Raw genomic sequence first — 144179 nt, 5'->3', positions numbered from 1 at the left:
TATGAGCCATTGAGACTCATTTAAACTAATAAACTCTAAACTCATACACTTATAAACTAATTAACTTATAAACTCATGAATTCATAGACTTATGAACTCTTAAACTCATAAATTAATAAACTCTGAACTCTTAAACTCATTTAAACTTATAAACTCTAAACTCATTTAAAACGTATAAACTTTAAACTCAAAAACTCTTACACTTATAAACTCATCAATTTATACACTTATAAACTCTAAACTCATAAACTCTGAGTGTGTGTGTGTGTGTGTGTGTGTGTGTGTGTGACACACACACACACACACACACACACACACACACACACACTAAACTCATTTAAACTTAAACTCTAAACTCATTTAAACTTATAAACTCAAAACTCAAATTCTCGTAAACTACTTTAAACTTCAAACCACTTCTTTAGTTTAAAGCTTCCAGCTCCCAAGCAACTCCATAGCAACCAAACTTGAGTACCCTAGCAACCGTTTTGCAAGACCTATATCTCTGTATCAGAACATCGTATAGAGATGAGGTTTGGCTCTTTTGACTCATGCTAGCAAACAGCACTTCCAACATGCTACACATGCTAGCACTGAATAGCTACATGCTAATAACGAGTAGTTAAGTGCTATATCATGCCAAGATCATGCTAAGAACTCTATAAAGACTCCATAGTAACCATCTGTGACAACTACCAACCACCTAGCAACACCATAGCAACCGCCCAGAACACCCTAGCAACCGCCTAGTAACCGCCCAGAATACCTTAGCAACCGCCTAGCAACACCATAGCAACCACCCAGAACACCCTAGCAACCGCCTAGCAACCACTCAGAATACCCTAGCAACCGCCTAGCAACACCATAGCAACCACCCAGAACACCCTAGCAACCGCCTAGCAACCACCCAGAATACCCTAGCAACCGCCTAGCAACACCATAGCAACCACCCAGAACACCCTAGCAACCGCCTAGCAACCACCCAGAACACCCTAGCAACAGCATAGCAACCACTCAGAACACCCTAGCAACCGCCTAGCAACCACCCAGAATACCTTAGCAACCGCCTAGCAACACCCTAGCAACCGCCTAGCAACCACTCAGAATACCCTAGCAACTGCCTAGCAACACCATAGCAACCACCCAGAACACCCTAGCAACCGCCTAGCAACCACCCAGAATACCCTAGCAACCACCTAGCAACACCATAGCAACCACCCAGAACACCCTAGCAACCGCCTAGCAACCACCCAGAACACCCTAGCAACACCATAGCAACCACTCAGAACACCCTAGCAACCGCCTAGCAACCACCCAGAATACCTTAGCAACCGCCTAGCAACACCATATCAACCACCCAGAACACCCTAGCAACCGCCTAGCAACCACCAAGAATACCCTAGCAACCGCCTAGCAACACCATAGCAACCACCCAGAACACCCTAGCAACCGCCTAGCAACACCATAGCAACACCATAGCAACCACCCAGAACACCCTAGCAACCACCCAAAACACCCTAGCAACCGCCTAGCAACCACCCAGAATACCCTAGCAACCGCCTAGAAACAGCATAGCAACCACCCAAAAGACCCTAGCAACCGCCTAGCAACCACCCAAAAGACCCTAGCAACCGCCTAGCAAAAAGCGTTCTGGTCCAAACTTTCTCAAGCCAACTTAAAGTTTGTCTCGACGAACTTTTGCATCTAGTTATTATTATTATTCTTCTGACCCTAAAAATTTACAACTCAAACTCCTCCTAGAGCTTTAACTCCACATACTCCAAACTCGGCACAGACACTCAAACTGATCTGACTCGCGTTGCTATATCTTTTCAGACTGATCGGACTTACGGTTTTCCTAAAAATGACGATCAAAACTCGAAAAAACTCATTCAAAAACTCCCATTGACTTACATTGGGGAGTTCTAAAAAATTCAAACCGACAAAATTTAAATCAAAACACCTTGAAGACTAAACCAAACTGCCATTCTATATACTATATGAGCCATTGAGACTCATTTAAACTAATAAACTCTAAACTCATACACTTATAAACTAATTAACTTATTAACTTATAGACTTATGAACTCTTAAACTCATAAATTAATAAACTCTGAACTCTTAAACTCATTTAAACTTATAAACTCTAAACTCATTAAAACTTATAAACTCTAAACTCATTTAAAACTTATAAACTCTAAACTCAAAAACTCTTACACTTATAAACTCATCAATTTATACACTTATAAACTCTAAACTCATAAACTCTGAGTGTGTGTGTGTGTGTGAACACACACACACACACACACACACACACACACACACACACACACTAAACTCATTTAAACAAACTCTAAACTCATTTAAACTTATAAACTCAAAACTCAAAAACTCGTAAACTACTTTAAACTTCAAACCACTTTAAACTTATTAAGTTTAAAGCTTCCAGCTCCCAAGCAACTCCATAGCAACCAAACTTGAGTACCCTAGCAACCGTTTTGCAAGACCTATATCTCTGTATCAGAACATCGTATAGAGATGAGGTTTGGCTCTTTTGACTCATGCTAGCAAATAGCACTTCCAACATGCTACACATGCTAGCACTGAATAGCTACATGCTAATAACGATTAGTTAAGTGCTATATCATGCCAAGATCATGCTAAGAACTCTATAAAGACTCCATAGTAACCATCTGTGACAACTACCAACCACCTAGCAACACCATAGCAACCGCCCAGAACACCCTAGCAACTGCCTAGTAACCACCCAGAATACCTTAGCAACCGCCTAGCAACACCATAGCAACCACCCAGAACACCCTAGCAACCGCCTAGCAACCACTCAGAATACCCTAGCAACCACCTAGCAACACCATAGCAACCACCAAAACACCCTAGCAACCGCCTAGCAACACCCTAGCAACCACCTAGAATACCCTAGCAACCACCTAGCAACACCCTAGCAACCACCCAGCATACCCTAGCAACTGCCTAGCAACACCATAGCAACCACCCAGAACACCCTAGCAACCGCCTAGCAACATCATAGCAACCACCTAGAACACCCTAGCAACCGCCTAGCAACACCCTAACAACCCCCAGAATACCCTAGCAACCGCCTAGCAACAGCATAGCAACACCTAGAAACACCCTAGCAACCAACCAGAATACCCTAGCAACTGCCTAGCAACACCATAGCAACCACCAAAACAACCTAGCAACCGCCTAGCAACATCATAGCAACCACCTAGAACACCCTGGCAACCGCCTAGCAACACCCTAGCAACCCCCCATAATACCCTAGCAACAGCATAGCAACCACCAAAACACCATAGCAACCGCCTAGCAACAGCATAGCAACCACCAAAACACCCTAGCAACCGCCTAGCAACAGCATATTAACCACCCAGAACACCCTAGCAACAGCATAGCAACCACCCAAAACACCCTAGCAACCGCCTAGCAACCACCCAGAATACCCTAGCAACCGTCTAGCAACAGCATAGCAACCACCCAGAACACCCTAGCAACCACCTAGCAACCACCCAGAATACCCTAGCAACCGCCTAGCAACACCTTAGCAACCACCCAGAACACCCTAGCAACTGCCTAGCAACCATCCAGAACACCCTAGCAAACGCCTAGCAACCACCCAGTATACCTTAGCAACCGCGTAGCAACACCATAGCAACTACCTAGAACACCCTAGCAACCGCCTAACAACCACCCAGAACACCCTAGCAACCACCTAGCAACAGCATAACAACCACCCAGAACACCCTAGCAACCGCCTAGCAACACCATAGCGACCACCCATAACATCCTAGCAACCGCCTAGCAAAAAACGTTCTGGTCCAAACTTTCTCAAGCCAACTTCAAAGTTTGTCTCGACGAACTTTTGCATCTAGTTATTATTATTATTCTTCTGACCCTAAAAATTTACAACTCAAACTCCTCCTAGAGCTTTAACTCCACATACTCCAAACTCGGCACAGACACTCAAACTGATCTGACTCGCGTTGCTATATCTTTTCAGACTGATCGGACTTACGGTTTTCCTAAAAATGACGATCAAAACTCGAAAAAACTCATTCAAAAACTCCCATTGACTTACATTGGGGAGTTCTAAAAAATTCAAACTGACAAAATTTAAATCTAAACACCTTGAAGACTAAACCAAACTGCCATTCTATATACTATATGAGCCATTGAGACTCATTTAAACTAATAAACTCTAAACTCATACACTTATAAACTAATTAACTTATAAACTCATGAATTCATAGACTTATGAACTCTTAAACTCATAAATTAATAAACTCTGAACTCTTAAACTCATTAAAACTTATAAACTCTAAACTCATTTAAAACGTATAAACTCTAAACTCAAAAACTCTTACACTTATAAACTCATCAATTTATACACTTATAAACTCTAAACTCATAAACTCTGAGTGTGTGTGTGTGTGTGTGTGTGTGTGTGTGTGTTCACACACACACACACACACACACACACTAAACTCATTTAAACTTAAACTCTAAACTCATTTAAACTTATAAACTCAAAACTCAAATTCTCGTAAACTACTTTAAACTTCAAACCACTTCTTAAGTTTAAAGCTTCCAGCTCCCAAGCAACTCCATAGCAACCAAACTTGAGTACCCTAGCAACCGTTTTGCAAGACCTATATCTCTGTATCAGAACATCGTATAGAGATGAGGTTTGGCTCTTTTGACTCATGCTAGCAAACAGCACTTCCAACATGCTACACATGCTAGCACTGAATAGCTACATGCTAATAACGAGTAGTTAAGTGCTATATCATGCCAAGATCATGCTAAGAACTCTATAAAGACTCCATAGTAACCATCTGTGACAACTACCAACCACCTAGCAACACCATAGCAACCGCCCAGAACACCCTAGCAACCGCCTAGTAACCGCCCAGAATACCTTAGCAACCGCCTAGCAACACCATAGCAACCACCCAGAACACCCTAGCAACCGCCTAGCAACCACTCAGAATACCATAGCAACCGCCTAGCAACACCATAGCAACCACCCAGAACACCCTAGCAACCGCCTAGCAACCACCCAGAATACCCTAGCAACCGCCTAGCAACACCATAGCAACCACCCAGAACACCCTAGCAACCGCCTAGCAACCACCCAGAACACCCTAGCAACAGCATAGCAACCACTCAGAACACCCTAGCAACCGCCTAGCAACCACCCAGAATACCTTAGCAACCGCCTAGCAACACCCTAGCAACCGCCTAGCAACCACTCAGAATACACCAGCAACCGCCTAGCAACACCATAGCAACCACCCAGAACACCCTAGCAACCACCTAGCAACCACCCAGAACACCCTAGCAACACCATAGCAACCACTCAGAACACCCTAGCAACCGCCTAGCAACCACCCAGAATACCTTAGCAACCGCCTAGCAACACCATATCAACCACCCAGAACACCCTAGCAACCGCCTAGCAACCACCAAGAATACCCTAGCAACCGCCTAGCAACACCATAGCAACCACCCAGAACACCCTAGCAACCGCCTAGCAACACCATAGCAACCACCCAGAACACCCTAGCAACCGCCTAGCAACCACCCAAAATACCCTAGCAACCGCCTAGAAACAGCATAGCAACCACCCAAAAGACCCTAGCAACCGCCTAGCAACCACCCAAAAGACCCTAGCAACCGCCTAGCAAAAAGCGTTCTGGTCCAAACTTTCTCAAGCCAACTTAAAGTTTGTCTCGACGAACTTTTGCATCTAGTTATTATTATTATTATTATTCTGAGCGCAAAAATTTACAACTCAAACTCCTCCTAGAGCTTTAACTCTACATACTCCAAACTCGGCACAGACACTCAAACTGATCTGACTCGGTGTGCTATATCTTTTCAGACTGAACGGACTTACGGTTTTCCTAAAAATGACGATCAAAACTCGAAAAAACTCATTCAAAAACTCCCATTGACTTACATTGGGAGTTCTAAAAAATTCAAACCGACGAAAATTCAATTTAAAATACCTTGAAGACTAAACCAAACTGCCGTTCTATATACTATATGAGCCATTGAGACTCATTTAAACTAATGAACTCTAAACTCAAAACGTGTGTGTGTGTGTGTGTGTGAGAGAGAGAGAGCGTGTGTCTATGTGTGAGTGTGTGTGTGTGTGTGCGTGTGTGTGTGTGTGTAAACTCAAAAACTCGTACACACTCATTTAAACTTATAAACTCTTAACTCAAAAACTTGTACACTTATAAACTCTAAACTCATATAAACTCTGAGTGTGTGTGTGTGTGTGTGTGTGTGAGAGAGAGAGAGAGTGTGTCTATGTGCGTGAGTGTGTGTGTGTGTGTGTGTGTGTGTGTGTGTGTGTGTTAATGAGCTTGTCTGTGTGTGTGAGTGAGTTAGTGTGTGTGTGTGTGAGAGAGAGTGAGAGTCTGTTCGTGCGTGCTTGTGTGTGTGTGTATGTCGAAAATTTAAATCTAAACACCTTGAAGACTAAACCAAACTGCCGTTCTATATGATATATGAGCCATTGAGACTCATTTAAACTAATAAAATCTAAACTCATACACAAGTTATAATTAGAATAAGTGTATGAGATTAACTAATTAACTTATAAACTCATGAATTCATAGACTTATAAACTATTAAACTCATAGATTAATAAACTCTGAACTCTTAAACTCATTTAAACTTATAAACTCTAAACTCATTTAAACTTATAAACTCAAAACTCAAAAACTCATACACTTATAAACTCTAAACTCATAAACTCTTGAGTGTGTGTGTGTGTGTGTGTCTGAGTGAGTGTGTGTGTGTGTGTGTGTGTGTTTATCTATCTATTAACTTATCTATCTGTCATAAACTTCAAACTACTGTAAACTACTTTAAACTTCAAACCACTTTAAACTTCTTTAAGTTTAAAGCTCCCAGCTCCCAAGCAACTCCATAGCAACCAAACTTGAGTGCCCTAGCAACCGTTTTGCAAGAGCTATATTTCTGTATCAGAACATCGTATAGAGATTAGGTTTGGCTCTTTTGACTCATGCTAGCAAACAGCACTTCCAACATGCTACACATGCTAGCAGTGAATAGCTACATGCTAATAGCGATTAGTTAAGTGCTAAATCATGCCAAGATCATGCAAACAACTATATCAAAACTCCATAGTAACCATCTGTGACAACTACCAACCGCCTAGCAACACCGTAGCAATCACCCAGAACACCATAGCAACCGCCTAGCAACACCATAGCAACCACCAAAACACCCCAGCAACCGCCTAGCAACAGCATAGCAACCGCCTAGCAACACCATAGCAACCACCCAGAACACCCTAGCAACCGCCTAGCAACCACCCAGAACAACCTAGCAACCAACCAGAATACCCTAGCAACCACCTAGCAACACCATAGCAACCACCCAGAACACCCTAGCAACTGCCTAGCAACCACCCAGAACAGTTTAGCAACCCATTAGAAAACCCCCAACAACTTTTTAACTTTAAACTACTTTAAACTTTAAACTAATTTAAACTAAACTTCAAACTAATTTAAATTTTAAACTATAAACTTCAAACTACTTTAAACTTTAAACTAAATTAAACTTCAAACTTCTTTAAACTTTAAACTAAATTAAACTTCAAACTACTTTAAACTTCAAACTTTCCGGTACAAACTTTCTCAAGCCAACTTAAAGTTTGTCTCGACGAACTTTTTAATCTAGTTAGTGGTGCTTTTTTGAAAGCATCACTATTGTTATTGCTCATACTTATTATTCTTATTAGTGGTGCTTTTTTGAAAGCATCACTATTGTTATTGCTCATACTTATTCTGGACAAAAGTTTGGCGCGTAACTCGCCCCACACCGTTTGTCTCAGACCCCTGAGTGAGGTGTCAAATCGACCGGCTCATTTAGGAGAGGTGTGCTATATCTTTTCTAAGCGATCGGGTGTGCGATGTTCGCACAGCGGACGAAAAAGCGGCCAAAAAAGTCCCAGTGACTTAACATTGGGCATTCCAAAAAATTCAAATCCAAACCGACGTTTTCACACACACAGACTCCAAAGGGCCTGACACCCCTGCGTCTCTCCCTCTCTCTCTCCCTCAGAGGATTTATATTATCAAGCAACCAATAAGTAATGGCCTAAAATCTTCATAGCCACACCCTAGCAACCAGTTTCAGCACCCTAGCAACCACTAAGAGCTCCCTAGCAACCACCCTAAACCAAAATTTTTTTTTTTTGTTGTATTTTTTAACGCAATATTACACTCGTGGCCTTGCGATATTGCTCCATGCTTGTGCCTATTCGGCCATAGGCACGAGGCCGCAGGCCGAGTGCCGTACTGAAGGCACTCGTTATTAAAGGTTTTAATAACTCTATAAAAACTCTAGTTTTAGTAACCATAGTAGTAGTAACCATCTTTGACAACTACCAACCACCTAGTAACACCATAGCAACAAAAAAAATACCTTAGCAACCATCCTGAACACCCTAGCAATGTCTAGAAACGCTCTAGTAACCACCAAAATACCGTAGCAACCACCCAGAACACCCTAGCAACTGTCTAGCAACCCCCCAGAACACCTAGCAACTGCCTAGCAACCATCCAGAACAACCTAGCAACTGCCTAGCAATGCCCTAGCATCCACCCAAAATACCATAGCAACTGCCTAGCAACACCATAGCAACCACTCAGAATACCCTAGCAACGCCCTAGCAACCACCAAGAATACCCTAGCAACCGCCTAGCAACCACCCAGAATACCCTAGCAACCGCCTAGCAACACCATAGCAACCACCCAGAATACCCTAGCAACCACCTAGCAACACCCTAGCAACCACCCAGAATATCCTAGCAACTGCCTAGCAACGCCCTAGCAACCACCCAGAATACCCTAGCAACCGCCTAGCAACACCATAGCAACCACCCAGAACAGCCTAGCAACCGCCTAGCAACGCCCTAGCAACCACCTAGAATACCCTAGCAACGCCCTAGCAACCACCCAGAATACCCTAGCAACTGCCTAGCAACGCCCTAGCAACCACCCAGAATACCCTAGCAACCGCCTAGCAACACCATAGCAACCACCCAGAACACCCTAGCAACTGCCTAGCAACGCCCAAGCAACCACCAATAATACCCTAGCAACCACCTAGCAACTACCCAGAATACCCTAGCAACCGCCTAGCAACACCAGAGCAACCACCAGAATACCCTAGCAACCACCTAGCAACACCATAGCAACCACCCAGAAAACCCTAGCAACTGCCTAGCAACGTCCTAACAACCACCCAGAATACCCTAGCAACCGCCTAGCAACGACCTAGCAACCACCCTGAACATCATAGCAACTGCTTAGCAACGCCCTAGCAACCACCCAGAATACCATAGCAACTGCCTAGCAACCACCTAGCAACCACCCAGAACACCCTAGCAACTGCCTGGCAACACCCCTAGCAACCGCCTAGCAACCACCCAGAACACCCTAGAAACTGCCTAGTAACGCCCTAGCAACCACCCAGAATACCCTAGCAACCGCCTAACAACCACCCAGAACACCCTAGCAACCACCCAGAATACCCTAGCAACCGCCTAGCAACACCATAGCAACCACTCAGAATACCCTAGCAACCACCTAGCAACGCCCTAGCAACACCCAGAATACCCTAGCAACCGCCTAGCAACACCATAGCAACCACCCAGAACACCCTAGCAAAGTCCTAGCAACCACACAGAACACCCTAGCAACCGCCTAAAAACACCATAGGAACTACTCAGAATACCCTAGCAACCGTCTAGCAACGCCCTAGCAACACCCAGAATACCCTATACATCAGAACATCGTATAGAGATGGGGTTTGGCTCTTTTGACTCATGCTAGCAAACAGGAATTCCAACATGCTACACATGCTAGCTGTGAATAGCTACATGCTAATAGCGATTAGGTAAGTGCTAAATTATGCCAAGAAAATGCTAAGAACTCAATAGTAATCATCTGTGACAACTGCCAACCACATAGTTACACCATAGTAACCACCCAGAATACCATAGCAACCGCCTAGCAACGCCCTAGCAACCACCCAGAATACCCTAGCAACCGCCTAGAAACACCATAGCAACCACCCAGAATACCATAGCAACCGCCTAGCAACGCCCTAGCAACCACCCAGAATACCCTAGCAACCGCCTAGCAACACCATAGCAACCACCCAGAATACCCTAGCAACCACCTAGCAACTCCATAGCAACCACCCAGAACACCCTAGCAACTGCCTAGCAACACCATAGCAACCACCCAGAACACCCTAGCAACCACCTAGCAAAGCCCTAGCAACCACACAGAACACCCTAGCAACACCTTAGCAACCACCTGAACAACATGAATAAGCCATATCTCAGCACCAGAACATCGTACAGACATGTTTGTTGGCTTGTATGCAATCATGTACCACACTCTAGCAACCGAGTGGCGAGTTTTGCCACTGCAAGCACCACTTCACATTTTCTTCAGGAAATGTACATTGTAGTTAGTGGTGCTTGCTGAAAGCAAGGCATCACTATTGTTATTGCTCATACTTATTAGTGGTGCTTTTTTGAAAGCATCACTATTGTTATTGCTCATACTTATTCTGGACAAAAGTTTGGCGCGTAACTCGCCCCACACCGTTTGTCTCAGACCCCTGAGTGAGGTGTCAAATCGACCGGCTCATTTAGGAGAGGTGTGCTATATCTTTTCTAAGCGATCGGGTGTACGATGTTCGCACAGCGGACGAAAAAGCGGCCAAAAAAGTCCCATTGACTTAACATTGGGCATTCCAAAAAATTCAAATCCAAACCGACGTTTTCACACACACAGACTCCAAAGGGCCTGACACCCCTGCGTCTCTCCCTCTCTCTCTCCCTCAGAGGATTTATATTATCAAGCAACCAATAAGTAATGGCCTAAAATCTTCATAGCCACACCCTAGCAACCAGTTTCAGCACCCTAGCAACCACTAAGAGCTCCCTAGCAACCACCCTAAACCAAAATTTTTTTTTTGTTGTTGTATTTTTTAACGCAATATTACACTCGTGGCCTTGCGATATTGCTCCATGCTTGTGCCTATTCGGCCATAGGCACGAGGCCGCAGGCCGAGTGCCGTACTGAAGGCACTCGTTATTAAAGGTTTTAATAACTCTATAAAAACTCTAGTTTTAGTAACCATAGTAGTAGTAACCATCTTTGACAACTACCAACCACCTAGTAACACCATAGCAACAAAAAAAATACCTTAGCAACCATCCTGAACACCCTAGCAATGTCTAGAAACGCTCTAGTAACCACCAAAATACCGTAGCAACCACCCAGAACACCCTAGCAACTGTCTAGCAACCCCCCAGAACACCTAGCAACTGCCTAGCAACCATCCAGAACAACCTAGCAACTGCCTAGCAATGCCCAGGGATTAAAGTGAAAAAAATTCTTCTGACTGAATTTTTTTTAGGCCAAGTCATATTCCTTTAACTTTTTAAATAGTCGAGACCAATAGCGTTTTAAGGGGAGACGTTTTAAACCGCTTTAATATTGCCAGTAGGCGCAATAAGTAATATATATTTATTAGGGGAAAAGTACTTGTGTGTGTTAACAAATTTTGTGTAAACGTGTTATAATTTGCCTATATAGGCTATATATATATATATATATATATATATATATATATATATATATATATATATATATAGGCAAATTATAACAAATTAACACACACAAGTACTTTTCCCCTTTACTTAACATAAATTGTAAGAATATGACTAATAGTAAAGACTAGTACTAATAAATAAACATTAGGCCTATGCTAAAGCTATTAAATAGCAGTCCCAAACTAGTTTTTGTTAATACAATGTTGGTATGAGCCACTACAGTCATTTGAAAATATTAAAAATAACACAAAGAAAAATAGTGGCATTTTGGGGTTAATATGGAAACGACAGTTACCATGGTGACACAATATTAACAATAACTGTTAATGTAACATGGAAACTGCTCCTGGTGAATAGAATGAAAATCATACCTGCATTTATTTTATTTCGTGTAATTTACAACGTAACGGCGTTGCATGCTCGTAGTTTCTTTTGCACTTGATCAGTGAGGCGATACAGCGCGCGCCGCCGCATTTGCGCGTGCAATTGAGTGTGCGCTACGAGAACAGGATAACGACTGACAGGACAAGACAGTCCGTTTTTCTGAGGTGAAAAACTAATTCAGCGTACACTTATGTCACTGCCTGGTAGTTCCTATTGTGCTGGGTTTTCTGAAGTAACGTTAGTCATGATTCGCCTCTCATAACATGCTCTAAACACGCGCGCAGAGTGGAATAGGAGGAGCGGGGGCGCGGGGAGCAAGGATTACAGCGCAAATTTGAACTATATCGATATATGCGATATGGTCTAATTCCATATCGCATTTCAAAAATATATCGATATATCGCCCTACCTGCATTATAAGTATGTCCATGGTAATTGAAATATCTACCTCAGCGCTCAGTTGTAGCCTGACATGCACTTTCCGTGAGCTGTAATTGAAAACCCGGAGTGGATCATGAGCGGAGTGATTACAGAATGCTTAGTGTGGAGAGAGGAACGTGCTTTTGCTCCACTCCAGGCTTTGATCACATCCCCCTCAGCAGGGTTAATACACTTCGTCTTTCCTATTCAAACTAAAATTAAGACATTTATTACACTATTTGAGAAATGAAAGCCTATTTACGGCCTTAAAATTATGAAAAGTGAATTTAAGACTTTAAGGGCAGACTGGAACCCTGCAACTGACGGAAATCCGTCATAGACTTGCTGCAATTAACGGATTTCCGTCGTAGCGACGGAGAACTTTAATCCCTGAATGCCCTAGCATCCACCCAAAATACCATAGCAACTGCCTAGCAACACCATAGCAACCACTCAGAATACCCTAGCAACGCCCTAGCAACCACCAAGAATACCCTAGCAACCGCCTAGCAACCACCCAGAATACCCTAGCAACCGCCTAGCAACACCATAGCAACCACCCAGAATACCCTAGCAACCACCTAGCAACACCCTAGCAACCACCCAGAATATCCTAGCAACTGCCTAGCAACGCCCTAGCAACCACCCAGAATACCCTAGCAACCGCCTAGCAACACCATAGCAACCACCCAGAACAGCCTAGCAACCGCCTAGCAACGCCCTAGCAACCACCTAGAATACCCTAGCAACGCCCTAGCAACCACCCAGAATACCCTAGCAACTGCCTAGCAACGCCCTAGCAACCACCCAGAATACCCTAGCAACCGCCTAGCAACACCATAGCAACCACCCAGAACACCCTAGCAACTGCCTAGCAACGCCCAAGCAACCACCAATAATACCCTAGCAACCACCTAGCAACTACCCAGAATACCCTAGCAACCGCCTAGCAACACCAGAGCAACCACCAGAATACCCTAGCAACCACCTAGCAACACCATAGCAACCACCCAGAAAACCCTAGCAACTGCCTAGCAACGTCCTAACAACCACCCAGAATACCCTAGCAACCGCCTAGCAACGACCTAGCAACCACCCTGAACATCATAGCAACTGCTTAGCAACGCCCTAGCAACCACCCAGAATACCATAGCAACTGCCTAGCAACCACCTAGCAACCACCCAGAACACCCTAGCAACTGCCTGGCAACACCCCTAGCAACCGCCTAGCAACCACCCAGAACACCCTAGAAACTGCCTAGTAACGCCCTAGCAACCACCCAGAATACCCTAGCAACCGCCTAACAACCACCCAGAACACCCTAGCAACCACCCAGAATACCCTAGCAACCGCCTAGCAACACCATAGCAACCACTCAGAATACCCTAGCAACCACCTAGCAACGCCCTAGCAACACCCAGAATACCCTAGCAACCGCCTAGCAACACCATAGCAACCACCCAGAACACCCTAGCAAAGTCCTAGCAACCACACAGAACACCCTAGCAACCGCCTAACAACACCATAGGAACTACTCAGAATACCCTAGCAACCGTCTAGCAACGCCCTAGCAACACCCAGAATACCCTATACATCAGAACATCGTATAGAGATGGGGGTTGGCTCTTTTGACTCATGCTAGCAAACAGGAATTCCAACATGCTACACATGCTAGCTGTGAATAGCTACATGCTAATAGCGATTAGTTAAGTGTTAAATCATTCTAAGAACTCTATAAAAACTCCATAGTAACAATCTGTGACAACTAAGGTAAGTGCTAAATCATGCTAATAAAATACTAAGAACTCCAATAATAATCATCTGTGACAACTACCAACCACTTAGTAACACCATAGCAACCACTCAGAACACGCTAGCAACTGCCTAGCAACGCCCTAGCAACCGCCTAGCAACCACTCAGAATATCCTAGCAACCGCCTAGCAACGCCCTAGCAACCACCCAGAATACCCTAGCAACCGCCTAGCAACACCATAGCAACCACTCAGAATACCCTAGCAACTGCCTAGCAACGCCCTAGCAACCACCCAGAACACCCTAGCAACTGCCTAGCAATGCCCTAGCAACCACCCAGAATACCCTAGAAACCGCCTAGCAACACCATAGCAACCACCCAGAACACCCTAGCAACTGCCTAGCAACGCCCTAGCAACCACCAAGAATACCCTAGCAACCGCCTAGCAACCACCCAGAATACCCTAGCAACCACCTAGCAACACCATAGCAACCACTCAGAATACCCTAGCAACAACCTAGCAACACCCTAGCAACCACCCAGAACACCCTAGCAACTGCCTAGCAACACCATAGCAACCACCCAGAATACCCTAGCAACCGCATAGCAGCACAATAGCAACCACCCAGAACACACTAGCAACTGCCTAGCAACGCCCTAGCAACCACCCAGAATACCCTAGCAACCACCTAGCAACTCCATAGCAACCACCCAGAACACCCTAGCAACTGCCTAGCAACACCATAGCAGCCACCCAGAACACCCTAGCAACCACCTAGCAAAGCCCTAGCAACCACACAGAACACCCTAGCAACACCCTAGCAACACCCTAGCAACCACCTGAACAACATGAATAAGCCATATCTCAGCACCAGAACATCGTACAGACATGTTTGTTGGCTTGTATGCAATCATGTACCACACTCTAACAACCGAGTGGCGAGTTTTGCCACTGCAAGCACCACTTCACATTTTCTTCAGGAAATGTACATTCTAGTTAATGGTGCTTGCTGAAAGCAAGGCATCATTAGTGTTCTCTTGCATACTTATTATTCTTCTACTTCTTCTTTTTATTATTCTGGACAAAAGTTTGGCGCGTAACTCGCCCCGCACCGTTTGTCTCAGACCCCTGAGTGAGGTGTCAAATCGACCGGCTCATTGAGGAGAGGTGTGCTATATCTTTTCTAAGCGATCGGGTGTACGATGTTCGCACAGCGGACGAAAAAGCGGCCAAAAAAGTCCCATTGACTTTACATTGGGAGTTCTAAAAACATTTGAATCCCAACTGCCGTTTTCACACACACAGACTCCAAAGGGCCTGACACCCCTGCATCTCTCCCTCTCTCTCTCCCTCAGAGGATTTATATTATCAAGCAGCCAATAAGTAATGGCCTAAAATCTTCATAGCCACACCCTAGCAACCAGTTTCAGCACCCTAGCAACCACTAAGAGCTCCCTAGCAACCACCCTAAACCAAAAAAAAATGTTTTTTATATTTTTTTGTATTTTTTAACGCAATATTACACTCGTGGCCTTGCGATATTGCTCCATGCTTGTGCCTATTCGGCCATAGGCACGAGGCCGCAGGCCGAGTGCCGTACTGAAGGCACTCGTTATTAAAGATTTTAATAACTCTATAAAAACTCCATAGTAACCATCTTTGACAACTACCAACCACCTAGTAACACCATAGCAACTAAAAAAAATACCTTAGCAACCATCCTGAACACCCTAGCAACGTCTAGAAACGCTCTAGTAACCACCAAAAATACCGGAGCAACCACCCAGAACACCCTAGCAACTGTCTAGCAACCCCCCAGAACACCTAGCAACTGCCTAGCAACCACCCAGAACACCCTAGCAACTGCCTAGCAACGCCCTAGCATCCACCCAAAATACCATAGCAACTGCCTAGCAACACCATAGCAACCACCAAGAATACCCTAGCAACCACCCAGAATACCCTAGCAACCGCCTAGCAACACCATATCAACCACCCAGAATACCCTAGCAACTGCCTAGCAATGCCCTAGCAACCACCCAGAATACCCTAGCAACCGCCTAGCAACCACCCAGAATACCCTAGCAACCGTCTAGCAATGCCCTAGCAACCACCCAGAACACCCTAGCAACTGCCTAGCAACACCATAGCAACCACCCAGAACAGCCTAGCAACCACCTAGCAACGCCCTAGCAACCACCAAGAATACCCTAGAAACCACCCAGAATACCCTAGCAACCGTCTAGCAACGCCCTAGCAACCACCCAGAACACCCTAGCAACCGCCTAGCAACGCCATAGCAACCACCCAGAATACCCTAGCAACCGCCTAGCAACGCCCTAGCAACCACCCAGAACAGCCTAGCAACCACCTAGCAACGCCCTAGCAACCACCCATAATACCCTAGCAACCGCCTAGCAACCACCCAGAATACCCTAGCAACCGCCTAGCAACACCATAGCAACCACCCAGAATACCCTAGCAACCGCCTAGCAACACCATAGCAACCACCCAGAACAGCCTAGCAACCACCTAGCAACGCCCTAGCAACCACCAAGAATACCCTAGAAACCACCCAGAATACCCTAGCAACCGTCTAGCAACGCCCTAGCAACCACCCAGAACACCCTAGCAACCGCCTAGCAACACCATAGCAACCACCCAGAATACCCTAGCAACCACCTAGCAACACCATAGCAACCACCCAGAACAGCCTAGCAACCACCTAGCAACGCCCTAGCAACCACCCATAATACCCTAGCAACCGCCTAGCAACCACCCAGAATACCATAGCAACCGCCTAGCAACACCATAGCAACCACCAAGAATACCCTAGCAACCGCCTAGCAACCACCCAGAACACCCTAGCAACCACCAAGCAACGCTCTAGCAACCGTTTAGAGCCACATATAAACCATATTGCAACATATAGAAGCTATATTTCAGCTCTACAACATCGTACAGACATGGTTGTTGGCTCGTATGCAATCATGTACAACACCCTAGCAACCGAGTGGAGAGTTTTGCCACTGCAAGCACCATTTCACATTTTCTTCAGGAAATGTACATTCTAGTTATTATTATTCTTCTGTTAAAAACTGTTGACTCAAACTCGTCCTAGAGCTTTAACTCTACATACTCCAAACTCGGCTCAGACCTTCAAACTGTTCTGAAGTTAGTTGCTATATCTTTTTAGACTGATCGGACTTACGGTTTTCCTAAAAATGCCGATCAAAACTCGGAAAAACTCCCATTGACTTACATTGGGGAGTTCTAAAAAATTCAAATCCAGATTCAAACTCACCAACCGACGAAAATTCAAATCTAAATACCTTGAAGACTAAACCAAACTGCCATTCTATAGTATATACTATATTAGCCAATGAGACTCATTTAAACTAATAAACTCTAAACTCATACACTTATAAACTAATTAACTTATAAACTCATGAATTCATAGACTTATGAACTCTTTAACTCATAAATTAATAAACTCTGAACTCTTAAACTCATTTAAACTTATAAAGTCTAAACTCATTTAAACTTATAAACTCTAAACTCATTTAAAACTTATAAACTCTAAACTCAAAAACCCTTACACTTATAAACTCATCAATTTATAGACTTATAAACTCTAAACTCATGAACTCTGAGTGTGTGTGTGTGTGTGTGTGTGTGAACACACACATGCACACACACATACACTCTAAACTCATTTAAACTTGTAAACTCAAAACTTGTAAACTACTTTAAACTTCAAACCACTTTAAACTTATTAAGTTTAAAGCTTCCAGCTCCCAAGCAACTCCATAGCAACCAAACTTGAGTACCCTAGCAACCATTTTGCAAGACCTATATCTCTGTATCAGAACATCGTATAGAGATGAGGCTTGGCTCTTTTGACTCATGCTAGCAAACAGCACTTCCAACATGCTACACATGCTAGCAGTGAATAGCTACATGCTAATAGCGATTAGTTAAGTGCTAAATCATGCCAAGATCATGCTAAGAACTCTATAAAAACTCCATAGTAACCATCTGTGACAACTACCAACCACCTAGTAACACCATATCAACCGCCCTGAATACCTTAGCAACCGCCTAGCAACACCATAGCAACCACCCAGAACACCCTAGCAACCGCCTAGCAACCACCCAGAATACCCTAGCAACACCATAGCAACACCATAGCAACCACCCAGAACACCCTAGCAACCGCATAGCAACCACCCAGAACACCCTAGCAACCGCCTAGCAACCACCCAGAATACCCTAGCAACCACCTAGCAACACCATAGCAACCACCCAGAACACCCTAGCAACCGCCTAGCAACCACCCAGAACACCCTAGCAACCGCCTAGCAACAACCCAGAACACCCTAGCAACCACCTAGCAACATCCTAGCAACCACCCAAAATACCTTAGCAACCGCCTAGCAACACCATAGCAACCACCCAGAACACCCTAGCAACCGCCTAGCAACCACCCAAAATACCTTAGCAACCGCCTAGCAACACCATAGCAACCACCCAGAACACCTTAGCAACCGTCTAGCAACCACCCAAAAGACCTTAGCAACCACCCAGAACACCCTAGCAACCGCCTAGCAACCACCCAAAATACCCTAGCAACCGCTTAGCAACAGCATAGCAACCACCCAGAACACCCTAACAACCGCCTAGTAACCGCCTAGCAACCACCGAGAACACCTTAGCAACCCACTAGAAAACCCCTAACAACTTTTTAACTTTAAACTACCTAATTTAAACTTTAAACTACTTTAAACTTTAAACTACTTTAAACTTCAAACTAATTTAAACTTTAAACTACTTTAAAATTTAAACTAATTTAAACTTTAAACTACTTTAAACTTCAAACTAATTTAAACTTTAAACTACTTTAAACTTTAAACTAATTTAAACTCCAAACTATTTTAAACTTCTTTAAACTTTCTGGTCCGGCTTTCTCAAGCCAACTTAAAGTTTGTCTCGACGAACTTTTTAATCTAGTTAAGTTGGCTTGAGAGAGCCAACATATTGAAATCCTATTTAAACTTATTATTATTATTATTATTATTATTATTATTATTATTCTTCTGAGCGTAAAAATTTACAACTCAAACTCCTCCTAGAGCTTTAACTCCACATACTCCAAACTCGGCACAGACACTCAAACTGATCTGACTCGGTGTGCTATATCTTTTCAGACTGATCGGACTTACGGTTTTCCTAAAAATGACGATCAAAACTCGGAAAAACTCATTCAAAAACTCCCATTGACTTACATTGGGAGTTCTAAAAAATTCAAACCGACAAAAATTTAAATCTAAACACCTTGAAAACTAAACCAAACTGCCATTCTATATACTATATGAGCCATTGAGACTAATTTAAACTAATGCACTCTAAACTCATACACTTATAAACTAATTAACTTATAAACTCATGAATTCATAGACTTATGACCTCTTAAACTCATAAATTAATAAACTCTGAACTCATAAACTCATTTAAACTTATAAACTCTAAACTCATTTAAACTTATAAACTCTAAACTCATTTAAAACTTCTAAACTCTAAACTCAAAAACTCTTACACTTATAAACTCATCCATTTATACACTTATAAACTCTAAACTCATAAACTCTGTCTGTGTGTGTGTGTGTGTGTGTGTGTATACACACACACACACACACACACACACACACACACACACACACACACACACACACACACACACACACTCTCTGAAAACTTATTTAAACTTATAAACTCAAAACTCAAAAACTCATAAACTACTTTAAACTTCAAACCACTTTAAACTTCTTACGTATAAAGCTCCCAGCTCCCAAGCAACTCCATAGCAACCAAACTTGAGTACCCTAGCAACCGTTTTGCAAGACCTATATCTCTGTATCAGAACATCGTATAGAGATGAGGTTTGGCTCTTTTGACTCATGCTAGCAAACAGCACTTCCAACATGCTACACATGCTAGCAGTGAATAGCTACATGCTAATAGCGATTAGTTAAATGCTAAATCATGCCAAGATCATGCTAAGAACTCTATAAAAACCCCATAGTAACCATATGTGACAACTACCAATCACCTAGTAACACCAAAGCAACCACCCAGAATACCCTAGCAACCACCTAGCAACACCCTAGCAACCACCCGGAATACCCTAGCAACCACCTAGCAACATCATAGTAACCACCCAGAACACCCTAGCAACCGCCTAGCAACAGCATAGCAACCACCCAGAATACCCTAGCAACCGCCTAGCAACACCATAGCAACCACCAAAACACCCTAGCAACATCATAGCAACCACCCAGAACACCCTAGCAACTGCCTAGCAACCACCTAGCAACAGCATAGCAACCACCCAGAACACCCTAGCAACCACCTAGCAACCACCCAAAGCACCCTAGCAACCGCCTAGCAACACCATAGCAACCACCCAGAACACCCTAGCAACCGACTAACAACGCCCTAGCAACCGCCTAGCAACATCATAGCAACCGCCTAGCAACATCATAGCAACCACCCAGAACACCCTAGCAACTGCCTAGCAACCACCCAGAATACCCTAGCAACCACCTAGTAACAACATAGCAACCAGCCAGAACACCCTAGCAACCGCCTAGCAACCACCCAAAACACCCTAGCAACCGCCTAGCAACATCATAGCAACCACCCAGAACACCCTAGCAACTGCCTAGCAACCACCCAAAACACCCTAGCAACCGCCTAGCAACATCATAGCAACCACCCAGAACACCCTAGCAACTGCCTAGCAACCACCCAGAATACCCTAGCAACCGCCTAGCAACACCACAGCAACCACCCAGAACACCCTAGCAACCGCCTAGCAACCACCCAAAACACCCTAGCAACTGCCTAGCAACAGCATAGCAACCACCCAGAACACCCTAGCAACCGCCTAGCAACCACCCAGAACACCCTAGCAACCACCTAGCAAAAAACTTTCTGGTCCAAACTTTCTCAAGCCAACTTAAAGTTTGTCTAGACGAACTTTTGCATCTAGTTATTATTATTATTCTTCTGTTAAAAACTGTTGACTCAAACTCGTCCTAGAGCTTTAACTCTACATACTCCAAACTCGGCTCAGACCTTCAAACTGTTCTGAAGTTAGTTGCTATATCTTTTTAGACTGATCGGACTTACGGTTTTCCTAAAAATGCCGATCAAAACTCGGAAAAACTCCCATTGACTTACATTGGGGAGTTCTAAAAAATTCAAATCCAGATTCAAACTCACCAACCGACGAAAATTAAAATCTAAATACCTTGAAGACTAAACCAAACTGCCGTTCTATATACTATATTAGCCAATGAGACTCATTTAAACTAATAAACTCTAAACTCATACACTTATAAACTAATTAACTTATAAACTCATGAATTCATAGACTTATGAACTCTTTAACTCATAAATTAATAAACTCTGAACTCTTAAACTCATTTAAACTTATAGTCTAAACTCATTTAAACTTATAAACTCTAAACTCATTTAAAACTTATAAACTCTAAACTCAAAAACTCTTACACTTATAAACTCATCAATTTATAGACTTATAAACTCTAAACTCATAAACTCTGAGTTTAAACTTTAAACTACTTTAAACTTCAAACCACTTTAAACTTCTTAAGTTTAAAGCTTCCAGCTCCCAAGCAACTCCATAGCAACCAAACTTGAGTACCCTAGCAACCGTTTTGCAAGACCTATATCTCTGTATCAGAACATCGTATAGAGATGAGGCTTGGCTCTTTTGACTCATGCTAGCAAACAGCACTTCCAACATGCTACACATGCTAGCAGTGAATAGCTACATGCTAATAGCGATTAGTTAAGTGCTAAATCATGCCAAGATCATGCTAAGAACTCTATAAAAACTCCATAGTAACCATCTGTGACAACTACCAACCACCTAGTAACACCATATCAACCACCCTGAATACCTTAGCAACCGCCTAGCAACACCATAGCAACCACCCAGAACACCCTAGCAACCGCCTAGCAACCACCCAGAATACCCTAGCAACACCATAGCAACCACCCAGAACACCCTAGCAACCGCCTAGCAACCGCCTAGCAACCACCCAGAACACCCTAGCAACCGCCTAGCAACCGCCTAGCAACCACCCAGAATACCCTAGCAACCACCTAGCAACACCATAGCAACCACCCAGAACACCCTAGCAACCGCCTAGCAACCACCCAGAACACCCTAGCAACCGCCTAGCAACCACCCAGAACACCCTAGCAACCGCCTAGCAACATCCTAGCAACCACCCAAAATACCTTAGCAACCGCCTAGCAACACCATAGCAACCACCCAGAACACCCTAGCAACCGCCTAGCAACCACCCAAAATACCTTAGCAACCGTCTAGCAACACCATAGCAACCACCCAGAACACCCTAGCAACCGTCTAGCAACCACCCAAAAGACCTTAGCAACCACCCAGAACACCATAGCAACCGCCTAGCAACCACCCAAAATACCCTAGCAACCGCTTAGCAACAGCATAGCAACCACCCAGAACACCCTAGCAACCGCCTAGCAACCACCGAGAACACCTTAGCAACCCACTAGAAAACCCCCAACAACTTTTTAACTTTAAACTACCTAATTTAAACTTTAAACTACTTTAAACTTTAAACTACTTTAAACTTCAAACTAATTTAAACTTTAAACAAATTTAAACTTCAAACTAATTTAAACTTTAAGCTAATTTAAACTTCAAACTAATTTAAACTTTAAACTACTTTAAACTTTAAACTACTTTATACTTCAAACTAATTTAAACTTTTAACTACTTTAAACTTTAAACTAATTTAAACTCCAAACTATTTTAAACTTCTTTAAACTTTCTGGTCCGGCTTTCTCAAGCCAACTTAAAGTTTGTCTCGACGAACTTTTTAATCTAGTTATTATTATTCTTTTTCTGACCGCAAATTTTTAGACACTAACTCCTCCTAGACCGTTCAAGCTACAAACTCCAAACTCGGGTCAGACCTTCATACTGTTCTGACTTGAGTTGCTATATCTTTTCAGACTGATTTGACTTTCAGTTTTCTTAAAAAATAATCTTAAAAATCATAAAAACCCCATTGACTTTCATTGCAGACTGCTCAAATTGAGCCAAGACTACGGTGGCCCATTAGTGCACATCCCAAACTCAAATCTAAATTCTCTGAAGGCCTAGACTCAATTAAACTACCATTCAATGTAATAAACTTATCTATCTATCTATCTATCTATCTATCTATCTATCTATCTATCTATCTATCTATCTATCTATCTATCTATCTATCTATCTATCTATCTATCTATCTATCTATCTATCTTCAAACCTTATCTATCTATCTATCTATCTATCTATCTATCTATCTATCTATCTATCTATCTATCTATCTATCTATCTATCTATCTATCTATCTATCTAACATTCTTTCTTTCTTTCTTTCATTTTCTTTCTTTCTAACTAATCCACCTGCCTTCCTTCCTTCCTTCCTTCCTTCTAACTAATCCACCTTTCTTTCTTTCTTTCTTTCTTTCTTTCTTCTATCTATCTATCTATCTATCTATCTATCTATCTATCTATCTATCTATCTATCTATCTTCAAACTTTATCTATCTATCTATCTATCTATCTATCTAATGTTTTAACTAATCTATCTATCTATATATCTATCTATCTATCTATCTATCTATCTATCTATCTATCTATCTTCAAACTGTTTCTATCTATCTATCTATCTATCTATCTATCTATCTATCTATCTATCTATCTATCTATCTATCTATCTATATCTTTCTTTCTTTCTTTCTTTCTTTCTTTCTACCCATTCTTTCTTTCTACCCAATCTTTCTTTCTTTCTACCCAATCTTTCTACCCAATCTTTCTTTCTTTCTTTCTTTCTTTCTTTCTTTCTTTCTTTCTTTCTTTTTCTTTCTAAACTTTATCTATCTATCTATCTATCTATCTATCTATCTATCTATCTATCTATCTATCTATCTATCTATCTATCTATCTATCTATCTATCTATCTATATTCCTTCCTTCCTTCCTTTCTAACTAATCCACCTTTCTTTCTTTCTTTCTTTCTTTCTTTCTTTCTTTCTTTCTTTCTTTCTTTCTTTCTTTCTTTCTTTCTAACTAATCCACTATTCTTTCTCTTTCTTCCTTCCTTTCTTTCTTTCTTTCTTTCTTTCTTTCTTTCTTTCTTTCTTTCTTTCTTTCTTTCTAACTAATCCACTATTATTTTTCTTTCTTTCTTTCTTTCTTTCTTCTTTCTTTCTTTCTTTCTTTCTTTCTTTCTTTCTTTCTTTCTTTCTTTCTTTCTTTCTTTCTTTCTTTCTTTCTTTCTTTCAAACTAATCCACCTTTCTTTCTTTCTGTCTTCTTTCTTTCTTTCTTTCTTTCTTTCTTTCTTTCTTTCTTTCTTTCTTTCTAATCGTTCTTTCTTTCCTTTCTTCCTTTCTTTCTTTCTTTCTTTCTTTCTTTCTTTCTTTCTTTCTTTCTTTCTTTCTTTCTTTCTTTCTTTCTAAATTCTCTGAAGGCCTAGACTCAATTAAACTACCATTCAATGTAATAAACTTATCTATCTATCTATCTATCTATCTATCTATCTATCTATCTATCTATCTATCTATCTATCTATCTTCAAACCTTATCTATCTATCTGTCTATCTATCTATCTATCTATCTATCTATCTATCTATCTATCTATCTATCTATCTATCTATCTATCTATCTATCTAACATTCTTTCTTTTTCTTTCTTTCTAACTAATCCACCTTCCTTCCTTCCTTCCTTCCTTCCTTCCTTCCTTCCTTCCTTCCTTCTAACTAAACAACCTTTCTTTCTTTCTTTCTATCTTTCTATCTATCTATCTATCTATCTATCTATCTATCTATCTATCTATCTATCTATCTATCTATCTATCTATCTTCAAACCTTATCTATCTATCTATCTATCTATCTATCTATCTATCTATCTATCTATCTATCTATCTAACATTCTTTCTTTCTTTCTTTTTCTTTCTTTCTAACTAATCCACCTTCCTTCCTTCCTTCCTTCCTTCCTTCTAACTAAACAACCTTTCTTTCTTTCTCTCTTTCTTTCTTTCTTTCTTTCTTTCTATCTATCTATCTATCTACAAACCTTATCTATCTATCTATCTATCTATCTATCTATCTATCTATCTATCTATCTATCTATCTATCTATCTATCTAACATTCTTTCTTTCTTTCTTTTTCTTTCTTTCTAACTAATCCACCTTCTTTCCTTCCTTCCTTCCTTCCTTCCTTCCTTCCTTCCTTCCTTCCTTCCAAATAATCCACCTTTCTTTCTTTCTTTCTTTCTTTCTTCTATCTATCTATCTATCTATCTATCTATCTATCTATCTATCTATCTATCTTTTTCTTTCTTCTATCTATCTATCTATCTATCTATCTGTCTGTCTGTCTGTCTGTCTGTCTTTTTAACTAACTAATCTTTCTTTTTAACTAAATAATCTCTTTCTTTCTTTTTAACGAACTAATCCATCTTTCTTTCTAACTAATATATTTTTCTTTCTTTCATTCTAACTAATCTATCTTTCTTTCTAACTAATCTATCCATCTTTCTTTCATTCTAATCAATCCATCTTTCTTTCTAACTAATCTATCTTTCTATCTAATCTTTCTTTCTAACTAATCCATCTTTCTTTCTTTCTTACTAATCATTCTTTCTAACTAATCCATCTTTCTTTCTTTCTTTCTAACTAATCAATCTTTTTTCTTTCTCTCTCACTAATCTATCTTTCTTTCTAACTAATTAGTCTTTCTTTCTTTCTTTCTTTCTTTCTTTCTTTCTTTCTTTCTTTCTTTCTTTCTTTCTACCTAATCTTTTTCTTTCTTTCTTTCTATCTAATCTTTCTTTCTTTCTGCCTAATCTTTCTTTCTTTCTTTCTTTCTTTCTACCTAATCTTTCTTTATTTTTTCTTTCATTCTTTCTTTCTAACTAATCTTTCTTTCTTTCTTTCTTTCTTTCTTTCTTTCTTTCTTTCTTTCTTTCTTTCTTTCTTTATACCTAATCTTTCTTTCTTTCTTTCTTTCTTTCTTTCTTTCTTTCTTTCTTTCTTTCTAACTTTTCTTTCTTTCTAACTATTCTTTCTTTCTAACTAATTTATCAATCAAAATTTAAACTACTTTAAACTTCAAACTACTTCAAACTTCTAACTACTTTTAACTTCTTCAAACTCTCTGGTCCGGCTTTCTCAAGCCAACTTAAAGTTTGTCTCAACAAACTTTTTTTTCTAGTTGATATTTATTTTCCAATTGAGTAGTATTGTTTTTTTGGCGATAGCTAGAGATATGAGCAGAGGTTTTGAATGTTCAAAGGGAGGGTTAATTTGAGATGTGTCACCTAAAAGACATAATAATGGGAGTGCATTAATTGTAATTTTAAAGAAATTCGATAGTATATTAGCGACATCTATCCAGAACTGATGAACTGGTGGGCATAGCCAGAATGCATGAAGGAAAGTGTCTGGTGTATTTACACTGCAGTTAGTACATCTATCGGAAGTTACTAGTCCCATTTTAAACATCTTACGCTGTGTTATGTGTGTTCTGTGTATAATTTTATACTGAATTAACTGGATGTTTATGTTTGTACTCATGATAAAAGTGTTTCTGCAAATTGTTTTCCAGAATTCGTCATTTGTGTTGATATTGAGATCTTTTTCCCATTGTTTAACTGGTGCTACTATTGTTTTAGAGTCTATAGATGATATTAGGGTGTATAATTTACTAAGTGTTTTTGATGAATTACTAATTGTGGTGATATGTTTTAGAATTGGGGGAGGTTGTGCAATGTCTTTGTTTCCAATTGTGGTTTTAATAGAATTCCTGATTTGTAAGTAATAGTAATACTGTTCTTTTCCTAAGTTAAATTTCTGTGTTAGTTCTACAAATGTAGCGAAGGTGTTGCCAGTAAACAGGTGATGTAGATGTGTGATACCTTTCTCTTTCCATTTAATATTGTTAAGCGGAATTTTGTTGATAGTAAAATCAGGATTATGCCATATAGGTGAGTTGATGTGTGGTATCAGTTCATGTTTTGTCAATGTATTAATTTGCCACCAAGCAGTGAGAGTTGTTTTAATCATTACGTTCTTACAAAGATTGTTCTGTTTGATTTTTTTTTTTTGTGACGGATGGGAGATCAGATATGTTTTTTTCTTTGCATTCTGTTTGTTCTAACTCTAGCCATGGGTTTTGGGGGTTGTCCCCTTTGATCCATTTGCAAAAGTATTGTAGTTGGGATGCTAAGTAATAGTGCTGAAAATTTGGTGCTGCTAGACCGCCTTGAGCTTTATTTTTTTGAAGTGTTTGTAAACTAATTTTAGGATTCTTTTTTTTCCAGTAGAATTTGTTGATTATTTGATTTAATGATGTAAACCATTTCTTAGTTGGTTGTACCGGAGTCATGGTGAATAGATAAAGAAGTTTTGGTAGAATACACATTTTTACTGTTGCAATACGACCTATAATGGAAAGCGGTAGGTTCATCCATCGAGTTAAATCATCTTCTATCATTTTCAACAGTGGATTGAAATTGAGGCTAAACAATTCAGAGAGGTTCTGGGATATGTTTATTCCTATGTAATATTATTAATTTTAAACGGTGTGTCTTGTATGCTCCTGTCATGCGGTTTCATGTTCAGGGGTAAAATTGTTGATTTCGTCCAATTTATGGCGTAGTCTGATATGATAGAATATTCATTGATGAGTTTAATTATTTCTGTAAGTGATGTTTTAGGATTTTGTAAAAATAGTAGTATGTCGTCTGCGTATAATGAAATTTTATGATTAGTGTTAATTGATAGAACTCCGATCATTTTATCATTCTGTCTTATTGCAGCAGCAAGAGGTTCTAAAAATAAGGCGAAAAGTAGTGGTGATAAGGGGCATCCTTGGCGAGTACCTCGTTGAAGTTGGAATGGTGATGATATTATGCCATTCGTTATAACAGATGCTAGTGGGGTATTATATAGCGTTTTAATCCAGTGAATAAAGCAGTCTCCAAACCCACATTTTTTAAGTGTCATGTAAAGAAAGTGCCAACTAACTTTATCAAAAGCTTTTTCTGCGTCTAATGATACGATTATGTTTTTTTTATTATTTTTTTTATTACATAGGTTCATAATGTTGAATAATCGTCTGGTATTATTTGATGACTGGCGTCCTTTGATGAAACCCGTTTGGTCTGGATGGATGAGGGATGATATGACTGATTCGAGTAGTGTAGCCAAAGCTTTACTAATAATTTTTAAGTCAGTATTTAAAAGAGATAATGGGCGACAACTAGAGCATAAAGTTGGATCTTTGTTTGGTTTAATTAAGACTGAAATTAGTGCTGTGTTCATGTGAGGTGGAATAAAAGAAGTGTTTTTAATTTCTGCCGTCATTCGCAAGAATAATGGTGATATAGTTGACCAGAAATGTTTGTAATATTCTGGTGGGTATCCATCTAAACCTGGGGCTTTATTGTTTGATAGAGATTCAAGAGCTTGTTTATATTCAGTTGCTGATATAGATTCTTCTAATGATTCTCTTTGTGCTGTGGTTAGACTGGGTAAAAATACATTGTCAAGAAATGATTTAGTGTCATTAATTTTGGGTTCTTTTGCATTACTGTATAGATGTTTATAAAATGTACGAAAAGTATCATTGATGTCTTGTAAGGTGTGAAGTGTCTTTCCTTCTGGATTATTGATCACCGGGATAAGTGTCTTTTCTCTATTACGTTTGAGTAGATTAGCAAGATATTTACCTGATTTGTCATTATGTTCAAAGTGTGTATGTCTTAGGCATTGTTTTTGGAATTCTATCTTTTTATGTATTATGTCTTTATGTTCATCTTTTGTTTTATTTATTTCCTTTAGGATCTGTTCATTGGGAGTATGAGAGTAAATATTGTGTAATGAATGTATTTTATTTTCTAATTCTTTTTCTCGACTTTTTTCCTTTTTGTATTTATATGTAGAGTATGATATGATCTTTCCTCTTAGTACAACTTTAGCGGTTTCCCAGAGAGTTGCAGCAGATATGTCTGGTGTGTTGTTTGTTTCCATGAAGAATGCCCATTCTTTTTTAAAGTATTCATTAAACTCATTATCTTGAAGTAATGAAGTATTCATCCTCCATCTAAGTGATTTTTTAGTATCATTCCTGTTGTTAATAGTTATAGTAATTGGTGCATGGTCAGAAATAATAATAGGGTGTATTGTTGTATTTAAAATGTCAGGGATGAGGGAATTGCTTGTTAGGAAATAATCAATACGTGAATATGATTTATGAACTGCTGAAAAATAACTGTATTCTCTTGAGTTTGGGTTTGTAAGTCTCCAGCTATCGCCAAGACCAAGGTCAGTCATGTATTGTTTAATGGTTTCTGTAGATTGTCATAGTTTAAAGTGTGATGGTGTATTCGATTTGTCTTGAGTTGGATCAATAACTGTATTAAAATCTCCTCCGATTATGATGGCTGATTGGGGAACGTTGGCTATTGAAGAAAAAAAATTATGGAAAAATTGGGAGTCATCTGTGTTTGGTCCGTAGATATTAGCAATGGTCAGTATTTTATTGTTAAAGGTTATATTGATAATAACATAACGTCCTTCTGGATCACATATAGTTGATTGATTAATAACTGTAATGTTTTTATTGATTAATATAGCTACACCTCTTTTCTTTGAGTTGTAGGATGCCGAGTATATTTGTGTTAGTTGTGTATTTGTTAATTTCTTGTGTTCTGATTCTGAAAGATGTGTTTCTTGCAATAAACATATATCTGCCTTGAGTTTTTTAATGTGGTTTAAAATTTTGGATCTTTTAGCTGCTGAGTTAATGCTTTGTACATTCCAGCTTACTAGTTTTAGGCGTGACATTCTGTGTTATGATACTACTAGCCTATATAGTTTTGTTCGATATTTATTATAAGTATCTGTACCCTATTATATGATGTGAATATAAAACATACATGCAATACATAATCAATGACAGACAAACAAATAATAAGAAAACATAATGCAACAATGAGAGCGCTTTTTTTTTTCAAATGAATATACAGTTAACATTTTAAATACATTTTAAAAAAAAATTTCTCCGATCTTCCTTTCGCGGTGGATTATAACCAGTACACAGTGTCGTTCCTGTAAAGTTGGCCATCAACATATAGTCTGTCTACCGTGAGAACGGCTTTCCTTCCATTTTGGCGAAATTGTTTCATGAATGGAACCAATATTCTCCGTCTGTCCTGAATCTCGCGTGGGAATTGATCGTTAAGTCCAAAGGTAGTTCCACGCAGTTCTTTGCCCTTGCTCTTGACCAATTCTTTCTGTTTGTAATGCTCAAATTTTGCAATGATGGGACGGGCACGTTTAGTGTCAGCGTTTTTGTTGTTAGATCCGAGGCGGTGTACGCGGTGGAAGGTAATATTGTTGACAGTCTCTTTTGGGAGTTTGAGAGAAGAATGCATGTAATCTTTGATCGCTTGTTCCGGGTTATCTTGGATTTGTTCTGGTATACCCGAAAAGATCAGGTTGTCTCGCATATTGCGGCATTGGATGTCTAATAAGGATTCTTTCAATAGTTTATTTTCGTTTGAGAGACATTCTATTGTTGTTGTGATTTCTGATATTTTTGTATGCATTTCGTTGTTGGCTTTTTGCAACGACTCTATCTGGGATTGACTGAATTCGAGGCTAGTTTTAAGATCCTTGATATCTTGATGGAGTAGTTCAAGAATTGCCATATTGTTTATGGATTCTAGAAGACCCACCTCTATTGTTGTAGTAGATTCATCCTGGGACTCTGCTGAGTATTCCCGTCGTGGCTGTTTCTTTTGTGGTCGTGGCATGATGGTCAAATTGTTTACGTAGTGATCTATAAACTTTTCCAAGGTTTCCACGTTGTCTCTTGATCCAGTTCTGGTGTTTACGTTGATGCAAGTTGTAATAGTAGATAACTGGGAAGCAGATCGGTTTACTTTTATTTTAGTTGCGTTCAGGGCGCCGACATGTTAGATCGCACCCGATGTCTCGCGAAATCGTCACAGGCACATCGCCAAGCAATAGTTTCTTCCATGCTTGATGCAACAAAACATCTGATCTATACCTAATTAATAATCACCATGGATGGTGGGGGCGCAAGATGGCGGCTTGGAAGCGGCAGCAGTTTAAGGTTGCTCCTGTCACGCTTATTTATTTTCTATTAATAAGATACGCAAACTCTGGATTTCAATTATAAATCTTCTGTAGTATGTCGCTAGAGACTTTCTGGTCGCAATCTTTGCCGAAAATGCCAAGACCTGCTAAGAAAACGGCGAAAAAAGACTCTGCCGCTGAGGGATCGGCCGACGAGCCCGAACAGAGTCAGGCAGATGCTGGCAGCGAGGCTGACCTTAGCCCGGCGCTTGCAAAAGCACTTCAAATTATGACCGAGAAGATCTCTAATGCAATATATGAAAAACTTGGCCCGATGGCAGAAACAGTGCATAATCATACCCAGCAGCTGGAAAGTGTTAATGGTCGATTGGATGAGGCGGAGTGGAGAATCATGGCGGTTGAGGCATTTTTGGAGGACGCGCAATCTCGCGTTTTCACTCTTGAAAAACAAGTTGCCATGCTTACCGAGCATATCGACGACCTGGAAAATAGAGGCCGGCGCAAAAATATCCGAATCCTGGGCCTTCGCGAAGAGGTAGAGGGTACCAATGCAGTTACCTTTCTTGAATCGTGGATCCCCGAATTTCTTGGCCTGCATACTAAGAGTGGTCGCATCAAGATTGAAAGGGCGCATCGTACGCTGGCTCCAAAACCGGGTGCCAAGGACAGACCACGGCCATTGATTGTTCGGTTCCACAACTATGGTGACAAGCAGAGGGTTCTCGATGCCTGCAGGAAACGTTCAGCAGATGGGGATTTGCGGTATGAGGACAGCAAAATATCATGCTACCAGGATTTTTCGGCTTCAGTGATACGGAAGCGCAAGGATTTCAACGCGGTCAAGCAGCGACTCCGAGATATGGGTGCTCGCTATGCGATGCTGTATCCAGCCAAGCTACGGGTCAACATAGGAAGTACCCTTAAAGTATTCGAGACGGCGGCTGCTGTCTCGCAATACCTGGATAAGAGCGATTCAAATTCCAGCTCGAGTACCTGATCCGTGTCGGGTTTTCTACCAGGCGAGTGCCTGGCGGATCCAGCTTCTTGAGTTCTAATAGCGACGTGAGTTTTAGTTTGCGTACTTTATTTTCTATTTCTCTCTTTTTTTGAGTGACGGGGACTATCTCGATAACTTTCTTTTGTATTTTGGGTGTACTTTTTTGTATCGTTGCTACTGGAGAGGTAACTGACCGTGCCGTGCCGTGCTTTTTTTTGCTTTTCTTTTTTCTTTTCATGTTGCCAGTTTGGCTTGTTTTGATTTATGTTATTGTTTACTGTAATGCCTTGACACACGCGTATCTGCTTACTGGACCTAATGACAATATGGAAATGTTTGAAAGGGGGAGAGCACCACCTGTTCTATTTGTACATGGAACGTAAGGGGTTTGCACGGGCAAATTAAAATTCGTAAAGTGCTCACACGACTTCATAAGGAAAATATAGATGTAGCTTTATTACAAGAAACCCATTTGAGTGATAGCGAACATTTGAATCTAACACATTATAAATGGGTTGGTCAAATTCTCTTCTCATCTTTTACAAAAAGTAGTAGAGGAGTAGCAATTTTAATTAGTAAAAGTATACCTTTTAATGTCACAGAGTATTAAGGATAAACATGGTAGATACATCATTATTAAGGGGACTTTGAACGCAGAGGAAATTTCACTTTTAAACATATATTGTCCCCCAAATTACCCCTCAGAATTTCTTACAAAAGCTTTTCTTGAATTTAAAGAACGCGCATCTGGATTGTGTATTATTGGAGGAGACTTTAATTGTTTATTGAATTCATTAGTAGACCGCTTTCCCCCCAGGGACTCTCTCTTCACCAAACAGTCCAAAGCTCTTGCTGCACTGTGCGATGACTTAGAATATTTGGATGTTTGGCGCACTCTGAACCCGCGTCAAAATAAATTCACTTTTTTTTCCCCACCCACATAAGTGTCACTCTCGGATCGACTACTTTTTTGCTCCTAAGACTATAATGCATGCAATTACACGCTGCAACATAGGAGATATTGTTATATCGGATCACGCTATAGTGGTGCTAGATATTTGTGTGAAGGGGTTTCTTAGACCTATTAGAAGCTGGAGATTTAATAGTTTATTACTCAAAGATGATCAATTTCTCTCATACTTTAATTCAGAGTTTAAGATATTTTTATCTATTAACTCAGAATCTACAAACAATCCCTCACTTCTCTGGGAGACGACTAAAGCATACATCAGAGGCCTTGCCATTTCATACTTTGCAACCAAAAAAAGAAAGCAGTTAGAAAAAGAGAAACACCTGGAGTCAGAATTAAATACTGCCACTAGTAGCTATTTGAATGATCCCTCCCCAGCTCTGTTAGAAAAAATAAGTGCTGTGCGAACCTCTTTAAATTCATTGCTAACTTATCAGTCTCATTCAAATATATGTTATTCAAAGCAAAAATTATATGAATGGGGTAATAAACCTAGTAAATATTTAGCTCATTTAACAAAGTCCAATTCTGACTCACAATTTATTACTTCTATAGTAGACCCCATGGGAGTGCGTTATTTTGATCCTATTATTATTAACAAAATTTTTGAACAGTTCTACTCTGTTCTTTATCAGTCTCATCATTCTTCCCAAAAACATGATTACATGGTATCTTTCTTTGATTGCCTAACCCTCCCTGTCGTTTCAGAAGAACAGAGGGAACTTCTCAATGCACCTATTTCAAGGGAGGAAGCTATAGTCGCACTCCATAGCTTGAAGTCTGGTAAATCTCCTGGGCCTGATGGCCTTGCATGCGAATTCTATAAAGAATTTGAGTATGTGCTTCTAGACCCTCTTTTAGCTATGCTCAATCATTCATTCTTGACTGACAGGTTACCCCCCTCGCTTCGCGAAGCAAATATTTCTCTTATTTTAAAAAAAGGCAAGGACCCAGAAAATTGTGGCTCCTATAGGCCGATTGCTTTGCTTAATTCAGATTTAAAATTATCTAAAATTTTAGCGCTAAGATTGGAAAAGGTTCTGCCATATATCATTCATGAAGACCAGACAGGGTTTATTAAAGGCAGAAGCTCCGCCCATAATGTCAGGAGGCTTTTAAACATTATTGAGCTTTCCCATAACCTCAGTACTAACTCTTGTGTTTTATCCCTGGATGCGGAAAAGGCTTTCGATTCTGTGGAGTGGCCGTATCTGTTTTACACACTGGAAAAATTTGGCATTGGTGAATATTTCATTAAGTGGGTGAGAATACTTTATAAAGATCCCCTTTCCGCGGTTATTACCAATGGTCATAGATCTGTTAATTTTTCCTTATCCCGGGGTACAAGACAGGGCTGTCCCCTCTCTCCATTGCTCTTTGCGATAGCAATGGAGCCATTTGCTCAGAGGATAAGAGAGAGTGCGGTTGGGTCGGGGGTGTCTCTGGGGGGTAGGCGGCACAAAATCTCCCTATATGCAGATGACGTGTGACTTTTTCTTTCGGACCCCAAGACCTCTGTACCAGCGGTTGTTGACCTCATTCAGGAATTTGGACAATTTTCCGGATACAAGATAAATTTTTCTAAATCAGTTGCCCTATTTATAGGGAATAAGAAATCCATAAGTCAACCTCCCTCTTTTCCCTTTAAATATTCCGAGGAAGGTTTTATTTATTTAGGTATTAATATAACCCCTACTTTTAGGAAATTATACAAAGCTAATTTTACACCAGTGCTCGAAAAAATCAGAGATGATTTGACCAGGTGGATGACTCTCCCTCTGTCTTGGCTGGGACGGGTTGCCATGATAAAGATGAATGTCCTACCTCGGTTACTATACTCTATGCAGATGATTCCTATTTTACTGTCTAATAAGGTTATAAAAGAGCTGAATGGGTGGTTAAGTTCATTTATCTGGAGCAAAAGAAAACCCAGGTTGAAATTATCAAAGCTTCAGCTCCCTGGTGCAAAGGGTGGTTTGGATCTCCCAAATTTTAAACTGTATCAGTTGGCTTGCCAGCTTCGATTCATTGTTGAGTGGCTTAACGAAGACCCTAAATCAGCTTGGCTTGATCTTGAATCTTCACAGTCTAAATGCCCTTTGCAAAACTTACTATTTGTCCGTGATTCTAAGCTGAGGAGAGCTATGTGTGATAACCCTTTAGTATGTAATACTCTTAAGGCATGGCGTGCTATTCAAAGATTAGAAGACAAGATTGACACAACCTCTCCTCTGTTGCCAATCCTGAACAATCCAGAGTTTCTGCCAAGTACTTTGGACCTTGGTTTTAACCTCTGGCTGGCTAATGGTATACGTAGGATTGGTGATTTATTTGAGGAGGGATCACTATTGTCTTTTGATATTTTAGCCTCAAAATATAATTTACCTAGGCAACATTTTTTTAGATTCTTGCAAATTAGAGATTATATATTCAAAAATACTACACTCATTTCCAAATATTCACTTTCAGTAATTGAGAAGATGCTTTTAAACCCTCCTTCAAAAAAGTTGATTTACTTCTTCTATAAAGCCCTCTGCTCCTATTCTACAGTTAATACCTCGCACCTCAGATTAACATGGGAAAGAGATCTTGGGGTGGATATTTCGGAGAATGATTGGGAGATGGTTTGGTCTCTAGCCAATAGGCTTTCAGTCTGCAATAGAGTAAGAGCCATTCAGCTTAGGATTCTCCACAGAATACACATTACGCCTCTTCTAAGACACAAGTTCAACTCCGTTCACTCACCACTCTGCCCCAAATGTAAATCTAGCATAGGAGATTATATTCACTGTGTATGGGATTGTCATGTTATCCAGACATACTGGTCCAGAATCATAGCTCAATTAACTAACATCTTAGGTTTGGCCTTGGATCCTGACCCTCTGTCTCTTCTCCTGGGTTTCCCATGTAAGCTTATTTCTAATAAGCATAAAAGACGTCTCTTTGACCTGTTAACTTTTGCTGCCAGGAAGAATTTACTTTTGTCGTGGATCAGCAATAAACCCCCCTCTATGAAGGGATGGCATTCAGTTATTAGAGAGACTATTCCTCTGGAACTCCTAACATCCTTTATTCATTCTACGACTGATACTTTTACTCGCACTTGGACACCTTATTTGGACAGCATAAATGCCTCTACTTCTGATATTCTGAGATTTGGTATGATATAGTGCCTTCAGATAATCTATTTCTCTGTTGGTCCTGTTGCACATTTCTGTTCACTGTACAATGCCTTGTTGTTATGGTATGTATACTTTTGTGTTTATATTTGTTGTGTGTCGGGCGATTTGTTACTTTGTTTTGTGTTTAAAACCTGTTAAGCTTCACCAGTGCGTGGGCGCACTGAAGCGTTTTTTTATTTATATAGTTCAAAGTTACTATCAGATTTAATGTTATACCTTGACAAACTATACATCATTAAAAAGATATAATACTAAAGTTTCAGTATTTGACCACTATTGTATTCTGAGAAACTTATAGTGACAGTTATGTCTTAATTTGTGTCAGGAGTTATGAAATGAAAAAATGAGTCGATACCTTATGAATTATGCGCGTCAGCCGCTTTCATTCATAAAAAACTCCCGTGCTGTCGTCATGACAGCGATACACAAAACAACGTCCTTCAGGGCTTTTAGCTCAAAAATGTGCAAACTTGGAGAAATATTGATATATTCTCATAGATTCACGTCATATTTCTAAAGACAGGAATAATATTTATTGAATTTATACCCAAATGCGTCGATGTAATCATTATGATCGCTTCTTACTGAGATGTGCAGTGTTTTCAATTCATACCAATAGCCTGAGGGCGCTATATGCACAAAAAACAATCCATATATGGCACATGAAGAAGAGCCATAATCATGTGACATTCCAGGACGTCACTGCTACACACAAAGCTACAGAGATCGTTGTAATATGCAGATAAAAGATGTTTTGAAGACAATAAACATGTTTGCTATGATATTTGATTTGCCTGTGTTCTTCAAGCCATGCCAGGTATTTTCATAATAATATTTTGATCTTTGTCTTTCATTTTGGTCTGTATGTACCTGTCCTCTCCCATTCACAAATACTTTCTAAGTAGGTGAACAACAGTATGTGACAAAAGTATATCCGAATTCAGAGTACGCATAAGAGAGTATAGGCAAAAAGTACCAGGGCGACCTTCTGCATCCAGTGAGATTTTGATGTGTGCATACGATATTCAAAATAAGCACATACATGCCTATGAATTCGGACATACTTCGGTCACATACCGTTTTGATAGTAGGGAAGTATGCTTTCGGATGTAGTCCTCATGTTTTTGCCGGAATAGCTGATTGACGTCAACTTTCATATTATCAAATGACTTCATTTCCTCTTTCCATTATCATTATCTGCCATTCAACAACAGGATTATGTAATTTATAAAAGGAACACACATTGTGGGTTGTGAGAATGTAATAAATAAAGAGAAAGACTTGTGAAACCTGGCTGATGGTCTTTTTTTGTTGCATTTCTCTGAGATGACATCTTACTAATATGCTTCACTGACAAACACTTTTACTGCAGAACAAATCATCAGAATAATAATAATAATAATAATAAAAGAAACTTGTGAAACCTTTTAATTGTATAACCTGAAACATAACGTTGCAAAAAAATATACATATGAAACCTATAAAGGAAAAGGAGAAAGACCACAATCAAAGCAATAAATCAAAACGAGAACATTCTATTAGTCAAACAATTGGGGAAAAAACATCAACTGAAAAGCTCTGCATTTAACTTTTTAGATAGACTGGGCACCATTATGTATAACATTTTTGCTGCTGACTTCCAAAGGTCTGTAGGTCAATTGGTTCCATGACGTCTAACTCCTATCTGCTGATTATTCTGCTGCTGTCCTAACAGTGATACTAAGTTTAGAATTCCACGCATGTTGGACAACAGAAATGGCTGTTGTTGTGGGTGTGCTAGAAAGGGCAGCACACATATTGATTTGATGATAATCATTGTATAAAGTGATGTAATTTGCACACAGAGTATGTAAGAATGTGGTACAACCTCTCTGTCATTTTATAAAAGACATGCACATCTATCTATAGTGGTGGTCAGCATTTATGTCACAAAAAAGATTTTTACACATCTCCAGGGCCACAGTAAAAAGATGAAAACTTAAAAAAAAACTATGTGGATTTTTTTTTTGTGTGTGTACAAAAAAGGTTAGCACTTGCTTCAGCATTACTTACAATTGGAACTCTCTTCTTAGGTTTCTTTAGATGATTATACCTGTAACATGGCCAAGTCTCAGAACTTGTGGTTTGGTGGATCTAGATCAAACCTAGACCTCTCATTTGTGAGTGAGTATGAAAGCTTGGGCCTCATTGCTCCTTCTCTGCGACTTTAGTGTTGGTAAAGCTAGCCAGATCTTCCAGTGTTTCCTGGGCTGTTTGTTTGAGAACGGGGTGGCGACTTGAAGCTAGATGGTGGATACGATTGAGTGGGAAAGAGCTGAGAAAATCAGTGGTCATGTGTGACATGACATCTCTCTCTAGTAGTAAAGACTGAAGGAGCCTCAATGACTGCAGACACACTTCTGGGTCAGGGTCTGTGGGAGAGGGAGAGAGTGTGTTTCTTTATTTGTCAAGGGGGATAGAGAGACGTCTGTAATCCACTACACCAGGGGTTCCCAAACTTTTTTGTCAGCTTGAACCCCTTACACGCAAAATACACTATATGGACAAAAGTATTGAGACACCTCACCTTTAGACCAACAGGGATTTAAGGACATTGCATTCTAATCACATAGACATGAATATGTGTTTTGCAGCTATAACAGCTTCTTTCACTCTTCTGGAAAGGCTTTCCACAAGATTTTGAAGTGTTTCTGTAGGAATTTTGACCCATTCATTTGTGAGGTCAGGGATTGATGTTGGACGAGAAGGCCTGGCTCACAATCTCCGTTCTAGTTCATCCCAAAGATGGGGTTGAGGTCAGGGCTCTGTGCTTCTGTTTCTTCCACACCAAACTCATCCAACCATGTCTTTACGAACCTTGCTTTGTGCACTGGGTCACAGTCAGTTTGTATTCATGCTGGAATACAAAAGGACCACCCCAAATTTTTCCCCCAAAGTTGGAAGCATAGCATTGTCCAAAATGTCTTGGTATGCTGAAGCATAAAATTTTCCCTTAACTGGAAGTAAGGGGCCAAGCCCAACCCCTTGAAAACAAGCCACATTCCATTATCCCTCCTCCATCAAACTGTTTTATTTTTTGGCACAGTGCAGTCAGGCAGGTAAGGTTCTCCTGTTATCCGCAAAACCCAGACTCATCCATCAGACAGAAATTGAGAAGTGTTATTCATCACTTCACAGAACACATTTCCACTGCTCCAGAGTCCAGTAGCTACTTGCTTTACACCACTCCATCCGACACTTGGCATTGTACTTGGTACTTGGCATGCATCAGTCAAGTGAGGTCAAGAGACCCATTCCATAAAGCTCCCGCCGCTCAGTTTTTGTGCTGATATTAATCCTAGTGGAAGTTTGGAACTCTTTAGCTTTGGATTCGGCAGAGTATTGGAGACTTTTACACACCATGCGCCTCAGCACTCTGTGACCCTACTTTGTGACTTTATGACTTTATGTGGTCTTCTGCTTCATTGAGTTAATGCTGTTCCTAAATGCTTCCACAAACTGACTTATTGCAAAGGTGGCATCCTATCACAGTACCACGCTTTCTAGTACCACGAGTTCTTCAGAGCGACCAATTTTTTTCAAAAGTTTACAAATGTTTGTAAATGCAGACTGCATGGCAAGGTGCTTAATTTTATACACCTGTGGCAGCAATAGATATGATTGAAACACCTGAATTCAAGAATTAATACTTTTGTCCATATAAGGGCTTTTCACACTTGAAATAGATAACCCTGGGTCATTCTAAACCCCGGGTAAACGGAATCCTGGGTTATCTTTATTCATGTCTCACTGCTCATACTATACCCAGGGTTAACAATTAATCCTGGGTATTCATAAGCTGCCGTTTCACACTGCACATTCCTAAACCCCAGGTTAGAGTCCTTATTTGCATATATGTGGTGTCAGTGTTGACTGGACAAACACAGCACTTGGCCTGTTTACATAAAGGGTATACCATTGTGCGTGAGTGAGCTTTTCAAACTATAAGGGCAAGAATGAAACAGTCTGTTCTTCACTCCAATAGACACGTTTTCCATTGTCGTTTGACATTTTTCCTATCATACGCAGAAACGACTGTTTATACGATACTTCCTGTTGTCGAATGCGCATGCGTCGCGTCTGAACGCGTTGTTGTCTTTGGAGCTCCATCGATTTGATTTATAATTCTTGATTTTACTCTTTAAACTTACTTACAACAAACATTTTCCACTTTTCCTCACTGAGAAGCACTACTGCTCAAACCTCATAGTTACAACGCGGACTGTTGAGCAGGCGCGTCTCAAGCCTATTAGTGATCCAACGCTGGATACTCCTATAGGTTACGTCCGTGGATCACGGCTGAACGCGTCTTCTCAACACTCACTTACAAACATTTTTCGCCTATCGTGCGTCTACTCTATACCCGTACCAAAAAAAACGGATTATATCCAAGACTTCAGTCATAAATTAGTATTAATATTGATAGCATCACTGGTAGCGTCGTTGCTAACTTACTGTCCATCTGTTAAAATGGCGAATATATCAGATGTAAGTAGTCTACCTTTTGGTGCAGGTGAGGACACATTTGAGCTGCACGCGGTGCAGTCTGAGCTGGAAGCTGTTGAGAAACAGATCCACGACCTTTTAGTGAGACAAGCCGAACTGATAGACCGGCGGTTAGCTCTTGAAACATCACGCGCCGATGCACACAAATCAGTGATTAACGTTACTAACCTGCTGATTCCGACCTCGTCTACTCCGTGCGTTTCTCAGCATCGGTCCCGAGCGCCGAGGTCGCGATCAGCCATGGTCTCGTTCACTCCGGCTCCAACACGCCACCACAAAGCCTGGATAGTTCCGAAGCGGAAGACGCGAGTCAGGTCTAGACCAAGACCCTCTCCGACCCTCCCGGTTTTCGAGTTATCCACACAAAACCGCTTCTCCCCTCTTCGCGAAACAGAACGCGATGCTGTGATCATCAGCGATTCCATCGTTCGCCGCGTCCACGCTACATTAGGTAAAAGTAAGGTGCACAGTCACTGCTTTCCTGGTGCTCGTGTTTCTGAAATCGCTGCTCACGTACCCGAGATTCTGAACGGTGACGTGCGCGTCGGAACTGTGGTCTTGCACGCGGGAGTGAACGACATCAGGCTGCACCAGACGGAAGTTCTGAAGAAAGACTTCAGGAATCTGATCGATACGGTACGCAGCACATCGCCTGATATAACGATCATTGTGTCAGGACCGCTTCCCACGTACCGTCTAGGACATGACAAGTTTAGTAGATTATTCGCGCTAAATGAATGGTTAACGTCATGGTGCAATGAGCAGACACTGCTCTTTGTAAATAATTGGAATCTGTTTTGGGAGCGTCCTAGGCTTTTCCGTGCTGATGGCTTACACCCAAGCAGATTCGGAGCGGATCTTCTGTCGGATAACATCTCCAAAATGTTAAATACCTTTTGACTAGTAACCAAAAGTCCAAATCATAGTCTCTGCTGCACCAAATTAACTGATATAAATACTAGTGTAGAACATTGCATAGAAATTGTGTCTATTCCTCGTTTAGTGCGATCAAATAATAAATCTACTGCAGGATCTAGGACAAATCTAATTGTTATTAAAACAGAAAATGTTGCTATTAGTAAACAAAAAAAAATTCTAAAGCTAGGTCTTTTAAACATTAGATAATAATAATAATAATAATAATACCTTTTATTTATGGGCGCCTTTCAAGGCACTCAAGGACACCTTACAATATAGAACAAAGCAATAAGTACAAAACATACAAACACATCGATGCTACACATCATACAATCATTTCAATAAAAGCTATTCTAAAAAGATAAGTTTTTATCTGAGCTTTAAAACAGGAAATTGAATCCATTTGGCGAATGTGCAAGGGTAATGCATTCCACAGCTTAGGCGCCACACAACTAAAAGCTCTACCACCAAAGGAACTCATCTTGAAGTTTGGCACAGACAATAAGTCTGCAGAAGATGATCTCAAAGATCTAAGAGGTGTGTACAAATGAAGAAGATTTGACAAATATTGAGGAGCCAGATTATGAAGTGCTTTAAATGTAAGAAGTAATATTTTATAATGTACACGAAAATGAACAGGAAGCCAATGTAGATGGTAAAGAATTGGAGTTATGTGTTCAAAAGAACGTGTATGAGTTACAATTCTGGCTGCTGAATTCTGTATTAACTGTAGTCTGTGAAGCTGTTTTTTCGGAATCTCACATAAAAGGGAATTACAATAATCAAGCCTAGATGTAACCAAGGCATGAATGAGAACTTCAGTACAGTGTTGAGAAAGTGAAGAACGTAGTCTAGTAATATTACGTAAGTGAAAAGATGCAGTACGTGAAATGTTATTAATATGGGAACTAAAAGAAAGCAAACCATCAAAAATAACGCCAAGACTTTTCACCTGGCTAGAGAACTTAACCGGGCAATTATCAATGAGCAAGGGGAAAGATTGAGCTTTAGATAAAGCAGACCTAGATCCAACAAGAAGGGCTTCAGTTTTACCTGTATTTAACTTTAAAAAATTATTAGTCATCCATATATTAACATCCTGCAAACATTTAGTAAGATTAGAAAGGGGATGAGAAGCATTTGGTCTTGTGGATATGTATACTTGTGTGTCGTCGGCGTAGAAATGAAAATAAATACCATAGGAACGAAAAATATAACCAAGGGGCAGAATATAAATAATAAATAAAAGCGGACCCAAAACAGACCCCTGCGGAACGCCGTGAGTGACCGAGACAGGCTCTGATTGAGCAGTCTTAATCTGTACAAACTGTTTTCTGTCACATAGATAAGACGAAAACCAAAGTAAAACATTATTAGCTACTCCAATGCAGGCCAGTCTTTCGAGTAATACTGAATGGCTAATAGTGTCAAAGGCAGCACTAATATCTAAAAGAATAAGAATAGACAGGAAACCAGAATCAGCAGCCAAGAGAAGATCATTTGTAACCTTAACAAGAGCTGTTTCTGTACTATGATTGGATCTAAAACCCGACTGAAAATGCTCATAAATGTCGTTATCTTGCAGATGTGATTCTAGTTGAGTTGCTACTATTCTTTCAAGGATTTTTGATATAAAAGGCAGGTTAGAAATGGGCCTATAATTATTTAGATCATTAGGATCGGCACCAGGTTTTTTGAGAATTGGAGAGATAGAGGCCATTTTTAATGATGAAGGAACAGTAGCAGAAGATAATGAAGAACTTACTATAGCTCTAATAATAGGAGAGATCGAATAAGTACAAGACTTAACTAAAACAGTAGGTAAAGGATCGAGTAAGCAAGTAGAAGACTTAGACTTTGTGATCAACTTAGTGATGGAATCAACTGAAGGAAGCTCAAAGTTAGAGAAAGTTTTAGAAGGGGCAAAAATATGATTATGTCCAATTTGATAATCACTAGACATTAAGTCAGAATTAAGTAGTTCTTGATGAATATTGTCAATCTTAGATCTAAAAAAATTTGAAACAGATACACATTGATTGGGAGAAAGTGAAACAGTATTGTGAGGTTTCAACAGTTTGTTAAAAGTACTGAATAAAGTCCTTGTATTACTTTGTCCATTGGCAATGATATTTGCATAAAAAGATGATTTTGCGCTTTCCAGCTCAGCCTTGTAAGAAACTAGATGCTCAGAGTACATCTGTTTGTGTACTTCAAGACCAGTTCGTTTGCATAGTCTCTCCATTCGGCGACCTAAGGCCTTTTGATGTCGAAGTTCAGGAGTATACCATGGAGATGAATTGACATAGGATACAATACGAGTTTTCATAGGAGCAACATTGTCAAGTATTTGAGAAAAACTATTGTTATAGAAATTTACCAAGTCAGATGTAGAAGAATTAAAACAACACTTGTTTACAGAGTGATCGATCATTCCATCCAAAACATTAAGATCAATATTCTTAATATTACGAAATGAAACAGAGCGTTGAGACTTAACTTTTGCCAATGGAAGAGAAATATTGAATAATATAGGCTTATGATCTGAGATAGAAGATTCAATAGGAGTAAATTTAAAAGGCTTGACACCTGAACAGCATACAAGATCCAAAATATGTCCCTTGTTGTGTGTTGGAAATTTAACAAACTGCACAAGGTCAGCACTATCCAGAATTGATTTAAATTCATTATACTGAGTGTTCGTAGTATTGTCAAAATGAATATTGAAATCTCCCATCAACATGATGTTCGGAGACATGGTACACAGATGTGTTAAAATGGTAGAAAATTCAGTAAAAAATATGTTCATAGCAGATGCTTTTGGTGGTCTATAAATCGTGACAACAATAGTGGGAGTTGAACCTTTAAGCTGTACAGCCAATATTCAAAAGATGATGGCTCCTCCGATATAGAAATTGGACAGACTTTATAACTGTCACGATAAATAAGTGCAAGACCGCCTCCTTTACCAGTACAGCGAGGCTTGCATGTATAAGCATATCCAGCTGGTATTGTTTGATTTAAATGAAAAAAGTCGTTAGGCTTCTGCCAAGTCTCAGTTAGAGTCATAAAATCAATGTTTTGGTCTTGAATAAGTTCATGGATAATAGATGTTTTATTGTTGAGTGATCGAACATTAAAAAGAGTAAAACAGAGTGGTGCAGAAGGTGCGAAATCTGACCTGGGCAACGGAGTAAGCACTTCATAGTCAACAGATCGCCCAGCATTTTTCGGCAGTCTTGGGTTTGAAGACCAAAAAGACCGAATTTGTCCACCACGTTCAGATTCAGCAGAGCTGAATCGGATATTCCGCTGTGACCCACGGTGAATGTATTTCGGTCGGCGTATAGGATCCGGATGATTACCGCAATGCAGCAGCAGTGGAGTTATGACAGGTCTAAGTTTGTATAGATCCGCCACCGAGTACACCAGACAAGGAGTAGCACTGAACAATGCAGAGGAGAAAATAATCCATAACAGCAGTTTGAAGATCCACATGGTGAAGTCTTGTTGAATTAGGATAGACAAACCCAACGGTGATGTAATCGATTGTCGAGTTCACGCGCATAGGTTTAGTGCCTATGATCACGCGCGTGAACTCGACAATCGATTACTATGGCCTTCCACCGAAAACAGGATGTAAACAGAGGTATGAGCGCTGGCTGAATTAACTTCATTTTTATTAATATCTCTAACATCTACTGCAGTCAGATTCACCCGTGTTCACTCGGAAGGAATCACTCACATTTTCTGTGCACTTGTAATGACACATCAAGGATGTTAAGAGGCTAAAAAGCAGGCTTACTACTTGCCCCATTGAAGTCAATAGGGTGCAAATTTTAAAAATAGAATAACTCGGTGTAGGCAACACCGATTTTTGTCGCTGTTCTCTGTATTGACAGCACTCCAAATGTACAAAAAAATGAGCTCAATGTTAAAATTGACCGGAGTTCTCCTTTAAGCAAAACGTTACCGGACCAACTCATCGTTTTAATCATACACTCGATTTAATTATATCACATGGAACCGATCCAACCGATATAGATATCATTACACAAAGTGATGATGTCACTGACCATTACATGGTAACTTGCATATTACGTACCCCTGTAATATATCATGCTGCGCCGCGTTATCAATTAGGCAAAACAATCCTTCCATCCACCATAGATAATTTTTCAAATTGCTTATCGGATCTGTCTCAGCTGCTGCCTGAACCCAAACAAACAGATGAACTAGAGGAACTAACCAGCACTATGAGCACCATTCTCTCTGGAAAATTGGATATTGTTGCACCTATTAGACTAAAAAAGGTCAGAGAGAAAATTAAAGCACCATGGTACAACAATACTACGCGTGTTCTAAAGAGAGAAACCCGTAATTTAGAGCGTAAATGGAAACAAACTAATTTAGAGGTTTTTAGAATCGCTTGGAAAGACAGTACGTCACGTTATAAAAAGGCCCTAAAAGTAGCCAGGGCTGAGCACCTCCGCAAACTAATAGAAAATAACCAAAACAATCCTAGGTTTTTATTTAACACCATGGCTAGACTAACAAATAAACAAGCTTCACCTGAACAAAATATTCCGTTACAGTTTAGTAGTAATGATTTCATGAATTTTTTCACTGAGAAAATAGAAAACATCAGAACCACAATTGTAAACGTTCAATCCTCAATCGCGCCTTATTATTCAGCCTCGATTATCACCCCGCAAGAACAATTACAGTGCTTTACAACTATAGAACAAATAGAGCTAAATAAACTTATCACTTCCTCTAAAACAACAACATGTTTATTAGATCCCATACCAACTAAACTACTGAAAGAAGTGTTACCTATAGTGGAAGAGCCTCTCCTCAATATTATTAACTCATCTTTATCTTTAGGTTATGTTCCAAGAACATTTAAACTGGCAGTTATAAAACCTCTCATTAAGAAACCACAATTAGATCATAATAATCTAGCAAATTATAGACCCATTTCAAATCTTCCTTTTATGTCTAAAATACTAGAAAAAGTTGTGTCCGCCCAACTAGGCTCTTTCTTACAAGAAAATGACATCTATGAAAAGTTTCAGTCTGGATTCAGACCGCATCATAGCACTGAAACTGCGCTCGTTAAAATCACAAATGATTTACTCTTAGCTTCTGACCAAGGCTGTATCTCAATACTAGTTTTACTTGATCTTAGTGCTGCGTTCGATACTATAGATCACACAATACTCTTAGATCGACTACAAAATTATACTGGTGTTCAAGGACAAGCATTAAAGGTCCCGTTCTTCGTGATCCCATGGTTCAAACTTTAGTTAGTGTGTAATGTTGTTGTTAGAGTATAAATAATATCTGTAAAATTATAAAGCTCAAAGCTCAATGCCAAGCGAGATATTTTATTTAACAGAAGTTGACTACATCGAACGGCCCGTTTGGACTACATCCCTCTACTTCCTTCTTTAATGACGTCATTAAAACCGTTTTTTGACTAACCTCCGGCCACAGGAATGCCCCCTCAACTCTACCGAAATTCGTTTATGTACTTGCGCACTTCTAATAACTTACTGTGTTTACTCAGCTCTTACGGTGATTTTCTGAAGTAAAACTGACGCTTCATCTTTTGTGTGATGTACAATAAACTTTATTAAACTCATCAGTATATGTTTGATCATCATTCAGACAGCAGACTTGTAGGCTATTAATAAATAATGGATACATACAAGCAGATGACAAATACGTTATAATAACCGTAATTAAACTACTAAACTATACCTGTTCCATCTACAGCACTCTGACTCTGTAGGCATTATTGTCCGACTCGAAATGAACACCGTTACTGAGAGTTTCTTATATTATCATCATTCCGTGAGATGAAATTGTCCTGAGAGACTGTGCGCGAGCTCATGAAGCTCCACCCCCTGGGTCGTCCAGCAGCAGCTTATTTGCATTTAAAGGGCACACACTGAAACAGCGCGTTTTTCTGAGCCCCAAAAAATGACAATTTAAACATGCTGTAAAAAATGATCTGTTGGGTATTTTGAGCTGAAACTTCACATACACACTCTGGGGACATCAGAGACTTATTTTACATCTTGTGAAAAGGGGCATAATACGGGACCTTTAAGCTGGTTCAGATCATACCTATCTGACCGATATCATTTTGTCTATTTAAATGGAGAAAAATCGATCATAACTCCAGTAAACTATGGAGTGCCGCAAGGATCTGTGTTAGGCCCTCTATTATTCTCAATATATATGCTGCCACTTGGAAATATTATAAGGAAACATGGAATTAGTTTCCATTGTTATGCTGATGACACTCAAATATATATTTCATCACGGCTGGATGAAAACGCTAAATTATCCAAATTGACAGAGTGTGTTAAAGATATAAAAGATTGGATGACGCGCAATTTTCTTTTATTAAATCCAGACAAGACAGAGGTAATACTTATCGGTTCAAAAAACCGCCCACAAAACCTCTCACAATACAACTTTAACATAGTAGGATGTCCTGTTACTTTATCCTCTACAGTAAAAGACCTGGGTGTTATACTTGACTGCAACCTGTCTTTTGAAAATCATATTTCATATGTTACAAAAACAGCCTTTTTCCACCTTAGAAACATTGCTAAGCTACGTAATATGCTATCTGTTTCTGATGCAGAAAAGTTAGTTCATGCGTTCATGACCTCGAGACTAGATTACTGTAATGCTTTATTAGCTGGTTGTCCTGTATCCTCAATAAACAAGCTACAGTTAGTCCAAAATGCCGCCGCTAGAGTTCTTACTAGATCAAGAAAATTTGACTATATAACACCAATTTTATCATCACTGCATTGGTTACCTATAAAGTTCCGTATTAATTACAAGGTATTGCTACTGACTTATAAAGCCCTAAACGGCTTAGCTCCAGTTTATTTAACGGATCTTCTATCGCCTTATAATCCATCGCGCTCTATAAGATCACTAAATTCGAGGCTTTTGGTCATACCTAGGATATCCAGATCAACCAAAGGAGGGAGAGCATTTTCAAGCCTTTGGCTTGCTCAGTTGGGGATACTTAATTTAATTAATCAATCAACAATACTATTGATCAGCATTACCAAACGTGGACGTTTTACACTAGAAACAAACACTGATGTACTATTTTATTTAATACTGTGAAGCTGCTTTGATACAATCTGTATTGTGAAAAGCGCTATATAAATAAAGTTGACTTGACTTGACTTGACTTTATATACATCGCGTGGTGTTTACGTGACTGCCCAAAGCGCGTGAATATAAGGCATGCGATTGGTTGTCGGTTGCTAAGCATCTAGTTGTAACATTCTAACACTGCATCGTTTCAGTGTACAAGTTTGGCACTGCAATGCAGAGTTAACATCGAAAAAGCGGTGCAGGGTTTTATAACCCCGGGTGAAAAGCGGTGCTAACCCCGCATCTAAATTACAAGTGTGAAATGCTCCTTTACCTGGGGTTAAAATTGGTGTTTAGAACGACGATAACCGATAACCGGTTAAAGCGCAATGTTAAAAAAGCCCAGAAGTGTATTTACTTGAAGTAGCCACTGAGATTTTAAGTTAATATTTCAATAACTGAACATCACATTTGCATGTTCATGGTTCTCTGATGTTGGTTAAAGGTCACATGACATGCAAGTTTTTTTTAGTAAGTGTTTTAATTATATTTAATTGTTTATATATAAGGCAGTACATATATAAGGCTTACTATTATTACTATTTTAATGATAAAAATGAAGATATACAGTTTATTACTGTTGTAAATAATAATTGTCCTGTAAAATAAAATACATAATTATAGGACTAATGATTATTTTATTTTATACTGCAAGTTACAATAATAATATACAAGTATTTATGTCTTAAATTCTTCACTTTTAAAAGTTCAAATCTGCAAGATTTTATTTTGGCGGAATACTGGTGAAATGTTGTGAAGTTCTATCCCCAAAAAACTGTGGAGATGTGTAAATAAAGTGAACTTTCCACACATCGCTTTGCCAAAATGCACATTAAACTCATTTTACATACAGAGATAACGTTTGTGAGAAGGCAAGGTGCTCTGATGCTGAAAACACTAAGCTGCATTTGTGTAAGTCAACAGACTATACGATTATTTAATTAAATCACAGCATTTGATCTGATAACACACTAAGGTATATCTTGATTTGGTTTTTATTTTTATTTTAGTTTTATTTTGACTAATTGTGCATTTATTTTATTTCGTCAACTCCCAAACCCCCTGCAGTTCCCTCGCAAACACCTATTTGGGAAACCCTGCTCTACATGAACAGTGTTGTGATGCTGTCTGACTGGGATTATATGAACTGTAAAGTTTTGAGAAGCTCTCTCAGAAACTCACAAACATATACATACACACCTTCCAGAAGCGTGCACAGAAGAGGTAGAAGTCCAGGACTCTCACTTACAAGCTTCAGTCCGTTCACACTGATAGTGATGTTATATAAAGCCATTAGCATCAATCTGCAAACAAAAATATAAAGTTACATACTTTCAGAAAGTAACACATACATCAACTTACGAAAAACATTATGTACAATAACAACTCAATTTCTTCTAAAAAACCTGCATGTGAAAGTAAGACTGCATATTGGCTCAATCACATAAGTGTCCACGGGTAAAAAGAAAAATCTTTTAAAAATCTAGTTAAAACATTTTATTCATGACTCAAAAAATGTCATGTGGTGTATTTTCCTTACACCCTGAAAAGTCCACATCTTGTTTATTATTTTCACACATAAATCATTTAAATCACAAATATCAGTCATTTTCGGATGTGTACTTTTAAGTTGTGACATACACTTTGAGTTTTGGAAATACTCCTGGTTTCATTAGTTCCAGTAGCCGCATCAGAGTACCCAAAAGGACATGGGCAGAAGAGGACAGGAAGTCTCGTCCACAAGACACAGCAGCTACATCTAAAACAAGTGAATAGATGAAATGACCATTTCACATGTTCTTGAGATGGTAATAATATATAAATAAGACATGACCGTTAGATGGAACTAGTATTTAAAACAAACTCTATGCCCTCACTGGTAACAACGCCAGCCAGTGCCAGAACAAAATGATGCTCATGCGAGTTGTAACTCTGTTGTGGCTTTGCATCGTCATCCAGAAACTTGATGAACGACTCCAAGGTTTGACCTGCTATGCTCAGGAAGGGCTCCAGTTTACCCTGTGGACACACGTGTATACAGAGTAAACCTACTCGGTTGAGGTAAAACAAATGTATCATCTTTTTTTCCCCTTCAAAACAACCCAGGTTTCACTTAAACTGGAAGTCACCGCTTAATAGTGTCCACTCTCAAAATGGTACAAACTTACATCAGCCAATATGTCTTTGATCGCTTCCTCCCTTTGAGATGCACTCCAGAGCAGGGTGCAAGACGCAGAGCCCAGCTCAGTGCAAAAGTCTTTCTGTTGCTGCAGCTGCTCTCTGCACTCCCATAACTGCTGCTTTAGAATCAGCTTCTCCTACAAATGTAGGAGATACTTACATAACAACCATCTTGACTCCTAGGCCCTTCATTGTCAAAAATAATAATCAAAGGTCCCCAAAATATTTCTGGTACATTTTTAAACTTTTGGCAATATATAACAAATGGATATATTAAAATGTGTATATTAATATGATTGAATAATATTAATGTAAATAATTGAACTAAACTTCAGCCATTTCTACCTGATAAGGTATTTTAGAGCTTGACATGCATATTGGTTAGTGTTTCCAATTCATTTGTCAAATTCATTTGTTTCAATTGTTCATATGTATAACATAATTTTTTGTTTATACTTATTTTAAAGCTTATTTTGTCTTATTTTAAATAATTTGAGCAGGTGCTTTCTTAGAATCTTCCTATAAATCATGATGTTTATTTTCAGTGTGGTCTCATCCTTTTCTTTACTCCTCTATTTTGGTACCTGTTTCTCTCTTTGACAGTCGCTCAGTGCAGCATCTAGTCTGGAACGGATGTGCAGACAATCGTCTCTCTGTTGCTGCTGCTCACGGTCACTGCGTTCTTTAACTATAACAATCAAGAATTTTTTAATAAGTCTACAGTCAGAATTAACAGATTAAAGATTCACCATTTAGTATTGTTACAAATGCTGTTAAACAGGGTTGTGCACCATTCAGAACCGAATTGAGACAGCCTTTTAAATTTTGGTTCAGTTTTAGAATTTGTCCTGAATTTAAATTGACCTAGGGAACAGGATGCTAAATTGCAATTTGAATTTGAATGTAAGTAGTAGAAATGAATGGAATAACTGGAACTGTTAACTAGAAGAGTTTAAAATTATAAGAGTTTGTCTTTGCAAAGACAAACTTTGATTGTTGGGCTTTAAGCTATGTTTTGAACAAGCTATATTGAACAAGTGACAAATATTGTATAAGTACTGTAAATTTTGAAAACCATTGACCTTATTCACAACAGCGTTGTTAACGGGAATGAAAGCGATACTGTGAGGGATTTTCAGTGGATTGTACTGTCATTTAATGTGTTTTTGGATTGTTCTGCTGACAAAATGTCAGTAGACAAAAAGAAACAAATCCAGACAACATAGCTGTGAAAAATGATATGTGATCTAGGAGCTTTCTACAGCGGATGCCATTGAAAACAGCCAAGCTTTCATACGTCATGGCACTGCTCTGAATGAGGTCTATAGTGGAAAAATGCTTTATTTTTTCAGAATGCATTAACCGGGTTGGTTTCTTCTAAATTGCAGTAGATTCCCCTTCCTGTTATTCCAATTAAAATTTCAATTCAACTTCCTGTGAGTTGTGGCCAGTTTAACTCAAATTCCAGCTCCTGAATTAAAATCTTTAGTTCAGCTTTATCTATACTATCGATGTCTATAGCATGTACAAAGGACATATTGTTTTCATATTAGTTCATATTATTTTGTGTCATAACTATTCGCTATTACTATAAAAGAGTTTTTGCTTACATGCGTCCAGAGACCGTCCTTTATGGATAGTATCAATAAAGTCACAATTGATCACTTTTGGCATAAACTCTCGTAGTGTTCTGACTTCTGCCTCCAGTTTCTCCAAGTCTCGCTTTCTGACTCGAACGAAGCAATCTGATCCCACATCCTTTAAACACACAGGATCATTTTTGTTTACTGTTAGAGGTAGACAAACGTTACAATGAAAGTCTGACATTGGACAGGGCTATCTGCTGTACGTACGGTACAAAATTCCCCCTGAAGTGTATTGTGTATTATTGAACGTGTGTTAGTGGTGGAACAATGACATCTTGTGGTAATGCTGGTGGTTGCGTTAGTCTTGATACAACTAACTTATCGTTAAAACGTCGTTGTAACTGAGAGTTGGTCTTGGAAAACGATTAAAATGCTTTTGTGGTGAAAAAGTCTATTTGAAAAGCCTTGATATGGTTACAGGGGTATAGAAATATCAAACACACATTTAATTAGCTTACTAGCTTGCTAAACACTATATGCTTTCACACTCTTAACTGAACTAATTTCTCAGCAACAAACTTGAACTGGTAAAAATGGTAAAGTTACCTCTCCTGCAGATGACAGAGACAAAACATTAGCTGTATTGGTTGTTTTCATTTCAAAAAGTGCAAATTTGATAAAGACCTCTGGATTTGGACGAAATACCTCTGACCTATTAAAATGTTTAAACGATGTCTTTAGCGCCCTCCACTGTTCGGCGCAAAACAAGTCATCTCCCTGCTGTCACCAAACGGCTGTCACCCATCCCCCAAACCGAGAACAGACAGGGGCGCCTCCGGGAAGTTTTATAATGTGGATGCCAGAGGGGCAGAGTAAAAATCGATCACCGTGATTTTGCCAGTAAGACATGTTCCTGGATCAACATATTTTGAACAACATTCCCGTCCAAAAATATCCTTCGTTCTAACACTATCCCCACCCCTGAACCTTTCCCTACCCTAAAGTTATCCCTAAAATCAAAGGGAAATAATACAAATGTAAAATCACACAAACCTCGTTATAAGACTAAACTTGACTTGCACTTTAAACTTCTTGATCCAGGAAAACGTGGTAGCCTACCTGGTGAAAACAAAAATGTGAACGTGATTCATAGGTCGGATCGGACCTGTAACCTGCAATGGTTACTTCAAGGATTTATACTCTGATTAAATTATATTTTGACTTGCATGAAACCAGTTACTTTAGATGTTACCACATATAAAGCACACTATTGAGTTTACATTTAGACCGCCTCGCATTAATATATTAATCTTTATAATTATTACCACCATCATGCATTCAATGTTCTGTGAAACGCCTATTTTGGTTTCAAACTGAGATCCTGAACACGCCTGGTGAGAGTCCATGACGGGTTTTTCCACACGTCATTACGTTGTCTGGGACCTGGGTCAACCTGATCTCCAACCCCAGAAGAACTCCATCACGGGATTTTCAAACAGCCACTCAAGATACTTTTTGAGAGAGTGAGAGCCGTTCACTCGCAGACTCAGTCTCACTGCCTCCTTTGTGTGTGTGGTGTGGACGGTGCTGCTATCTGAGCACAGCGCTCACCCCTAGGGCGTTCATAAGCAAAATAATTCGGGTTTTCCGCGTCACAGCAGAACTGCTGGAGCATGTCTGTAGAGCTGGAGCCCGGTTTCTCCAACGACGAGGTGCTGAACATACGTTACCCGCTTCACCGCGCATGCAGGGATGGTGACGTCGGCGTTCTGTGCTCGTTGCTTAAGCGCTCCACCAACCAGGTGGACCTGGTTGCCGAAGACTCGTTTTACGGCTGGACCCCCATTCATTGGGCAGCACACTTCGGGAAGGTAACAGAAAAACATTAATTTCATAGATGTATGTTTTCTAATGCAGTTATTTTTCAAGTAGCGTTACAGTGGCTTCCGGAGACGCGATGATTTAGGGAATAACGAGGGTGTATAACATCATTAGTCAGGCGTGCTGTCATCAAGACCTGAACCACATGTGCACATACAAACAAAACTCAGATATGTTAACAAATCACTTCAATAAGGCCATCGGCAAAAAACCGGTCATATTCGCAGCGGCTGCGTGCAAACTCGCAGAGATTAATCACTTAACGTTAGTATGTTTCGTTTGAACTGCGAGTGAGAGCATTATGATTTCTATCTGAGATGAAGCAGACTACAGTGGCTGTGTCTATCTAAAGTGCGTAACGAGAATGTTGTTACGGATGAACCTGGCAAGTTATGTTGAATAGAAGAAAGCAAGCCGAGTATAGACATTACTGGTTGTTTCTTTGCTTCTGGATCACATTAACTTACTTGGACAAATCAACTTGCATGGACAGTGGCCAGGAAGGCTGCCGCTGCACATCAGGCGCCAGTACGCACAGGCGCGAGCTCACTGATTCATTCATTGGCTGAGCGAAGACCAATAAAACACCACGCGCCAAAACCGCGAATTTAAAATCCAAACTTTTCTTTTGCGAGTTGTTTTATTGTTGTCCATTTCTTTATGGATTTAATTTTTTTTATTTGTAAGAGTTCGATGCTCTGCGTTAATTCATGATTTAGTTCATTTAAACATGGTTATTAAGCCTGCACAATAAACGTCAGTAATTAAGTTAACTGTCACTCGCTTTTTTTACATTACTTTTTTTACGATGCTGTTATTTTGCCCAAATAGTCTAGTTCACAAATGCAAACCACAGTGACTTAAATTATACAAATTCACTGCAGAGTGGAATTGTTTACAGACACTGTTGACAACCTCTTATGCCTCTTGTTAAATAGTTCACATTTGATGATATTGATTTCAGTTTGCATGATCTTAGGCCAATGATGTGATGTAACATGAGATTATAGACAGTTTTTTTTTTGTAGTGCAGAAGGATGCACTTCATGTGCTGATGAAAATGTCTACAATTAATATTGATGTTATTTCAAATACATCACCTCATTAATTTGCAATGCCAGCATTCAATATGGAAAAAATGAAAAGCCTTAGTCGTGTGGAACTATTTTTAGCATTATTCCTAATAGACGTTTCCACAGAAACCCTCTGAGCAAAGAACCAGTCCTGTAAAATGTGGCATGTTTTCCACACTTCAACACATTTGTCACTGGCTCAAATTCCTCAGCTTTAGTACAATTCTAGTTTTTATTTTATTGTAATTTTTTTGTGATGACCATTCTATACTTCTGTACAGTTTTTTTTTACTATTCTTCGTATTTTACTAGTGATGTGTTGCCATACATTTTAGCTGCTTTATCCTCTCCCTCCTATTTTCAAAGTTTCGAAATATTAGATGAGGAGAGGAGTGTAAATGTTTCTGCTCCTAACGTCTGCTGATCTTGAACATTTCACAGATATTTTGGCCATGAAGCAGTTTCAAACTGCCAACAGAGGTGGTAGGAGAGTTTGATTAATGTCAAGAAGGGAGAACAGTCAGAGAACAGGGTAATAAGTTGCCCCATTGTAAATTATGTTGTCTTGTAGTGTAATAGATGGGCATCAACTGATAAAAGATAAAGCAGTCTTTTACAGCGTGAGTTCGCCCTTTACATTTCTCTCCCAATCTCATACAGAATGCAAAGGAAAGGAAACATACAGGTGATACGTTTACTAAGAATTAACAAGGTGAATGACACAACACGCATGATAAAAGATAAAAGTATTTTACAATGTGAATTCACCCTTTACATTTCTGTGAAATAAATGTTATAAGCAATGCATAAACTTGAACTTAAACTAAGCAAAACTTTAATGTGAAAATACACACTTTTCCCATACAGACACAATGCAAAAAGAGAAAAGAAGGACTAAAGATATGAAATTATCACGATTTATGCAGTCAGAAAATTAAAGGGAGAGATGCACACATATGCAGAGTCAGTCTATACTTGTCTGGATGTCTCTGCTTACTCATGTGTGTTTATTATAAACAGCCACTTCTAAAAAAGATGAGAATATTTAACTCCGTTCACCACTGTGAAGACTGCTATAAACTGCAGCTTGAGCTAAAGGCTCACTCCTTATTACATAAAATGTTCTGGAATTATTGATGGTCATGTGTTGACAAGCATGGTGCAAAGTCATTTCGATGGTTTGTTGATTTTATTTTTTTTACTTTTCTCTCTGTCACAAACAGCTGGAGTGTGTTATGAGGCTGGTGCAGGTGGGATGTGAAGTTAATGCACGGACAACACGGTTCGCCCAGACCCCGGCTCACATTGCAGCATTTGGAGGAAATCCAGAATGCCTGCTGTGGCTCTTACACACTGGGGCTGAAATAAACAGACAGGTTGGTCCATGTACAATAATAGCTTAATAGCTGGCGTTAGTGATGAGGGTAGTACTAAACTATATACTGGTATGCCAATATATAGGAGTTGTGATGTCCTATTTGAGACTATAAATTCGTTTTTATTATTTGTGGTGATATCAGCCTTATGATTATTATTATTTTTTTTTTTTCAAAGATGTCAAAACCAAACAGCTTGTAAACTGTCACATAATATTGCATTTACTTCTGGTAAATGTTTATAGCTCATTTGTCAGCTAGAAGAAAAAAAAACTCTAGAGAGGAGCATTTTGAAAATATATGCATTATATTTTTACTTAACCAGTTGTCTTCATTAATGTATGTTTGAATAAATCTTAAAAAAAAAACAAGTTGTTATAGCCACTTTAAAAGATCAAATTGGAGTAGAAACAATTATAACACAAAAATGTTGATATAAAACTGCCTTGTGTTATGTGCAGTTTAATTGATTATACAGTTATTGATTATTAACTAAACTTGCGGTTTTCAGATAAAATTAAACTCATTTCAGTTTCAGTGTTTTGGTAAAATACTGGTATTGTTGCATTACTAGTTACTATCTTTGAGAAACTGCCTTAAAGTTCTCTTATCAGTTGCTGTAACTTATCATCCAAGTCATCTTCATTTATATAGCGCTTTTAACAATGTAGATTGTCTCAAAGCAGCTTTACAGAGATAAGCGTATAATTTAAGGTAACAGAGATTGTTTCGGCTTTACAGCAGAGTTAAGTTATTTCCATCTAAAGTTAGTTTTAATTGATTTGGTTCCGTCGCAATGATCATTTGTTATTAAATTAGGGGCCGCTAAGACGACACCATTCTCTCTACACAGACTTTAAACGCGAACCTGTGAGAAACGCTGATGGCGGTCACATGCGCATTTAGAATGGGTTCTATAGTTATGTGCGTTAGAATATACGCAGGTTTGGAATTCCCTACAAGCCAAGCCTAAACAAAATACTTGTCTTTCCTTATAAATTTTGATAAGGAATTTTATTTTATTTGTTGCTTCGCAAGACGAATTTTCCCGACAACGCCTTATCTGTAGAGTGGTAGCGGGATCCTCCATAGGGAGAGACTAGTTGGCACTTCAGCACTGCGTTGTCATAGGTCCAGGTGAAGGTCTTTCGTCAGATCTGGATACGGCCTGGATCCGGCAGGCTGCAGGAAAAACCTTGGGATAAACACAGACACTAAAATTAGCGTAGATGCCATTCTTCTCATGATGTAACGAGTACATCAGGATTTTTGGGAAGTGTTCCCGGTTCCGGCTGACCTAATCTATGCAGCATAACATTAAATTATAGAAGTCTATAATGTATTATGTGAAAGCTAGGTCAAAGAGATGTGTCTTTAATCTGGCTTTGAACTGACAGAGTGTGTCTGCTTCCCGGACAATGGTAGGAAGACTGTTCCAGAGTTTTGGTGCTAAATAGGAAAAGGATCTACCGCCAGCAGTGGATTTTGATATTCTAGGTATAATCAACTGGCCGGAATTTTGAGATCGTAATAGACGTGACGGACTATAATGCGTTAAGAGCTCGCTCAAGTACTGCGGAGCTAAACCATTCAGTGCTTTGTAAGTAATCAGCAATATTTTAAAATTTATACGATGTTTAATAGGGAGCCAGTGCAGTTTTGACAGAACTGGGCTAATATGGTCATACTTCCTGGTTCTGGTAAGAACTCGAGCTGCTGCGTTTTGGACCAGCTGTAGTTTGTTTATTAAGCGTGCACGGCAACCACCCAGTAGAGCATTACAATAATCTAGCCTTGAGGTCATGAACGCATGAACTAATTGTTCCGCATTTGTCAATGAGAGCATATGACGTAATTTAGATATATTTTTAAGATGGAAAAATGCAGTTTTACAGATACTAGACACGTGACTTTCAAATGAAAGATTGGTATCAAAGAGCACACCCAGGTTCCTAACCAACGACGAAGACTTAACAGAGCAGCCATCAAGTGTTAGACAGTATTCTAGATTATTACGTGAGGAAGTTTTTTGTCCAATAATTAGAAACTCTGTTTTTTCAGAATTTAGAAGTAGGAAATTACAAGTCATCCAATTTTTTATATCCGCTATGCATTCCGTTAATTTTGTGAATTGATAAGTTTCGTTAGGTTTTGAAGAAATATAGAGCTGAGTATCGTCAGCATAACAGTGAAAGCTAATTCCATGTTTCCTAATGATATCTCCTAATGGTAGCATGTACAGAGTGAACAGCAGCGGTCCTAATACTGAGCCTTGTGGTACGCCATACTTAACCTGTGATCGATGAGACATCTCATCATTTACTGCTACAAACTGATAACGGTCAGATAAGTATGATTTAAACCATGCTAGTGCATTTCCTGTAATGCCAACATAATGTTCTAATCTATTTAAAAGAACGTTGTGGTCGATGGTGTCAAATGCAGCGCTAAGATCGAGTAACACTAATAGAGAGATACAACCACGATCGGATGATAAGAGCAAATCATTTGTGACTCTAACGAGAGCTGTTTCGGTACTATGGTACGGTCTAAATCCGGACTGGAAATCCTCGCAGATATCATTTCTTTCAAGAAAGGAACACAGTTGTGAGGATACTGCCTTTTCTAATATCTTTGACAGAAAAGGTAGATTCGAGATCGGCCTGTAATTGACTAATTCTGAAGGATCAAGTTGCGTTTTTTTAACAAGCGGTTTAATCAAAGCCAGCTTAAAGTTTTTTGGTACGTATCCTAGAGACAAAGACGAATTAATGATATTAAGAAGAGGATCTATGACCTCTGGAAGTATTTCTTTCAGTAGCTTAGTCGGTATAGGGTCTAACATACATGTTGTAGATTTAGATGATTTAATGAGTTTAGTAAATTCTTCCTCTCCTATAGCAACTAATGAATCAAATTTTTCCTCAGGGAGACTACAATGCACTGCCTGATGCGATACTGTAGTAGACGGTTGCATAGTTATAATTTTGTCCCTGATATTATCAATCTTATAAGTGAAGAAGTTCATAAAGTCATTGCTGCTGTGTTGCTTGGAAACTTCGGTGCTTGAAGCTTTATTTTTCGTTAGTTTAGCCACCGTTTCAAATAAATACCTAGGATTATGTTTATTTTCTTCTAATAGGGTTGAAAAATAAGCAGATCTAGCAGCTTTTAAAGCCTCTCTGTAAGTAATTGAGCTCTCTTTCCATGAAATGCGAAATACCTCTAGTTTTGTTTTCTTCCAGTTGCGCTCCATTTTTCTGGCTACTCTCTTAAGGGCCCGAGTGTGCTCGTTGTACCACGGCGTTGGACTATTTTCTTTAATCTTCTTTAAGCGCAACGGAGCAACTGTGTCTAAAGTGCTGGAAAAGAGAGAGTTAAGCGTTTCTGTTGTAATATCTAGTTCTTCTAAGCTATCTGAGATGCTGAGATGATGAAACTGATTAGGAAGATTATTAATAAAGCAATCTTTAGTAGCAGAAGTGATAGGTCTCACATATTTGAAACACGGAGTCGGCTTTGCAGCCTTGGCTAAATGCAAATTACACGAGACTAGATAATGATCTGAGATGTCATCGCTCTGCTGCAGAATTTCAACGGCATCCACATCTATTCCGCGTGATAATATTAGATCTAGAGCATGATTACGACGATGAGTAGGTCCTGACACGTGTTGTCTAACTCCAATTGAATTTACAATGTCTTTAAATGCCAATCCCAATGCATCTTTTTCATTATCGATGTGTATATTAAAATCACCAACAATTAGTACTTTATCTGCAGTCAATATTAATTCTGATAGAAAGTCCGCAAATTCTTTGATAAAGTCTGTATGGTGCCCTGGTGGCCTGTATACAGTAGCCAGCACAAATCTCAAACGTGATTTATCGTTTACACTATATATTTTTACATTAAGCACCAATGCTTCAAAAGAATTATATTTAAAACTTGATTTCTTAGTGGTTTTGAAACTATTACTATAGATTACAGCAACACCACCCCCTTTGCGTTTCAGACGAGGCTCATGTTTATAACAGTAATCTTGCGGGGTTGATTCATTTAAAGTAATGTAATCGTTTGGTTTTAGCCAGGTTTCTGTCAAACACAGCACATCTAGGTTATTATCTGAAATCATATCATTAACAATGAGTGCTTTTGAAGTAAGCGATCGAATATTCAGCAACCCAAGCTTTAGCATTTGCTCATCTGTATTATAGCTGTTTTTTATTTGTTGAACATCAATTAAATTTTTAACCTTAGTTGGGTTTAAACGTTTTTTGGATTTCCAAATTCGGGGAACAGACACAGTCTCTATATGATGATAGCTAGGTGAAAGAGGCTCTATGTGATGGGATTTATCTGACCTTGGTGACGAGAGGCCGCTAGCAGACAGTCGGTTTAGCCAGTCTGTCTGCTTCCTGACCTGAGCCCCAGATTGTCATGTTTGAGCTCTAAGACTATGAGCCATATTACTAGAGAGAAGAGCAGCACCATCCCAGGAGGGATGAATACCATCTCTTTTCAACAGGTCAGGTTTGCCCCAAAAACTTTTCCAATTGTCTATGAATTCTATATTATTAAGCGGACACCACTTAGACAGCCAACCGTTAAGCGAACACAATCTACTAACTATCTCATCACTCCTGCGAACAGGAAGGGGGCCAGAGCAAATTACAGTCCTTGACATCGTACTTGCAAGTTCACACACCTCTTTAATATTAATTTTGGTGATCTCCGACTGGCGGAGTCGAACATCATTAGTGCCGACATGAATAATGATCTTAGAGAATTTACGATTAGCATTAGCCAGCACTTTTAAATTTGCTTTGATGTCAGGCGCTCTGGCTCCCGGCAAACATGTGACTATGGTGGTTGGTGTCTCTATTTTCACGTTCCGTGTAATAGAATCGCCAATAACTAGGGCACAATCATTCTCAGTGGGTGTTTCACTGAGCGGGGCAAATCGATTTTTTATGGTAATCGGAACGGAAGAGTGGTTTTTAGATCCACGACTAGAGCGATCCCTCACTGTCACCCATTTGCCCGGCTGCACAGGCTCTACTTCAGCCAGAACCGACTCATGTAAAGTGTGCACTATTCTATGCGCATCCAAAACATCTAAAGCACTAGCACTCTTACTATCCTCAATTAAAGTTTGGATGCGTGTTTCTAATTCTGAAATCTTCTCTGTCAACCTAACTGTCTCCTTACATTTATCACATATAAATCCTATATTGTCGACAGAGAAGCCTATACTAAACATGTGACATGAAGTGCAAGTGACAATAACAGGACAAGACATTACTCACCGTGTTTGTTGAGTGATTCTTACTCACCTGAGCTTTTTATGAACTCAAAGGCGCGGACGCGCGAGAGAAAAATAAATAAATAAAATAGCTGAGCGCACGGGTGGCGCGTTAACAGGCTAGCGAATTACTAGCGTTTTGTGCTAGTAGTACTAATAACAAAAGCTAGCGATGTCAGGTTAATCTGAGATGTTGGGTAAAATGTAGTAGTATAAACAACTAGAAATGGTAGTAAAATTATGGTTAAAAACAAAGAAATATATGGCTAAGACGGAGCTTATCGCACCGAATCAAACAAACACACTCACAGCAGGCAGCGAGGCAGACAGGACATCCCTGCTTCCACTTCCTTAATTTCTCCATCCACTCCGGTGTCCTGGTGCACAAATCTCTGCCGAACTGATCCTATTGCTAGGGATGATCCTCTCTGTGATAGACAGATCTTTGAATGGTGACGTCTTTCCCCAAGGGTTGAGCACTGTAGTCTGTGAATTAGCCTAAAGGGCATTAGAGGTTACTCACCCCTTAAAGGCAGGGTAGGTAGGATTTTTCTACAAAAAAAAATTCCAATTTTGTTTAAACTGTCTTTATATACCAATACATAATTAAAATGTAAGTACTTAACTCTGAAAAAGAGAGTATAAAAATCGAGTGTCTGTAGACCTCTCGCGACTGTTGTAAACACAGCTCATTATTTCCATTCACTCCACCCCCTCCCTTCTGAGCTCCTTCCAAAGCCACGCCCCCAAAACACATGAACGCACGACGCCAAACGCTCAGGCTCAGCTGGAACTGAAGACGCATTTATTTACCCAGACCTGCCAACCTGTACGCATTTTGCGTAGCGGATACGCATTTTGACTTCAAAGTACGCTGCTACGATTTGTCACTCTAAACTACGCAAAAACCTGGTGACGCCTCTCTGCACGCGCTGTCCTCAAATCAAGCTACAGCAAAAGAAGAAGAGTTCGACCAATCATAGCGCTGGATTCATTCCCCAAATAGCATGCGGGGATGATTGACAGATGCGTAAGGCCTATCATTAAAAAGAGACTGAAAATCGACACCAGTAAAGAATCCCGCTCGATCCGCCTTCCACTCCCGCGGCCCGTAGTCTGACTGATTTCACAAGCGAGGACAGTACAGTAGTCACGGTACATCTGACTCCTGAAGGTAAACGGCCTGGGCTCGATGTGGAAAGTTGAAATATTGTACTGAGTTAACCTAATCCTATGGATTCGATGATCACACGGATTGCATGTATTATCTTAAAATACTCCGTTCTTCATGGTCACTCAGAAAAGAGGAAGACATCATTCAGCCATGCAAATAATAAAATGCTCAAGAAATGCTGAACAATAAATCTTAATAAACTTGAAATCGCTATGGTTTAGTCAGTGATTATGAAAGTGATGTGATTTGTGGATTACGGATAAGCGCGAGTCTGGAGAAAAAGGCGTTTATTAATTAATTCTCAGTGCTAAGAAACGTAGCCTTCATGTGTTACGTTATTGTGTTAATAATAGCTAAAGTACCTAATTATGTTACATATTTATTTTGTATGAAAACTAGCGCGTTAGTTATGGATTAAAAAGTACCGTTGTATCAGTGCTGCGCGAGCTCTCTCACAAACACGGACGCGCGCACAAAGAGAGAAATTTGACGGGCTAAGTTTAAATTTTGTTCTTGCTTGTTTTTGTTTTTTTTGTTTTTCTGTGAAAATGCCAGAAAGCATTTTGTATTATCCATCCTTGTTTTTAAAATTCGTTAAATGATGTTAACACAGCCCTCGATTATATGTCGGATTCGTCTAACTTTAACTTACCGGTATACTTGATATTCTTTTTAGAATAAGTGATTCGTCAGCTATTATTGGACTCCTGTCTAATCATTGTCATATTCTGATATTGGAATAATACATTAAGTAGCCTATCTTAATTGTACAATGTTCCCTTTCAAGGCGGTCACTTCGACATTACGTCACTGACGTATATGGGTACTCCCTTCCTCCTCATTTTTACTGAAATCTTATAGGCTAACGCCAGCTGGAGACAGCTGGCCAATTGACGCGAAACATGCAAATGCTGACCGGACCGCGGGCAGTATAAATAGCATGGGCGCGACAATTACGTCAGAATCTCTTTCTTCTCGCTAGAAGTCTTATCTGAAGTCATCGTGGAAGTTGCAATAGAGGTTACTCACCATGTTTCCTCCCCGCATCCGATGGCTGCTAACTTACATGCCAGATATGTGCGGGTCCTATCGACTCGCTCTACCCTAACAAGGATCAACCGAGGCCGCACTCACGACGGCGGGCATGTGCCGGACAGTGCGCAACCTCAGGGGAAAAAGTAAACCCGGGCATCAGCGGGATGAGGCCCACTGCCGCCAGCAGGCCGCTGGTGGGCCCTCTCCCGCCCTAAGACGAGTTGACGCTGCCCGCCGCCACTCCGGTCCTTTTCGCGGGCTCGCTAGAAGGACTCGACGCAAGAGGCTTTGTTGATAAGGATACTTTAGCCCGGTATCTCAGCCAGGCTACTTCAAGAAAGACTCCGTCTTTCCACGGCGTCCTTTGGTAGTCGTGCGCAAGACGCGCGTCTAGAGAGACGAGGCAAAGGCCATGGCTCCGTGTCTAATAAGAAAAAAAGGGAAGTACGGATGTTATGAGTCTCTAACATAGAGGTCTCTAGCCGCCCCGCTCTGACAATGGAAAGTGCACAGCCGCAATCCGGTGAGTGTTGTTTACCCCTAGTCAGTCTTGACTACGGGGTTGCGCAGTCGTTACCGCTTATGCTGTTGACGCTGGGCCTACGTAACTTTACATTTTGATGTGCTTACAGCTTATGTTGTCAGGCTGCCCTGTATCCTTCAGTGCAACTGGCCATGCTGATTAAACTACGTATTCACAGTTGTTGTCACTAAGCCACTGACGCTGTGTTTATGTACACACTGCTCACTGTTATGTGCTATGATTGTGCCGTTTGTGCCCTGTATCCTTCAGTGCAACTGGCCATTCAACTACGTATTCACAGTTGTTGTCGCTACGCCACTGACGCTGTGTTTATGTACTCACCGCACACTGGTATGTGCTATTTGTGCCGTTATATATTGCCCTGTATCCTTCAGTGCAAATGGCTATTCTGATTACAACATGTTCACAGTTGTTGTGCAACGCAACTGACGCTGTGTTTACACTGATATGTGTGTGTTATGCTTATGCCACGATATTGCCCTGTATCCTTCAGTGCAACTGGCTATTTGATTACTACGTAGTCACAGTTGTTGTGTGATGCAACTGACTCTGTGTTACGTACACACTACACACTGTTATGTGTTAGGATTTATGCCACTATATATTGCCCTGTATTTTTCAGCGCAAATGGCTATTCTGATTACTACACAGTACGTATTCACAGTTGTTGCGCGATGCAACTGACGCTGTGTTTACGTACACACTATACACACTGATATGTGTTATGATTTTGCCGTTGTATATTGCCCTGTATCCTTCAGTGCAATGGCTATTCTGACTACTACGTATTCACAGTTGTTGCGCGATGCAACTGACGCTGTGTTTACATACACACTATACACACTGATATGTGTTATGATTTTGCCGTTGTATATTGCCCTGTATCCTTCAGTGCAATGGCTATTCTGACTACTGCGTATTCACAGTTGTTGCGCGATGCAACTGACGCTGTGTTTACGTACACACTATACACACTGATATGTGTTATGATTTTGCCGTTGTATATTGCCCTGTATCCTTCAGTGCAATGGCTATTCTGATTACTACGTATTCACAGTTGTTGCGCGATGCAACTGACGGTGTTTACGTACACACTATACACACTGATATGTGTTATGAATTTTGCCGTTGTATATTGCACTGCCACTGACGCTGTGTTATGTACATTGATATGTGTCTATGATTTATGCCGTTATATATATTGCCCTGTATCCTTCAGTGCAATGGCTATTCTGACTACTGCGTATTCACAGTTGTTGCGCGATGCAACTGACGCTGTGTTTACGTACACACTATACACACTGATATGTGTTATGATTTTGCCGTTGTATATTGCCCTGTATCCTTCAGTGCAATGGCTATTCTGATTACTACGTATTCACAGTTGTTGCGCGATGCAACTGAAGCTGTGTTTACGTACACACTATACACACTGATATGTGTTATGAATTTTGCCGTTGTATATTGCCCTGTATCCTTCAGTGCAAATGGCTATTCAGACTACTACGTATTCGCAGTTGTTGCGCGATGCAACTGACGCTGTGTTTACGTACACACTACACACTATGTGTTATGAATTTTGCCGTTGTATATTGCCCTGTATCCTTCAGTGCAATGGCTATTCTGATTACTACACAGTACGTATTCGCAGTTGTTGCCCGATGCAACCGACGCTGTTTACGTACACACTACACACTATATGTGTTATGATTTTGCCGTTATTTATTGCCCTGTATCCTTCAGTGCAAATGGCTATTCTGATTACTATGTATTCACAGTTGTTGCGTGATGCAACTGACGCTGTGTACACACTACGCACTGATATGTGTTACGATTACGCCGCTATATATTGCCCTATTCCTTCAGTGCAACTGGCTACTCTGATTGTGTATTCACAGTTGTTGTGCACTGCCACTGACGCTGTGTTATGTACATTGATATGTGTCTATGATTTATGCCGTTATATATATTGCCCTGTATCCTCAGTGCAACCGGCTATTCTGATTAACTACGTATTCACAGTCGATGTCGCTATGCTTCTGACGGTGTGCTTTGTACACATCAATGTAACTATGCTATCACGTTGCCCTGTATCCTTCAGTGCAACTAGCTATCCTATCTAACTGTGCATAGTCACAGTCGTCGCTACGGCGACTTGCGCTGCATCTGTGTACACACTGAAGCGTTGTGCTGTTTTGTTGCCCTCAACATAACTGACCATTGTGTTTGAACTGCGCATATTCATGCAGTTTCGGTCGCTTCGACTAGCGCTGCATTATACACACAGATGTTTTAAATGTGCACACTGATGTGTTATGCTGTTATGTTGCCCTCTATCCTTCAGTGCAACAACCAGCTGTCCTATCTAACTGTGCATATTCACAGTTCTGTCGCTACGGCGACTACACTGCACTTATGTACGTACAAGGACGTGTTTTTGCTATTTTGTTGCCCTGTTCCTTCAGTGCAAAACTAGCTATCCTAATCTACCGTGCATATTCACAGTTTCTGGATGTATGTATGTGCACGGATGTGTTATGCTGTAATGCTGCCCTGTTTCCTTCAGTGCAGCTAGCCATCCTGATCTAACTGTGCATCTCAGCTACGGTGACTTACGCTGCGTTATGTACATACATGGATGCGCTATTCTTACGCACTTGTGTTATGCTGTCATGTTGCCCTGTATCTTAGTGCAACTAGCTATCCCAGTCGAACTGTGCATATTCACAGTCTCTGTCGATACGGCGACCTGCGCTGCATTTATTTGCACATGGATGTGTTCATGCTGCGGTGTTGCCCCGTATCCTTCAGTGCCTATACTGAGCTACTGCGTATAGTTGTCGCTACAGCGACCGATGCTGTTACATACATGTGCTACGCTGTTATGTTGCCCCGTTTCCTTCAGTGCAACTGGCTATTCTGTACTAACTAGTATACTCACAGTTCTAGCTACGGCTACGACTGTGTTTGTGTACATTCAGTTATGTGTTAATTTGATCTTCTGTACATCGGCTTTAGAACATCGGCTATGTTCTACAAGGGAGTGTCAGTTTCCCCGTGACCCCCTTACTGGCCTATCATCCCCGGTTCACGGACCTGAGAGAGTTGTGGGGCTCCCCCATGACTATCCCCCTCAGACGATTGGCACCCCAGCCCTAAGCTGTGGAACCTTCTTGTGTGTCTGCTGCTAGGTCCTTAGTTGAGCTAGACACTTCACACTAATAAGTGCTGAGAGATCTCCTTGAGAATGACCTTTCCACCTGCTCTCGCCCCAGCTACGCACTTGGAGACCTACGCTCATTCTACGTGAATGATGTTGCATTGTCTCGGACCTAGTGATACAGCGTTACTCTCCGTCCGATACCAAGCTGCGTTCCGAAGTCGCTTACACCGTTCAGAGCACAGATTGATCCCTGCCCGCCTTCTGCTGAGCCGTCAGCCTCACATGATGCTGATGCTCAGAGTGCTGTTGGCCCTGTAAGGGCTTTGCGGATGTACGTGGACCACTAGGCAGCAGTCTGACCAGCTGTTTGTGTGCTTGGTGGATGGTACTAGGGACTGAGACCTTCTCACTGAATTCAACGCTTTTCAATGTGGTTTAATGCCTACGGGACTTAGGTATGCTGGCTGTCTTCTCAGAACACGTTCGCCAGGGTTCAAGTTTTATGCACTGCCTATAGCGTCGTGGGTTTGGTGAGTTTTATTAATGTACTCATGAACTGTTACCACCAGCTGTGCAGTAGTCTGCGTTATGCAGAGTTACCATTGCTGCTAACTCTGTGTTATGACTATAATGTATATATGACTATATTGACTATACATAGCTGTTTCCGCATTACGCAGTAGTTTTCAATGTACTGTTAACTCTGTGTAGCGCTATAAGGTTATGCAGCTGTCACCGCTATTTCCGTTGACACTGTGTTAACTCTTGTGCTTGAGTGCTTATGGTGTTGTGCTGCCCTCCAGTGCAGCCTTCGCTTCATTGCATTGGATATGCAACTTGGTAGGTCGGAACAGACGTTTCTTGGTCTAGTTTCACCTATCAGTTCGAGTGCTCCTAGCGGCGCTGCTGGCTTAGAACTGTTGTCTCTCGTGGGAGTGTAGCTTGACCCCGTCAGGGCTTATCTTCACTGCGCTCACGGCGGGATTCTATACAGTTCCCATATACGTCAGTGACGTAATGTCGAAGTGACCGCCTTGAAAGGGAACGTCTCCGGTTACTATCGTAACCTCGGTTCCCTGAGAGGCGGGAACGAGACATTACGTCAGCCGCCGTGCTAGCCGTTTGATCAGCTGTGCTAGCGTTCAGTCTTGATTCTAACGTAATTGTCGCGCCCATGCTATTTATACTGCCCGCGGTCCGGTCAGCATTTGCATGTTTCGCGTCAATTGGCCAGCTGTCTCCAGCTGGCGTTAGCCTATAAGATTTCAGTAAAAATGAGGAGGAAGGGAGTTCCCATATACGTCAGTGACGTAATGTCTCGTTCCCGCCTCTCAGGGAACCGAGGTTACGATAGTAACCGGAGACGTTTTTTTTTTTACAGTTTTATATGGGTTTCTTAATTTTAGACTAGTTGACCAGCACAAATTTTATGCAATGCAATATAATGCATGTGTGTCGTCGTCGACCAGACCCCCTGAATCAAGCCAGTGACTAAACGATCAACTTCACGTCGTTTCTCTTAGTAGGATGAAAATAATCTTATTTAAACTGTGATTAAAATATATACAGAAAGCGATCAAAGAACAATCCCTTTCCAATTGCCCAAGCTGTCAATCACACAGCGCGAGTTTATCTGGACACTTGCCAAAACTCGTTATGAAATTAATGACGCTGTTATGCTGCTCAACGAAGCTCTTACTGTACTTACCTCATGTTTGCATCGGTGAAATCATTAGTGAGAGTACAGAAACTTAGTTGCAATGATAAGATCTTCATTCACGCGATCAACAGGCTGTCATCTGCGCAATGCTCATCACTGCAACCTTTTATGTGATGGGAATAGTCTAATAATCTAAATACTTAAACTTCTCAAGATTCATTAATCTCGATAGCTGTAATAGTAAAAACATATAATAGCTGTAAAAGTATTTGAGAGAGTTCCACATGTAATGATAGCTATTTCATATGCAAGCATGTCAGCCAATCACAGCAGTGGGCGTTTACACTGAAGTCTCACAGCAGACACGCCCCTTCAAACAGAGTGTTCAAATCAGAGGCTAAAATCAGGCTAGGAAAAATGCCTTTTATTTCTAAATTATTAAAAAAATTGATCTTAAAAAACATACTAACCTTATAAGGGCACCCCAGGAAACATTATAAAATAATAAAATAATCCATGTCATGGGACCTTTAAGTTTGCGTTTGTTAACATTAGTTGACTACATTTGTTAACATGAACTAACAATGAACAATAATTCTACAGCATTTATTAATCTTATTTAATGTTAATCTCAACATTCACCTATACATTAAGGTCAAAAGTTGTATCTGTTAACATTACTAAATGCACTGAACTATTCAGAACATGAACTTTTTAATTAAGTTACATTTAACAAAATATAAAAATGTATGGCTCACTGTTAGTTAATGCATTAAAGGGGTGGTATAATGCTCTTTTCACAAGATGTAAAATAAGTCTTTGATGTCCCCAGAGTGTGTATGTGAAGTTTTAGCTCAAAATACCCAGCAGATATTTTTATATAGCATGTCAAAATTTTTGAGGGTGAGCAAAAACGTACTGTTTTTGTGTCTGTCCCTTTAAATGCAAATGAGCTGCTGCTTCCGGCAGAGGGCGGAGCTTCAAGAGCTCAAGTCCTTTTACCTCACACAGACATGCACTGAAAATTTCAAAAACCTTTAGCTTTTTATGTTAAACCGGAGTCAAACTGGAGTCAGACAAATATGGAGAGACTCAAGAAGAAGTGACACCATGTAGAATGCAACTGGACATTTCTGAATGGGTTAGCTGATGAATTTATGTAGCTTATGTGTAGTTATCTTCTAGTCATTGATTAGCATATTCTGTCATGATAATCTATAAATCGCTTTCCCAGGGGCGGAGTTTATGTAAATTTTAGGGTTTGTAATGTCACTAACCCGGGAGGAAGCTCGTGTAGTTCCTACCAGCCGTTTGTTGTAGTCCTTAAAAGCAATTTCTTTAAAAGAAAATATCTCCCTTTGCTTTGAACTTTGAGCGTCGTAACTTTGCAGATGTTGTTTATGCTCAAACAGCAACATTACACACTAACGAAAGTTAGAAAAGTGAAATCATAATCAACCACCCCTTTAACTAATGCTAATAAATGAGACCTTACAGTTCTCTTTAAATAAATGTATGTTAAATTGATATTAAATATCTAAACATTCTATATTTAATTATTAAACCTGCAGACTGAACAGGTGGAACTGTTAAGGCCATTTGCTCATGAGTTGTTTAAGAATACCAACATACTTTGACAAACCTTTTAGAATGTGTCCTGTCTTAACTGTTGGATTAGGGTTTTTGTCTTGCACATTTTGTTCCCCCATGCTCTTTTGGATTTTGTTTTCATTGTTTTTTTTTTATTTCTCCACAGTTGTAGTTGCAACTGATATGAAAGTGATGCTGAAGTCTTAAAGTATAGGCTCGGGTGTTTAACATTAGAAATTGATTACAGCTGCACGATTAATTGTTATAAGATTGAGATCTTGATTCAAACACCCATGCAATCCTATTACTAAATGACAACGATTCGGCTATGTATACTGAACCTTTGACAAGTATGATCACAGCGAAACATTCAAACCTGCGTTTGCACTGCCCCTGACCCAGAGAGAACAGTTGTCATGATAAAAACATCTTCACAAATCTTTAACCACACACAGTATAATTATTTCTGTTACAATATTTCAGTTGTCATTTGTACTTGGATATAAGGATATAAACACTAATGTTACGATAACAATCAAAATAGAGTAATCCACCTTTTGAAAGTAACTTGACTCTTCAAATAAAGATTGTATAATTTACATTGTTACACCAGTAAGTGGTGACAAGTGATGTATTGCATTTGTCATTCAATCAGTCATTCAAGAGATTTGTTCCAAAATTCTGATTCATCCAGTAATGAATCAAGTGAAGTCTTTGAGTGAGTCATTGAATCATCATTCATTCAAACGCAGCAACTAACATTTTATCAGAACCTCTAGTAAATTATATTATTTTGTATAGTTGTCTATGCAGAATCGTGATCTCTATTTTAAACAGAAAGTGATTGATTTTCAATTTATCCAGAATCATGCAACTTAAGTGATTACTGGACCATTTAAATAAGCAGCCGATCAATCGGGCATTCCAAATCAGGCTCAACTTACCTTTGCTTGACTTGCATTTACTGTAATTTTGTTTAATAGTGACATCACTTATGTTAAGTGATGTCACTATTAAACAAAATTACCGGTGCAGTAAATGTGTAATTACAGCAAATATGTTTTTACTAGACAAACATGCACAGAGACTGATGGAACTGTCCAATCCTGTATTGTGTTGGTTCAAGAGGAAGTGAATGAGAGCAATCCCTGTTGTATTACTGTTTCTGCAGTAATTGTGTGGTTTGACCTACATTTTGTGGTATTATCTGGGTTATTTAGGAGCAAATTATTGTCTGTGCTTCAGTTTACCGCCTTTAGGGGGAGCTGTTGTGTTAGGGTGTTGAGTTCAAAGTCTTCCTTATGACTCACTGACTGTGTTCTATAAAAGTGTTCTGTTAGATTCTCTTCTTCAGAGTGATATCTACCAGAGGTGCAGACATGGACCTTTAAACAGCATTTTAGATCCACATTGTTTTCAACCATGCTGATGGCTGTGCCATTAAAGCATTTGAATGATAAATAAATTGATGTACAGAATGTTGTCAGCCTGTCTGTTGCATGGTAAGTTTGAAGAACTGTTCAATTAATGTTGTGAAAGCCTGTCAAAATGTTGCATTTACCATATGGTTTCAGGATTATGTGGGTGAAACACCCATTCACAAAGCAGCACGGGCCGGTAACATGAAGTGTATTAATGCCTTGTTGGTCCAGGGAGCCAAACCGGAGTAAGTCACTGTCTTATTGTTTTTTTTTTTTTTTTTTTTTTTTTTATGCTTTATCATGTGACTTCATGAGGTGCTTTTTGTTACATCACAGTGTGAAAGGGAATCTCCATAAATAAAAAAAACTCTGCCATAGAGCATGCATTTTGATTTTGACCATGTCATGAAACCAGATGAAATTGCAACTAGAAAGCCTTGATACAAAATACAAGAAAGCTTTAAAATCCTTAGAAACTATTAATTTAGTCCTGAAAATTCATTTGACTTTATGCCTCAATCAGAAGAATGTAAATACAAATATTATTGCAAGAATTATTTTGCATACAATTAGTTATTGACACCCTTGTAGTACAAGGTCTGTAGTTATAAAATTTGCTAAATAAATGTAATTTTGTTGTTTGCATTTTCCACATAATGCAGGGACAATTTTCCCTAGATTCCTAGATTTTTCTTTCAAAACACATTTCAATTCTAAAAACAACTACAAATGTACAACCACTTAAATTGTATTATTTCAATTAAAGGATAGTTCATCCCCCCCCTAAAATGTCATAATTTACTCACCCTCATGTCGTTCCAAACCCATAAGACTTATTTTCATGTTCGGAACACAGATGAAGGTATTATTAATATTCTTTAATCATTTTTGTCCATCCATTGAAAGTCTATGCAACCAAAACTTTACAATATCTTTTTGTACTTCTTGATGTGTCAAAGTAGTCCATGTGATGGAGAGGTTTAATTAGGGGCCAAGCACTAAAGGTGCGGAGGCACCTATTGTAATCGTTGGTATTATTATTATTATTATTATTATTATTATTCCTTCTTCAGCTCTGGCAGTCCATAGAACTGTTTGCGGGAAGTTATGAAATTTGGCACACTGATAGAGGACAGTCTGAACTGTCACCATAGCAAATTTGGGCTAGTAACAAAATTATAACTTATTCCTTGGCTCAAGATGATTCGATTGCACCCTATGATGCAATTTTCCGTAATGAAAATTTTCCCGCCATTTTGAATTTTCCCTGTTCTAGACGGTTGCTCAGAATTTCACGTATATTTAACCAGATCATCTTCAAACCATGCCGTCAAAAAGTCCTGGAATTCAAGTTGATTCGTCAAACCGTTATTGAATACCACGCGAACAAATTTTACGTAGCACCTGCGAAAACAGACTTAAAGGGATGGTTCGGAGTAATTTCAACCTAGGGTCCTTTGCACCATGACCTCGAGCCAAACACCACCCTTAGAAGCTTTTTTTCCCTTAGTCGAACATTATTAAAGTTAGAGCTTATTTAGAGATATCAGCCGATTGGCTTAGTGCAGGCACTAATGGATCCAAGGTTGTATCTCGTAAATTACCCCACTAATAATGCCCAGTATGGTACCAAACTTATACAGTAGTACAAATAGGTTCTGTACTCATAAAACGAGGCATTGGAAAGTTAAGTACATCAGGAGTTTATCTAAATAACACTTGCCCGATGGCTTATGCTAACGCTAACCCGGACGTCGAGGTCACTTTCGTGATTTGGGAAAAGCCCGTAAAAGTCCTGGCAGAAAGCGATGCATAAGGATATAGTGTAACGACTAACAGTTGTAATGTAGTGTAACAGTTTGCAACAATTATTAATTAACACTAAGTTGTCAACACTTCGTAAAAAATAATTTTTTTTGGATATCAAAAAGTGTTGACAACTTAGTGTTATGTTAATATATTTCTTGGGTTATGCCGAAAACTTAGGCCCTGTCCCAAATGGCACACTCCGGACTTGTGGACTTCCTCAGAGTCCACACTTTGATGATGTCATGTAGTGCAGACCTATAGGGCCCTTGGCGCGAGTCCACGAGGGCGCATTGAGAGGTATTTTTGGGACAGACTCGATCGTCACGCTGGAAATAACGGTCTGGTTGTTGTTGGACAGGAGAAATCACATTTTTGCGCTCCGACGTCTTCTCTCCATGTCAACTACACAGTCTAATTTTACAGTTCTATGCATGCCACCTGGGCATTAGACAATAGATACATCATTCTTATTTAAATTATGTATACAGTTGTTCATAATAATACATAATGTTCCATTTGAACTAAGATTACAATTTTAACATATAATGAAAATGTGCATGAGTTTCAGATGAATTTACAGGTTTCAATATTCATACTATGTTTATATATGACTCAGTAAAGCCCTGACATTCGGTTCTATTTATTTAATGAATCATAATGCGATCGTATTATTCAACGTGCTATTATTATGTTTGAGACATCAACCACTGCTCAATGACCATAATGTTTGTATAAACTGTAGGTTACAACTGGTAAAATGTACATCTAGGTCATAAAAACCGTAATATATTCAGCCATGTCAACAATTGTCCGTGAGCGAAATCTCCTCCCATCTGTTGTCTGATTGGCCTTTCGCAAGGATTCCTGGGTAGTTAAAGTGTGTGGAGCCTGCATCTATGCGGGCTTCGCGGAAGACCACTTCAAGGGTACAAAGGGGGCGCTGCTGAGCACACTTCAGAGCGTTAAAATGCTGAATGGGACGGCCTACAGACTCGTAGACTCAGCGAGCACGCGCAATTTAAGTCCACGAGACCGAAAGTCCTCATGAAGTGCGCCATTTGGGACAGGGCCTTAGATACCAATTTTGCCATAGTCAGCCAAACTTCCTGTCCGCCATCTTTATTTTCTTTTAAAACCTACTTTTTCGAATTTCTCCTAGACTGTCCGATTTTCACCAATCGAATCGTATCATCTCCAGACCGTGCCGACAAAATGTTATGGATTTTGTACCGCAGCAGCAAAGTTGAGGCATGATGCCAAAATGACTATTCAGGCTTTATCTCTGCAATGCCTTGACATATTGACACCAAACTTTGTATGTGTCATTGTCACTTCACTTTGTATTTCCTACACCACAGGAATTTCCTAACTGCTATTGGTCAAAACAAACCATTAAATCATATTATTAGTGACTGTATATGATTTTTTTTTTTTTTTTTTTTTTTACCCATTTTGCCTAAAATCATCTTAAAGGGGCATTCCACCCATAGGAACATTGTTTTTTATTGAAAGTGGGTCATATATGTAGTCGAAATGTAAAATAAATTTTGAATTTGGTGCCTTCGTGACCGAGGAAAGACAAAAAAATAACTTCAGGACGCATTTGTATGAAAGACAACAACTCCCACAATGCACCACATTGCACAGCTCCGCAAGCCACTCCCACTAATCCAGAACAGCGCATATCTGCCTATAAGAGAAATCACTCTTCCGTCTACAAGGCTAGCTACCACCAGAGCTTGAAATTCATTTCACACAAAATGTCTAGTTAGTTGGCAAACTCATTAGTGCATTACTCCTCGTTTGTATTTCTTTCGAAAAGGTGAATTATTGCATGGTACCTGGATGTTCAGTCAGAACATATGCGGTGCGAAACTAGGATAGTTGACAACACAAATGTCCGTGTCCTCGTCTGATTCAGAGATTTCGTCCAGGAGAAATTGTCATCGTTGAAATTCTTTGCCGCAGACGGACTCTATCTCTGTGCTCGTAGTTGCATCTTACAGTCTATGAGTTGCATAGTGAGATCACCGGCGCCACCAGTCCGCCCTAAAGGCCCATTCACACCAAGAACGATAACTATAAAGATAACTATATGCGTCCACACCAACGACCGATAACGGTCATTTTATTCTAAGCATGCGCGCGCCCGGATGATCCAGATCCATTTTAAATGCGCGAGACCTTTAAATTAGAATGGATTCTGATTGGCTGTCAGTGTTTTATCGTTCGACAGCTGGAAAAAAATCGTTCTGAAAGTGATCCCAACGATATCGTTTATCATATCTTTATCGTTATAGTTGTGGTGTGAACTCTGTTATTCTTTAATATGGAGAACGATTTTTAGAATTATATCTTTATCGTTATCTTTATAGTTATCGTCCTTGGTGTGAACGGGCCTTAACTCGAGCCAGTCCGGGCTCCTCGTCCGCGGCAGGCAGGTCTTCTGCCTCGGCTGCTCTTCGCTATAATGCGGCTTGTAAAGGTAGCCACAAACACCTGATTCAAGCATCAGACTTCCGAAATCCTCTTCTTCTATATCATATTGATCTATATGATCTATATCATAGTGCTGGGCGGTTTACCGGTTCATACCGAATACCGGTGTTTATTTTTGTTACGATATGAATTTTTAATATACCGCAATACCGGTGTATGTCGCTTTAATCGGAACGCGGCGCTGCGCGACACAGTCTCACCCCTCATTTACAACACACGTCTGCGGCGCATTACAGCTGCGACAAGGTTTTATTCCGTCCTCCACGCGGTGCGTCAAAATAGACTAGGCGCCTATATTTAGCGAAGCGGCGCGGAGAGCCGGAAGCTTCGATCTGAAACACAAGCATTGACTAGAATGGGCACGAGACGTGTGGGGGTGAGAGTGTCTTTTTTCTCGCGGCGCGCGTGTTTTTATACTGTATTAACGTATCTGAAGTGAACTGACGGTCTTTAGAAAAGTTTCTTTGTTATTACGATTGAATCTTTCTTTATCTTTCCTGATAAAGCAGTGTTTATGAGCGTTGCTGCTTTGTGTACAGCCGTTACCGGGGAAACCACTGTTTCTGCCGCTCCTAAAGCGCGTCCTGCTGGCACCTCTTTGTAAACAGCCTTGCAAACCTGTATTATTAATATTAGTGTGGATTTTTTCTATAATATTCACTCATGACAATAAAATATGGCATTATAAGTAAATCTACTGCAGTATTTCCTCTCTCACTCAGTAGAAAATGTGGTTAACACCCATCATGCTTGAAAAAAAAAAAAAAACGGTAAAAACCGTGAAACCGGTATAATTTAGAAAAAAATCGTGATGTTGATTTTTGGTCAAACCGCCCAGCACTACTATATCATACTCTGATATAGAGTATGCTCTATATCATACTCTCCTCCGCTATTGTCATAACTGTACATCTGTCTCCACAGTGTCTGTTAGCTTAGCTTCAAACAAGATGGAGGATATTGCTTTCAGTTTCAGAGAGTAAAGTCCCACCCACTGATCTGTAATAGGTCTGTAGCGTGAGCGGGTCCCGCCCCCTGGGAAAGATGAGGAACTAGTGCTTGTAGTCTCAACAGAAATCCCCCCCTTACACTTCCTCCGACAATGACGCAAAATGACGATTTTTGCCTCATTGTGGGAGGAAGTGTAAGAGGTAAATAACGGATTTCTCCCGTCTCAGGGGAAAATGAGAGAGTGTTGCACAACCATTCAATAGTATGACTGGGTTTCTAACAATGCAAAGCTTAGTGCAAATGGGTGGAGTGTCCCTTTAATGTCTTTAATTGCTCATTGTTGCAGTTGGTCTGACACTCCCAGACATGTTGGCATGGTTTGTTGTCTTTGCGCTTGGCCCCGATAATGGCTGCTTGCAGATATATTTTGGGCTTATATTCGCATAAAAAAAAAAAAAAAAATCAAATACATTGAGCACATTCATTATTTGTATTTGATACGCCAGAACAAACCTCATTTGTTCTCATGGAAGCTTGAATGTGCTTGTGTGACACTTAAGAACAAGCCTTGTTGGTTTTCGTGCTTCAAGCGAGCACTGTTGAGCATCTATTTTCTTTAATGTTTAAATGTTAATAAAAGCCTAAATCATATCTGTTGATCATATTAACGATTGTCTCTTCAGAAGACTTGAATTAAATTAGTTGATTCATAAGGATACTTTTTGTACTTCTTGATAAGTTAAAGTTTTGGTTGCGATGGATGGACAAACATTATGAGAGAATATAAAAGTATCTTCATTTGTGTTTGAAGATGGGCGGCAGTCTTATAGGTTTGGAATGACATGAATGGCAGAATTTTCACTTTCGGGTGAATTAATCCTTTAAATGTACTGTTCTGTTTTATTGGATGCAGCTACAGTCAGCATTAGGCCAGCAGAGCTTTTTTAGTGGAGTTTTTCTTTAATTAACATGTCTGTCTAAACTTGTCCTCATTTAGCTTAAAAGGTGTGTTTGTGTGTAGTGATTCATTTTGAGGTTAAGATGAAAATCACACAAAACAAATGCACATTTCCTCATTTTTTCCCCCCAGCAGATCAGAGGTATTTTACTAATCTTGGCATAGAATGTGAACTGCAATTTGGAAATATTCAATATGAGAAATAAATTATCCATTATTTTTTTCTTTCAAAGGTATCACTCTTAACCAATAAAGTTACACTGACATGTAGGTATGCAGATTCTCATATTGGCTGTGCTGGATTACTAGAAACCTCTTAAAATGCAATTACATTTTGCTTTAAATCCAGTAAGTGAATGAAGGTTCTTAAAGTAAGTACTGGTCTAAAAAAAAACTATAATAATAATCATTAAGGATAGTTTTTTTTTGAGAATGCTGGACTGGTACTCGTATGTGAGGGCTGAAAGATGGGTGGATGTTTGAGTAATTGTGCATTTTTTTTTTTTTTTTTTTAAAGTACATCTGTAGGTATTAGGTAACCTTAAAAGCATGTTGCCTTGTGTTTGTGTGTTTAATGACATAAAATGTTTGTGTGTTTAATGACTAGTGTTGCACGGTGTATCGATACTTCAAAAGTATCGCGATACTCGGAAATTAAAAACATCACGATACCTAATTTTTTCAGTATCGATACTTAAAAAAAAAAACCCTCCCTATGGACGTCTGTGTTTTTTTCCTGACGCACGCAGCAAAGAACCTGCCGCTGTCAGTGCCATGTGACAAAACACTACAGCGAGATGACTGCATGTGCGAGCACAAGTGGTCCACGACTCGTAGACAAATATGACGCGAGGAGTGACATATGGAAGTACGTTGCCTACCTTGCTCTGTTGCACGGTGCACCGATACCTCAAAAGTAAACCGGAAATTAAAAACGTCACGATTCCTTAATTTATTAGTATCGATACTTCTAAGAATGACCGCGTTCCAGATTTGTAATCCAGAATCCAAATCCAGGCTGCGTGTCGTGTCCGTTTTTGTTTCTGCTCCCATGTTAACTGCCTGCGTGACACACGCGTCTGGGCGCAGCTCGAGCATGCTAGAAACAGAACCGACGCCTATTTTTCACGCGACACGCACGCGTGTTGGAAGCGTTTCCTGGCAAAACAGAATAGGAAAAGATGTTCATGTTTCTATGTAATTTTGACACGAATACATAATAATGAATGACATTTTGATGTTTGAAAGTTTTGACATAAATACAATAAATGTAATTAAAAAAATATGATCGATTTTCAAATATTGCACCTCTCAATACAGAACGAATTATTCTGTAGCCTATTTTGCCGTCAACACTGCCGACGTTGTCTTTGCTGCTATATATTTATGTTTAACATGAAGTATAGGCCTTCCACAACTCTCTCCCCACATGTCAAATATATCAGGCTTATCATATGTTACCAATATTAAACATTGTTTAATATAATCGCTGTTCATATTTTTATTCAAAGTTCAGAATCAAGATAAAGCTCTTATGTTTCTTATGATAAATAAGATAATGCTGCTAAATTGATAAAATATTTCATATTTTGTTTAAATGTTTAATGTATCTGCTGTTCATATGTTCATTTATTAGTGTGTTATATGATTAGATTGTTGTCCCGGTTTTAAAATAAAGCACAGCGATGATATTTGAGAGTTTCTCCCTTTTCAGGAAAAGTATCGAAAAAGTATCGAAATCGCAATACTTGACTTGGTATCGGTATCGAAAAAATAATTTTGGTATCGTGACAACACTATTAATGACATAAAATGTTTATTATATTGTCTTAAATGACTTCTCTTTCCAGATTAGCTTAACTAAAATTTTATTGTTCTCTTTAAATCATACAAAAATTTATTATGAGTTAATGGCATGCTCAAACCGCTACTGTTCATAGATACATCAGTCAGTGTATACCAGCACATGCTTGCATTAAAGCCGTGTGTCCACCAAAGCTTTTTCTTGCGACTAGTGTATTTTTCCAATTGTTTTCAATGGGAGCGCCACGTTTTTAAAACTCCAGGAGTGTATCGAGGCGCTGAGTGTCTATTTCACGCTGAGCGCTCTGTTTTTTACCGAGAAAACTTGCCATAAAAACTTTACCATAAAACTTTGGGTAAAATGCAGCGCTCATCATTGTCACTTTTTACCCAACCGTCCAATCACAGTGGAGGAGGGGCGGGAAAAATACAACACCGACCAACCACCACACTCTGCTTGTACTACGTCAACAGATGATGAAAAGCATAATAATGGATCCAAATAATTTAAAACAAGATGCTCCATTGTATTGACATTTTTATATAGAAACAAAACAGAAAAAAACTATCTGTGAAATGAGATACTAGTAACCCTTCCACGGATATTACGTATCATTGCAAGCAAAGCGTCTCAACTGAAAAAACTGCTACGCTGCCAAAACACTCAAGCGCCCACAGCTTGGTGTTTTCTGCAGAGCGCCTTGAGTTTTCAGATGGCTAAAAACGCTTTGGTGGCCTAACAATCTGGGCAAACATTAGTAATAAACACAAATATCTCTCTCTATTGTGAAATAAGTTCTTATGTTTTCTAGTTTGCCTGTTTTTTCCATTGAAATAATTTTCTGTGGTTTAAGTCTGTTATACTGTATTTAGCATCAAGGACCTTTTGTAGACCAGACTGAGTAAATTTATCCGGGTTAGATATCCTTGGCAAGTTGGTGTGAACTGGTTTGGCACGTGTTGGAAATTTTTCTCATTTTTCAAATGAGACCACAACGTCAAAATAATACAGTTGTGTAGTTTGTGGCAAAATTGAAGCACTGCTTTTAGTATAACTATACAAATAACAATCTCCAATAACAATCTCTGAATTTAACGTGATAAATCTACTTGTAAAGCTGACTTCTAAAATGATTCATAGGTTATTCATCAAGTCTTTTTTTTTTTTTTTTTTTTTTTTTTTTTTAACATCTGTATGTAACATCATGTTTTTCAAAAACTTAAAATCCTAAATAATCTTAATTCTTAAAATATCTATCAATTTGTAGACCTGTTTACTAACATACTAAAAAGCATTATTTTTCGAAAACAGCTTTGTTTGCTTGTATATTTTAATTGGCGAAGTTCTTCAAAACTTAGTTTCAATCGAAACACTAATTATGACCGCCGCTAGCGTAGCTAGCGAAAGCGGTCATATAGGGGTTGTCAAAGTTTTTTTTTTTTTTTTCGTCATCTAACTGATTTTTTCGTCAACGATACCAGGGACACCGAAACACCGGGGAACATGAAATTTGGTGGGCATGTAGCCCCACTAGACTTCTACGGAAAAATTTCGTTTGGTCCCCGGGGGCCACTCCCCCCCCCGCGCTGGGCCCCCCCAAACCCCAAAAAATGCAGTTTTTCCTAAATAACTACCTGAACCGTGGCACCGAGGATGAAGAATTTTTTATGGTATGTTGGTCTACTAGACTTTTACGGAAAAATTTTGTTTGGTCCCCGGGGGCCACTCCCCCCCCCCCCGCGCTGGGCCCCCCCAAACCCAAAAAAATGCAGTTTTTTCTAAATAACTACCTGAACCGTGGCACCGAGGATGAAGAATTTTTTATGGTATGTTGCTCTTAAGGGCCCACATCAACCTAGCCCATAATCACTCATTTGTGATTTGCGCCCCTCCCATAAAAAATGAAAATGCAATATTATTCTGCTTTAATCGCCCCTATCTTCAGTTGAGATGTTCAGAACTGCACCATATTTCATGTGTATATGATTAACTTGACATCCTCTGGGGGTATGCTAAGTTTCGTAGAATTTCATCCATGGGGGGGTATAAAATAAATTCATTTATGTGCACATTTAGTGACTGTACACTCATCGGCCTGTAGATGGTGGTGTTGAGCGAAGGGTTGCTGGTTTAGGATGATACTGTCACTAAGGTTGCCAACTGTCCCGAATTAGACGTCCTGTATTTTGGGCCTAATTTATTTGTCCCGTGCGTGACCTCCCGTGTCCCGTTTTTTGACAAGCCGATAAACCACTGACTGATACAACAGCATCAGCAGCAGTGCTGACCACGACAATGATCACCGACACCTGTCATCATCAAATCACAGCTTTTTTTAATCACTGTTTTGAGACAAATCATTGTTTGATTTGCGAACATCCTCTGCCGTCTGGTCGCTTCCGCTTCAAACCGGACTCGTCTCACGCTAACGGTAATTTCCTTTCACTGTCCACGTTCAGGGAATAATATGCTCAAAAAACATTTCTGATTATTATTAATGTTTTAAAGCTTTTAGAAAGTACATAGAAAGCTTTTGTAACATTACCTTAACTGTCACTTTTGATTAATGTAATGCATCCTTGCTGAATAAAAGTAGGCAATTACTTTCTTTATTTTTTTCCCCAAAAAATAATCTTACTAACCCCAAACTTTTGAACTGTAAGCCTAGTGTATAATGTTAAAAAAGCTTTCTATTTTAGATAAATGCTGTTATTTTGAACTATGGTTTGTTTGTAATGTGACTTTTTTCATGTATGACATTAAAATTATTTTTAGAATTAAATACATAAATAGGTTAAGCAATACAAATGTGTTTATGTCTGATAACCTTTTAAACACAAACTTAACTGCAGACACTGAAATGACGTACACTGTGTGATACAGTACAAATATTTTGAGTGTCCCTCATTTTCCTATAAATAACCACGATTGTCCCGCATTTTCCTTTTCTGAAGTTGGCAACCCTAACTGTCACACACACACATGCAGGAATACAAACAAACGCAAGCATGCACACACACTGACATCCACACGCACAGACACACACCCATACACACACACATACAAATCCACATGCACAGACACACACACAAACACACACGCGCACACACATGTACGCACGCATACATACACACACACACACACATACACAAACACACACACACAGACAGACATGCACATACTACTACTTTTTTTAGGTATATACATAAACACGCAATACAGCCAAATTGCTCCACGTCATTTATTTTTGTGGAAAGCCAGTGCAGGCCTGAGCGGCGGTCATATTTTGTACCGCCATGCGGTACATCTAGTTGATATATATCGTGATAATTGTCATTTATAACCGTAAATAAGACTGGTTGAAATAATTGTCCATAGAATTGTCTATACTATCAATATGTAGCATAGCAGTGCTTCGTTTTGTTGTAATTGAAGCTTTAACACTTTCTTACTATACAGAGCCCAAGTGAGTGACACCATTTACCAAAGAAAAAAGTTTAAGATGTTACATCAAAATATGTAATCACTAAGGCTGTCAATGTATTGAAAGATTAAGTCTAATTTGTTAAACGCCATTAAATTGTATTTGGCAAAAATAACAATTTTCCCAATTTGATATTAAAATGGTTTCATTCTGTTCTGCTTGACTTCTACAGTTGGAGTCTGTGTATTTTTTTCAAAAAGCACTGTTGCAGATTTTAATACTAAAACATCAAAAGTCCATAGTTGGGATCATGCATATTAGAAAATGGTTTATTAGTAAATTCAGAGACTCAACAGTAAATTAATTTATGAATTAAATCCAAACTTGGAACAAAAGTAAATTTGCTGCCACTGCAAAGGTGTAATACAATTGTTAAGTTCAGTAAGCCAGAAAGTTGAACTGAATGCATTAACTTAATCTTTGACAGCCTTAGTTGTGTCCCATCTGACTTTTATAGGCCTTGACTTTTTTTTTTTTTTGTTTGTTTGTTTGTGTCCATCTTTCTAATGAGCTTATAATAAAAATGCAAACAGGAAGTGGAACTTACTTTCAGTCAGATCTTCACAAAATCTGTCCTTAAGAAAGATGGTCTAGGGTATTCAGTAGCTAGTGCAGCAGAACACAGCATAATAAAAGCAAGGATGTGTCAACACTCCATATAGATAAGTTTCATGAATGTCTGCTTGTTTTTATGCCTCTTAGATGTGTACTATGTTACCTTTCTGATTAAAGTAGCATGTTTGCAAAAATATGTTGAAGATCCATTGTGAACCGTTACAGAGAAGGAAAATCCCTACACATCTCAATGTTTTGCAGCGGTTGAATTTGAACATGACTTGATTTTCTCAAGTAAAGCCCAGAAAAGGGGGGAAGCATTCCAAAAACTGCTGCCACACGTTCTTCAGCGAACACCCTTACATTGAGTGTTCACACTATCGCTTCCTTCAGTATCTACACACTGGCAATCTGTCGAGGTATTTCTTGTGGTGATTGGTTTTAATTCTAGGAGAACAGTCATGATAGCATTTAGAACTGCATGCTTTGCCTAGACAGCAATGTCTTGTTACCTATTCTGCAAGATTTGTTTACTACTTTACTTATTTGTTCTCAACTAACAAGAATACGGGGAGGCTCAATAATACGTTAATCATACAGTAATAAGCTTGAATTTAGCTTGAATAGGAGTACACTTGTAAGCAAAAGTAGAAAGCTATGTTAAGATTACAAAGCAAATAATGTTTTAAAACATTAAATGCTTCCTTGAGCAAAATTATACTATATGTAGGACCTCTACATTTTCAGTGCCAGACAATTACTTGTGGCAATACGTCTTTCATCCCAAACCAGTTTTTATTAAGAACTTTATTCTATGTGCAGACCACCTTCTTATTGACCAATAGAGGGTTTCGCATAAAATCCTGTCATAATTTTTGCAAGTAAATGCATGAATTTAACCCCTTAACTGTCACCCGCCTTTTTAAGAATAGATGTGACCGGTTGTTTTGAGAATAGCACTATCCAAATTTAAATAGGTCTATATTCCAAAGCATTCTTGAATTACAACCAAGTTCGGTCTTGTTTTAAAGACACTAAGCATATTATTGCGGAAGTGAAAGCACTTCAAAAAAAAATTAAAGTATGAAAGAGTTATGGAAGTTTAGGTTTTCTGTAAATCAAATGTAGGCTACTGTACTAAAATTTTATTTTATATAAAATATATATTTTTAATTACTGTAAAATCAAAGCCAAATGTCTAACCAAGTTGTGTGCCAAATTTGAAGTTGATATCACAAAAACTGAAGTTACTATGAGATTGTGTTTAGGCGCTGTACCAAAAAATAGCCACCAGTTGTCATCCACATTCCACTGATTTTTATTTTTATTTAAAAAATGTTATGCATTCTCCTGTAACAAATTAATACATTTGTCAAAATATCACTTCTATCTCAAAATATGGAACCTTACGTCTCAGTCCTTTACGACAATATTTTTTTGTCAAGATTAGAAAAGGTTTTGATCATAAAGTAGTTAAAATAAATGTTGTAATATGAAACCTGACACCGCCCACTAGGGGAGGAGCCCAAAAGAATTAAGAGTACCTTTTCCGTGGAAACGCAACATCCAGGTTCAAAATAGTTCTTAAGCTTTCGAATGATACCAAATTTATGATTTGACAACTTTAGGATTACATTGTGATCTTTATCTAAAAATTTAGATCAATGATTTAACAAATACTGATGATGATAATGTGTTATAAATTAACCCTCAGGGGTCTGAGATCACGCCGGCGTGATCTGCTCGATTTTTTTCCTTATGAGTTGATTGAGACCCGAAATTCTCTTTTGACTTTGATTTTACAAAACAAGTTTCATACATCAATCGATTCTGTTAAATGTGTATTATTTTTGTGTATACTCACAATAAAAACAAAGTGTTGTGCTTTTTGCCAAATAAAGAAAAATAAACACGAAGCGAGTTCTGCCTTCTCTCTGTCCGTGTAGTCCATTCTGAAACGCGTCCGAAAATGAACTGTAGCTTAGCGAATACTCAGTCAAACAGGCATTCAGACACACAGGCATGAAGCTTGAATTCTCTACTTTTTAATGAAGTAATTTATATAAAAAACAAATATTCTCATCTTGTGAAATCTGTATTAAAAGAGAGCGATTCCAGTCGACCTCATTAGAGCTAATTCAAATGTAATGTGACTCCGCCCACAGAGAGCGCGTGCTATTCAAAAGCAAATGGCTGAGGTAATCCGCGCAATCCTGTGAACGCCCCTATCATCAGCACAAGAAAACCAAAACACCAGTTTATTCAGAACATTACTTGTTTACAACGCAGCACTGTGAGGAATAATGACGAATACGAGGAATACGAGCTGAGGAATACTAGTAAGTTTTTCCTTCTCAGGTTTCTGTTTATGAATGAATGAACGGCATAGATGCGCGCTGTTTACCACAGCTGGCAAAAAACAATATTACGTGACAGTTGACTTTCAAACATTCACAGATACCTCAAAACAGAAAGTACAAATCCTTTCTTTAAAACGAATTTCGTTTTGTATCAATTGTATCTTAATTTTAATATTTTTTTCATTAACAAATTTCCTGGATTTAAAGTAAATATAGGCTAGCAATCACAACATAAGGTGCTTGAACTGGAGATCATCAACCAGACCATAGCCTACTCGCCTCACATGTCTAAAAAATGTGAAATATATTTACATTTACAGCTGGTTCTAAACAAAACCATCCAAAACAAAAAAACTATGTAGCCTAATAAATGTGCGTTTCTCTGGTGCGTTCACTAGCCTACTGCGAAGATCGCGAGTCAATAGCCTATCGTATTTTTTTTATATTTTTATTTATTTATTGCACAAGTCATACATAAATTCATTCATTCATTCATTCATTCATTCATTATTACATGTGAACGAATAAAAGAATAGAAAAAAAGGAACATGGAGAAGAAAATCTTATGATACCTGTCGCTTATTTGTGCACATCAGAAAAATAAATAAAAAACAGCTACTTTATAAATGGATCAACCCCAATCCTCACCCCAAACACCAAATATTTTCAGTAATACCTATCTTTACACTTAATTATCATCATTTTAAGCGTGTGTAAGCGTATTTCATGAAAACAACGTTACAGTCAGGTGAAATATGAAAGACAACATTTTGTTTAGTAGATTTGGGTACAGTTTTTACTGTAGAATATACTGCCTCGTCAAATAAGCTTTTGTTTAGCAATTTCTATATATAAAATAGCCTACTATTTTTGTCAAAAATAAAGTCATCAACTAAGATGTTAGCTGTTCCAATGTTGGCTTTATTCAAAGTAATGAATACATAGATAAAATGTAGGCCTATAATCTTTTTTTACAAAGAAAGAGTACACTTGAAATATTGTTGAAATTGTAATTATTGTTGTAATTGTAACCTTTTTAATAAAATAGCAAAACATATTTACAAGATAGATGTAAGCAAAATCTTAAATGGTCCTTGCATTGTGGCTCAGTCAGTTGTCACACCTGAGTGAATGGCTCATCATTATGCAGAGTGGGTGGTAATTCAGGTGAAAACCACTCCTCGTTCACGCCCCCCTCGCATATTGGCTTTCCAAGCAAAACCTGTTTTACATCAATTTAAATCAATGTATGGTTTTATGTGAACGATAAAGCAAGACTATTTTCACATAATTTAGAAGAAAAAACTATAGGCGATGATATCCTTTAGTCAAAAGTCTTATTGCCACATATTTAGTATGTGTTTTGTGGCCTTATTTCTGCAACTTTCATTTTTATTTTTTCCAATAACCACGCATAAACATTATTCTCTTAAAAATTCAAACATATACATGCATGTTGATCAGATATTTTGGTAGCCCTGTTTGTGCTATATAGAGTGAATTTACACCTTTGCCATTAACATGTTTATAAATAACTGAAAAAAGCACAAATGTCAGAGCATGTCAGAACACCTCTAGGGCCCAGAAAACAGCTCAGACTCCAGAGGGTTAACAAGTACGTTTTTGGCAATAAGCTTCTGCGCATGAGTGAGATGAAGGGTAACGATTAAAAGCAAACATATTAAATTGTTTTAGAAACAATAGAGAGAAAAAAATTTCACGATCAAGTTGTCACAATTCCAACATTTTAGTATAATAGCAAATATCCAATAGCAAAAGCTAATTTCTATTGAACACTCCTTTTAAACGTACACCATGTAATTTTTTTTCGCCGCTAGGGGTCGCTAACCTCTTACAATAACAAAGGCGTAGTTTGATGACGCAACATTTGCTAAGAATTATGGATCTTGTCGTCAACGTCAAGCCGACCGATCTAATAATGTTTATGAATGAGTAAATACATCAATGTTTTTATCATGACTGTGATATGAAGCAGGTCGGGATTGCTAAGAGACAGCTCAGCTCCACACGCGGTGCGAGTCCCGTGGATATAAAAGGAATATGGACATTTCATTCTACCGAACTACACGCAAGTGCAGAATTACAACTCACAGGTCAGTTTATTAGACAAATTAAACTTGTGAGGTAACGCAGCGCTGTTTCACTTGGTCTAACATTACACTATCACACTAAACTGCATTTGAATGTGTTGAAATGTATGTTATTCTGTGTTAGTTTCTGTATGAGACTAGCAGTAAGCTAGATCAACATTAGAATAACATGCTAATCATATTCTAACATTTTATCATTGTTGAACTATATAACATTGATTCGTTTTATGTAAATGTGCTCACCTGTTTAATAAAGTACATGTAGGAGCGGTCGAAGTCTCGGACGTGGAGCTCTCGTTTATATACTGTCTATGGGAGCTCTCGGCATCTCGAAAACACTGCGCTGATATTGATTCTTGTTTTACTTCTCTTTTTATCCAAAGTCTGCTTGCCATGGTCCATAATGTTTGAACGAAACAACAACAGCGTGCAAATAGACATTGCGAACTACACAGTTGTAGGGCTGTCACTTTACGTTCGAAAATCGATTGCACAGTCGATCGGACCAACCAACACAAGTTTCGAAAATAGGGAATCGATTTTAACGGTCTTTTCTCGGAACGCGTCCAGCTCGTCACGATACGCCCGCAGCGAACGCGCATCACACAGCAACTCTGACGCCTCATTCGAGCCGCAGGAATTTTTTACGCGCATAACGCGTCTTTGCGTTTACTTAACATTGAAATCACTTGCGCCTGACGCGCTATTCGCGTCCAGTGTGAACACACCATGACAAACACACATTATACTTCTGCATAATGTTTCTATTTTTACTACAAAATGTGAATTCTGCCGGTATTCAGACAGTCTCATGCATACAGATACAGATTCAGGCTACGGTCAACAACATTTGTTTGACTTTTCTAACTGTAAACACAGGCATGTTGAAGACTGCAGTAATGTTTTTCATTGATGTTATGGCAATCCACTCTGCTTATTGCTTTTAGAGAATGTTGCACTCCTGTTTGTCATTGTGCACGAAACTTCACGCCAATAAATCAACAGGAATATTGCTGACTTGTGCACGTCTCAAGCGCCCTCTTTACGTTCGTCCTAATGCCTGTTAGTTGTCCGTGGATTTGCCCATATTTGGCGTTTAAAATGGAAACGTCTTTAGACATGGAAAATCGATTTTACAATCGATTCAATGAACACATGTCTCAATAATCGAACAGGATTTTTTCACAAAAGTGACAGCCCTACACAGTTGTCCATGTCTGTCGCCTTGGTTACTATCAGAGGGCTCTGGTTACTATAGCGGAAACCCGGGAGAACGTGGATATGACGCCATTGACGGCGACAAAACGGAAATAAAGAAACGGGACGTGTCTTCGAATTAAATTACAAATTTCTCCTGGTTTGAAAGTTGTTGTAAACAGTCGGGATAATGTAAGTACACAACAAAAAAAAAATATAACATAGATATAGTGATTTTTGCTATTGTTAAAGCAAAAAAGTTACATATTGTACCTTTAAGTGTTTATTTTTATTTAACATGTAATTTTTACATGTAAAAAAATGCATTAAAACAATGCCATGTAGCCTTTGACTACTATTTTTATTAAGGATTGCCTTAAAAAAAAAAGTAAACAGTCAGTAATACATTGAATATCAGACATGGATGCTCATCTGAGAGAACATGCACAAATATCTGCATGTAAGCATTTGAAAGAAGCCCTCTGTCAGTCTAGTGTACAACATTTAAGTCTGTACTACTGCAGAAAGTCTGGTATTTTTACTTTTTTTTTTTTTTTTTTTTGGTACTGAAGAACCAGTACTTTTGACATTTTTACTTGGGCATATAAATGGTCATTCTTAACTCTAGTTAGTTCAATGAATTCCTAGGCTTAAGAATTGTCTGGCATTGTCTGATGTTTTGATTGAATGTTTCTGGAAGATTAAAATATTCAATCTGACATACTTGGAAGCATTTAATATTTTATTTGACAGTAAAGGGATGTTTTAGCAGGAATGTGTGAATGCAAACCAATCATATAACTTCTTTTTTTTTTAAACTGTCTTGTCTTCCTTTATATTCTGAGGCATTTTTTTTTTTTTTTTTTTTTTTTTACTTGTTTTTAATGTAAAACCCATTTAGAATACAAAGGGAGAGACAGATAGGTAAAACCGAATTCATAAATGAACCAACTGCTGACCCAAATGTTATTCCTTCTCATTACTTTGTGCAGACATTGCAAAAAAACTAAAATTGTCACAAGTGTGTTAGATTTGGGGTGGTTTTCCAAATGCAAATTAAAAAAATGTTCAAGACAAAAAGTAATTAAAAGGATAATTTTTTAACAAGGCACCATTAAAAGGCCAGGATCAATCTGTATCTTATATATCCATGTCACACAGACTGGGCTTAAAGGAATAGTTCACTTAAAAATGAAAATTATGTCATTTACTCACCCTCAAGTTGTTTCAAAATGAAATATCATCTTTTGTGTTCAGCAGAAGAAAGAAATTCATACAGGTTTAAAACAATTTGATGGTGAGTAAATTATGTCAGAATTTTCATTTTTAAGTGAACTTACTTTAATCTTATGTCCATTTTTTGCTAAATGGCAAACATTTATTTTTAAACCATATAGAATGTAATCTGATTAAAATTACTGTCTTAACATCTTTTATTAATTTAACATGTTGGTTCATGTCTGAATTCTCATTTAAGTGCACACACTGCATTTGGAGATAAACATGTTTTGAACGTTTCTGTAACTTTCTAATGAACTAAGGTCAGTTTGTTCTGGTTTTAGCTACCTCTTGAAACAAGGATTGACTGCCTTCGGTACTTTTAAAATTACAATTCTCCAAATCATCATGTTGGTATTAAACTTGTATCAGATTGTTATATTTTGATCACAAAAATTATGATGTAAGAGAGAAAGTATTTTGGCATATATTTTAAGACAAAAAAAAAATAATTGGTTTCAGAACAATATTATTTCCTGCTGCAGTGTGTGAGTAAATAACATTTTGGGCCTTTCCAAAAACTAGCTTATAGAATAAAAGGGAAAGTCTTTGCAGCCTTGAATTGGAAATGGTAGCATAACATTAGCGTAACCGTTCTAATCAGACAATTCCAGATCCGACTAATCATCTTTTTTTTACTCGCTGTGCAGCTTGAGGAATGCAAATGGTTTGACAGCAGCCGACCTGGCCAATGCTCAAGGCTTCCGAGATTGTGCTCAGCTCCTCTCTAACGCACACAACCAGCTAAATCAGCTAAATGGATTTGCTCATATTGGGACTGACCACACGCACATCCAGGGCCGCGGTCTTCTGAATGGGACAGCCAATAGGAAAAGATTTCTCGATTGCACAGAGCCAAACTATGTGAAAAAAGCAAGAACTGAGAGTATGTAAATAGTCTGTGCAAAACATCAATTCTAAACCAAGGAAAAACATATTTTTCTGACACTTTTGTATGTTTTCCTTTTAGGCATGAATTTCTCGATGAAGACAAACAATGGAATTGGAGAGGAGCTTGAGAATATGAATGTGGAATCAACTGCTGAAAACCAATCAGGTGGGACTGGACCTTCTCCACCAATGTCTATTGACCTTGAACATCATGAAGACAGTGTTTCTTTGAGGAACTCCTCTCCCATCCTAAAAATGTTGGAGCCCACATCCATGACTTCTGTTCCTGGCCCTTGGCTATTGACAAACTCTTATGCTTATTTATGATGGCCAGGTTATCAACAAGTTTTCCTAGTCTAATCAACAAGCTGTCAAATCGAAAGACTGGGATAATATATTCAATATATCTGCAATATAATATTATTTGGGATGAAAAGTAAATTTTTCGTGATCTAAAAGCGTTAAATTTAAGTATGCACACACAGAATTTGACTTTTAAGACAAAACAGCTAGTATAATACAGAAAGACGTGTACAGAAGAGTTGCTAGTTTTCTTGGCTTTATTTCCATGAACTTTTGCCATATATTCTGCATATGGTAATTCTAAATCAATTTAGTAAAAGTATATTTACCTTACTGTTATCTTAAATACAGGCTTGTATTTAATATAACTTCCAGCTATATATTTCAAAATCAAAGCATTTACTGATTTTTAGGATATTTCATGTAGATGATGTGTCTTGTTTACAAATGAATAAATACATAGGGTAATATTTTACTACGTTAAAGATTTCAGATGTAATCTGCTTGAATTCTATGTTGAAATGTTACATGGGTTAATTTGAAACGTTTAAGGCACATGTTATGGTTATATATATATATATATAATATATGTGTGTGTGTGTGTGTGTGTGTGTGTGTGTGTGTGTGTGTAGTGGTTATGCTTTCTTAAAGTAAAAGAAAAAACATTCTAGATTTTCTCACTGCTGACTTTTGCAGTTTGGTGTTCCAGTGCACTCCACAAAAAAAAGCTACCCCATTTTCCCCTTGTGACCATTTGGAAGAGAACAGTCTGCTTGATGACTTGTCATTTTGTTAAAACTGTCTTACAGCTGATGTAAAATAAAGGATCGGGCTTAGGATAGCCAATACCGATCCCTGAGACCGGCTCAGGACATCCTTAATTATTATAAACTGTACACTTGAAATATGAGCAAAAAAGTGCTCATACTGAAAATGAAACTACAATGTATTAGTAAAATGTTTTTGTTTCTCTGTTCTGACTCAAGTTCATATGTAATCAAGGCCATTTGCTCATCAACACTTTCTGACGCATGTCTTGTTTTAAATGACAGATGAAGCCATAGCCACAGGTTTGAGGAATGGTCATGGGCAGCAGAAGAGTTTCACTGTCAACAGCTTCGCCACAAACGGGCAATGCTATCAGCCCCCTTTCATTCCAGCTGAATCGAGAAACGACATGTGTGGCTCACTGCACCTCAATGGTAGCCCAAGCAGCTGTGTACCACACCGGCCTGCATGGGGTGCTTTTCTGCCTGATTCCGGTGAACATCTCCACTATGGACACTACCATGGTTTTGGAGATACGGCAGAAGACCTGGAAGATTCAAGCAGCTGTCATGAGCACACGACAACCGTGAAAGTAGAGCAGCACTATGACCAAGAGGTTCTCAGTGCCGTGCAGCTGTTCCATGGATCATAAAAGTGAAAATGATATCCGTCCATTTAATTAGAAGTGGTCACATTGGTGGCAGCACTATCCGCCTTAAACTAATTAAATCTTGCACCTTAATGCAGGCTATAATAAAAGTTGTTTGTTTGTTTTTGATAAAGGGGAAAATCTTTCTACCAAAGGGGAGACATTGTATTGCATTTTGTATCTGACCTAAGAAATTTATTTTATTATATGTATGTGTTTGAACTCAACCTAGCTATCTGGGTTCATTTCTTTTTTCCCTTTAATGCAAATTGTTTTATGTGGATTAATTGTTAGTTTGTAACGTTAGTTTTGTGCCAATGAAAACCAGCTTTTTGGAAAAGGAGAATTTTGTATATAATTGTTGTATGCTTGTCAGTTTTTTTCCCTGAGAAGCAAAGCTGACATGCTGACTGTAAAACAGTGTTGTTTTTTGAAAAAGAAAGCTGAAAGATATATGACATTCCTTTATATTTCTACCCTGTGTTCTGATTAAAAAAAAGCAACAATTTAAAACACAAAAGAAGCCCCTTTCATTACCACGTGAACACAGTTTCTTATATTAAATTGCAGAAAATGTTTTTTATTTTAAGGTCGGCCCATATAAGAGAAGCTCACCTTGCCATATTTGCCTGATTTTCTTGTAAGAAAAGTTTCCGACATTTTCTTAGATCTACTTCAATGCACTTTTGCCTTAACCCTCGTTTTATTTCTGACGTGCATTTTGTACATAACGCACTCAGAGAAGCAGGAATACTTTGAAAGTGAAAAGTTTTCTATGTGAAAGCCATTAAGTTCATTTAAAAAGTTAAATAAATCCACTATCAAAATAAAATGGAACCTTATTCCTTAAGTAAACATTAACACTGCATATATTTAAAATGTTGTTTTGTTTTTAAATACATCGTGCCGTATCTGAAATAAAGACTGCTCGTGGTGAATAACAAAAGGTGAAATTTGATTAGCAAACTGTTGGGATGGGAAGCTGATACACCCACCTCGGTTTCCTGCCTCACGTGTTTGGACACACGGGTGTCACCTGTCTTCTGCGTCGACCTTTACTGCGATACCTACAACGTCATTAGCGCTCCGCCTTCGACAGATGGATCTTCGATCTTATTCTTTGTAAAAGGGGGGACCATTTGTAATATATGTGACTGGTCTTATATATTGAACATAACAGCGTACATATGGCATATTAAATTGCAAATATTACATTTGTAGATTATTTATAGGTACAAGTTAACTATTCAATCTCTACTTTGTTAACGAAGTTATATAGACTGTTAATAATGTACCACTCCCCCACAGGAAAGTGGTATCGTCTGTAATTCCGTGTTGAAATCCTCCAAGCTGAGCCGAGAAGCTAATTCGAGTCGATGACCTTTCAAGTGTGGAAAAGGCACATATTATTGGAAGAATTATATCACAAAAAATTGTTATCTGACAATTGTACGGTTTAAGGAATGTCTACTCCAGCACGAAGGCGACTTATGAGGGATTTTAAAAGGTGAATAATAAAAGAAAACTATAAGAGGAGCTGTTGTTTACTGCTTCCGGAACCGGGGAATGAGGAGAAATATTTAGACGGGAACATTTTTTATTTTTTTTAAGAAAAGTTATTTTTCGTATCCGACATTCATATTCAAATATAAATGAAGATCTGTTAAATGTCGTCTTTAAAAAAAGAAAGTAATTTGTTTTGTTTATTTTGACCTTAGTTTCCTAAAACTGACCTGACTCCCTTGTTTGTTTTGACACAAACCCAACAGACTTCAAGAGGATCCTCCAGCAGGTGTTAGCGGTGCACCGTCAGAAAACAATATCATGGTGTGGAATGCAGTGATATTTGGGTAAGTACTTGTGAAAAAAATTGTGCTGTGGACTAAACCAAGTTTATTATATGTCAGATTCACTTTACTGAAACCCGAGCATGTTTATGTCGTTCGTGAACACCTGCGAATTGCATAGGCTAAACCAAGACCGTCATTTTATAAAGTTAAAGCACAAATTTGGTATTTGTCACTTGAGCATTTGTTATACACCTGTGCCTGTTTTCACATATTGAAACTGAAAACAAATGATGACGTGGTGGCATTAGTGTGGTTATCCAAATGTTACCAATTTTAAATGTTTCTTTTTTTTTTTTTTTTTCACAGACCAGAAGGAACTCCATTTGAAGATGGTAAATATAAACATGCAGTTCTTGAAATGCATAATTCCTTGTCATTCAAGGCATGTATATAATGCTATGTATTTTGTATTCATGCTTTTTGTTGTTGTTTTAGGTACATTCAAATTGACAGTAGAATTCACAGAAGAATACCCAAACAAACCACCCACAGTTAGATTCATCTCAAAAATGTTTCATCCTAATGGTAAGGTTTTTTTCTTTTCTTCATTCAGAATCACAAATATAGTATGAAAGCTAGTTTCCGCCACAAAGGGAAAAGAAAACAGAACAATAATTGCAACTTATCTTACAGTTCTTACTTTTTTTGAAGTATATATCTTCCAATTTGGACTTCACAATTACGAGTTTATATCTTGCATGTAGGACTTTAAAACTCACAATTCAGACTTTTTTTTCCTCAGAATTGTGAGATATGATTTTTTTTTTTTTTTAAGTTGCAATTACCTTTCTTTATTTTTTATTTTGTGGCAGCAACAAGCTTCCATAATATGGCTGTTAAATTCCGCTGCCCTACGAAGGCTACTGCCTCTATGACGTGTTTTAACCACCCCTTTCTCTTTCAATGATACCTTAGTATATGCTGATGGAAGTATATGTCTTGACATCCTACAAAACCGTTGGAGTCCAACTTACGACGTGTCATCAATCCTTACCTCAATCCAGGTAAAACATTGTATTGGTGATGGTTTTTACCATTCTGAGTATCAATGCAAATCAAAACGCAGCTTGATCAGCTTTTTTCCCTCTGTTGATTATCCTCAGTCTTTGCTTGATGAACCAAATCCAAACAGTCCAGCTAACAGCCAAGCAGCTCAACTTTACCAGGAAAACAAACGGGAGTATGAGAAGCGTGTGTCAGCTATTGTCGAGCAGAGCTGGAGGGACAGCTGACCTTACTGCAGAACAGAACTTTGTATGGTGTGTCTTGAGAGTTTAGTTCAGTGAACTGTGAGGAAGTTTCTTTTTCCTTTCTTTCTTTTTCCTCTCTCTGTCTCTCACACAAATCTCATACTGTTATGATGCACTTTACCCAAAATCCATCCCCTTTTCCCCTTGGAGTAGTTGTGCTCAGCCAATATCACTTGGTCATTTTCTAACCAAAAAGTGACTATACATTGTGTTAGCCTGGACTATATGAGGGCCATTTTTTCAAGAAGAGGAACCAAACTCCTCTGAATGGACACGGTGCCAGCCTGCCATCATTGAATTGGTCTTGACTCAATGTGAACTGACCTTCAAGTGGTCTTGCTATGCTATTTTTGTGTGTTCTGTTACATGCCTGGAAGTGTGTTTTTTTTTTATTTTTTTATTCCACGTGTTATTGAATGCCTCTTGCATACTATATTATAATAATACACTTTGAATTTTGTGTACAGGATCAGTGTCTGTATTCATTAATTTGCTTGTTTTTTGTTTTAATATGGTAAAAAGAAAAACGAATCAACACAAAATATTAGTATAAACATATTAGTATAAAGAGTAAGGGATAATAAGGGATTTTTTCAATGTCTAAAGACAGGAAATAGTAAATTATTCAAACACGTTTATTGTATGTGAAAGCTTTTTATAACTAGCCACATGCTTGCGACTAACAAAGAATGGGTTTACACAAAAACAATATAACCTAACACATGATTAAAGATTCATATAGTTTTCAAATGAAATATCCATATTTCAATTAAATGCTTTTTGAAAAAAGTGTTTCTTCCTCTGAGAGAGGAGATTTCAACCACTTGGATGATACTTCTTAAGTGATTATCTGATACCTGTCTCCAGATGAAACAGAAAATAAAGCAATAAATCCATACGAGCACTTCTGATGAGATCAGCCCTTTTTTGCTTTTTCCAAGGCTTTGTCCATGGTTTTCTCTCTGTTTATCCTCCTCCCTTCTCTTACTGGAAATAATAGAAGATGTGGTAGTAGCTGTCACGCTTTCATGGGGTTCATGTCGGGCTTCCAGAAGCTCAGCAAGATTGTCAACTTGCCGGCTATGATTCTCCAGCATCTCCACCATCTGACTAGCGAGTTGGATCTTCTCATCGCCCAGTTCCTGACTTTGGATAAAATGCAACAAATGCCTTCGCTGTATGGGGTCCTCTTCCTGTCCATGTTTCTCATAGGCCTCATCTAACTCTGAGGAATTCTGAAATTATACAAAATATTTATTGTGAATGCATTATGTGGTCACATAAGTGAAATTTCAAAGGCAAAAATGGTATATTGTCTATAGTGTAGTGATGTATGAAGAACAGCTCACACAAAAGTCACTTTCAAACAAAGCCGCTTTCTGTTGGTCAGTGTAAAAAACGTCTTATAAATGGCGACAGAAAATTCTTTTTTGGGTGAACTATCCCTTTTGACGGGTTCAAAAGTACTTGACAAAGTAAACTTCAAATGCATTTCACATAGACGTTGAACATTAAATATGAAATTTGGCTACACTTGGCAGGTAAACACCAATCCCTAGGCTACTTGATGAAAACGGCCAATCAAAGCTAATCAACAAAAACAGAGATCCGCCCATGCAATATTCAAAAACCAATATGAACTCGCCCAAAAATACGACCAAAATGGGCGGATTCAATATGACAGACAGTTAACTGACAGTTTTTTCCGCCAACTGTAGCGCTTTCAAGAGCGAAATATGTTGCTTTAAATCAAACACGTTTTGCTTAAATCCAATCCAAAGCAAAGGAGGTGGATCATGTGCTACTGTAACAAAAGTACATTAAACGCACAATTCTTCCCAACCAAATCCAGTAAACTAAGCACTTTTAGTCGGGGAGCCAAAGTCTCAAAAATGGGTTGAACCTGACATGGTCTGTTATACTTTTTATTTGTGTTTTTTCTGTTAACTTTGACCCTAAGAACCAATAATTGGAGGGTCTGCTCTGCCGGAAATATCGCGAAAAAAAATTGTGGCCATTTTAGTGTATGCACCCTTTATTTTTTATCAGAAAAATGTGAAAAATGATTTTTTCCCTCAAATCCTCAGTGGGTTTGGTAGGCTGTCAATAAATGCACTCCAGATACAAAGAACACATTTTCTGACAACATCCACTGAAAAAATAACTCTTAAAACACATTTCTACATGATTTTGCATCAATTTAATGCAAAAAATTAGGCGTTTTCTCACTTTTTTCCAATATTTTCATCTTTACTTCATTGGCAATCAACTATTCCCCCAAGTTATGACATCAGTCAATATGCCATTCTTTTCACCAAACAGTATACTCATTCCACAGAAAAAATCATAAAAATCCAACCAAAATCAATGGATCTGTGATGATTTCACTAATAGTTGATCAGCAGGCTCAGAACCTCAATAGAATTGTAGGCTACTCTCAAAATTCCGAAAGACATACAGTCCATGAGCCAGGGGGTTTGATCGGTATCATCGGGGGAAAAAATGCTATCATTGTTATTTGGCAAGGTATACACCCCTAGTATTAGAAAAATCACTATAGCAGTGCAGGGGTGGTAGCGAAATCACTTTTTTCAGCTCATGAAGTTACTAACCCCCTAAGATAAATTCCGTTTTTGAAATCTGGTGTATATCTGGTTTAGGCTCATGCTAGGGATATTGTCAATATTCTATAATATGGTGCTTGGTATCGCTGGAAAGGGGACCTTTTAGGCTTTCATTTAAGCCCAGTACTGAATCTGTCTGACAAACACAGAGGTCACATGACTTCTTTAAACCAGAAATAACACACATTTTTTCACAATTTCCGCCTAAACTGTATGCTTTATTTTATCCCTGTGGCATGAAAGAACACCACGGACACAAAAATCAACAACTTCAATACTCAAGGCACTCTGATGACTCAGAAAATGTATAATATACCCATACTATTTATTTGTGAGAGCCTTAAATTAGACTTGTTCAGCCAGCACAAGTCTTCAAAATAGAATAGAGCCAATAGAATGGACAAATAGAATACCCTAGTCCAGGGCCAAATGTTGTAATAAAAACACTTGTAATTGGTGTAACAAAATGTTTCTATCATGTATTTTGATATTCACCCACTTTCAGTTAGAATGTCAGAATGTAGCTCATGCACTGAATGTTGATGGATTTTGACAAGGTTTTGTCAGTTTTGTGAAAAGATTGTTGGAATCAATCGCTGTAAAAATCTGTTATTGTCTATCCATTCTAAAAGTGCATCTATCCATTATAAAAGTCCATCTATCCATCATAAAAGTGCATCTGTCCATTATAAAAGTCCATCTCTCCGTCATAAAAGTCCATCTCTCCATCATAAAAGTCCATCTATCCATTCTAAAAGTCCATCTCTCCATTATAAAAGTGCATCTATCCATCATAAAAGTGCATTTATCCATTATAAAAGTGCATCTATCCATCATAAAAGTGCATTTATCCATTATAAAAGTGCATCTGTCCATTATAAAAGTCCATCTCTCCATCATAAAAGTCCATCTCTCCATCATAAAAGTCCATCTATCTATTATAAAAGTGCATCTCTCCATCATAAAAGTCCATCTCTCCATCATAAAAGTCCATCTATCCATTCTAAAAGTCCATCTCTCCATTATAAAAGTGCATCTATCCATCATAAAAGTGCATTTATCCATTATAAAAGTGCATCTGTCCATTATAAAAGTCCATCTCTCCATCATAAAAGTCCATCTCTCCATCATAAAAGTCCATCTATCCATTATAAAAGTGCATCTCTCCATCATAAAAGTCCATCTATCCATTATAAAAGTGCATCTGTCCATTATAAAAGTCCATCTATCCATTATAAAAGAGCATCTGTCCATTATAAAAGTCCATCTCTCCATCATAAAAGTCCATCTATCCATTATAAAAGTGAATCTCTCCATCATAAAAGTCCATCTATCCATTCTAAAAGTCCATCTCTCCATTATAAAAGTGCATCTATCCATCATAAAAGTGCATTTATCCATTATAAAAGTGCATCTATCCATCATAAAAGTGCATTTATCCATTATAAAAGTGCAGATATCCATCATAAAAGTGCATCTGTCCATTATAAAAGTCCATCTATCCATTATAAAAGTCCATCTCTCCATTATAAAAGTGCATCTATCCATCATAAAAGTGCATTTATCCATTATAAAAGTGCATCTATCCATCATAAAAGTGCATTTATCCATTATAAAAGTGCAGATATCCATCATAAAAGTGCATCTGTCCATTATAAAAGTCCATCTATCCATTATAAAAGAGCATCTGTCCATTATAAAAGTGCATCTCTCCATCATAAAAGTCCATCTATCCATTATAAAAGTGAATCTCTCCATCATAAAAGTCCATCTCTCCATTATAAAAGTGCATCTATCCATCATAAAAGTGCATTTATCCATTATAAAAGTGCATCTATCCATCATAAAAGTGCATTTATCCATTATAAAAGTGCAGATATCCATTATAAAAGTCCATCTCTCCATCATAAAAGTCCATCTATCCATTTTAAAAGTCCATCTCTCCATTATAAAAGTGCATCTATCCATCATAAAAGTGCATTTATCCATTATAAAAGTGCATCTGTCCATTATAAAAGTCCATCTCTCCATCATAAAAGTCCATCTCTCCATCATAAGTCCATCTCTCCATCATAAAAGTCCATCTATCCATTATAAAAGTGCATCTCTCCATCATAAAAGTCCATCTATCCATTCTAAGTCCATCTCTCCATTATAAAAGTGCATCTATCCATCATAAAAGTGCATTTATCCATTATAAAAGTCCATCTATCCATTATAAAAGTGCATCTATCCATTATAAAAGTCCATCTCTCCATTTTAAAAGTCCATCTATCCATTATAAAAGTCCATCTCTCCATCATAAAAGTCCATCTATCCATTATAAAAGTCCATCTCTCCATTATAAAAGTGCATCTATCCATTATAAAAGTGCATCTGTCCATTATAAAAGTCCATCTCTCCATCATAAAAGTCCATCTCTCCATCATAAGTCCATCTCTCCATCATAAAAGCCCATCTATCCATTATAAAAGTGCATCTCTCCATCATAAAAGTCTATCTATCCATTCTAAGTCCATCTCTCCATTATAAAAGTGCATCTATCCATCATAAAAGTGCATTTATCCATTATAAAAGTCCATCTATCCATTATAAAAGTGCATCTATCCATTATAAAAGTCCATCTCTCCATTTTAAAAGTCCATCTATCCATTATAAAAGTCCATCTCTCCATCATAAAAGTCCATCTATCCATTATAAAAGTCCATCTCTCCATTATATAAGTGCATCTATCCATCATAAAAGTGCATCTGTCCATTATAAAAGTCCATCTATCCATCATAAAAGTCCATCTCTCCATTATAAAAGTGCATCTATCCATCCTAAAAGTGCATCTGTCCATTATAAAAGTCCATCTCTCCATCATAAAAGTCCATCTCTCCATTATAAAAGTCCATCTATTCATTCTAAAAGTGCATCTATCCATCATAAAAGTGCATCTATCCATCATAAAAGTGCATCTGTCCATTATAAAAGTGCATCTCTTCATCATAAAAGTGTATCTCTTCATCATAAAAGTGCATGTCTTCATGTTCATTTTATGAAGTATACTTAAGTAATTTTCAAGTATATTTTTAAGTATACTTTATGTAGTAAGTATACTAATATCAATGTGTACTTGTAGTAAAAATGTGTACTTTTTCAATACTGCTTGGGACTAAATTGGCTCACTTTTCGTATTTTTAATATTTGTAAGAGTAGTAAACTAAGTACACAACTAGGTTTCTCATTTGTAATGCATTTGTACTACAAGTGAACTTATAAGTATACTAGTAGTTTACTGTTTTAATACAAGTAGTACATTTTTTAGTTTATGAAAGTACACACTGATGTGTACTCTCAGTAAACTACTAGTTTCGTAGTTTATACTGCAAGTGTACTTGTAAGTTTTCTTTAAGTAAACATAACATTATACTTTGCACTTAACATGTAACATTATTATTTTTGCACTTGAAAAATACCTTTAACTGTACTTTAAATTTAAAAACATGTTATTAGCTTCATGCATCCTTTTTTAATCTTAACACTTGAATGTCAGTAAGTTTCATAAAGAAAGGCAACATTTTAAACAAAAAAGTAGAATTAGAGTAAATTGATTTACACGACCAGTGAACTAGCCTACACAAAAATTCATGCAGAATTAGAAACATATGTTTTATATCAATTTTCTAATCAATATTTTCAAACAATGTAAGTTTCATAAGACTGTATGTATATGAAAAAACTATGTAAAAAAGTATATTTAATTGACTACTCAATCAAAAGAGTTAACACAACTACAAGACAAGTATACAGTACTTTGAATTCTTAATTATTCTTTTAAGCAGGGTTCACCAATCTCGGTCCTGGAGGGTCGCTGTTCTGCAGAGTTTAGGACAGCGGCCCTCCAGGACAGAGATTGGTGAACCCTGCTTTTAAGTATATCTGGATCAAAAGATTGAGTTCAAGTACAGGCCAAATATACCTGGGCCCGTATTCATAAAGAATCTTAATGCAAAGAGTAGCTCCTAGTGACAAAATTCTAAGAAAATTCTTAGAAATGTGGCCGTTGACTCTTAAAATTAAAGAAAAAAATCCCAGTAAAGACAAAAGTAATTCAGAAAGCATCTTAACCCGGACTTTTAAGAGGCTGAAGAGTTTCTTCAGCAGAGGAGAACATGGCAGAAAGAAGAAGGAGAAGAAATCTGTTGCAGACAATGGATGACAGTGAGTTAATAAGACGCTAAAGATTAGATCGTGCATGGATCATGTTTGTGACTGGTCTTAGAGACGCGCTAACATCTCCGACAGCGCAGAAATGCAATAGCGCCAGAAATGAAAGTAATCACTACATTACGATATTTGGCAACTGGGAAAATGCAACAATGCAGCAGTGTGTAATGTACACAGTCGCATGTAATTTCAAAGTGAAGGCTTAGAATAGACAAATCACAATTTTTTTCCTTCTTGGACTACCAGCCAATCACAGTCTTCAAAAGATTGTGTCATACATAGCAACGGGGTCAGCCCCGCCTCCTCACTAAGATGAAAGTTTTTGTCTTTTCCTTGCTCAGAGTTGTTCTCAGATTGGCCCCGAATTGCTCTTAAGCTAAGACTCCTACGTAAAAGTTTTTAAAGGAAAACTCCGGTCAATTTTAACATTGAGCTTATTTTTTTGTAAATTTGGAGTGCTGTTAATACAGAGAACAACGACAAAAATCGGTGTTGCCTACACCATTTTATCCACTTTTTAAAATTTGCACCCTGTTGACTTCAATGGGGCAAGTTTTAAACCTGCTTTTAGCCTCTTAACATCCTTGATGTGTCATTACAAGTGCACAGCCAATGTGAGTGATTCCTTCAGAGTGAACGCGGGTCAATCTGACTACAGTAGATGTGAAAGATATGGATAAAAATGATAATAATTCAGCCAGCGCTCACATGGCTGTGCACTTGTAATGACAAGTGCACAGTGCACCTGCCAGAGGCGTGACTCCAGGGCCGACGCGCTATGCCATCACAAGGCATAGTCATACATGTTTGTATGACTGTACAAACATGTATGTGTTGACGCAAGTCATGCTGACAATGAGGTCAATCATCTCCTCCGTAAAAAAACAGATTCAACACGGAATCCATGTTCTGGACCCTTGCGAAGGCATAGCGCGTCGGCCCTGGAGTCACGCCTCTGGCAGGCTGAAGAAAGGGAGTTGTCTCCGCGTTAGTGGAAAACCACACTTCGCCGTTTCTCCCAATCCACCCAGATCCAGGATCCTCCGAATCCTCCTCGCCTTCAGTGGAAGCTAGAGAGGATGATGAGGGTGCCACATCCAAATCAGGATCTGACTCTCCTGTGTCTGTGGTGTCAGAGGAGGGAGAAGACGATACATCCTGCAGCTCGCTGGAAGGGTCAGGCTGCATAATCATCTCTAAAACTTCACTACAAGTCAAGCCCTTTCTCATGTTGCTTGCTGCTCTTCTCACCATCAAATGACCAGCAGGCTTGCATGCACGCGTTTAAATCCACTTGCTTTGTTTTTGTTTAGTCTGCATTTCTCACCATCAAAAGGCAGCAGATGCATAAATACACTTACTTTGTTTTTGTTTACTCCATGTAGATCTGAGAGCTGAGGTGCATATTTTGATTTTCTCAGACGCATCAAGGTGAGTTCACACACACACACACACACACACACACACACACACACACACACACACACACACACACACACACACTTTATTATGCTATTATACTCCATATAACTCCATGTAAAAGCCAGAAACTAAGCTTTTTTTGGCACAGGCCTATCTAAAGGGTTAATGGTGCCACCTGGTTATCAACAGTAAAAATTACAAATTTTACCTCTTCCCAACAGGGAAAACCACCAACAATCAAAAATGCATGATTATATGGTGTCATGACCTTGCAATCAAAAAATGTGGTTATAATGGAAGTCAATGGGGCAAAAACAGCCACGAACAGTAAATGAGGGAGAAAAAGTTCAAATCTGATGCTGCACAAAAACTAACAATGCATCAAAACCAATGTTGTTTCTAATCTTTGACATGTCCAAGACTGTGATAAAAGGTAAAAAAAAATCCAGTCCACAATCACATTTTATATTGAAAATGAGTCATTTTGTGTGTGTTTTTTCCCAAATCAGTGACATAATTTACGAATTTGGCAATTAAAGAGTTAAAATCATGATTTTTTTTTTAAACATTTAGTATTTTTGAGCAGGACTGAGGTTGATTAATGGATTTATGCAAAAAAATTTGAAAAAAATATTTATCTGATACATTTTTATAGCAGTTTAAAGTAGTGGCTGTTTTCAGCCACAAACATAACGAAAGGGTAGTAAATTTGCCCACAGTGTACTGTTGAGTTTTAGAAAAATTTCAAAGCATTTTCCCAAAATATGTGTCAAAATAAGATTTGTCACCAAAAATCATTCCATTTGCTGAAACACAGAAAAAGTTATGGCCAAAATTAGACTCAAAAATACCCCATAGTGGATGAAAACATCCCCAACAGCACATAAGGGTTAACAGAAAAAAACACAAATAAAAAGTATAACAGACCATGTCAGGTTCAACCCATTTTATTGAGCTTTTGAGACTTTGGCTCCCCGACTATTTATCTGACAACAACCAGGGTAGGGTTGCACCAGCCGTTCGTAAGTTCTTTCTTAAATTGGAACGTAAAGTCCACACTAGAGGCTTAGTAACTACTAGCTAGTTTGTAACTAACTCTGAACTTTATTCCGTTGCACCATTTGTTCGTAAGGCAGAACGTAGCTAGTAGGTCGTAAGCTCTCCATAAAGTAATGCGTAGTCGCATAATATGACGTTTAGCCTCGATGATCCAATAGCATCCTTCAAATACGTGAGCAGATGTTGTGTTGAAATGCTGTGAATTTCAGTTTATCCTTCATTCTTTTGCCTCACGTTACTAACGGTAAAAATACGTTTCCATTAAATACTTGATCATGAATAGCATAAGTGTTTTTATATGTAAATAACATTCAGAAACTGTATTTGAAATGAAATGAATAAGGATCAATAAATAAATATTGATACAAAAACATAAAAAATTACGTTTATTGATTTATGACTGATATTTGACATGCACAACATGGACCGATGCACACAGCGATGTGCTGTTTAGGATGGGTTTGTGTTAAAGATAGCCGCTAACAAAGTAATCTTTTCACATAATGTTCTCTCTCTTAAAATGTAAGTGAGTGTAAATGTCAGCATAAATAATCATATATGTTTAAAGAATTGAAGTCTGTCAGGTAAAAGAAGAGCTTATTGATGCAGTTCAGTCTGTCTGATATTTTATTCCATCCGTTACTCCTGATCGGAGGCTGCCGTAAATATTTAGTTTATACGTAGAGTTACGCTTCAACTAAGTTTAATGGTGCAACGCAAAAATATTTAGAAGTGCGCAAGTCGTTACTTAGTGTCCATTTACGTCAAAACTAGGCTAAGTTATAACTTACGCACAGCTGGTGCAACCGGCCCCAGGTGAACATACACACATGCACGAAATGCATCTCAGCGAGTTTGAAAGTACACCGTATTATAATGATGACTGGCACTATTTTTACCCTAGCTAAATTTGTTTTAAAACAAAAATCAATGCAGCCGACGTGTGGTTGTGCCAGGCAATAGGAAGCAACTAAAAAAAATGCAATCACGAATCAAATTTTTAGTAAATGAGTTTTCTTTTACATGACTTTAACATCCCTTTATTTTTTTTAATCACACTGTGAATTTAATTGTGGAGACGATCGTTTTTACCGTTAGTACGACACCATAGCTGCGAATATGACAACAAAAACATTATCAGGATCTGACCAACCAAGACCGGACTCAAAACGACCGACAACAAAGTAAAAAAATAAAATAATAATAATAAAAAAATACCAAGAGGCTCTATTTCGGTAACGTTAGTCCATTTCCGAGATTGTTGTGATTTGTCTTGACATCAAATTTAACATACTCCCAATAATCTAATTCGCCCCGCATTTCATATCTAAACCGAACATAATTTCCACAATTGCAACAACACACGCGTAGAATGAAAACAAACTGGCGTATTATATATATATATATATATATATATATATATATATATATATATATATATATATATATATATATATAAGCAATAAAAAAAAAAGCGCAAAGTTACCTTGGTATTTGGAGTCCATTTCTCTCATAAGAGATACGTTTCTTTGTAGGTCGAAAGGCAGAGACTCAGCCAAATCCAAGTAGCTATTCTCCTACATAGTTAGCGATGTGTATTGGGTCCCAGCTGGCAGCATTTTAACTACGAAGTACTTTAGATTTGTGGGGGGAAATCCTTCAATGGCCAAAAACAAAGCACATCTGATCCTGGCAAACTCTTAGACTCCGTTAAACAAAATCAACGTGCACAATCGAGTCAAATTATGCATAGCATTTATACTGTTGTCCACTTCATTTTATAGTAATAAAAATATTACAGTGTCGCATACTCCAACGTGAAGATCCTCCGGGTAGTTTCAAACACTTTAAGAGTAAGTTAATGCGCATGCGTCAATGGCTCCCCGCGTATGCTCAGTGTATGCTGTATATGGGCTGCCGCTTTGAAATTTTGAAATTCCTTTTCAATGCTTTTCACAGTTGTGAGGTCAGTTCCATTCGGGATTTTAATTGACCTATGAATTTGATCATTGAAAAAGACTGAAAAGACAAATAATAACATATATTCTGGTTGTAAACACAAACAGCTTGAAACGCAAACATAAGATATCTGAAACTTGTCTTTGCCCTTTTATTAGATCTATGCCTTATGAATGGCAACGTACTATTGCATTAACTTGCTGGACCAGGTCAAGCTGCTCATGACGTCCAGAGAGGGGGAGTTGAACGTTATTTGGGGGAGTTGAACGTCACATATACGGACTCCTCCCACTTAAAAATACAGTTCCATTCCTCAAATACATTTATAAGGAGAACGTTGCTAAATTTTTTATTTGGGTTGGTAGACCATAATCGAGAGCATTTCCGTAACTGCATAATTTTTGTCCGTAACTGCACTGTCTTTAATGTCCTTTGTCTTTAATGTCCTTTGCCCCGGTATGGTTTTCAGTGCGCGGCCATCTTGAACCCACTGCAAAACAGCCGAAAGATAGAGAGATGCGTGTGTTCTTTTACTGTCTATGGTGTGTCGGTGTGACAGATGAATGATCCTTACCAGTTGTGGACCGACGAAGCTGAACTTTCAATGTGATGACTCTGAAAAGAAAATTATCGAGGAATTGGGAAACCATGTCATCAATCCATTTGGGAAAACGCGCTTAAATGTCTAGAGATAGATTATATTTCAACTACCTCCTGGACTTTGTTCAAATGTTTTGTGTCATATTTATGTAGTAGAATGAAAATGAGGCTGCCTTTAGCATTCATTACAAATGCAAAACTGCTTAATTCTGGCTGTAGAATCAGGCATGGGATTCTTAATGGAATTACAAAAACGCCATTGCTGTCCAGTTGTAATATTTGCTGCAGGACGGAGAGAAATTGGATAAAACCAGTGGGCTATGACACCGGTGTAATGACTTACAACAGTCTTACCAAGCAGAAAGAACCTCTGGTTTTGGCTCAAGAAAGAATTGCTTCCTGGTAAGGTACACAGTGGTCCATTACGGTAATTGAGATTTTCTTACATGTTATAAGGTTTTTTGTTTTCCTATAACATCTTCTTTTGCCAATTCCAGGTATAGCTGTGGTCCCACTGTTTATGACCATGCCCATCTCGGCCATGCGTGGTAAGTTTCTCTGCTTGCTAACTAGTTAGTTACAGAGTATAGTTGCAGTTACGTTGAAACTAGGTTGCTAGGTTATTTTAATATCATTGATATACTATTATAGTTTTTATTAACATTTTCCATTTACTTATAAATTTGAGTAAATCTTAGTTTTAGCAATTTTGTTGTTCCCTTTCAAGAGGTCTCTCATATTGCGCAAGTAGCTTACGCTATGGGAAAAACTCCTTTTCTCGAGAATATTGAAGCCAAATTTTCAAAACACACTGCAGCTGCACAGTAGACAGCTAGCGCGGTCATTGGCTGTGCTGCAGCAACTGCATGAACCTATGGCGAGGCGTTTCATGCGCACGAACCAATCAGGCCGATTCGCGCCCATGCGCGTCACAACCCGCTTGAATGGGCATGGCTTATAGCTATATAAGCCCCCATTTACGCCATAGAATCAGATTTAATCTTCTTCAGCAAGTTTCCAATTCGCTGTCCTCCGGATTAAAGAAGCCTTCTTTGCCGCCGTTGAAAAGCCTTCAGCGGAACAAGCCACCTGCTAAGCAGCTCTGAGAACGCCGGCTTCCTGGTTTCACTGGACGCCGCCTTCAGCCCGTTGTTCTGCTGTGCCATCCTTTGAGCTATATCCTTTTACAAAAAGCTAGTGTGTTCGCCGCTGCGACTCACTTTCTAAAAGAGCAATTTCACAGTCGTTGTTTCAAATGCCTCGGCAGAGATCGTTACATCCTCTGCGCTTCCTGTCTGGGCCGTGACCACACGGAAGCTGCCGTCTCTAAGGAGTCTGTGATGAAATGGCGCTCTCTACACTGAGGGCTCGACTAGCCAGCTGTATGCATTCCCTCTGGTCACGATGCTTCCTCTGGTCATCGACGGATCAGGGAGAGCAAGTGTGCAGTGCTCTTGATAGCTCCTCTCTGGAAGAACCAGCTATGGTTCTCCGAGTTGACTCAGCTGCTGAAAACAGCCCCATGGCTGATTCCGCTGAGGAGAGACCTCCTCACGCAGGCGAACGGAATGATCTGGCACCCCCGTCCAGACTTGTGGGCCCTCCATGTATGGCCCCTCAACGGGTATCCGGGGACCTCCCAGAAAGGGTGCTGAAATCCATCACTGAAGCGAGAGCTCCCTCGACCAGGCGTCTTTACGCTCTAAAATGGTCAGTGTTCTCCGGACCCCTGGACTCCTACTCATGCCAAGTGCCAAAGGTGCTCTCCTTTTTACAAGAGCTTTTGGACGCGGGGCGTACCCCCTCCATGCTCAAAGTATATGTAGCAGCCATAGCAGCATTTCATGCTCATGCGGCCGGGCAGTCACTGGAAAGAAACGACCTGGTCAAGCGCTTCCTGCCTTGAATTCGGGCCCAACGACTCCAGAGTCGCCCTTAAGCCGAGGCACGGGTATGTTCCTAAAGTGCTCTCCACTCCGTTCAGAGCGCAGGTCATTTCGCTATCAGCTCTTCCTTCGCTAGAGGACGAAAGAGACGCGAATCTACTCTGCCCTGTCAAGGCTCTCAGAGTCTAAATAGAGCGTTCTGCCCCGTTCAGGCAGTCAGAACAGCTCTTCGTATGCTTTGGCGGGCACACCAAAGGGCTCGTGGTCACAAAGCAAAGATTATTTTATAACCTGGAAGTTCCCGCTTTACAAGCAAAGGTTCTTTCAATATAATAAGTGTTTAGCACAATTCACCATACTATAAGGTGGTATGTCAAATATCAAAAATGCTATTATAAATGCTATTTACAGTTTTAGTTTACTATAATAACCCTGGGTTGGTGTTTGTTTAGCAGTAAATACATTTCTCTGCCAGCTTCCTTTATTTTCTTCTTTTTCTTCCTTGTATGCAGCTCATATGTCCGATTTGACATTCTGCAAAGGATCTTATCCAGACTTTTTGGAATCAATGTCATCCATGTTATGGTCATCACTGACATTGATGATAAAATCATACAAAAAAGCCTTGAGGTAAGTATCAACTTAAACTCTTTCACCAATGTTTCAGTATACAAGATTAGATACAAGATTTATGTGGAAGGTTGTTTACACTTGTCAATTTTAAGACTTGAGGATTTATTTTTGGTAATTTATTTTGCAGGAGAATGTCTCACCCACTGTCCTTACAAGAATGTATGAGGAAGATTTTAAGAGGGACATGCAAGCACTGCGGGTAAATATATATATATATATTTTTTTTTTTTTTTTTTTTTTTTTTTTGTGGTGATTTTACTAAATGACTGAAACATTCATGCGTATTTGTCTGGTCTTTGTTCATTTGTCCAGGTTCTTCCTCCAGCTGTATACATGAGGGTGACAGACAACATTCCCCAGATTGTAGCTTTCATAGAGCGCATTATCAGAAATGGACATGCCTATGTCACAAATCAAGGTGCCTCTCTCTCTTTCTTGTTGACAATTTAAGGTCAAGTCTTCCAAGTTTTTTTTTTTCCTAAATATGAAGAGAAGATGAAACTGAATATACAGTATGATTTGTTGACCCAGGAAACGTCTACTTCAACACTCAGTCCATTGGTAGCCGTTATGGCAAGCTTGTGAATCTCGGAGGCATTGTTGGGGAGCAAGGTATGTTTATGAAATATGTTTTTTTGTCTTGGAGGTCTTCATCTATAATATGAAATGTGGGTTAGTATTACTGATCATATATGTAATGTCTGTAGATATTAAGATAAGTTATTTTTTTTAAGATAATTAATATGCTCTAGAAACCATGACCTAAATCCAGTAGAGTATTTTACAATTTCTTTTATTTTAGGGGTTCAGGATAAAAGGGATCCAAGGGACTTTGCTCTGTGGAAAGCATCCAAACCACATGAACCTCACTGGGTTTCATCTTGGGGACAAGGGAGACCTGGGTGGCACATTGAATGTTCTACAATTGCAAGGTAAATGCTCTACCTTAAGGCTGGCCCACACTAAAAGATTTAAAAAATCGTAACAGATTTTCAAAATGTGAGAGACCACAAACTTGACGATAAAAAAAATCATACATTTTTGTTCCTATCGTGTATGGAGTGACGCGATGTGACCAAGACAGCACACCACACACTAACAGATTTCATTCACAAACAACCAGAGTCCTGACTGTGAACACAGGAAATCTCGCAAAAAAAATCTCTCGCAGTTAAACGTGACTTTAGAGTAAACAAACATGGTGGACGACGGGCAAGAAGAAATGGTGATAATAATAGTGTTTGGAATACTTTTTACAGTAAAGTTATCAATCACTTTTAACACGCATCACGTCACGGGAAAATCTGATAATATAATCTGTAGAACCATCAACATAAACGAGACTTAACTAGGATTGTAGGAAGGGGAGAATTGGGCTCAAAATTTGCCCCGATTATCTTGTAGTGTGTGGGTGCCTTACCAATTGACTTCTTATACCAAACGTGATATTTGTTTTGCACTGACTTGATGTGTCTAGGGCTGTAGTCAACCAAAGAAATGCTTAGTCGACCAAAGTCCTGTCCTGCACAACAATTAGTCGACAAAAAAAAAGATGCGATGTTTTGCATTTTGATTGAACATTCATTAAACAATTGTCATAGAGCATTTATAAAACAACAACGAAAAAATGTTTTTTTTTTTGTTTTTTTTTATTGACACCTGGGATCCCCCGCAAAACGGTTCTCATTCGCGCTTGAATAAGGCCGGCGACACACTGGCTGCTGGCGTGAGAGTCTCCGCTGCGTTGGGTGTCTGTTTTTATTTCGGCTCCCATGTTAATAGGTTGGAGTTTGCACACTGCCTGCGTGAGACGCGTCTCAGGCGCGACTAGAGCCACGCGGAAAACGCGTGCATGCTAGAAATAGAACCGACGCCTGAGTGTTCCAGCAACGGGAGTGTTCTCTGGCTAGAGCGCAGAACAGCGGAGTTTGTATGGACCGAAGTGCATGTCTGAGCTTGTATTGCTGCTGTTGCTTTGACATTGTGGAAAATAGAATAATAGAAACAAAATGTATTAGACTTTTTACCCGTTACTATCAATCTAAATTAATCTCGTTTTTAATTTAGGCTAACTTAATTTCGTTTTTCTTTATTTAAATTTCGTTTTTCTTTAGGCCTATTTAAATTTCGTTTTTCTTTATTTAAATTTCGTTTTTCTTTATTTAAATTTCGTTTTTCTTTATTTAAATCTACCCTTTACTGTGTCATTAATTTGTAAGTCAGAAAAATATTAGACTACCTTAAAAATATTGCTTAAGTTAACAGACTGCGCGTTTTATATCACTACTGCAGTGTCCGTTCTCAGAGAAAATAGCCCTGCTCGCGTGAGATGCGCCGCTTCCTGCTCGCGCTGTTCTGTAGTTTACTATTAATTCTGAACGTGCCGCGTCTCGCGTGTCTGTCTATATTGCACCAAATGCGACACTGCACTCCCTTGTGAAGTCGATTGGATGAACGGTTCTCGAAATAATCAAAATGCAAACGAACGGACAGACAGACACATAGAGATTACTACCTATCCCTTAGATGTGTCTGATTACGAATGGATGCCAATTTTACATTTAGTCTTTGGTAGTAGCTTGAGAAAATGTATCTATTGTTCACAACATAATGGAGGTTTAAGTTCAGTCAGTTCAGTAGGTCTCTGATGGCAGAGAGGAAGAATATAAGTCATAGACTGTTTCACTTGTGCTACAATCATTGATTTGGAATTCCAAGAAAGAAACAATGTTTTAAATGCTTTTTGAAACACCAAGACATGGTTTCACTACTTTCCAAGTCAATTTTGTGTCAAGTCGAATTCGAGTCAAGTTTTCACATGCGAGTTCAAAATGAAATATAGTAGCACAAGATGAAATGGAATGTTAATAAAAATGTTTTTTTAATGTTTTTTTTTTTTTTTTTTCTAACAATAAGACCTTTTCACTTCTTTTCAGATAGTGAAAATGCATTTGAATGTGTGTAAAGTTTCAGACAATTTGCAATTTTTTGTAAAAAATAATTTACCCTAATAGGACAAAGATGGTTATAAATGACGGCCCCCTAAAAAAAGGTCAGATGTAGAAAACTAAATTTGGAAAATGATTTGTCTTAAAAATATGTAAAATATAAAGTCATAATTTTATTTTCTAGCTGTTATTTCACAATTAGTTCCATAGAGGGCTAAATTAATTTTAAATATACATTTTTTCCTTTTCGACAATCTCTTACATCCAGATACAGTTGTAATTAATCGAAATTATTCAACCCCCATTGTAAATCAGGTGTATTGGCTAAATCTACAGACTTTTAGCTGTTTCCAATGAACAAATCGAACAAAAGTAATTGAAACAGCTCAACACAACAAATGTTCAAGTGGTTTCCTCAAATTCAACTGAAAATGCAACTTTTAATGACTCCTGCAGTCTCAAAATTACTCACTCACTAAATCACTCACGACAACACAAATCTGAAAAACAAGTGTTGTCTCAAGCACACCTGATGCAACTAATTGAGGGCTTCATTGAGCTTACACATGAACTATCTGAACTGTCTAGGTTTGTTGAGTGTCACGTTTGAACTGCATGTTTAAGAGAAGATATCATCACCCTTCACAAACAAGGAACAGGATACAAAAAGATAGCGAAGGCACTAAATGTTCAGCTTGCACAGTAAGGAGCGTACTAAATGCATGCCAGAACTCCAAGACGTACACCACTACTGACCCAAAAGCACAAGAAAAGTCGGCTCCAATTTGCTCAAAATCATATAAATATGCCACAGAAGTTTTGGGATTCTGTTCTGTGGAGCGATGAAACAAAACTGGATCTTTTCGGCCCTATGGATCAGTGATATGTCTGGAGGAAGAAGAATGAAGCATATGCCAAAAAGAACACTGCCTACAATTAAGTCAAGTCAAGTCACATTTATTTATATAGCGCTTTTTACAATACAGATTGTTTCAAAGCAGTTTTACAGAGATAACAGAAAAATACTGCAACAAAGTTTGTTTCCATAAGAAAATAGCGTCACAGTCCAGCTTAAGTAAGTTCAGTGATGTTTCATTTTTGTTGTAAAAAAGTTATTAATTTAGTTATTAATTTAGTTAAAAAAGCCAATGGCCAAAAGTTAAGCATGGTGGTGGCTCGGTGATGCTCTGCGGTTGTTTTGCATCCTCTGGCACAGGAAACCTGCAGTGTGTGGAAGGCAAGATGGATTCATTAAAGTATCAGGAAATCCTAGGAGAAAACGTCATGCCGTCAGTGAGGAAGCTGAAGCTTGGGCATCATTGGACCTTCCAACAGGACAATGATCCCAAGCATACCTCAAATTCTACCAAGGCTTGGTTGCAGAAGAATTCCTGAAAGATTCTACAGTGGCATCACAGTCACCTGACTTGAACCCCATTGAAAATCTCTGGTGGGATTTGAAGAAGACAGTTGCAGCATGCAAACCCAAGAATATTACTGAACTGGAGGCCATTACTCATGAGGAATGGGCTAAGATTCTTCAGAAACATTGCCAGAAGCTGGTGTCTGGTCATACATCTTGTTTGCAGCAGGTCATTACAGCAAACGGGTGTTCTACTAAGTACTGAAGATGCTTGCCATGAAGGGGTTGAATAATTTAGAGTAATTAAAAGTTGCATTTTCAGTTGAATTTGGGGAAACCACTTGAAACATTTGTTGTGTTGAGCTATTTTAATTACTTTTGTTTGATTTATTTATTTTTTTCAATACAAACAGCTGAAAGTCTGTACATTTTGCCAATAAACCTGATTTACAATGGAGGTTGAATAATTTTGGTGAATAACTGTATACGTCACAATAGATAAGAAAATATCTGTTATTACTTCCATTTCATTTGTACTTTAAGAGAATTAAAGTTTTCGGATGAGGAGTAGTTTGAATGTTTTACTTTTACTAATATAAAATCTAAGGAAGGTCAAATACAAACATTGGTTTTAACTGTACAAAATTTTGCTTATTTTTAGAATAATATAACATGCAAGTATTACCAAAAAAAAAGTGACAAGCCTCTTTCTGAATGGTTGATTCTCTAGGAATGGATGGAGTTTTTAGCTGAATTACAAAATCATATTTTCACATGGAACGGTAACTCCTATACAATTTTTTTTTTTTTTTTTTTTTTTTTTTTTTGCTTTTCTTGTCTGTAGCTCAGTGTTTGGAAGTCAGTTGGACATCCACTCCGGAGGGATTGACCTTGCCTTCCCACATCATGAGAATGAGATTGCCCAGTCTGAGGCGTATCATCAGTGTGAACAATGGGGAAACTACTTCCTGCACTCCGGTAATGCCCTCAGTCTTCTGGTTAAGAAGTAGTAATGTGTAGTAACATTTTAATGAGCAGTCTTTATTTTGTAGCATAGGATCTGTGAATATTTAGCTTTACGGCTCGTAAAGCTCTATTTAATGAAAACTTTGTTTTTAAGGACACCTTCATTTGAAAGGAAGTGTAGAGAAGATGTCAAAATCCTTGAAGAATTATATAACTATAAAGGTAACAAATTATAAAAAATAAAATTGTAAAAGTATTAGTTCTGCACGTGTTTAATAGACAACAGCGTCTTTTAAATTTAATTCTCTTTATAATCTAGGATTTTCTGGCATCTTACACTGCTAATGAGTTTCGACTTTTTTGCCTTCTGACCAAATACAGATCAGGTATGTTACATGCTGAAAGGGACTCCTGAAAGATATATATATATATATATATATATATATATATATATATATATATATATATATATATATATATATATATATATATATATATATATATATATATATGGAGTTAATATTGTGCCATAATTAAACAAACAAATCCAGCATTTTGCAAATAAACTCGATCTGCTTTGCAAAGGAAAACTCGACTCGCAAACAAACAGAAAGCAATGTGCAAGTACAAAGGTCAATTTGAGCGAAAATGCAGTGGAGTAACAAATATGTATTGTGTTTTACAAATATAAATAAATGAGCCTAGATAATATTTCACAAATAAATACAAACCATCCTACAAATTGCATGTAACCTTTGAACAAATACCAAAACTAGTGCATACAAATGCATATCTGTCTGTTATGATTGCGAGACACTTGGCTTTTTGTGAGATCTCTCGGCTCGATTTTCTCACAAATGTGTCCAGGCAGATTTTCTCACAAATGCAGATGAGCAACTTCCTCTTCTAAAACAGTAGATTGCCCTAAGATAGGGGATTAATTTAGCGCTAGTCTCCCGGGAGAAGCACTGATTTGAAACTTGCCTTTGCCTAATGCCTACACCTGAGGAAAATGACCGGTGAACACAACAGGCGTGTTTCTGTCTTACTTTATCTATAATTAACCTTTTTAAGGTTTTCTTTTGTAAAATGTTTATTGCATATCTAGACAGAAATCCACATTAGCACTTCATTAACAATTCACTCTCTCTAGGATAGGGGAATCTATAAGCTGAAAGCTCTGCCGTCATATGTTGCTTTTTAAAAAAATGTCTACATCGGAAACATGCTAAATTACTAAATTAGTGATTGTCTACACTGAACGAATATTCTTTCGTTCTCCATAAATTAATGAGAATATTTCATTTCATTGAAAGGAGGGTTTCATTTGTCTGTCCAAAATAATAATTTGGGCACTGCATACTTCACAGGCAAGTTAAGAAACAATTGTATATTGTTTGTTTTGTTCATTAATTATTTTATTACATTAACAGTTAAGATGACTGAATTCCAACTAAATAAATAAGTGGGACCCTCCTTTCAATTAAATGAAATGTTCTCATTAATTTATGGAGAACGAAAGAAATAGACTCGTTCAGTAAATGTAACGTTATTACAAAAATGTAAAAAAGTAAAATATAATGGCAGAGCTTTCAGTTTATAGATTCCCCTATCCTAGAGAGAGTGAATTGCTAATATGTGCTAATCTGTCTAGATATGTAATAAACATTTTGCAAAAGAAAACCTTAAAAAGGTTAATTATAGATAAAGACAGAAACGCGCCTGTTCACCGGTCATTTTCCTCAGCTGTAGGCAAAGGCAAGTTTCAAATCAGTGCTTCTCCCGGGAGACTAGCGCTAAATTAATCCCCTATCTTAGGGCCATCTACTGTTTTAGAAGAGGAAGTTGCTCAACTGCATTTGTGAGAAAATCTGCCTGGACACATTTGTGAGAAAATCGAGCCGAGAGATCTCATAAAAAGCCAAGTGTCTCACAATCATAACAGACAGATATGCATTTGTATGCACTAGTTTTGGTATTTGTTCAAAGATTACATGCAATTTGTAGGATGGTTTGTATTTATTTGTGAAATATTATCTAGGCTCATCTATTTATATTTGTAAAACACAATACATATTTGTTACTCCACTGCATTTTCGCTCAAATTGACCTTTGTACTTGCAAATTGCTTTCTGTTTGTTTGCGAGTCAAGTTTTCCTTTGCAAAGCAGATCGAGTTTGTTTGCAAAATGCTGGATTTGTTTGTTTAATTATGGCACAATATTAACTCTATAGACATACTCCTACAAAGAGACAGATATTCTACATTTACTATACATTTTCTGTGGGTCTTTTAATCTTTCCAGCAATTGACTATAGTGATGCTAGCATGAATGAAGCCCGATCTACCTTGTCCTCCATCTCTGCCTTCTGCCACAACGCACAGGCCTACATGCAGGGCCATTTACAGTGCCAGCCTATAGAGGAGGGACTTCTCTGGGAGAGGTAAAGACAGACTCTGATATACATTTTGAACAGTAGAATGACACGAATAAGGCCAGGTTCATGCACTTCTCCTGTGTTTTCTGTCTTTTCATGTGTGAATATATGGGCTCTGTGTCATGATATATTATATATTCAGTCACTGCAATATCAGTTTAATCACTTTCAGAACAATTTTTTCCAGTTGATAAATTATAAAATTGACTAGGTGAAAAAGCTGATGATGAAAAATCCTTTGTCTCCAACTCCTTTTTGTCTTCACTGTCTTTGTTTGGTCAAGGTTGTCTGCTACACAAACCAGTGTTGGGAAAGTACTCTCTGATGATTTTGACACCCCAAAAGCAATGGATGCCATTATGAGCCTCATTCACCATGGCAACTGTCAGCTTCAGCCTGTTACTAAGGTAACATCATAGGGTAGGTCACTGAGGCCTCATATTCTTTATATCCTCATTACAAAATATTATATTTTAAACCTTAATTTATATTTATTAGTCAAAGACTAATTGTACTGTCTTTTTTTGTGTTTGGAAGGTTCATGGGCCTAGGAGTCCTGCTGTATTTGGAGCCATGCTGTCCTATGTCAGGGAAATCATGGGTGTTTTTGGAGTTGATCTACTGGATGAAAAAGTGAGTGATCAAACTTTTTTTTTTTTTTCAATGTTACGTTTCAAAATAAAATTAGTTAATTTTTCATGAATAGGAGAAATCGTGTTATAAAAGAAATTGGCACCCTGCTCCCTACAAAGACAGCACCCTTAAAATAAATAATTCAGTACAGTCACCCGTGTACACCGTTTAACAGTTTTGACTTCACACAAGAAGCGTTAGTTAAATAAACATAGCCAGTTACACAAGAGCTAAGATATCATACAGCAACATGTCTGAAGCAGGAGAGGGAAACTTGAAGAATGGAAATCCTCATACCGCTTCTATCTAGTGCAGTGGCAGCCGCCGACTCCGAGCCTCTCCGATCTGCCCATATAATCAGCCAGCCTGTCAAACACTGATGAGCACAGAGAACAGGAAAGGAAACAAACATACCTGCACACTCATATACACTCCCACACAATAATGTGGACATATTACACTTAGAAACAAAGATAACATCCAAGGACGTAACACCTAGTGTTTGGTTTATTTTGTGCTCTAGTAGATGCCTCATATTTCTTTGATAACTTTTCATCTCAGTCAAGATATACACATAAATTATTTTTTTCCTTGTAGACATTGACGTCCTTTTTCTTTATAAAAAGTAAATCATTGCAACACACGATGTTTTATTAACAAAATTCGGGAGGAGCACTTTCAGATAATTAACTCAATTCACGACATGATAGGTATATACAGTATACAGCAGACTTGCCTCTGTTCCATGACAGTTTTCCAGCATTCCAGCAGTTTTACACCACCCCATCTCCTCATTTTTGACTATTCCTATCCCAACTTGGGATGAGGAAGTATTCTGGGTGTGGGCCAAATTCCGGGCTCGGAGCCCTCCCCTCGGACAGCACGCCAAATACGCATAACCTTTACACTGTTTAATTATACTGTATGTAAGTGTGAACTCGTACATTTAAATAATTTTACACTCTGTCCCTTAGGACGTCCATGATTCCTCCGGAGTTTTGAATAATGTGGTGGAGGAGTTAGTGCATTTTCGGAGTGAGGTTCGTAAATTTGCACTTTCTGTGAAAGACCAAGCTCCACAAGACCCCAAGCCTGGCAGTGAAATTCAGAAAAGTCATCCACAGTCAGACAGAATACCCTTGCTGAAGGCCTGTGATGCCTTAAGGAATAATCTAGCACCCCTTGGAGTCCACATTAAGGTAAGACTTCAAGACATCCTGTTAGACTAAGGCTGTTTCTCAATTCCAAGAATGCAAAGAACGGACTTGTGTTCTCGATGAGACTTTTTACTTGCCATGTGTTTATAGTTCGTCAATGTTAGATTCTTTTTAATATGCCAAAAAAATACTGCTGCTTTCTTAAGGTCTTTATCACTTTATTAAAATTAAGCAAAAGAGATGGACAAATGTTTACTTTCACGAGCTGTCACGTATTACAAACTTGCAGCGGGAATCTTTTAAGTGAGAACGAGAAGTTTAAAGCTTACAGGCTTCCGTACGTCGACCGCTCGCTGCGTCTTCTGGGATTTTTAATGGTTCAATTCTCTCAAGTCTGCATTCTATGCATCCTCAATATAAAAAACACATCCTGGGCACTTTCATGCGTCCTCTGTACTTGAGTATTGGAATTGAACTTTGACGTTTGATGATGACGTAGTACAAGAACACAAGGACACAAAATCACTGAAGATTGCATATTGAGAAACAGCCAAAGTGCAGCAGAGCCTTTAAAGCCTCCGACACCTTCTGTCAAAGCACATTGCAAGGCTTGTTGTGGTTAACAGTGCTAATATTTTGATTTTGGTTTCAGGATAGAAGCACAATCTCCACTTGGGAAATTACAAGAGGAGAGACGAGGAAGAATTAACCACTTACTGAATTGGACCAAATATTTATCTATTAGAACTTGGACATGCTGTTTGAAGCATCTCATTGGTTGACTGTTCAAGTTTTTCTTCAAAGAAATTACAGTTTAACTGAAGACACTTGCAAAAAAAATTAGTTATTACCTCTATTGTGCAACTAAAGTTGGAACACAACTGTAATCATAACCACATATTGAATCTGTAAATGTAAATAAAACAACTCTGTTCATAGTTTATCCTCAAGTAGAGCTTAACCCTTTCTTAGCCATTCTTGTACAGAAATAACTAAAGCAAAGGATCCTTATCAAACTCCACTGGCTGAAGGTCAGATTTTTTTTTTTCGTATTTATCATTTTAATTAATCATTTTTATTTATTTAGACAGTATTTCCCTTAATATGGATTTAGACTCCTCACTCGAGGTGCTATATTCCATTTGTCTACCCTTTTTGGACTCGGTAGCCCACTTCATGTCAAAAAGTGCAAATCCAGACCTGAGCCCTTGCTGAATGATGTGACTTGTGGGTTGAGGATAACCTGTAGAAAATTTTAACGAAAATGGATAAAAGACAAGTTACAGGTATCTTTTCAAATGTTACGGGAGTCTCAAGACAACTATCAGAATACCGTAAAGATGGCTAAGAGAAATTATTTTGCAGGAGCAATTACAAAAAATTGTAGTAAGCCGCAAGTTTTTTTTTTTTATATATTAAATTCTGTATTTAATCCAACCACTGATGTGTTTTCTCACCCTCCAATTATCACTTGTGAGGCTTTTTTGGATTATTTTGTCCAAAAGATCTCTGAAATTAAATCCATGATCAAACCTAGTTTGTTTGATCCTTCAGTTGTCCGGCCACCATTTGTTAGTTTTGACCATTTTGAAATTATCTCCTTGCAGTAACTAGCCGAGGTAATCAAGCAGTCAAAACCAACTGACTGTTTATTAGATATTATTCCAGCGAGATTAGTAAAGGAAGCATTTGATGTTCTTGGCCCTAGTATCCTATCTATTATAAATAATAGTATTTTAACAGGAGTAGTCCCTAATCAGTTTAAACATGCTCTTGTCCAGCCTCTTTTGAAAAACACACATTTGGACCCTGCTGTTGTATCAAATTATCGGCCAATTTCAAAGTTACCTTTTTTATCCAAGGTTTTGGAGAAGGTGGTTTTGAATCAAACAAACACTTTTTTGCTTCTAAATGATATTTCTGAAAATTTTCAGTCAGGTTTTAGGGCTTATCATAGTACTGAGTTGGCTTTGATCAGGGTTTTAAATTATTTATTGACTGCAGTTGACTCAGGGTCTTCAGCAGTTCTTGTTTTACTGGACCTTAGCGCTGCATTTGACACCATTGACCATGAGATTTTACTCTCACGCCTTGAAAAGGTTGTGGGAATTCACGGTATAGCGCTTGCATGGTTTAAGTCTTTTCTTTTATACTGAACTTTTTCTATAAATATTGGTCAAGATTATTCACAACCTGCCTCTTTGCTTTTTGGGGTTCCACAGGGGTCCATTCTCGGCCCAATTTTGTTTGCTTTGAATTTGTTACCATTTGGGTCAAGTTTTAGCAAGCATGGAATCCCCTTTCACTTTTATGCAGATGATATGTAAGTCTATCTTCCTCTGAAAAAGAACAGTAAGAATCAAATAAAGTCGTTGTGGGACTGTAATACATGACATCAAATCATGGTTATCTTTAAAAATTGTAAAACTAAATGAAGGTAAAACTGAAGTTGTGTGGTTTGGAGTTCCAAATAATTTTGTTGATCTGGGTGGTTTAGCCCCCTTCCTTAAGCCATTAGTGCGAAATTTTGGAGTTCTTTGACAGTGATCTCAAGTTTGCGAAACAGATTTATTCTGTGGTTAAAGTCCGCGTGAACCGGAAGTTGCAAACGACTTTTCTCCAGTGTTGTGACGTATTCCCAGTGAAACGGAATATTGAACAGAGGGCAGGGTTTTACTCTAGCGCTCCTCCTCTCCATCTCTGCTCATAACAGACTAACGGTTTGAGGGGAGTGGTTAAGCGTTTCCGAAACCAAGCCGTCAAACATGTGTCATCAGGCAAGGTCCTCCAATGCAGAGGGGAGGGGCATTTTCAGATTTTGATTAAAGATTACGAAGCCAAAACATTTTTTTGTGTGGATTGACTTGCATGGATGAATTGTTCACCACAAAACGATCAATTTAGGCAAACAAAGTAAATATGGTAAATTTTGATTTCATGCGGACTTTAAGTCTTGTTTTTATCACTTGAGATTAATAGCGAAGGTGAAACCATTTTTGTCCACACTTGATCTCGAAAAACTCATGCTTTTGTATTTACAAAGCTAGATTACTGCAACTCACTATATGTCGGCATAAATAAATCATTGCTTAACCACTTACAACTGGTCCAAAATGCTGCGAGGCTTTTGACAGGTACTTGTAAGAGTTTTTACTCCAGTTTTTAGTTTTTTTTACAATGGATCGATTACAGAATAAAGTTTAAAATTTTGTTTTTTGTTTATAAATCATTGCATGGAATGGCTCCATTGTATTTGGTGAATTTGATTGAGAAATGGTCTTTAAGTTCAGCTGACCAGCTGGTTTTAATGACTCCTATTAAACGGTGGAGTGAAGATCGAGCTTTTGTAGCAATAGCTCCAAAATTCTGGAATGACCTATACCCCTTTCTTTCAGATCGGCACCCACATTAAGAGTTTTTAAACACAAGCTTAAGGAATACCTCCTCGCATTAGCATTTAATGGGGTAAGTTGTTCTTGTATTAAAACTGATAAGTTTATTTCGCTGTTATTTTAAGTGTGGTTTTAGTGCTGTGTTTTTATGGTTGTCTTTATGTGTTTTAGATATTGTACAGCACTTTGTTCAATGGTCAGTTGTGTAAAAGTGCTTAATAAATAAAAGAAACAAAACGAAACGAGAATGATATGGTATAGCCTACTATTCATACATTTTTTAGGGCAAAGTTATTCACATTTGGCTACTTGATGTTTGATTGGTGGAAGACTTGTGTGCAGTGTCTATTTTCTCATAATTTCACATACGTTTTTCTTCTGGAAAAATATAATTTAATATTAGAGCATATTCTGTAGTGGTTCTCTGAAGACCTCTGTACATTCAAAAGAATTATGCCACTGTTTTAGCAAGACAGACATTTTTGACTGTGAACTATCATGTCTGAAAATGATAACTATTTGGAAACAACAACAATGTTTTATAATGCTTGTTTGTCACCATGTAAGCAGTAGGCTAGCCTATAACATTTTAAACCAGTTATGGAAAATCAAAATGGACCACTGTCACAAGTTTCCTCCTTAAATGGGGAAGAATAAGAGTAAAATATGTTATAAAAAAAGAGACTATCTAAATACTTAATAATAAACTCAAATTAAAGGCCTGGGAATCAGTCATTACTCTGATGTCATAGGCTACACCTAAATAGACAAATAACTTGGGGAAAATTGGAGAAGATTAATTTATAAAAAAAAAAAAAATCTGTCTTTTGACTTCTGTGTGACGACATTTGCAGTTTAAATCGGGAGTCAGGACTTTTTTGCATTGTGCCATTGGTCTTGAGTTTCCTGTTGCGTCATTGCTAGAAGTGAATTTTTAAGTGCTTTTGACATGGACCGTGTTTTTAAGCACGAACAAGACCATTTCAAAACACTGAAATATCTCAGAAGACCTGGAGAGAATCTGCTTCTTAAGGCTTTTGTACGATACAAGCCAAAACTGATAACCAGCACCAGACAGTAAGAGAAAACCGAGGAATCTTGGACGGCGCGCATTTGTTATGGAAGGCGAAATTGGAAGTCTATTATAATTTTGAGTGTTCTCTCAGTTAAAATCATGCCTCCACCTGGGAAAATGAGAAAGCCCGATATTAAAATGGTTGTCATAGGAGACATGAATGTAGGGAAAACATCCCTGCTGCATAGGTACACAGAAAGAAACTTTAAGGACACTTTGAGCACAATTGGTGGAGCATTTTTTTTGAAGCAGTGGGGTCCATACAACATCTCCATCTGGGATACAGCGGGTAAGGTTGATATCCAAATGTTGTACCTTAATTTTTATCCTGACCATAGATGAGACAAAATCTTATCTCAGGACTTTTGATGAATGGCTGCACTGTTTTTAATTAAATTAGGCTAATTAAAAACAATAATTTTTAAATTAATCTTAATAATCAACATTTGTGAGATTTAGTCAGTCAAAACAGGTTTGAGTTTTATTGATTACTAATTTTGTGTTTCTGGAAAATAGTGATCTATGACGTATTATGTATGTTGAATATCAAAGTTCTTTTGTGTCTATTTGTTAATGAGGGATTTGTGGAGTCAAAGTTCTAGTTTTTATTTTGAAGTAAAAAGATAAAATTAGACCCTTGGGGTAAGATGACCCACACCCCAGAATTGGCACGGGCCCCAAGTGGCATGTTGTTACTAGTGTTGTTATTTTTAAATTGAACAATTATTGTAATTAATGGGGTCATTTTCCATGAATTAGATGTGCATTTCAGACATCTTTGATGTCATTAAAACCTATAGGTTAGTTGAGTGAAATCATTTCATTTGCATTCATAGTGTTGCTATTATGACATATCAGTTAAAATATGCTGGCAATTAAATGTAAATATTCAACTTGTGTGTAAATTCCCCTTTAGCCCTATTTTAAAACATTAGTCATATATATTTTAGAATTTTACAGCTCTAGTTGTTGTATTCTTTTTAATGTCAGATTGTGGTATTTAGATTTAGAGATAGTTGATCCGCATGTGATTGTGATGAAATCAAGTGACAAACCTTATAGTCTTGTGTTAGTTCCGGAATGTCCCTGATCCATCCTATGCCAACGATCCTGAGATGTCGATTCCGTTCATCAATCTAAATAAATCTGATTAATTATATATGATCTGCCAAAATTAACTATTGTTGTATGAGGGGAAAAATGTATTTGTCTATTTTTTTTTATCTTTTTCTAGTTTCTAAAAGAGTGACAAAAAAGCATGTTGCCATATTGCATCAATGACTGCAGTTATCTCGTGTTCTTTGCAGGATTTTGCAATCTTGGTAGTTTCAGCAATGAATGTGGATTTTTTTTTTTTTTTCACATGATTTTAGTAGTCATTGATAGCCTATAATATCAATGTGCAAATTTGCTGAGTGGAAGCAACAGATCAATGTTTTTTGTTCAGTCAAAACATAACAAAACAAAATAAACATTTTAAAGATTAAGGCAAAAATATTATTTGACCGTTTCCAATGAGGGTTACATGTTTCTTGATTTTTGAGATTGTTTTCACATATTGCACATATAGCACATCAAAATGTTTGAAAACAATGAGGAAATGAGAATGAAGTATTTAAAATTAGTATTTTAACCACTTAAAATTAAATAATATACTGTACATTTTTAACCCCTTTGTGCCAACTCATTTTTACTAATGCATTGTAAAAATATAAATGACATCAGTAATGCACTTACAATGGAAGTCTATAAGAGGCAAGGCTTTTAAAGGCAGAAATGTGATGCTTGTGTTTTTGCTGAAGTGCTTATAGTAAAGAGGTAGTTTGCCCAAAAATTAAAGTTCTGTCATATTTACTCAATCTCATGTCTTCCAAACCCCAATGCTTTTCTTTATTCTGTGAAACAGAAATTAGACAATGACACTAGGCGAAATGTTCATACTCTATTCTATACAATGAAAGCGAAAGGTCTTCTGAAGTCATAGCTGAAGCGGCAGCTTTGATTGAGGAACAGAAATTTCACAGCTGAATCTGCACTCTGTCAAAAAAAAAGGAAAATTCCACTGTCTGACCCCATAAATGATCAGAAAAAATCTTGAGAACTTGACCTTGAGATGGGGTTGAAAAAGGAACATTATTTGATTTAATTGTTAGTAGAATGCATGGCTAAAAGAACTGACCACAATGTAAAATACTTATCTCATTGATGAAGGAAGGAGGGATAGTAATAGGTTAACAAAACATGAAAATTTTGCATTATTATTAATTATTACTTTTTTTTTCATGTCACACAAATACAAAGGTGACAGTTCATTGGAGGGCAAGATTACTGAATAACTTATCTTATATACGTGTGTGTTTATTTTTTTTATATAGAAATATATATTATGCCACTCTCAGACTGCAGCCAGTTTTTTAATATATGTGATCTATTCATCTCTGTATTTCTGTGTTTCTGATTTAATCAGGTCGTGAACAGTTCCATGGTCTTGGCTCCATGTATTGTCGTGGCGCTGCAGCCATCATTCTCACGTATGATGTCACAAACTGGCAGAGCTTTGTAGAGCTTGAAGATCGCTTCCTCTCTCTCACTGACTCTGCCAATAGTGACAGCATATTTGCCATCGTGGGCAACAAAGCAGACCTTACTGACCCTCAAGCCCAAGTTATGACCCCAGAGGAAGTCAGGTCAGAAGACGGTAGTGTACTTCCCCTTCCATCCTGCCCCACACCCCCAGACTTTCCCTTGCACAAACAGGTGAATCAGGATGATGCCATAGCACTTTACAATCGCATAATACGCTATAAGGCACTAGAGGGCATCAGTCCACCAGCAGAGAAGATGTGCTTCGAGACAAGTGCTAAGACTGGATTTAATGTGGATGTTATGTTCGAAACACTCTTTGATCTGGTGTTGCCATCCATCATTCAAAAACGCTCGCAAAGTGAGTCACCCACATTGTGTTTGGAGGACTATACTGAAAAGGGGAGGAAGAGTAAAGGGGGCTGTTGCACATGAGAATATTTGCTGAAGAGTGTTTGGAGTCATGCATGAACATCCATTACTTGATGTTAACTTGATGGACACTGTTACTTGATCTGTTTCAGAACTGTTTACTCTCACATCAAATCTTGTACGTTGTCACAATTAACAAGTACATTGCCTCTGCTTTGGCTCATTAGTGTGTGTGTGTGTGTGTGTGTGTGTGTGTGTGTGTGTGTGTGTGTGTGTGTGTGTGTGTGTGTGTGTGAGAGTGTGTGAGAGAGAGAGTCTCTTTACATCTACAAGATAGTCTTGTTTTTCACAAATCGAGCACAAGGACTTTGAACTTAAGTTAGTGTTTTAGCCCTCAAGTTGTTTATGTTTTTCTGAACACATAGTCTGCATTATTGCAAATGATTTAATTATGAATTAACTTACAGTAAGTAAATTATGAAAATGTGTATTTGTTTTTATTGACTTGTGATTGTCATTTAATAAAGGTTTATGAATACAGTTTTCTCTCAGCAACGGTGTGCTTTGAAGTTGATAGGTTTGTTTTTAACTTTCACTATTTTCCACTTTTATAGTCTACTGTCATTACAATTGTTTGCACTTATTTAAAACTGGTTCACCCTAATTTTTTGTGCAATAGTGTTACTACAATGTCTCACCAGTAGAGGTCACATAACTGAGAAAAGGCTATGCATGAATGAATGCATGCTTGCATGGTGTGCTTGTGTAATTATAAAAGCAAGAATAGAATAGAAGTTGTAGAATAGAACACACTGAATCCTAAACATTCATTGCAAATCGAAATGTGGGCTCCTTGCATACGACACATAATGGAAATTGTAATTATTAGGTGTCCTTTAATTATTTGGTGTTGTTTGTCAAGTCACATTCAATTGTTTGTGCCATATTTATGCAACAATTATTATGACATACGATTTTTGTGAATTGGTGAATATTCAGGTGAATATTGTTTCGTGGCCACGAATTAATAATACCTCAGCACGTTATAGCCTACTAATTTGTTCCCTCGTTTTAATATATTGTGGCCACGTTGTAATTCGTTAAATCAAAATGAGGGAGGGAATTAGTTCAACGTGTCCACGATTTATTAAAACGAGGGAACAAATAAGTCGTCGTAACAACGAATTATTTAGATCAGTGAACAGGGCGCATAAGAACAAGCAGAGAGAGAGCCCCGGTCGCGCGCGCGCACTCTCAGCGCCTTCAAACAACACAAGCGCTATATTGCTCTCTCTCCCTCGCGCATATCAACATCAATTGACACAATAGTAAAAGGTCGGAAGACCTATTGTGTTTTATAGATTAGTAGTTTGCTCATACAAAGTGTTTGATTAGCAAGTACATGTTCAGGAAATGCATAATACTGTTAATGTAACGGTAAACGGACTCTGCACGAAGCTCTTTTGAAGCTGTCAAATGGTGTCGCTATTGGACACTTAATTGTGATTATTGCTGCTCTGAGGTTTCTTATAGGCTACTGTTTATCGTTTTTTTTTTTTTTTTTGAAGATGCAGCAGCATTACTCTTGCCTCGGAGAAAACAACACGGGCATAGCGACAATTTTGCATAAAAATTACTACTTATAGGGCTTGAATTACAACGTAGGCAGTTTTTCTACATCCTTTTGTGAACGTCGTTTTACACTTGTATGCTGCACAGCGGGTCATCTTAAAAGTGCCGTCGGAGCTACCAATCTCTGTATAACACGGGCGTTGGAGCCCTCTGCTGGTAGGGAATCGTAAGATGGCCGCTCGAACACTTCCGGTGGCTTCACTGCCTAGAATCAGAATTCGCATACTATCCGTCCTAAATAGTATGCGAAACTAGAATTAGTACGTCCCAAATCGTAGCATGTTGAAATGAGTATTCCAAAGATACCCGGATGGTCTACTATTTCCGGTTAGAATTCGAAGTGCAGATCAATGCACACTCTAACGGCTAATATTGCCCACAACCCATTGCGTGCGGGAGGGAGGAGCTTTGCGGTGATGATGGTGATGTAAACCTGGCAGTCGGATGCAGCAACGGAGATGCGCCCTCAGTTTTTAAGTGTAAGAATTCAAATGTTTAACCCTAATTAAAGTTATATTTTATTGTCTCGTAATATTAATGGGTTTATGTTGTGCCAAAAAAGTACCGTGTTTATCTTGTAGGGTCCGATGAAGATACCGAGCGCCTCATTGCAGGCTACAAAACAATAAATAAAAAGGCTCTAGTACAGTGTCATGCAAGTGTCTTTTTTTATGTATTTCTTTTGATGTTTCTGTCTGACTTATTTGTAGTAATACTGTGGCTGTACATATGTTAACTTTATCAGTCCAACCAAAGAAACATGGTTACTAACTTACACTTTTACTATAGTAAAAGCATGGTTCATTTTCATCGGGGTATTTTTAAGTATTATACATAAGTATAAGATTAAGTATAAAATACGTTAAACAATAGTTACACTATAAACTTTAAATATTTGAACTCAGAAAATAAGTAGCGCTAGCTTTCGTTACACACATTTGCACATGAACGTCAGAACCAGCCGCCTCACAAACGACCTGCGTTTGGTTGATCTACGACGACGCCCTGCTTCACTCCTCAATTTGGTAAACACATTGTAAATGTATTGTGGAAAAAAAGATGGGAATAGTAAATAAAATTATACTGGATATATAAGAATGAATGAAATGTTAAATGTTTTGTTAACAGTCGCGGTGTGCGTAACTAGGCAACCACGTTCAAGTTCACGTTGCATGACGTCATCGAAGTATGTCCCAGAACGTGCATACTCTTTTGCTACACACTCAAAAGTATGTACTTTTTCATCACAAAAAAAGTACATACTTTTAGGTCAGTATAAGTAGGCGAATTGGGACTCAGCCAGAATGTCTAGAATGTCATGAGCTATCCAGTCATTATATAGATCAGTGGTTCCAACCAATCACCGACAGGGTGGGTGTTGTGAGGTTTTCGCGTGCAGCCGTCATAGGCAGCCGTGCACGAGCGCAAAACCTCACAACACTCACCCCTGTCGGTGATTGGTTAGTAATATACTTGAAGTTTCATAATAATACAGTTAATACACACTTAGTATAGTACAATTTAAGGTAAATTTAGCTTTTAACCTTACTGTGAAGTTATACTAGTTAGACAGTTTTATGCTGTTTTAGGTTATGATTTCGGTTCTCTACCCTAATTAATGAAGAATCAAGGTGCTAGCAAGCAAGCATAGTGATAGTTTAGTTATCACGTAAGTCAGGATTGTATGTTTTGACTAGTGGCTGGATGTTAGCTAACTTTGTTATTCAAGATACAAACACCTAACGTTAACGTTAGGTGTTTGTATCTTGAATAACAAAGTATCTTGAATATCAAAGTTAGCTAAAACAAACAGCGTAAAACTGTCTAACTAGTATAACTTCACAGTAAGGTTAAAAGCAAAATTTACCTTAGAGCACACAAAAGTGTGCTTGTTGATACTTGAGGTTTAGCTGCCTGACTGTGAGGACGTCCACACAGTTTAATCCAAAAACGACACTTGTCAGGATTTGACTTCGGTTTTGGGAAGGGAAAAAAATGGACACCCCCCTCCAACCTCTCTGGGAAACGCGTATCTGTGTTACAAATGCCCCAGGCACAACGTTTAACCATATTTTTGATAAAACTACTACGGTAATAGCCTGCCGAGACCAAAAATATGAGACGCCTGCGTTAAAGTCAATGGAGCGCTGTGAAAAAGTGTCGGACCTCTGTCGGAGCTCGTTCTTGGCTGCGCTGTGATTGGTCAATCTACATTCTAGGGTGTGGCTTAGCCAAAGGCGAATTGAAGTATACTGATAATTAGTCTGGCTGCAAGTATACTTAGCATATATTTTTTTTTCACCAGGGGTGACACAGAAAATGTTGTGAAAATAGGAGGACAACCAGACAGTCGCTCCATCAGCAGAGAAGTGAATTCCAGAAACCGTTCCACCACCAAAAATGTGGAAGATCAGGAACCCCTGCAGACCAGTACACTGGTCCGCCTAGAGAAGTATCAGAGGAAAGAGGGGAGTTCAAATACAACCAGAAATTCACTAAACTTGTGACATTCGGTCAAGCACAGAGTCTACAATCTCTTTGCCAATGCAGTAACCACGTGCATAATTATTGGCTGCGTCCTCCTTTGTGACTGATGAGCTGGTACAAGGGTGGTACAATTGTTGATGGTGTCCCTTACGGATCTCATCTGCATTTCAAATAAAACATAAGGACATAAAGAAACTGTACACCAGAATTACAGGGACAAGAGTCTTGAATATGCATAAAATAAAAATTCTTACCAACAACGCTTGGCTCCAGATCAATGAAGACTGCTCGAGGAACATACTTTGTTGCACCTGTTTAACTGAAGAAAGTGCCAAAAGAGAAGTCGGTCAATGAGCTGCCATTACCAACAATGGTTCCATATAGACTGGAAGCCATGCTCCAAACAATACAGCTCCCAGCAAGAATTACTCATCTGGATACTTACTTGACCAATATGTATGGAAATGCACTACAAGAAAAATAAAACAAAAAACACAAAACTGCAGTGAAGTGGTAAAGCCATAGCACTATTTCAATGAAAATGACACTGAAATTAATCTCACCAGCAGAACTTAATTAGAAATATAAAAGATACTTTTCAAGCCAAATTTCTCTCCTAAAGTTATTGACAGCTAACTTTCTAAAATAAACCAAATCACTTCCACAATTACACCAAGCGATCCTCCTGATCTTGATTTGTATTGATCTGAAATCAGCTGGGTGTGGCTCTTATGGCTCGTTTCCACTGAGTGGTACGATACAGTACGGTACATAATTTTTTGCTGTTTCCATTGTCAGAAGTTGTGAATGTTACCCTAATTCCGAATAGTACCGTACCCCTTTTTTGGGATCCTTCCGTTGGGGTACCTAGCACAGTAGTTCGGTAGGATGGAGCTAGACTTACTGCAGAACATTGATTGGTTGACAGAGAATCGTCACGTGCGCGTGCTACAAGGGGAATGACAACACAAGAGGCACCATTTTTTAATTATACAGTTGAAACACAATACCATTTCTTCTTGTGACAAAAACTAAAAAAACTTATTTAAAAGACTGTTGTGTTGAATGCACTAAATCAATACAATTAGTTGTACTTAAAAGTAATTTTGGTACTGGTAGTGTAGGTCAAGTAATACTGAATGAATTTAAATTTTTTGTCTTATTCCTCACCTCCTGGCATATTAATAGTAAAGAGGCTTCCCCTACAGCTTCAACTCACTGTGGTCAGCTCACAATTTTCAACAGTTTTTCAACTGAAAAATTTAATTGAATATCAATCATTCAATGTTTGTTATCTAAATAAATGAATGGCAACAGTTCTATGATACCTAAATTGAACTACTAAATAGATGTTCTCTTCTGAATCCCAATGTGCAACAATGTGATATGCCAAGGGCAGTAACACAGTGCACAATTAAATGTGATCCATTTGTATTTGTGTTTTGATTTTCATTGACTCAACACCGTCAAGTGCTCATCTGAGCAGTAAGGTACAATAATACAATAAACATCATATGATCACAAATTATGTTTTAAATACCTAAATTAATTACTAACATGCAATGACCTCAACTTTTTCTATTGAAATGAAATGTATTGATTGAACAGAAGATAATATTATGTGAAATTGGGTAGGCTACCAGTACAAATGTCACCACTGAAGAAGTATCAAAAGTTATCCTTGTTTCACTTTAAAAATCAAGGATTGAATCATTATGGGAAGTTACACAAACACATCCATGTGTTATGATCACTATGGAATTGTCTCTGTTGATTCTGTTGAATGTGACGTTTCTGTAGAGGCTCTTTGTTCTTATTCAGCTGATCCAGAGAAGGTCATACAACATCTAAAATCTGTAAAACACAGACAATCAAATGCTTAAGAGAATTGTCCTCTATAGAAGAACTTCAAAATGCTCTATTAGCAAGAGATAATAGTATAAACCTGTGATGCATGGTGCCAGCAGTGCCCTTTTTAACCATTTAGGATTTAACCTTAGACCCTTAGCTAATTAAGTATGACTGTCCTCTTATGTGTAATGTTTTCATTTATGATAATGAAAGTGTTGATACATATTTACCTCTATCTTTTCTTAAAATACATAATTTTAGGTGAAACACTTGGGAATGGTTATTCTCTTATTCTAAAATAAACAAACAAACAAACAAACAAAAAACATTAAAATACATGTTTAATTTGGTAAAAAAAAAAAAGCAAATAAAAGCTTAAATGAAATCTGTCATCACATAAAGTGATCATGTTTCTTACGAAGACTTGGATTAAACTGCTTGATTCATATTGATTACTTTTATGATTTATAATTTTTTGAAGGGTCAAAGTTTTGGTGGAATGGACTTTCAATGCAGAGAGAGATTTCTCTCAGGTTCCATTAAACATATCTTTTTTTGTGCTTCGAAGATAAACAAGTAGGTTTGGAATGGACATGAGGGTGAGTATCCCTTAAACTATGACAATGTCAATAACATTCTGCATAATGGAATATTAATATGAATATTTTTAATAATCACTACTCACAGAAGTGTCTTCAGGTTATAATGTGGATCATCCTTCAGAGCAAAAAGCAGATTTACTTCTGACATTGGAAGAAAATTTCTAGTCAAATCCAGTTTTGTTAGGTGTGAGAGGTTTGATCTCAGAGCTGAAGCCAGAGCAGCACAACCTTTATGTGTGACACTACAATCCATCAACGTGTAGAAACCAAAGACACAGCTCAGATAAGCAGAAACTTCACTATCAAAAAGAGATTTTATCCATGTCATGATTACTAGACTAGGCCCAGATAATGTGCAGACCTGGGGTCCATTCTTTGTACCTTAATTAATACATCTGAGATTATTTGACAGATGCCAGATCTTCTAATTGTGATAACTGATCTCTGACTAATTTGGTTATTGAACGTATTTGCAGATTTGATTAAAATATCTGGTTTAAGTTGTCTGAGATTACTGCACGTTCTTGAGTTCTTTGGAAAGGGCAGGTATATCGATACTTAAAACCATGATCAGCAATGCAGACCTTTATAAGGAAACCAACGACCAAAGTGACAAAAAAGTTATAATAGATCAATTAAATGTGTACTGTTTGTTACACGACTTTCATTCTGTTGGCAAGGCTTCAAATTTTTTAATATTTACTATTTTTCACCAGATGGTGCCATTTTATTGGGTTTGGCCTATAAAGCAAATACTTGCTTTATTCCTGTTTTCTGCTTCTGCATATTGTAAAGACAGTTGGATAAATTATTCAGCGATAATTGTGTGGGTGTGTTGGTATGGATGTCAGAGTGTGCTTTGTATGCGTGTAATAAAAAAATATAAAAAAATGTGTGTGTGTGCTTGTAATATTTGAGAGAGAAAAACTCAACTGCAAATCTAAAATCCAACCACTGTGTCCCAGTGGAGTTTTGCTGCATCTAATGGGGGAAATCTGGTACTGCCCCTAAACAAAATCTGTCTGAAAGCTCATTTTTTGAGATATCAACCTCAAATTTGGAACACAACTTGTTTAGATTTATGGTTTTGAATTTCTATCAGTTTTAGAGTTCAGCATGTTTCATAAAACATATATTTTATATAAAATAATGTTGATAATGTTCATAAACCATTTTCACCAACCTCTATAACTTTTTTTTGGTTTCATTTTTTTTTTTTTTTTACTTAGCAATAATCTACCAAGGGTCTTCTTTAAAATGAGCCCAAACTTAAGTCTGTGCTCCCAAGCTTAATTTTTTTATGACAGTTTTTTGACATTGACATTTTGTCCACTATACAGTGTGTTACTTTTTTTTATTTTGTTAATGCCAACTGCATGAATTTTGGCACAGGTATTTTTATTTGTAATTTTACCATTTCACCCCTATTTCCTTTAAAAAAAAATATTTTACACTAGTAACACTATTTATTTAATAAACTATTACTTCGTTTAATCCCAGGGCCAATTAACTTTAAAATTATACAATCTTTGTTAAGAGGCTTTCATTATGTTGGCAAGAGAGAAAAACTCAACTGCAAATCACAAGTCAAGTCAAGTCTCCTTTATTTATATAGCGCTTTTTACAATACAGATCGTATCAAAGCAGCTTCACAGTGATAACATGAAAATAATACAACAACGTTTGTTTCTAGAAGAAAATTGCGTCATCGTCCATCTTAAGTAAGGCAGATCAATAATATTGTTAAATATTAAATGTCCCCAACTAAGCAAGCCAAAAGCCAAGGCAACAGTGGCAAGGAACCAAAACTCCATCGAGGTGATAGAATGGAGAAAAAAACCTTGGATGAATCCAGGCTCAGTCAGGGGCCAGTTCTCCTCTGGCCAATGAGCGAACAGTGTATGATTATGATTCAAGCAGCATTACAGGTCAGAACTCAGATTGGATCAGAACATTCCGAATATTATCCAGTTCCATCTGGTTGAAAGACGGAGTCATCACGCCGGTATGGAGACGGGTTTGTTGAGGATCAAGTTAAGTCAAGTCACCTTCATTTATATAGCGCTTTTAACAATATGGATTGTTTCAAAGCAGCTTTACAGTGATAATAGGAAATTACCGTAACAGATTGTTTAGGCTTTACAGCAGCTCTAGGATAAAGTTATTGTCCAGCTAAAGATAGTTTTGATTGATTGATTCACTTCCGTTGTGTAGATCATTAGTTATTAACTTAGGAGCCGCTAACACAATACCGTTCTAACAGGAAAACCCATAACGCGCTCCAGCCACCCATCCGCACAAAACAGTGCCTGGTGTCTCGACAATGCACTCCCTGAAATAGGTTCGAAGGTGCAAACGATTATCCGTTATCTCTGCGCAAACCTCAAAAACACAAACCCGCGAAAACGCAGACGTGCACATGCGCATTACGTGTTCAATCCAAAGGTATGCGCATTTGAATATATATGTGCTCAGGCATGTAGTCCTTTTTTACAAAACAACCCTCAATAAACGACTTGTCTGGCTTTAAAAAATTATAATACAGATTTTTTTTGTCGCGTCTGCGTAGCCACGCGAACTGGAATTATCTCGACAACATTTTATCTGTACTGAGGTAAAGGGAAGGGAAGGAGGCCTTCACAGGGGAGGGACTGGTTGACACTTCAGGACTGCGTTGTCATCGTGTCCAGGCGCAGGTCCTTCATCAGATCTGGATACGGCCTGGATACGGTGGACTGCGGTAAACCTCGGATAAACAGAGAGACTAATATTAGCGTAGACGCCATCCTTCTTATGATGTAACAAGTAAATCAGGATTATGGGGAGTGTTCCCGGTTCTGGCTGACCTAATCTATGCAGCCTAACATTGAATTATAGAAGTCTATAATGTGTTATGTGTATGCTAGGTCAAAGAGATGTGTTTTTAGTCTAGATTTGAACTGACAGAGTGTGTCTGCTTCCCGGACAATGTTAGGAAGATTGTTCCAAAATTTTGGTGCTAAATAGGAGAAGGATCTACCGCCAGCAGTTGATTTTGATGTTCTAGGTATTATCAACTGGCCGGAATTTTGAGATTGCAATAGACGTGAAGGACTATAATGCGTTAAGAGCTCGCTCAAGTACTGCGGAGCTAAACCATTTAGTGCTTTGTAAGTAATTAGCAATATTTAAAAATGTATACAATGTTTAATATGGAGCCAATGCAGTGTTGACAGAACAGGGCTAATACGGTCATACTTCCTGGTTCTGGTATGAACTCGAGCTGCTGCATTTTGGACCAGCTGTAGTTTGTTTATTAAGTGTGCAGGGCAACCACCCATAATAGCATTACAGTAATCTAGCCTTGATGTCATGAACACATGAACTAATTGTTCTGCATTTTTCATTGAGAGCATATGACGTAATTTAGATATATTTTTAAGATGAAAAAATGTGGTTTTACAGATACTAGACACGTGACTTTCAAATGAAAGATTGGTATCAAAGAGCACACCCAGGTTTCTAACCGACTAGGACTTGACAGAGCAGCCATCAAGTGTTAGACAGTATTCTAGATTATTAAGGGAGGAAGTTTTTTGTCCAATAATTAGAATCTCTGTTTTTTTTTTTTTTCTTTCAGAATTAAGTAGGAAATTGCTAGTCATTCAGTTTTTCATATCAGCTATGCATTCCGTTAACTTTGTGAATTGGTAAGTTTCGTCAGGGTATGAAGAAATATAGAGCTGCGTATTATCAGCATAATAATAATAATAATAATTTGTTACATTTATATAGCGCTTTTCTAGGTACTCAAAACGCTTTACATGAAAGGGGGAATCTCCTCAACTACCACCAATGTGCAGCATCCACCTGGATGATGCGACGGCAGCCATATTGCGCCAGAACGCCCACCACACACCCGCTTACTGGTGGAGAGGAGAGTGATGAAGCCAATCAGTATATGGGGATGATTAGGAGGCCATGATGGACTGAGGCCAAGGGGCAAATTTGGTCAGGATACCGGGGTTACACCCCTACTCTTTTTCGAAGGACATCCTGGGATTTTTAATGACCACAGAGAGTCAGGACCTCGGTTTACCGTCTCATCCGAAGGACGGTGCTCTTTGACAGTATAGTGTCCCCATCACTACACTGGGGTGTTAGGACCCACACAGACCACAGGGTGAGCACCCCCTGCTGGCCTCACTAACACCTCTTCCAGCAGCAACCTGGTTTTCTCAGGAGGTCTCCCATCCAGGTACTGACCAGGGCTGCGTTTCCCAAAAGCATCGTAAGCCTAAGCTAATATTTATGGTCTATTTTTGCCATTGAAAATAATAAAAAAATTTATATATATAGTCAAGTCAAGTCAAGTCAAGTCATCTTCATTTATATAGCGCTTTTAGCAATGTAGATTGTTTCAAAGCAGCTTTACAGAGATAAGCGTATAATTTAAGGTAACAGAGATTGTTTTGGCTTTATAGCAGAGTTAAGTTATTTTCCATCTAAAGTTAGTTTTGATTGATTTGCTTCCGTCGCAACGATCATTTGTTATTAAAGTAGGGGCCGCTAAGATGACACCATTCCCTCTACATAGACTTTAAACGCGAACCTGTGAGAAACGCTGATGTCGTTCACATGCGCATTTAGAATGGGTTCTATAGTTATGTGCGTTTGAAAATACGCAGGTTTGGAATTCCCTACAAGCCAAGCCTAAACAAAGTACTTGTCTTTCCTTATAAATTTTGATAAAGAATTTTATTTTATTTTGTTGCTTTGGGGTAGGAACGCAAAACGAATTTTCCCGACAACGCCTTATCTGTATAGTGGTAGAGGGATCCTCCATAGGGAGAGACTAGTTGGCACTTCAGCACTGCGTTGTCATCGGTCCAGGCAAAGGTCCTTCGTCAGATCTGGATACGGCCTGGATCCGGCAGGCTGCAGGAAAACCTCGGGATAAACACAGACACTAAAATTCTTCTCATGATGTAACGAGTACATCAGGATTTATGGGAAGTGTTCCCGGTTCCGGCTGACCTAATCTATGCAGCCTAACATTAAATTATAGAAGTCTATAATGTATTATGTAAATGCTAGGTCAAAGAGATGTGTCTTTAATCTGGCTTTGAACTGACAGAGTGTGTTTGCTTCCCGGACAATGGTAGGAAGACTGTTCCAGAGTTTTGGTGCTAAATAGGAAAAGGATCTACCACCAGCAGTCGATTTTGATATTCTAGGTATTAGTAACTGGCCGGAATTTTGAGATCGCAATAGACGTGACGGACTATAATGCGTTAAGAGCTCGCTCAAGTACTGCGGAGCTAAACCATTTAGTGCTTTGTAAGTAATCAGCAATATTTTAAAATTTATGCGATGTTTAATAGGGAGCCAATGCAGTTTTGACAGAACTGGGCTAATATGGTCATACTTCCTGGTTCTGGTAAGAACTCGAGCTGCTGCGTTTTGAACCAGCTGTAGTTTGTTTATTAAGCGTGCAGGGCAACCACCCAGTAGAGCATTACAATAATCTAGCCTTGAGGTCATGAACGCATGAACTAATTGTTCCGCATTTGTCAATGAGAGCATATGGCGTAATTTAGATATATTTTTAAGATGGAAAAATGCAGTTTTACAGATACTAGACACGTGACTTTCAAATGAAAGATTGGTATCAAAGAGCACACCCAGGTTCCTAACCGACGACGAAGACTTAACAGAGCAGCCATCGAGTGTTAGACAGTATTCTAGGTTATTACGTGAGGAAGTTTTTTGTCCAATAATTAGAAACTCTGTTTTTTCAGAATTTAGAAGTAGGAAATTACGAGTCATCCAATTTTTTATATCCGCTATGCATTCCGTTAATTTTGTGAATTGATAAGTTTCGTTAGGTTTTGAAGAAATATACAGCTGAGTATCGTCAGCATAACAGTGAAAGCTAATTCCATGTTTCCTAATGATATCTCCTAATGGTAGCATGTACAGAGTGAACAGCAGCGGTCCTAGTACTGAGCCTTGTGGTACGCCATACTGAACTTGTGATCGATAAGATATCTCATCATTTACTGCTACAAACTGATAACGATCAGATAAGTATGATTTAAACCATGCTAGCGCATTTCCCGTAATGCCAACATAATGTTCTAATCTATTTAAAAGAACGTTGTGGTCAATGGTGTCAAATGCAGCACTAAGATCGAGTAACACTAATAGCGAGATACAACCACGATCGGATGATAAGAGCAAATCATTTGTGACTCTAATGAGAGCTGTCTCGGTACTATGGTACGGTCTAAATCCGGACTGGAAATCCTCGCAGATATCATTTCTTTCAAGAAAGGAACACAGTTGTGAGGATACTGCCTTTTCTAATATCTTTGACAAAAAAGGTAGATTCGAGATCGGCCTGTAATTGACTAATTCTGTAGGATCAAGTTGCGTTTTTTTAACAAGCGGTTTAATCATAGCCAGCTTAAAGTTTTTTGGTACGTATCCTAGAGACAAAGATGAATTAATGATATTAAGAAGAGGATCTAGGACCTATGGAAGCATCTCTTTCAGTAGCTTAGTTGGAATAGGGTCTAACATACATGTTGTCGATTTAGATGATTTAATGAGTTTAGTAAATTCTTCCTCTCCTATAGCAACGAATGAATCAAATTTTTCTTCAGGGAGACTACAATGCACTGCCTGATGCGATACTGTAGTAGACGGTTGCATAGTTATAATTTTGTCCCTGATATTATCAATCTTATAAGTGAAGAAGTTCATAAAATCATTACTGCTGTGTTGCTTGGAAACTTCTGGGCTTGAAGCTTTATTTTTCGTTAGTTTAGCCACCGTTTCAAATAAATACCATTATGTTTATTTTCTTCTAATAGGGTTGAAAAATAAGCAGATCTAGCAGCTTTTAAAGCCTCTCTGTAAGTAATTGAGCTCTCCTTCCATGAAATGCGAAATACCTCTAGTTTTGTTTTCTTCCAGTTGCGCTCCATTTTTCTGGCTGCTCTCTTAAGGGCCCTTAAGTGTGCTCGTTGTACCACGGCGTTGGACTATTTTCTTTAATCTTCTTTAAGCGCAACGGAGCAACTGTGTCTAAAGTGCTGGAAAAGAGAGAGTTAAACGTTTCTATTGTAATATCTAGTTCTTCTAAGCTATCTGGGATGCTGAGATGATGAAAGCTGATCAGGAAGATTATTAATAAAGCAATCTTTAGTAGCAGAAGTGATAGGTCTCACATATTTGAAACACGGAGTCGGCTTTGCAGCCTTGGCTAAATTCAAATTACACGAGACTAGGTAATGATCTGAGATGTCATCGCTCTGCTGCAGAATTTCAACGGCATCAACATCTATTCCGTGTGATAGTATTAGATCTAGAGTATGATTACGACGATGAGTAGGTCCTGACACGTGTTGTCTAACTCCAATAGAGTTTACAATGTCTTTAAATGCCAATCCCAATGCATCTTTTTCATTATCGATTTGTATATTAAAATCACCAACAATTAGTACTTTATCTGCAGTCAATATTAATTCTGATAGAAAGTCCGCAAATTCTTTGATAAAATATTTATGGTGCCCTGGTGGCCTGTATACAGTAGCCAGCACAAATCTCAAACATGATTTATCGTTTACACTATATATTTTTACATTAAGCACCAATGCTTCAAAAGAATTATATTTAAAACTTGATTTCTTAGTGGTTTTGAAACTATTACTATAAATTACAGCAACACCACCCCCTTTGCGTTTCAGACGAGGCTCATGTTTATAATAGTAATCTTGCGGGGTTGATTCATTTAAAGTAATGTAATCGTTTGGTTTTAGCCAGGTTTCTGTCAAACACAGCACATCTAGGTTATTATCTGAAATCATATCATTAACAACGAGTGCTTTTGAAGTAAGCGATCGAATATTCAGCAACCCAAGCTTTAGCATTTGCTCATCTGTATTATAGCTGTTTTTTATTTGTTGAACATCAATTAAATTTGTAACCTTAGATGGGTTTAAACGTTTTTTTGGATTTCCAAGTTCGGGGAACAGACACAGTCTCTATATGATGATAGCTAGGTGAAAGAGGCTCTATGTGATGTGATTTATCTGACCTGGGTGACGCGAGGCCGCTAGCAGACGGTCGGTTTAGCCAGTCTGTCTGCTTCCTGACCTGATCCCCAGATTGTCATGTTTGAGCTCTAAGACTATGAGCCATATTACTAGAGAGAAGAGCAGCACCATCCCAGGAGGGATGAATACCATCTCTTTTCAACAGGT

At 38.3% G+C, this 144179-nt stretch overlaps 5 protein-coding genes and 1 pseudogene across 8 annotated transcripts; 4 read left to right on the top strand and 2 right to left on the bottom strand.

Annotated features, from left to right (window-relative positions):
* Window positions 1-38083: 38083 nt before the first annotated feature.
* Window positions 38084-55534, bottom strand: hsf2bp (heat shock transcription factor 2 binding protein). Of its 3 annotated transcripts, none has more exons than XM_081394602.1 (8): window positions 55446-55534; window positions 53122-53269; window positions 52096-52199; window positions 51499-51648; window positions 51208-51349; window positions 50972-51089; window positions 50531-50634; window positions 38084-39084 (listed from the first exon to the last, which is right to left on the bottom strand). In XM_081394602.1, the coding sequence occupies exons 2-8, from the start codon at window positions 53183-53185 to the stop codon at window positions 38858-38860; spliced, it is 909 nt and encodes a 302-aa protein (XP_081250728.1). In that variant the 5' UTR covers window positions 53186-53269; window positions 55446-55534; the 3' UTR covers window positions 38084-38857. The 3 variants fall into 3 exon arrangements, with proteins under 3 accessions (XP_081250728.1, XP_081250729.1, XP_081250727.1); XM_081394603.1 differs by lacking the exon at window positions 55446-55534 and adding an exon at window positions 54151-54216 and having other exon boundaries at window positions 38085-39084; XM_081394601.1 differs by lacking the exon at window positions 55446-55534 and adding an exon at window positions 53704-53852 and having other exon boundaries at window positions 38085-39084.
* ankrd10a (ankyrin repeat domain 10a) lies at window positions 54487-95759 on the top strand. Its single transcript, XM_081394600.1, has 6 exons — window positions 54487-54968; window positions 57275-57427; window positions 73473-73564; window positions 92976-93211; window positions 93296-93382; window positions 94572-95759. The coding sequence occupies exons 1-6, from the start codon at window positions 54771-54773 to the stop codon at window positions 94937-94939; spliced, it is 1134 nt and encodes a 377-aa protein (XP_081250726.1). The 5' UTR covers window positions 54487-54770; the 3' UTR covers window positions 94940-95759.
* Window positions 95760-96030: 271 nt separating this feature from the next.
* On the top strand, window positions 96031-98505 carry LOC308686235 (ubiquitin-conjugating enzyme E2 A-like). The gene is made up of 6 exons (XM_081394599.1): window positions 96031-96443; window positions 96706-96786; window positions 97093-97118; window positions 97222-97311; window positions 97702-97790; window positions 97890-98505. The coding sequence occupies exons 1-6, from the start codon at window positions 96400-96402 to the stop codon at window positions 98016-98018; spliced, it is 459 nt and encodes a 152-aa protein (XP_081250725.1). The 5' UTR covers window positions 96031-96399; the 3' UTR covers window positions 98019-98505.
* Window positions 98506-98770: 265 nt separating this feature from the next.
* LOC308686229 lies at window positions 98771-109535 on the bottom strand (annotated as a pseudogene). Its single transcript, XR_014032227.1, has 3 exons — window positions 109498-109535; window positions 108840-108962; window positions 98771-99271 (listed from the first exon to the last, which is right to left on the bottom strand). The product of XR_014032227.1 is annotated as an uncharacterized misc_RNA (transcript).
* Window positions 109536-109612: 77 nt separating this feature from the next.
* cars2 (cysteinyl-tRNA synthetase 2, mitochondrial) lies at window positions 109613-124320 on the top strand. The gene is made up of 15 exons (XM_081394597.1): window positions 109613-110314; window positions 110410-110460; window positions 112311-112428; window positions 112559-112630; window positions 112744-112849; window positions 112963-113043; window positions 113234-113363; window positions 117587-117720; window positions 117863-117930; window positions 118028-118094; window positions 120014-120152; window positions 120430-120553; window positions 120684-120779; window positions 121754-121978; window positions 122589-124320. Exons 1-15 carry the CDS (start codon window positions 110070-110072, stop codon window positions 122643-122645), a joined length of 1713 nt encoding a protein of 570 aa, XP_081250723.1. The 5' UTR covers window positions 109613-110069; the 3' UTR covers window positions 122646-124320.
* Window positions 124321-126286: 1966 nt separating this feature from the next.
* On the top strand, window positions 126287-129908 carry LOC308686234 (ras-related protein Rab-20-like). Its single transcript, XM_081394598.1, has 2 exons — window positions 126287-126692; window positions 128871-129908. The coding sequence occupies exons 1-2, from the start codon at window positions 126503-126505 to the stop codon at window positions 129419-129421; spliced, it is 741 nt and encodes a 246-aa protein (XP_081250724.1). The 5' UTR covers window positions 126287-126502; the 3' UTR covers window positions 129422-129908.
* Window positions 129909-144179: the final 14271 nt, after the last annotated feature.

This window comes from Scardinius erythrophthalmus, assembly GCF_964197995.2.
Source record: "Scardinius erythrophthalmus genome assembly, contig: HAP1_SCAFFOLD_49, whole genome shotgun sequence".
Classification (NCBI taxonomy): domain Eukaryota; kingdom Metazoa; phylum Chordata; class Actinopteri; order Cypriniformes; family Leuciscidae; genus Scardinius; species Scardinius erythrophthalmus.
Note: the sequence above shows the minus strand (reverse complement) of the source record. Positions and strands in the feature narration are given on the sequence as shown.

Coding starts and splice junctions, on each gene's coding strand:
- hsf2bp (XM_081394601.1), bottom strand. CDS start 53,754: ATGAAAACAACCAATACAGCTAATGTTTTGTCTCTGTCATCTGCAGGA. Junction 52,200..53,121: donor AGGACGGTCTCTGGACGCAT/GTAAGCAAAAAC, acceptor TGATTGTTATAG/TTAAAGAACGCAGTGACCGT. Junction 50,635..50,971: donor GTATTTCCAAAACTCAAAGT/GTATGTCACAAC, acceptor TTTTGTTTGCAG/ATTGATGCTAATGGCTTTAT.
- ankrd10a (XM_081394600.1), top strand. CDS start 54,771: ATGTCTGTAGAGCTGGAGCCCGGTTTCTCCAACGACGAGGTGCTGAAC. Junction 93,212..93,295: donor GAAAAAAGCAAGAACTGAGA/GTATGTAAATAG, acceptor TTTTCCTTTTAG/GCATGAATTTCTCGATGAAG. Junction 93,383..94,571: donor AACTGCTGAAAACCAATCAG/GTGGGACTGGAC, acceptor TTTAAATGACAG/ATGAAGCCATAGCCACAGGT.
- LOC308686235 (XM_081394599.1), top strand. CDS start 96,400: ATGTCTACTCCAGCACGAAGGCGACTTATGAGGGATTTTAAAAG. Junction 96,787..97,092: donor TGGAATGCAGTGATATTTGG/GTAAGTACTTGT, acceptor TTTTTTTCACAG/ACCAGAAGGAACTCCATTTG. Junction 97,791..97,889: donor CAATCCTTACCTCAATCCAG/GTAAAACATTGT, acceptor GATTATCCTCAG/TCTTTGCTTGATGAACCAAA.
- cars2 (XM_081394597.1), top strand. CDS start 110,070: ATGAAAATGAGGCTGCCTTTAGCATTCATTACAAATGCAAAACTGCTT. Junction 120,554..120,683: donor AGCTTCAGCCTGTTACTAAG/GTAACATCATAG, acceptor TGTGTTTGGAAG/GTTCATGGGCCTAGGAGTCC. Junction 121,979..122,588: donor CCCTTGGAGTCCACATTAAG/GTAAGACTTCAA, acceptor TTTTGGTTTCAG/GATAGAAGCACAATCTCCAC.
- LOC308686234 (XM_081394598.1), top strand. CDS start 126,503: ATGCCTCCACCTGGGAAAATGAGAAAGCCCGATATTAAAATGGTTGTC. Junction 126,693..128,870: donor CTCCATCTGGGATACAGCGG/GTAAGGTTGATA, acceptor TGATTTAATCAG/GTCGTGAACAGTTCCATGGT.